Here is a 144,179-nt window from a genome sequence, read left to right as displayed (position 1 = left end):
AGGGATGCTGTTTTACTAGAACTTTATTGTGTATTTTCTACTGTCAGGGCTGCACCTATGTGGCTGGTGGAGACTCCTATCGATTGTCAGTAACATTGCATAGCGTAGCCTAGCCCCACAATATTAACAACCGTGCTCCTTCGATGCTGTCTGACCGGCTGTGCCTTTCCAGATTCACATCTATTGACTCACTACAGGGGCAGCCTGTTGTCCTTGTGTGATAAGGAGCTGATCAGCCATCTGTGCTCAGGACTCACATAAGATCCAAATGTCAGGACTTTGGTGAAAATGTTAGCTTAAAATCCAGTGGCTGTTAATCATGACAGATCAGACCATCTTGGACTCAGACAGCAATACTTTAAAAGATCTATGCTTCTCAAATGTAGTGCATGTAAGTTTCATAAATTCCTTCCTGACCAACAATGCTAAGTTTTCGATAACAGCTCTTTCTGGCATCTTCATGCTGAAGGAGCTGTGAACTCTCGATATGTTCCTCACACACAGAAGGCAGTCTTTATTACATTACTTTTCTATAGCTACACTGCAACATGCTTCCCAATTCCTGTACTCAATGCACTGACTCAATTCAATAAAGGCAAGCCAACCAAACACCTTCTTCACTAACTCGTCTACATGTGACTCAACCTTCAAGGAGTTATGAACCTTCACCCCAAGGTCTCTTTCTGCAGCAACATTCCCCAGGACCCTACCATTAGGTGCTTAAGTCCTGCCCTGATTTGCCTTTTCAAAATGCAACTCACAGAACATAGAACAATACAGCGCAGAACAGGTCCTTCGGCCCTCGATATTGCGCCGACCTGTGAACTATTCTCAGTTCGTCCCCCTACACTGTCCCAAAATCATCCATGTGCTTATCTAAGGATTGTTTAAATCTCCCTAATATTACCAAAATTATATTCCGTCTGCTGCTCCTCTGCCCAATAGTCCATCTGCTCAAGGTCCCATTGTGCTCTGAGGTAACCTTCTTTGCTGTCATCTGCAAACTTACTAACTATACCTCCTATATTCACATCCAAATCATTTATATAAGTGATAAAAAGCAGTGGATCGAGCACTGATCCTTGCAGCACACCACGGTCACATGCCTCCAGTCCAAAATGCAACGTTCTACCATCACCCTCTGTCTCCTACCTTCCAGCTCAGTATTCCATTTGATCTAACCTTACTAACCAATCTACCACACAGAACCTGGTCAGACGCCTTGCTGTTCCTGCTATAGGGAAGATGTTGTGAAATTTTGAAAGATCTCAGAAAAGATCTACAAGGATGTTGCCAGGGTTGGAAGGTTTGAGCTGTAGGGAGAGGCTGAATAGGCTGGGGCTATTTTCCCTGGAGCTTTGGAAGCTGAGGGGGGACCTTATAGAAGTTTATAAAATCATGAAGGGCATGAACAGCGTGAATAGCCAACAGGACATGGGTTTAAGTTGAGAATGGAAAGATTTAAATTGGACCTAAGTAGCAACTTTTTCACGCAGAGGGTGGTGTATGTATGGAATGAGCTGTCAGAGAAAGTGGTGGAGGCTGGTACAATGACAACAGTTACTGGGCAGCTGGATAAGTACACAAATAGGAAGAGTTCAGAGGGATTTGGGCCAAATGCTAGCAAATGGGACATGACCAGATTGGGATACCTAGTCGACACTGATGAGTTGGACTGAAGGGTTTGTTTCCGTGATGTACAACTCTGTGATTCTGCATGCAAAATGAAACCTACTTAATTGCCTGACTGCATCTAGGTATCATCAAGATAAAATCCTTGTGAAAAAGCTGTACATAAAAAAAACACACAAACACTTCAACTGGACACAATCTTGAAATATTAAACTTCTGGAGATATTCCGAAAATAGCTTTTATGCAACGTACAAAACAGCAGGCTTCAGGAATTATATTTATTTGCCAAGTGAGACAAAATTTGAAGTAATTTAATTCCTTTAACTTACACTGCAGTGAAAGGTTCCATTGGTCAGACATGGCAGGTAGCCTCAATAAAGTAACAATTAATCAGGACCAGGCATTTCCATTACACAACAGCACAAACCATTAAAAAGAATTAAGTTCAGGGATGGGGTTTAGGACTAGCCTTCACTCAAGAGTTACAATGGAGGAATGGGACTCATTAATGTTCCTGCAAACTTTCAAAGGTCCAGGAGACTGCAATATCAATAGAGAAAATTAATCACATCCAACAGCATGTTCCAATCTATTACTTTATCACTCTATGCAAATACAAACTTAAACTCTTTGAAAATGTCATCCAGACTGTGCTCAATGATAACTATTTTTTAACACAAACTGCAACTTTTTATTCAAGTAGGCAATAATTCACAAACTATAAGTTTTTCATTTCAGGCAGCTTCCCAACAGGATATTTACAATACTTTAGTGGTCAAATCAGTCCCACCATTCTCTCACTCACATCCCACAATTTCTTTGCAACTGCATCATTCGTCGCTTTTGGCAACAATTCCTCTTCTTTGCAGTCTCCAAAATATTTTCCGGATACCCCTTTAACTTCTGGAGAGGTAGCTAGGTAAAGCGTGGTCTGTGCCCCTTGTTCTGGTGTTTTGAAGAATGCCCAAGATACCAGCTTGAAAATCGGTTGTCCAAGTAAGGGTATATTGATGTGTCTTCCCAGGTTTGTGCGCACAATGCCAGGATGTAGACAATTCACAGTAACACCAGTGCCTTCCAGCTGCTTGGCTAGCTCATGAGTGAACAGAATATTAGCCAATTTACTCCTGCTGTAACTGAAGCTTTTGTTGTAGCTTTTCTCACTGTTCAGATCATCAAAGTTGATTTCACCGTACTTGTACAGTTTGGAGGATACGACCACCACCCTGCTTGGAGCAGAGCGTTTGAGAAGGTCAAGGAGGAGATTGGTCAGAAGGAAGTGACCCAAGTGATTCACTCCAAACTGCATCTCAAAACCTTCCTCTGTTTTCATGTAGGGACACTGGAAAATTCCTGCATTATTGATCAGGACATCTAGCCTCGGCTCTTCCTTGTGGGCAGAAGATAGGAACAAAAAGCCTTTTGATTCACTGCTCTGATGAATTATTCACACATAATGAAATATAGCAACCCCACCCATGCGTTCCCCCTCCCTCCCCCTCACCCCCTCACCCCCCCCCCCCCCCAACAGAAGCTGCTTCCCCCACTCTCCCACCACTACACCCCCCCCCTCCCCTTCCAAAGTTGCCTGGCAATTTCATAACCTGCCAGCAGAAACTGCTGTCCAACCCTACAATTTACCTTCAGGGAATTACTAGCTCCTTGGGCTAACCCTAGGGCCATTACTCCTTGGCATTCCCTACCTTCAATAAATTCAACCCCTGGTATTTACCCCTGGGGTATCCTGCACCTCGTATCCCCCTGTTACCTCCCTGTTCCCCTGGGATATTTATCCCTCCTCCCCAGGTGCATTTCCTCAGAGGTATCGCCCATCCCTGTGTGTATTTATCCACAGGGTTATTTCCTCTCCTTCCTGGGGTATTTGCACCCCCTGCCCAGGGGTATCTATTACCCTATCTGGGGATATTTGCACTCCCTGCCCAGGGGTATATATTACCCTACCTGGGGTATTTGCACCCCCTGTCCAGGAGTATCTATTACCCTATCTGGGGGTATTTGCACTCCCTGCCCAATGATATAGACTACCCTACTGGGGTATTTACACTCCCTGCCCAGTGACATATATTACCCTACCTGGGGTATTTACACTCCCTGCCCAGTAATATATACTACCCTACTGGGGTATTTACACTCCCTGCCCAGTGATATATATTACCCTACCTGGGGTATTTACACTCCCTGCCCAGTGACATATATTACCCTACCTGGGGTATTTACACTCCCTGCCCAGTGATATATATTACCCTACCTGGGGTATTTACACTCCCTGCCCAGGGGTATACACTACCCTACCTGGGATATTTACACTCCCTGCCCAGGAGTATATACTACCCTACCTGGGGTATTTACACTCCCTGCCCAGTGATATATATTACCCTACCCTGGGATATTTACACTCCCTGCCCAGGGGTATATACTACCCTACCTGGGGTATTTACACTCCCTGCCCAGTGATATATACTACCCTGCCTGGGGTATTTACACTCCCTGCCCAGGGGTATATACTACCCTACCTGGGGTATTTACACTCCCCACAAAGGGGTATATACTACTCTACCTGGGGTATTTTCCCCCACAGGGGCATTACCTCCTTCCCAGGGTAACCTGTGATTCAGGGTATTTACCCCCTCCAAGATATTCCACGTGCTTTATTACTTCGAGGGTCTCCCCCTACCCATGGTGCGTATTTCTCCCTGATGTATTCCCCCAAGTATCCCCCTCCTTCTGCCCAAATTATCTCCTGGGGTAATCCCATGGCAGATTTATTTCTATCTGTTGTATTTACCCTTTTCCCTACGGTAAACATTGTTTCCCACATTATTCCCCACCTCGGGGGGTACCCTCCAGCATATTTATCCCCTTATATTTACCCCAGCCCAGGTATCATTACCTTCTGGAGGTGTGGTATTGACCAGTGGGGGAAATTACATACCCCACTCCCAGCACATTTACCCCGGGGTGAGGAGCATTGATTTACTCCTTGGGATATTTATTTACCCACTCACTGTAAATGTACCCCCAGGTGGTGAGTAGTTATTTACCCCATGGAGTAAATATTTACCCCCAGGTGGGGAGCGTTTAATTACACCTGGGATATTTACTTACCCCACACCCTGCATATTTACTCCCTGGGGGTACTTATTTACCCTCTCCCTGTATATTTACCCTCTCCCTGTATATTTACCCCCTGGGGGTATTTATTTACCCGCTCCCTGAATATTTACCCTCTCCCTGTATATTTACCCACTCCCTGTATATTTACCCTCTCCCTGTATAATTACTCTCTCCCTGTATATTTACCCCCAGGGTATTTATTTACCCACCGTGAATATTTACCCACTCCCTGTATATTTACCCTCTCCCTGTATATTTACCCCCCAGGGACATTTATTTACCAACTCCCTGTATATTTACCCTCTCCCTGTATATTTACCCCCCGGGTGGGGTATTTATTTACCCACTCCCTGTATATTTACCTGAGTGGGGTATTTAGTTACCCACTCCCTGCATATGTACCCTCTCCCTGTATATTTACCCCCCGGGGGGTATTTATTTACCCACTCCCTGTATATTTACCTGAGTGGGGTATTTAGTTACCCACTCCCTGTATATTTACCCTCTCCCTGTATATTTACTCCCAGGGTATTTATTTACCCTCTCCTTAGGGGGGTATTTACTCACCCTCTCCCTGTATATTTACGCTCTTCCTGTATATTTACCCCCAGGGGTATTTATTTACCCTCTCCCTGTATAATTACCCTCTCCCTGTATATTTACCCAGGGGTATTTATTTACCCTCTCCCTGTATAATTACCCTCTCCCTGTATATTTACCCCCAGGGGTATTTATTTACCCTTTCCCTGTATATTTACCCTCTCCCTGTATATTTACCCCTGGGGGGTATTTACTCACCCTCCCCCTGTATATTTACCCCCGGGGGATATTTACTCACTCTCCCCCTGTATATTTACCCTCTCCCTGCATATTTACCCCCGGGGTATTTATTTATCCGCTCCCTGAATATTTACCCTCTCCATGTATATTTACCCACTCCCTGTATATTTACCCTCTCCCTGCATATTTACCGCTAGGGGGTATTTACTCACCCTCTCCCTGTTTATTTACGCTCTTCCTGTATATTTACCCCCAGGGGTATTTATTTACCCTGTCCCTGTATAATTACCCTCTCCCTGTATATTTACCCACAGGGGTATTTATTTTCCCTCTCCCTATATATTTACCCCCCGGGAATATTTACTCACCATCCCCCTGTATATTTACCTCTGGGGGTATTTACTCCCCCTCCCCTGTATATTAACCCCCGGGAGATATTTACTCACCCTCCCCCTGTATATTTACCCCTGGGGGGTATTTACTCCCCCTCCCCTGTATGATTACCCCCTGGGGGTATTTACTCCCCCTCCCCCTGTATATTTACCGCCCAGGGGGTATTTACTCCCCCTCCCCCTGTATATTTACCCCCGGGGGTATTTACTCACCACCCCCCTGTATATTTACTCCCCTGGGGGGTACTCACTCCCCTTCCCCCTGTATATTTACCCCCGGGTGGTATTTACTCCCCCTCCCCCTGTATATTTACTCCCCAGGGGGTATTTACTCACCACCCCCCTGTAGATTTACCCCCAGGTGGTATTTACTCCCCCTCCCCCTGTATATTTACCCCCGGGGTTATTTATTTATCCCCTCCCTGTATATTTACCCTCTCCCTGTATATTTACCCCCCGGGAATATTTACTCACCACCCCCCTGTATATTTACCCCTAGGGGTATTTACTCCCCCTCCCCTGTATATTTACCCCTCAGGGGGTATTTACTCACCCTACCCCTGTATATTTACTCCACTGGGGGATATTTACTCCCCCTCCCCTGTATATGTACCTCCCCGGGGTGTATTTACTCCCCCTCCCCTTGTATATTTACCCCCGGGGGATATTTACTCACCCTCCCCCTGTATATTTACCCCTGGGGGGTATTTACTCCCCCTCCCCTGTATGATTACCCCCTGGGGGGTATTTACTCCCCCTCCCCTGTATATTTACCCGCATGGGGGGTATTTACTCACCCTCCCCCAGTATATTTACCGCCCGGGGGGTATTTACTCCCCATCCCCCTGTATATTTACTCCCCTGGGGGGTATTTACTCACCCTCCCCCTGTATATTTACCTCCCCCAGGGGGTATTTACTCACCCTCCCCCTGTATATTTACTCCCCTGGGGGGTATTTACTCCCCCTCCCCCTGTATATTTAGCCCCTGGTGGGTATTTACTCACCATTCCCCTGTATATTTACCCCCTGGGGGTATTTACTTACCATCCCCCTGTATATTTACTCCCCTGGGGGGTACTCACTCCCCTTCCCCCTGTATGTTTACCCCCGGGTGGTATTTACTCCCCCTCCCCCTGTATATTTACCCCCCAGGGGTATTTACTCACCACCCCCTGTATATTTACCTCCCAGGGGGTATTTACTCACCCTCCCCCTGTATATTTACGCCCGAGGGTATTTACTCCCCCTCCCTCTGTATATTTACCCCCCCAGGGAGGTATTTACTCCCCCTCCCCCTGTATATTTATCCCCCAGGAGGTATTTACTCACCATCCCTCGGTATATTTACCCCCCAGGGGGTATTTACTCCCACTCCCCTGTATATTTATCACCTGGGGGGTATTTACTCCCCCTCCCCCTGTATATTTACCCCCCAGGGGGTATTTACTCCCTCTCCCCCTGTATATGTACCCCCAAGGGGGTATTTACTCACCTTCCCCCAGTATATTGACCCCCATGAGGGGTATTTACTCCCCCTCCCCCTGTATATTTACCTCCCCCAGGGGGTATTTACTCACCCTCTCCCTGTATATTTACCCCCGGGGGTATTACTCCCCCTCCCCCTGTATGTTTACCTCCCCCGGGGGGGTATTTACTTACCCTCCCCCTGTATATTTACCCCCCAGGGGATATTTACTCCCCCTCTCCCTGTATATTTACCCTCTCCCTGTATATTTCCCCCGGGGGTATTTATTTACACGGTCCCTGAATATTTACCCTCTCCATGTATATTTACCCACTCCCTGTATATTTACCCTCCCTATATAATTACCCTCTCCCTGTATAATTACCCCCGGGGTATTTATTTACCCGCTCCCTGAATATTTATCCACTCCCTGTATATTTACCCTCTCCCTGTATATTTACCCCCCGGGTGGGGTATTTATATACCCTCTACCTGTATATTTACCCGAGTGGGGTATTTAGTTGCCCACTCCCTGTATATTTACCTGAGTGGGGTATGTACTTACCCACTCCCTGTATATTTACCCTCTCCCTGTATATTTACTCCCGGGGTATTTATTTACCCTCTCCCTGCATATTTACCCCTAGGGGGGTATTTACTAACCCTCTCCCTGTATATTCACGCTCTTCCTCTATATTTATCCCCGGGGTATTTATTTACTCTCTCCCTGTATAATTACCCTCTCTCTGTATATTTACCCCCAGGGGTATTTATTTACCCCCTCCCTGTATATTTACCCCCGGGAATATTTACTCCCCCTCCCGCTGTATATTTACCCCCACGGGGTATTTACTCACCCTCCGTCTGTATATTTAACCCCAGGGGTATTTACTCACCCTCCCCCTGTATATTTACCCCCGGGGGGTATTTACTCCCCCTCCCCTGTATATTTACCCCCCGGGGGGTATTTACTCCCCCTCCCCTGTATATTTACCCCCCGGGGGGGTATTTACTCCCCCCCTGTATATTTACCCCCCGGGGGGTATTTACTCCCCCCTGTATATTTACCCCCTGGGGGGGTATTTACTCCCCCTCCCCCTGTATTTAACCCCCGGGGGGTATTTACTCCCCCCCTGTATATTTACCCCCCCTGTATATTTACCCCCCGGGGGGTATTTACTCCCCCTCCCCTGTATATTTACCCCCCGGGGGGGTATTTACTCCCCCTCCCCTGTATATTTACCCCCCAGGGGGGGTATTTACTTCCACTCCCCCTGTATATTTACCCCCCGGGGGGGTATTTACTCCCCCTCCCCCTGTATATTTACCCCCCCTGTATATTTACCCCCGGGGGGTATTTACTCCCCCTCCCCCTGTATATTTACCCCCGGGGGGTATTTACTCCCCCTCCCCCTGTATATTTACCCCCGGGGGGTATTTACTCCCCCTCCCCCTGTATATTTACCCCCCGGGGTGGTATTTACCCCCCCCCTGTATATTTACCCCCCGGGGGTATTTACTCCCCCTCCCCCTGTATATTTACCCCCCGGGGTGGTATTTACCCCCCCCTGTATATTTACCCCCCGGGGGTATTTACTCCCCCTCCCCCTGTATATTTACCCCCCGGGGTGGTATTTACCCCCCCCCTGTATATTTACCCCCCGGGGGTATTTACTCCCCCTCCCCCTGTATATTTACCCCCGGGGTTATTTATTTATCCCCTCCCTGTATATTTACCCTCTCCCTGTATATTTACCCCCCGGGAATATTTACTCACCACCCCCCTGTATATTTACCCCTAGGGGTATTTACTCCCCCTCCCCTGTATATTTACCCCTCAGGGGGTATTTACTCACCCTACCCCTGTATATTTACTCCACTGGGGGATATTTACTCCCCCTCCCCTGTATATGTACCTCCCCGGGGTGTATTTACTCCCCCTCCCCTTGTATATTTACCCCCGGGGGATATTTACTCACCCTCCCCCTGTATATTTACCCCTGGGGGGTATTTACTCCCCCTCCCCTGTATGATTACCCCCTGGGGGGTATTTACTCCCCCTCCCCTGTATATTTACCCGCATGGGGGGTATTTACTCACCCTCCCCCAGTATATTTACCGCCCGGGGGGTATTTACTCCCCATCCCCCTGTATATTTACTCCCCTGGGGGGTATTTACTCACCCTCCCCCTGTATATTTACCTCCCCCAGGGGGTATTTACTCACCCTCCCCCTGTATATTTACTCCCCTGGGGGGTATTTACTCCCCCTCCCCCTGTATATTTAGCCCCTGGTGGGTATTTACTCACCATTCCCCTGTATATTTACCCCCTGGGGGTATTTACTTACCATCCCCCTGTATATTTACTCCCCTGGGGGGTACTCACTCCCCTTCCCCCTGTATGTTTACCCCCGGGTGGTATTTACTCACCCTCCCCCTGTATATTTACCCCCCAGGGGTATTTACTCACCACCCCCTGTATATTTACCTCCCAGGGGGTATTTACTCACCCTCCCCCTGTATATTTACGCCCGAGGGTATTTACTCCCCCTCCCTCTGTATATTTACCCCCCCAGGGAGGTATTTACTCCCCCTCCCCCTGTATATTTATCCCCCAGGAGGTATTTACTCACCATCCCTCGGTATATTTACCCCCCAGGGGGTATTTACTCCCACTCCCCTGTATATTTATCACCTGGGGGGTATTTACTCCCCCTCCCCCTGTATATTTACCCCCCAGGGGGTATTTACTCCCTCTCCCCCTGTATATGTACCCCCAAGGGGGTATTTACTCACCTTCCCCCAGTATATTGACCCCCATGAGGGGTATTTACTCCCCCTCCCCCTGTATATTTACCTCCCCCAGGGGGTATTTACTCACCCTCTCCCTGTATATTTACCCCCGGGGGTATTACTCCCCCTCCCCCTGTATGTTTACCTCCCCCGGGGGGGTATTTACTTACCCTCCCCCTGTATATTTACCCCCCAGGGGATATTTACTCCCCCTCTCCCTGTATATTTACCCTCTCCCTGTATATTTCCCCCGGGGGTATTTATTTACACGGTCCCTGAATATTTACCCTCTCCATGTATATTTACCCACTCCCTGTATATTTACCCTCCCTATATAATTACCCTCTCCCTGTATAATTACCCCCGGGGTATTTATTTACCCGCTCCCTGAATATTTATCCACTCCCTGTATATTTACCCTCTCCCTGTATATTTACCCCCCGGGTGGGGTATTTATATACCCTCTACCTGTATATTTACCCGAGTCGGGTATTTAGTTGCCCACTCCCTGTATATTTACCTGAGTGGGGTATGTACTTACCCACTCCCTGTATATTTACCCTCTCCCTGTATATTTACTCCCGGGGTATTTATTTACCCTCTCCCTGCATATTTACCCCTAGGGGGGTATTTACTAACCCTCTCCCTGTATATTCACGCTCTTCCTCTATATTTATCCCCGGGGTATTTATTTACTCTCTCCCTGTATAATTACCCTCTCTCTGTATATTTACCCCCAGGGGTATTTATTTACCCCCTCCCTGTATATTTACCCCCGGGAATATTTACTCCCCCTCCCCCTGTATATTTACCCCCACGGGGTATTTACTCACCCTCCGTCTGTATATTTAACCCCAGGGGTATTTACTCACCCTCCCCCTGTATATTTACCCCCGGGGGGTATTTACTCCCCCTCCCCTGTATATTTACCCCCCGGGGGGTATTTACTCCCCCTCCCCTGTATATTTACCCCCCGGGGGGGTATTTACTCCCCCCCTGTATATTTACCCCCCGGGGGGTATTTACTCCCCCCTGTATATTTACCCCCTGGGGGGGTATTTACTCCCCCTCCCCCTGTATTTAACCCCCGGGGGGTATTTACTCCCCCCCTGTATATTTACCCCCCCTGTATATTTACCCCCCGGGGGGTATTTACTCCCCCTCCCCTGTATATTTACCCCCCGGGGGGGTATTTACTCCCCCTCCCCTGTATATTTACCCCCCAGGGGGGGTATTTACTTCCCCTCCCCCTGTATATTTACCCCCCGGGGGGGTATTTACTCCCCCTCCCCCTGTATATTTACCCCCCCTGTATATTTACCCCCGGGGGGTATTTACTCCCCCTCCCCCTGTATATTTACCCCCGGGGGGTATTTACTCCCCCTCCCCCTGTATATTTACCCCCGGGGGGTATTTACTCCCCCTCCCCCTGTATATTTACCCCCCGGGGTGGTATTTACCCCCCCCCTGTATATTTACCCCCCGGGGGTATTTACTCCCCCTCCCCCTGTATATTTACCCCCCGGGGTGGTATTTACCCCCCCCCTGTATATTTACCCCCCGGGGGTATTTACTCCCCCTCCCCCTGTATATTTACCCCCCGGGGTGGTATTTACCCCCCCCCTGTATATTTACCCCCCGGGGGTATTTACTCCCCCTCCCCCTGTATATTTACCCCCCGGGGGTATTTACTCCCCCTCCCCCTGTATATTTACCCCCCGGGGGTATTTACTCCCCCTCCCCCTGTATATTTACCCCCGGGGGGTATTTACTCCCCCTCCCCCTGTATATTTACCCCCGGGGGGTATTTACTCACCCTCCCCCTGTATATTTACCCCCCGGGGGTATTTACTCCCCCTCCCCCTGTATATTTACACCCGGGGGTATTTACTCCCCCTCCCCCTGTATATTTACCCCCCGGGGGTATTTACTCCCCCTCCCCCTGTATATTTACCCCCTGGGGGTATTTACTCCCCCTCCCCCTGTATATTTACACCCGGGGGTATTTACTCCCCCTCCCCTGTATATTTACCCCCCGGGGGGTATTTACTCCCCCTCCCCCTGTATATTTACCCCCCGGGGGTATTTACTCCCCCTCCCCCTGTATATTTACACCCGGGGGTATTTACTCCCCCTCCCCTGTATATTTACCCCCCGGGGGGTATTTACTCCCCCTCCCCCTGTATATTTACCCCCCGGGGGGTATTTACTCCCCCTCCCCCTGTATATTTACCCCCCGGGGGGTATTTACCCCCCCCCTGTATATTTACCCCCCGGGGGGTATTTACTCCCCCTCCCCCTGTATATTTACCCCCCGGGGGGTATTTACTCCCCCTCCCCCTGTATATTTACCCCCCCGGGGGGTATTTACCCCCCCCCTGTATATTTACCCCCCGGGGGGTATTTACTCCCCCTCCCCCTGTATATTTACCCCCCGGGGGTATTTACTCCCCCTCCCCCTGTATATTTACACCCGGGGGTATTTACTCCCCCTCCCCTGTATATTTACCCCCCGGGGTGGTATTTACCCCCCTCCCCCTGTATATTTACCCCCCGTGGGGGTATTTACTCACTGACCTGGGTGACCCTGTCACAGAAGCCCCTCACTGACCGCACTGAGGACAGGTCCAGGGGCCGGACCAGTAGCTCCCCCCCGCCCCCGGAGCCGGAGCCGGACCCGGCGCCGATCTCCTGCAGGATCTGGCGGGCGGCCTGGGCCCCGGCTTTCTCATCGCGACACGCCATGATGACCCGGGCGTGGAGCCGGGCGAGCGCCGCTGCTGTGGCCCGGCCGAGGCCGCTGTTCGCCCCGGTCACTATCACCGTGCGGCCCCTCATCGAGGGCCCAGGCTCCGGGGCCTCACCGCCCATCAGCCAGCGGCTCAGCCACGCGGCAGCGGCCAGGCCTGCAGCCACGGAGAGCCCGGTGATCAGCATGGAGGTCCCTGCCGGCCTGTGGGCTCCGCTCCCGGGGACAGCGCTCCGCCTCCTCCCGCCCGCGGCCCGCGGCCCGCGGCCCGAGTCCCGCCTCCCGCCAGCAGCAATACCGCGGGACACCACCAGGGGCCAGTGCTGAGGCACCCTGAGGGACAGGGCAACACACACCAGGCACAGCTCACCCAAAGGTGCTCGCCTCCATCAGCACCCAAAGGTGCTCCTCACATTGTACCCCACCCAAAGGTTCTCTCCTCCTCCCACACCCAAAGGTGCTCTCCTCCTCCCACACCCAAAGGTTCTCTCCTTCTCCCGCACCCAAAGGTGCTCCTCACATTGTACCCCACCCAAAAGTGTTCTCCTCCTCCCGCACCCAAAGGTGCTCTCCTCCCTCACCCAAAGGTGCTCTTCACATTATACCCCACCCAAAGGTGCTCTCCTCCCACACCCAAAGGTGCTCTCCTCCTCCCGCTCCCAAAGGTGCTCTTCACATTATACCCCACCCAGAGGGGCTCTCCTCCTCCCACACCCAAAGGTGCTCTCCTCGTCCCGCACCCAAAGGTGCTCCTCACATTGTACCTCATCCAAAGGTGCTCTCCTCCTCCTGCACCCAAAGGTGCTCTTCACATTGTACCCCACCTAAAGGTGCTCTTCACATTGTACCCCACCCAAAGGTGCTCTCCTCCTCCTGCACCCAAAGGTGCTCTTCACATTGTACCCCACCCAAAGGTGCTCTTCACATTGTACCTCACCCAAAGGTGCTCTCCTCCTCCCACAACCAAAGGTGAACTTCACATTGTTCTACACCCAAAGGTGCTCTCCTCCTTCTGCACCCAAAGATGCTCTCCTCCTCCCACACCCAAAGTGCTCTTCACATTGTTCTTCCCCCAAAGGTGCTCTCCTCCTGCACCCAAAGGTGCTCACATTGTCTTACACCCAAAGGTGCTCCTCACATTGTTTCTCACCCCAAAGTGCTCCTCACATTGTGCCTCACGAAAGATGCTCCTCTCTTCTGCACCCAAATGTGCTCTGACCTTGTTTCAGACCCAAGGGTGCTGCTCATTCACACCTAGAGATGCTCCTCTCCTGCACCCAAAGGTGCTGTTCTCCCACAACCACGAGTGCTCCTCTCCCACATCTAAAGGTGCTCCAGGCATGGCTCCCCACACTCGATAGCACTGCTCCCAATTCCAGGCTCTCCCTCATACTGCTCCAAATCTGTGTTTTTGGTTAAAGGAAAACTCTTTTGAATTGAGGTTGATCTCAACCAGACAATGGGGTGTGTTGGATGGGGATTATTCAAACCTTCTTTGAAGGTCAAAGTGGAGAGTCATCATGATGGGAAATGCATGTGTCAGGAGACAGTAACTCCAACAGTGGACAGCTGGGACCAGAAACTGTGAATTGTGGAAATAATGTGAAGCATCAGAAGAGCCAGAAATGTATTGAGTTCCTCACTATTTAATTTGTTAGATGGGGAATTGTGGAATTTGTGTTACCCATAAGTAATGAATCATTTATGATGACAGAGGTGGAGTAGGCAGCATTCAGGATCCTGTGTCTGGGATTGTCCTCCACATCTGCATTTTCCTTTTCCCTTTCACCCCTTTTTCTTCCTAAAACGTACCTGATACAGAGATCTCTGCAGCAAGAGGCAGCTTCGATGGGCACTGGGGTGGTGCGGGTGTCCTCAGAGGCAGCACGGCTGCAGAGATGGTCGGTCAGCCTGGGAAATCTGGAGCAGGACTCACACTTCCACATGGAGTGGGCCTCTGGCCACAGCATGGTGTGGGCTGGTGTAGCCCAGAGTGGGCCACTATCTCTGGGGCATGGTGTGGGCTGGTGTAGCCCAGAGTGGGACACTCTCTCTGGGACATGGTGTGAGCTGGTGTAGCCCAGAGTGGGACACTCTCTCTGGGACATGGTGTGGGCTGGTGTAGCCAGAGCAGGACACTCTCTCTGGGGCATGGTGTGGGCGGTGTAGCCAGGAGTGGGACACTGTCTCTGGGGCATGGTGTGGGCTGATGTAGCCCAGAGTGGGACATTCTCTCTGGGGCATGGTGTGGGCTGGTGTAGCCCAGAGTGGGACACTCTCTCTGGGGCATGGTGTGGGCTAGTGTAGCCCGGAGTGGGACACTCTCTCTGGGGGATGGTGTGAGCTGGTGTAGCCCGGAGTGGGACACTCTCTCTGGGACATGGTGTGGCTGGTGTAGCCCAGAGTGGGACACTGTCTCTGGGACATGGTGTGGGATGATGTAGCCTAGAGTGGGATACTCTCTCTGGGGGTTTGTGTGGGCTGGTGTAGCCCAGAGTGGGACACTGTCTCTGGGACATGGTGTGGGCTGGTGTAGCCCAGAGTGAGACACTCTCTCTGGGACATGGTGTGGGCTAGTGTAGCCCGGAGTGGGACACTCTCTCTGGGGGATGGTGTGAGCTGGTGTAGCTTGAAGTTGGACACTCTCTCTGGGGGATGGTGTGGGCTGGTGTAGCCCGGAGTGGGACACTCTCTCTGGGGGATGGTGTGGGCTGGTGTAGCTTGGAGTGGGACACTCTCTCTGGGGGATGGTGTGGGCTGGTGTAGCCTGGAGTGGGACACTCTGGGGCATGGTGTGAGCTGGTGTAGCCCGGAGTTGGACACTCTCTCTGGGGCATGGTGGGGGCTGGTGTAGCCTGGAGTGGGACACTCTCTCTGGGGCATGGTGTGAGCTGGTGTAGCCCGGAGTGGGACACTCTCTCTGGGGGATGGTGTGGGCTGGTGTAGCTTGGAGTGGGACACTCTCTCTGGGGGATGGTGTGGGCTGGTGTAGCCTGGAGTGGGACACTCTCTCTGGGGCATGGTGTGAGCTGGTGTAGCCCGGAGTTGGACACTCTCTCTGGGACATGGTGGGAGCTGGTGTAGCCTGGAGTGGGAGTCTGACAGCGATATGGTGTAGCAGCGGAGAAGGACAATTGGACTCTCAGTTTTCTTTCTTTACGCTATTTTGTGAATGGCACTTATGTACGAGTGACAGTGCACACTTTTCACTGTATTTTAATTTATATGCACGTGATAATAAAGTATATTCTCTTGGCTAAGAAATCAGAAGAAACAAAAGATTGATCTTGTCTTTAATTAAATGCAACACAAATTAAGAAATAGTGGCAATTCGAACTCAGACCGACTCCGTGTTTGCTGGAAGAAAACAGAACATGCAATTTTCCCCCTTAACTACAGCTCGCAAACTTTCTGAGCTCTGTGCTTCATCTCATACAACCATTCATATCGACCTTGAACAACGATGGGACTTACAGTCCATTTCCTGAACCAAGGGAGTAAGGGATTGCGATATCGAGATAAACAATGAAGAAGTAAACAGGATGAAATGAAATCAGATTCAGGAAAAAAAAAAGAAAAAATTGTTTGAGAGAGAAAAAAGTAACAGAGAGAAAATGTAAGAGAAAAGGTGTTTCAATTTTAAAATTAACTGTTTGTAGGAATGTCGTGTCACAGATCAGTTCCAGATCAGGGCTGGACAGTTGAGGGTTGTGAAAGCAGAAATGCCCTCATTATGATGTGAAATAATGTTGTGAATTTGCTGCAGTAAGTTGATTTGGTAGTTTTTACTCAAAGACAACAAGTTTAGGAAACGCGAGCAGAGGCAAGAGTGAGCTGAGCAATTTTCTGCAAATTATTTAAATATTTGTGACAATTCACAATTCATCGGTTACCTTCTCCTTGTCACAAATTGCTGGGCATTTTATACATCAAAAACATTTAACTCCATGTAGTTTTATGATAAGGAAAAATTGTTATTGTAGCAAACCATGTAAATGAGTGCACATTAAGAGCCTTGTTGAACGAGGACAGTCAGAGGCCAAATTTCGCAATTGCGATTTGTAAACATGATTTTGTGGGCAGGACCTGATTTGGAGTGAAAGACATCACCCCAAGTGATTTTGGGAGTCGCTAATTTATGATTAAAATTAAATTACAATGAAAGCTCCCAAGTCCTTTGTGCTGATCTGATCAATCCGCCTGGACATTGGGGTAATATTAAATAGCATAACCAGTTGGAAACTCAACCCCTTCATAGCTGGAATCTTGTCAATTAGAGCCATAGAGATGTACAGCACGGAAACAGACCCTTTGGTCCAACCCGTCCATGCTGACCAGATATCCCAACCCAATCTAATCCCACCTGTCAGCACCCGGCCCATATCCCTCCAAACCCTTCCTATTCATATACCCATCCAAATGCCTCTTATATGTTGCAATTGTACCAGCCTCCAGCACATCCTCTGGCAGCTCATTCCATACACGTACCACCCTCTGTGTGAAAAAGTTGCCCCTTAGGTCTCTTTTATATCTTTCCCCTCTCACCCTAAACCTATGCCCTCTAGTTCTGGACTCCCCCACCCCAGGGAAAAGACTTTGCATATTTATCCTATCCATCCCCCTCATAATTTTGTAAACCTCTATAAGGTCACCCCTCAGCCTCCGACGCTCCAGAGAAAACAGCCCTAGCCTGTTCAGCCTCTCCCTCTAGCACAAATCCTCCAATCCTGGCAACATCCTTGTAAATCTTTTCTGAACCCTTTTAAGTTTCACAACATCCTTCCAATACGAAGGAGACCAAATTTGCACGCGATATTCCAACAGTGGCCTAACCAATGTCCTGTACAGCCGCAACATGACCTCCCAACTCCTGTACTCATTACTCTGACCAATAAAGGAAAGCATACCAAACGCCTTCTTCACTATCCTATACGCCTGTGTCTCCACTTTCAAGGAGCTATGAACCAGCACTCCAAGGTCTCTTTGTTCAGCCACACTCCCTAGGACCTTACCATTAAGTGTATAAGTCCTGCTAAGATTTGCTTTCCCAAAATGCAGCACCTCGCATTTATCTGAATTAAACTCGATCTGCCACTTCTCAGCCCATTGGCCCATCTGGTCAAGATCCTGTTGTAATCTGAGATAACCCTCTTCACTGTCCACTACACCTCCAATTTTGGTGTCGTCTGCAAGTTTACTAACTGTACCTCTTATGCTAACATCTAAATCATTTATGTAAATGACAAAAGGTAGAGGACCCAGCACCGATCCTTGTGGCACTCCACTGGTCACAGGCCTCCAGTCTGAAAAACACCCCTCCACCACTACCCTCTGTCTTCTACTTTTCAGCCAGTTCTGTATCCAAATGGCTAGTTCTCCCTGTATTCCATGAGATCTAACCTTGCTAATCAGTCTCCCATGGGGAACCTTGTCAAACGCATTACTGAAGTCCATATAGATCACATCTACTGCTCTGCCCTCATCAATCCTCTTTGTTACTTCTTCAAAAAACTCAATCAAGTTTGTGAGACATGATTTCCCACAAACACAGCCATGTTGACTATCCCTAATCAGTCCTTGCCTTTCCAAATACATGTACATCCTGTCCCTCAGGATTCCCGCCAACAACTTGCCCACCACCGACGTCAGGCTCACTGGTCTAAACTACTTTCAGAGAGAATCTTTGTAATTTTCATGTTTCATCATTGAATTAGCTTTCCTTGTGCAATTTCTCATTTAATTTTAAATATTTTCCAATTTCATGAAAAATCTTTTTTTATTTCATGTTCTTTAGCATTGATCAAGAATTTTTTTTGCATTATATTTCTAGCAGCCAATGTTAAATTTGCAATACTGCCAATATATCATCAAAAAACATTTTTGTTGTTAATTTCCATGTCTAAAACCCTCAAATTCCTGCCATAGTACCTAAACAGTTCTCTTCAAATTCCCAAAAGATGTCCGATGTGATTGTAACAAACGGAAATTATTCCTCTTGTCTTTTTCAACATGGCTGCAGCATTCAAGATGACTGACCTCATCATCCTCCACCAACTCTTTGCAACTATCAGTGGCTGAGTGAAACTACACTTGTTTGGTTCCATTTTTTTAAAATATCAATCTCATTGTATCCAGAGCATCACATCCAATGGTGTCTTTTTGACTTTCACATTGTTACCTCTAACAGCCGGTGAGAATCCAGAGATAAACCTCATCTTATTTCTCATCCACATCCTACAGATTGGTGAAATCATCCAACAGTTCAATGTTGGTCACCACAGGTGTCCTGTCAACAGTGAACATACCTTCAACTCCATCTCTCTCCAAACGTCCATTGTCACGAAATTATCAGACTGTTTGTCAGCCTTTCAGTACTGCAGGAGCAGAAATTTCCTCAAATTACATATTGGGAAGACAGAAGCTACAAACTTTGTTTTCCTCATTTCTACCCCTTGCTGCTCTGTGGGAGCTGACTGAGGGTGAACCAACCTTTTGCAATCTTACTGTCCTAATTTACACCAAGCTATGGTTTTGACCACATGAAGGTTGTAAGGCCAATACGAAATGTAATGGCATAATCCATCAAGTACATTGATATAAAGGATAGATGAGGGTACTTTTTGGATGGTATGAAATTAAATACAGTGGAATTCCAAAGAGACTTGGGCGCTCAGGTGCATGGATCATAGACAGGTATCGAAAATTGTCACAAAGGTTATGGGAATGGTGGCCTTTATATCTAGAACACTGGAATACAAGTCTGCAGAAGTTATGCCACAGCTATAGAAAGCCCTGGTTAGACCCTACTTAGATAGTTGTGAGTAGATCTGGACACCACACTAAGGAATGATATACTGGCCTTGGAGAAAGTACAACATACGGTTACAAGAATGATACCTGGACTTCAGTGGTTATAAAGAGAGATTATACAAATAAAGCTTACTTATTTTAGTATTTAGAAGGATAAATGGTGAACTGATTGAAGTTTTCGAAAGATGTTAGGAAGCATTTGTACACACAAAGGGTAGCAGATGTTTGCAACTCTCTTCCACAAATGACAGTGGATGCCAGATACGCTGTTAATTTAAAATCGAAGATAGTTTTTTTTGTTAAACAAAGATATTAAGGGATATGTGCCAAAGGCAGGTAAATGGACTTAGGTCATGGATCAGCCATGATCTTATTGTATGGTGGAACAGGGGCTGAAGAAACTTGTGCAGTGAAGAACTATGATATAATCAGGACGTGTGTTGAGCCAACACATCTGTATCCTTCTCTAAAAAGATGCCCACACAAAATTCTAACAGTAGAGGAATTGAAACCCCAATTCACAGGAGCTAAATTATTTTCCAAACTTCATGCCAAACATGGATTGGTTAGTTCACTTGGCAAATGAATCTCAAGAAATCACTACTTTTAGAAGACAACTTGGAAGACAATGCTACCAGAGACCACCTTTCACTCAGGATGCATTCCAGCAGCATGTGGAGAGAATTACTGATAATATTGCTGGATCTGTACATATTCCCAATGATACTGCAGAGCTGGGAAAAGTGATTTAGGGGTTTAGATAGGGTCGACAGTGAGAATCTTTTTCCACGTATGGAGTCAGCTATTACAAGGGGGCATAGCTTTAAATTAAGGGGGGGTAGGTATAGGACAGATGTTAGGGGTAGGTTCTTTACTCAGCGAGTCGTGAGTTCATGGAATGCCCTGCCAGTAGAAGTGGTGGACTCTCCCTCATTATGGGCATTTAAGCAGGCATTGGATAGGCATATGGAGGATAGTGGGCTAGTGTAGGTTAGGTGGGCTTGGATCGGCGCAACATCGAGGGCCGAAGGGCCTGTACTGCGCTGTATTCTTCTATGTTCTATATGAACCAAGAGCATGACCAAAAAATGGCTGTGGATCATCATAAAGGACTTGTCTTCAACAGCAAGAAGTGCCAGGTGAATCAGGTCAGATCAATTTTTTGACTCTATCTATTCAGGTTATGGGACCAATAACAGCTCAGGCAAAGTCAAAGGTATAATACACACACCTACTTTCTAAGATAAGGTGAAATACAAGGGTCTTTTGCTTAGGGTGGGGGAGTTCAAAACTAGGGGGCATATTTTTCAGGTGAGAGAAGCAACATTTTTATACTCAGAGTGGTTCGTGTGTGGAATGAGAAAGTGGTGGATATAGGTATCGTTACAACATTTAAAAGATATTTGGATAAGTTCACAAATAGGGAACGTTTAGAGGGATGTGGGCCAAGTGTGGGAGGTGGGATTAGTTTCGTTTGGGAACATAGTCAGTATGGGCTGGTTGGATGGAAGGGTCTGTTTCTGTGCTGTATGGCCCTATGACTCTAAGATGAAGAAAACCTGCAGCAATGCCTTGGAGTTTGTACCTTCCTGGCATCACATATGTTAAACTGTTCCAACAAAGAATTAGCATTAAGAGAACTCTGATGGAGAGACATACCATATATATGGAAGAAAGATCACCAGCATGTGTTCCAATCACAGCTAAACATTGTCAACAGAAACTTGTATCCTACAATATAATGAGCCCAGGGAAAACAACAATACTGGATGCCATGCTTTTTCAGGAAAGGCTTGTCCAAAATGGGAAACCAATTGTATTTGGATTTGTAGTCAATAATATACACAATCCAACACTGAATTGAATCGAATTGAACATATACTTCAACATAGGGCATGAAACCCTCTAATGCACAGTATCACATGATTCCATATGTACCTGATCTATAAGCAATTCACTGTGGAAACTGATCACAAATCATTGGTAATGATTTGACAGAAACCAGTGACAAGTGTACCACATCGAGATAACAACTTCCGGTAATAATACACAGATGTAGAGAATCATAAAGTCATAGAGTTCTACAGCATGGAGACAGGTCTTTTGTCCCAAAATTGTCCATGCCGACCAAACTGTCCATCCACTCTAACCCCATTTCCCTGCACTTGGCCCATATCCGTCTAAACCTTTCCTATCCACATATTTGTCCAAATGCCTTTTAAATAGTGTATCTTCAGTTAGCTACTTCTTCTTATTTGTATTGGAGAAAGTGAGGTCTGCAGATGCTGGAGATCAGAGCCGGAGATGTGTTGCTGGAAAAGCGCAGCAGGTCAGGCAACATCCAGGGAACAGGAGAATCGACGTTTCGGGCATAAGCCCTTCTTCAGGAATGAGGAAAGTTTGTCCAGCAGGCTAAGATAAAAGGTAGGGAGGAGGGACTTGGGGGAGGGGTGTCGGAAATGTGATAGGTGGAAAGAGGTCAAGGTGAGGGTGATAGGTCAGACTGGGGTGGGGGCGGAGAGGTCGGGAAGAAGATCTCAGGTTAGGAAGGCGGTGCTGAATTTGATGGATTTGACTGAGACAGGGTGGGGGGAGGGGAAATGAGGAAACTGGTGAAATCCGAGTTCATCCCTTGTGGTTGGAGGGTTCCTAGCCGGAAGATGAGGCGTTCTTCCTCCGACCGTCGTTTTGTTGTGGTCTGACGATGGAGGAGTCCAAAGACCTGCATATCCTTGGTGGAGTGGGAGGGGGAGTTGAAGTGTTTAGCCACGCGGTGGTTGGGTTGGTTGGTCCGGGTGTCCCAGAGGTATTCTCTGAAACGCTCCGCAAGTAGCCGGCCTGTCTCCCCAATATAGAGGAGGCCACATCGGGTGCAGAGGATGCAATAGATGATATGTGTGGAGGTGCAGGTGAATCTGTGGCGGATATGGAAGTTTCCTTTGGGGCCTTGGAGGGAGGTGAGGGGGGAGGTGTGGGCGCAAGTCATGGTGATTGGTGGGGTGGTAGGTGAGGACCAGTGGGGTTCTGTCCTGGTGGCGGTTGGAGGGGCGGGGTTCAAGGGCGGAGGAGCGGGAAGTGGAAGAGATGCGGTGGAGGGCATCGTCGACCACGTCGGGGGGGAAATTGCGGTCCTTGAAGAAGGAGGCCATCTGGGTTGTGCGTTTTTGGAACTGGTCCTCCTGGGAGCAGATGCGGCGGAGTCGAAGGAATTGGGAGAATGGGATGGCGTTTTTACAGGGGGCAGGATGGGAGGAGGTGTAGTCCAGGTAGCTGTGGGAGTCGGTCGGTTTGTAGTAGATGTCCGTGTTGATTCGGTCGCCATGTACAGCGCATCATCCGCCGTCATTTCCGCTACCTCCAAACGGACCCCACCACCAAGGATATATTTCCCTCCCCTCCCCTATCAGCATTCCGTAAAGACCACTCCCTCCGTGACTCCCTCGTCAGATCCACACCCCCCACCAACCCAACCTCCACTCCCGGCACCTTCCCCTGCAACCGCAGGAGATGCAAGACTTGCGCCCACACCTCCCCCCTCACCTCCCTCCAAGGCCCCAAAGGAAACTTCCATATCCGCCACAGATTCACCTGCACCTCCACACATATCATCTATTGCATCCTCTGCACCCGATGTGGCCTCCTCTATATTGGGGAGACAGGCCGGCTACTTGCGGAGCGTTTCAGAGAACACCTCTGGGACACCCGGACCAACCAACCCAACCACCCTGTAGCTCAACATTTCAATTCCCCCTCCCACTCCACCAAGGATATGCAGGTCTTTGGACTCCTCCATCGTCAGACCACAACAAAATGACGGTTGGAGGAAGAACGCCTCATCTTCCGGCTAGGAACGCTCCAACCACAAGGGATGAACTCGGATTTCACCAGTTTCCTCATTTCCCCTCCCCCCAGCCTGTCTCAGTCAAATCCATCAAATTCAGCACCACCTTCCTAACCTGAGATCTTCTTCCTGACCTCTCCGCCCCCACCCCAGTCTGACCTATCACCCTCACCTTGACCTCTTTCCATCTATCACATTTCTGACGCCCCTCCCCCAAGTCCCTCCTCCCTACCTTTTATCTTAGCCTGCTGGACAAACTTTCCTCATTCCTGAAGAAGGGCTTATGCCCGAAACGTCGATTCTCCTGATCCCTTGTTTGTATTGGAGCCAATCCAAATTACTCAGTTTGACCCTGAGGACATACTCCATCTCAATGTACATCATGATGTCTTATAGGTGTAATGTCTCAACCACTTTTGCTGTCAGCCCATTCCATATGCGCACCACCCTCTGTGTAAAAGATTTGCCCCTCAGGTTCCCTTTTATTCTTTCCCCTCCAAACCTAAACTGATGCCCAATCCTCAATCCCCAACCCTGGGAAAAAGGCTGAGTGCATTCACCCTCTCCATGCCTCTCATGATCTTATACACTTCTATAAGATGCCCCCCTCAGTCTCCTACACTCTAAAGAAAACATCCTAGCTTGTTCAATCTCTCCCCATAACTTAAGAGTCCTGGCAACATTCTTGTAAATTTCTTCTGCACTCTTTCCAGTTCAATAACATCCTTCCCATAACAAGGCACCAAAACTGAACACAATACTCCAAGTGTGGTCTCACCAATGTCCTGTACAACTGCAACATAACTTCAATATACGACTTGATGTTTGCTTCAATCATGGTACCAAAATGGTTACATCACATGCACTGAGTGATGACCAAATATGCATAAGAATATTAAAATTCCATTACACTTCTAAGACAACATGATGTACATAAAGTTTTTTTTAGATTAGATTAGATTACTTACAGTGTGGAAACAGGCCCTTCGGCCCAACAGGTCCACACTGCCCCGCCGAAGCGCAACCCACCCATACCCCTACATTTACCCCTTACCTAACACTACCTGCAATTTAGCATGGCCAATTCACCTGACCTGCACATCTTTGGACTGTGGGAGGAAACCGGAACACCCGGAGGAAACCCACGCAGACACGGGGAGAACGTGCAAACTCCACACAGTGTGTGTCGCCCGAGGCGGGAATTGAACCCGGTTCTCTGGCGCTGTGAGGCAGCAGTGCTAACCACTGTGCCACCGTGCCGCCCAATTTTTTAAACATTCCGCTGACAATATCCCACTTTAGCTTCTCTCATTCTAGTATATTCCACTACATATCTATTCTAATCTGAAGAATAATTTTCCTGCTGTTAGTCACTGTTCCACACTGTACTCCTTTCCTCATTCTCGAATGCCTCTCAGCTAATCTCAGCATGCAGCCCGCTCGTCAGACGAGTCAAACCAGTTCAGAAGCAGATGAACACCCGGCCTGGCAGGGACCATTTCTGCTCCTCAAGGCTGTTTTGAGCGCACTCACTGGCACATGTTCAGGGAGGCAACAACCGAAGGCGATTCCATCAGCTTGGAGTACGCGGTATCGGTGATTTGCTAGTGTACCGACAATGTCACTGTGTCTACGACCATCACCTCTTGTCCAAACCAGAAGCCGTGGATGACTGCAAAGGTGTGGGTGCTGTTGAAGCCCCGTGATTTTGTCTTCAGAGCGGATGAGAAGGTGGCCCTAACAATAGCAAGAGCCAACTTGACCCAGGCCATCAAAGAGCCAAATAGTGGACATGCACAGAGAATATACAGCCACTTTCAGGACAGCAGTGATACGCTGAGCATGTGGAAGGATATTCAGACCATCACCGACTACTGAATAGCATCGCCTGCTTGTGCTGGTGATGCCTCCCTCCTAGAGGAGTTGAACAACTTCTACCCTCAGGTTTGAGACACTAAATGACATGGCAGCGAGGAAGCACCCCCTCCCCCCCTCCCCATGGCAGATGTAAGGAAAACCCTATGCAGAGTCAACCCACGTAAGGCTGCTGGACCAGGTAACATCCCTGGCAGAGTGCTCAGAGGATGCTCTGATGTACTGGCAGATGTTCTCACAGACATTTTGAACATCTTCCTGAGCTGTGCCCTCGTTCCAACGTGCTTCAAGGTCGCTATCATCATGCCAATGCCGAAGATGTCTTCAGCGTCCTGTCTCAACGACTACCGCCCTGCTGCACGTACACCCATCATCATGAAGCGCTTCGAGAGGCTCATGATGAGGCAGATTAAGACCCTGCTGCCCCCCCTCTCTAGACACCCTGCAGTTCACATATTGACCCAACCGTTCAACAGATGATGCCATTTCCACCACCCTCCATCTGGCCCTTACCCACCTGGAGAAGAAGGACACGTACATTACATTACTGTTCATAGACTTCAGCTCGGCATTTAACACTATCATTCCTCAGCACCTGATTGGAAAGCTGAGGCTGCTGGGCATAAATACCTCCCTGTGTAACCAAATCCTGGAATTCCTGACAGGGAGCCCTCAGTCAGTCTGGATTGGGAATAGCATCTCCAACACCATCACACTGAGCATGAAGGCTCCCGAGGGCTGTGTGCTCAGTCCACTGCTGTTCACCCTATTGACACACAACTGTACAGCGACGCACAGGTCAAATCACATCATCAAGTTCACTGATGACACATCTATAGTGGGTGTCATCAGCAGGAACGACGAGTCAGCATACAGAGAGGGGGTGTAGCGGCTAATGGATTGGTGCAGAGCCAACAACCTGTCTCTGAACATAGACAAGATGAAAGAGATGGTTGTTGACTTCAGGAGGGCATGGACCGACCACACTCTGCTGGACATTGACAGCTTATCCATGGAGATCGTGAAGAGCCCAAATTTCTTGGCGCACAACTGGCAGAGAATCTCACCTGGATCCTCAACACCAGCTCCATAGCCAAGAAAACCCAGCATCATCTCTAATTTCTGCACAGACTGAGGAAAGCCCACCTCCGACCCCCTCATCCTCACCACATTCTACAGAGGGTTCATTGAGAGTACCCTGAGCTGCTGCATCACTGCCTGGTTCGGGAATTACACTGTTTCATATTGTAAGACCCTACAACAGAGAGTGAGGACAGCTGAGAGGATCATCAGGGTCTCTCTTCCCTCCATTACAGACATTTACACCACACGCTGCATCCAAAAGGCTAAGTGCATTGTGGGAGACCCCACATGGCCCTCACTCAAACTCTTCTCCCTCCTGCCATCTGGCAGAAGATACCGGAGCATTCGGTCTCTCACAGCCAGACTGTGCAACAGTTTCTTCCCTCAAGCCATCAAGCTCCTTAACACAGTATAATCGGACTCTTTTCTATTGCAGCTAGAAAAAAAATTTATCATTCATCATTCTTCTGTTACACTGTAACTTGCATTTCTTATGCACTGTATGCTGTGTACGATTGTGTAGTTTGTACTGTCCATGCAGCACCCTCGGTCCTGGAGGAACTCTGTCCCATTTTTACTGTATCAGTGTATATGGTAGGAATGACAAATAAAAACTACTTTACTCTCTACTAGCCAAATAAAGATCCTCTGTAGTGAAGTCAGAATTCACTAGTCCCTTAGTACAAAAGGACTACACATTTATTTACCAGAGTAACAGTTTTCTTCAAATCACTGACTACTTTTCCAAATATCTAATTGTTAGACAGTTAGAGGATATTTAAAGCACATCCATTGAAGACAAGTGAGTACAATATTCAGTCTTTTTGGTCCACTTAAATAGATCATATCAGACAATAGGCCACTATATCCAGACTCTTAAATATTTTAATTATTGTTTCTGTTTAAGTAATTTTGCAATTACTCTAATGTGTACATACTTTTACTTATTTAACTTTATCTTGTAAAATCGAGGCATGTATTATTGTTTTAAGTATGTTAACAAAGCCAAGGACCACATGGTTAACGGATATGCAATCCAGCAGATGCATACAAAAGAAAGCCGTATATGTAGTCATCTAGTTTAAAAGACATTTGGATAGGTTCATGAAGAGGAATGGTTTGGAGGGGCATTGGTGAAGTGGGACAAGTCTAGTTTGGATGTTTCCATGCTGTATCACTCTATAATTGCAACTTTTCATAGAATCCCTACAGTTTGGAAACAGGCCATTTGGCCCAACAAGTCCACAGCAACTCTCCAAAGAGCATCCCACCCAGACTCAACCCCCTCCCCCCTGTTTTTCACATGGCTGATCCATCTAATCCTGGACACTACAGGCAATTTAGCATGGCCAATCCACTAACCTGCACATCTTTTGATTGTGGGAGGAAACTAGAGCACCTGGAGGAAACCCACGCAGACACGGGGAGAATGTGCAAACTCCACACAGGCAGTCACCCAAGGCTGGAATCGAACCCAGGTCCCTGGTGCAGTGAGGCAGCAGTGTCACCTACAGTCTGAACTGTTTAATTAAACATGTATGACATTTCAAATTGAATAGAATCCGTACTACTAATGTGTTATTTATCAATAAGAAATGTGACAGCTAATTTATTTATTAAGAATGTATACTTTCTATATTTGTGTTGAACCTTTGTCTTGCGTTTCCTTCTTTATGCAGATAAGTAAATACCAAAGACTGCATATCTAATTACATACTTCAATTTGGAATCTGTGAACCAGTATTTTGGTACAGTATTTTGTTTCTTATACTCTTGTTTTCTAAATCAAACGTTTTTGTTAATTTCTGATAAATAAATCTCACACTCCATTTCCAACATAAAAATTCTACCTATATGGCATGAGGTAGCATAGTGGCAAGAAATGTCTCATTCATGGACCTTTTTAAATATTAATTATAAGCAGTTCTCATTCTCCAACAGTCTTCCATTTGGTTCTCCCAGTTGCAAGTTTCTTTTGCCTCAGTAGCTTTAAAGTGAAAGATGTAGAACACATGAGGGTTACAGACTGCTACATGTCCAAAGGTTCAGCAACTGGAGCAAGCAGCAATTCATGTTGCAGCACCAAGCTGGCCAGCAGATAATGAATTACACCAAACCCAGACCTAGACCCAAACCTTCCCAAATTAACCAGCAAATATTCTCCATTTCTCACTTCTGTTCAAAATGACAGCCTATAAACTCAACTAGGTCTGTCATTAAAGAAAGGTGAAACCAAACACCTCAGTTTCTTACACAGGGATTACAGCTTGGACTGGGCTAGCAGCGGGCTGAATGTTGGCCACTTTTGGGACCTACTTTCAGCCTTATTGCTAGGTTTTCAGCCACCCACTCCCTCCTGTGGTCTTGTTTTCCGCAATAATACTGCAGGCTCCTCTGTTACTGACACCGCTGAAAGTCTCCTGTACAATAACTGTCCCAGCTTCTCTAATCACAGATTCCCTCCCCCCGTCCTTGAATTCTAAATGCTCTCTCTGGAAGAGAGGGAAAGAGGGATTCTCTAGAGATTGATGGAGCTGGAACACCTAATGTGGAAGAGACAGAATCTACAATTAGAGTTGCAGATTCCTAGAGATTCAGCCTCTCTAACACTCACTGCTAATTGAATCAGGATAGAATAGAATTGAATTGAATTTTTCTACTCATTTATGGGATGAGGTTGGCACTATCTAAACCAGCATTTATTGTCCATAGTGAATTGTGCTGGGAAAGGTGGTGGTGAGCTGTCATCTTGAGGTTCTGTAGTCCTTAGGGTTTTGGGATACTCACAGAGCTGTTAGGAAGGAAATTGTAAGATTTTGACCAAGGGATAGTGAAGAAAAAACAATATAGTCCAAAATCAGGATGCTGTGTGTTTGGAGGGAAACTCGCAAGAAATGGTGATCCTTGTGTCTGGTGCCTTTACCCTTCTATATGATAGATCTGACAGGGTACGAAAATGTTGTCCCGAGACCTTTAATGAGTTACTGCATCAATGGTGAAGGAGGTCAATGTTGAAGCTGTGTTTGGGTTGACCATTAAGTGCTGTTAGAGCTGCACTCACCCAGGCAGGTTGAGAGTATTCTTCAGTCTCCTAACTTTGAACTTATAGCTGATGAGGCAAAAGTGAGTACCGCAGATGCTGGCGAGTCGAGAGTCGAGAATGTGGTGCTGGAAAAGCACAGCACGTCAGGCAGCTTCTGAGGAGCAGCAGAATCGATGTTTCAGGCATCTGCAGTCCTCACTTTCTCACAGTCTTCATATGGCCTGCCTAGTTCAGGTGCTGGTCAATGATAACACCAGAAATCATCCATGGGGGATGCAGTAATGGTAATCCATTGAATGTCAAGGAGCGATGCTTAGATTCTCTCTTGTTGGAGATGGTCATTGCGTTGCATTGTTCAGATTACTTGCATTATCATCCAGCTCCCAGGATGACTGTTCTTTCAACTGATAAATTGGATGACAAAGACGCTAATAATTTGAACAGATCAATCTTTCTCTGATTTTCCTCTTTGTTGTTGAAATTTCATGGTCACATTTTAAGGGTGAATTTGTCTGGTGCCTGTGTATTTTGAGCCCTGCAGGAAACTTCAGGCCAGGCCAATGTTGGTGTAACTGAGTCCTGATTGAATATATGGCCCTTCTGCTGCCCTCTGCTGGGTTACACTGGGAGTACACTAGAAAGGCCATCAGTTTTCTTGGGCAGAAGTGGGTACTGCAGATGCTGGAGATTAGAGTCAATATTAGAGTGTACAAAGTTAAAAATCATACAACACCAGGTTATAGTCCAACAGGTTTATTTGGAAGCAATAGCTTTCGGAGCGTCGCTCCTTCGTCAGGTGGTTGTGACACAACAACCCCCAACCACCTGATGAAGGAGCAGCGCTCCAAAAGCTAGTGCTTCCAAATAAACCTGTTGGACTATAACTTGGTGTTGTGTGATTTTTAACTTTGTACACCCCAGTCCAACACCAACTTCTCCAAATCAAGATTAGAGTGGTGCCTGAAAATCACAGCAGGTCAGGCAGCATCCGAGGAGCAGGAAAGTTGATGTTTCGGACAAAAGCCCATCATCAGGAACCCGAAACGTTGATTTTCCTGCTCTTCGGATACTGCCTGACATCGTTTTTTGGCTCCAAAGTTTCAGGAGGATGGGCACAGTATTAGGGCAATATTCAATTTTTCAGTGATGATGGTATCAAATTTCCGACTCACTTCTAGTCATTTCCAAGGGTAAGATTTCAAGTTTTATCTGTGATTATAAAATAGCTCACATTTTTGTTCGGCCACATTTTGTTTTCCACATTTCTGAATCAAAGGAAGAAAATCAGAATATACTGTATATACTTGAGTAATAGTCAAATTTTTTTGATTACTTTTTAAGGTTAAATTTATTGGGTGGACTATTTCATGGATACTACTTTTGAGGGGCTGAAATTCATTTCTGTCAGAATTCATACTGCATCATTAGCAGAAGCCCAACTGATCTCTAAACAAATAATGAAAAAGTTTGAATTATGTTAATTCTGAAAACTCGGAGTGGAACACAACGGCCAGTGGATTGGAAGACCGGGAGCAGAGTGGAACAACTGACAGACTGGAAATCTGGAGTGGGACATGATGGTCAGCGCACTGACTCATAAACGTTGATCTGTTATCTGCAAAGAACTAGGGTCGATTTTTCCATGAGATCGACTATTACTTGAGTATGTACAGTAGTAACATAGGGACAGGAGTAGGCCATTCAGCTTGGGTCTGTCCTACCATTCAATGAGATCATGGCCAGATCTGTGATCTCACTCCATATCCCTTAATACCATTGCTTAACAAAATGCATCTACTTTGGACTTAAAATTAACAACTGATCCAGCATCCATGACCATTTGTGGAAGAGAGTTCCAAACCTCTAACAGCCTTTGTGTGTTGAAATGTTTCTTAACACCTCTTCTGAACGGTCTGGCCCAAATTCTCAGACTATGTCCTTAGTTCTAGAATCTGCAAACAATGAATACAGTTTATCTTTATCTGCCCTGCCTTTTCATGTCAATACCTTGAAACCTTCAATCAGATCACCCCTTACCATTCTAAAGTCTGGAGAAAAAAACAGGCCTAATTTGTACAATTCCTTCTCATAACTTAACCCCTAAAGTCCCAGGAATCTACGTTGCATTCCATCCAAGGCCAATATATTCATCCTAAGGTGTGATACCGAGATCTGCTCACAGTACTCCAAGTGAGTTCTAACTAGGTTGTGTAGAACTGCAGCATAACTTCTACCTCCTTGTACTCCAGATATCTCTAGATATGAAGAGCAGCATTCAATTAACTTTATTGATTATTTTCTGAACCTCTTTGTATCTGAACTCTCAATTCACTTTAGATATCCACTGTATTTAACTTCATACCATCTAGAAAACTTCATACCATCTATCCTTTTTTCTTATCTAAAATGGATAACCTTATACTTGTTTACATTTCACTCCAGCTGTCACAATTTTGCTCATTCACTTGGTCTAACACTATCCCTTTGTAACTTTAGTGTGGAGGTGCCGGTGTTGGACTGGGGCGGACATGGTCAGCTTCGCGAGGTGACATAGGAGAGAAGCACACAGACACAGAATGTAAAGGCAGAGACATCATAGAATATAGAACGTTACAGGTGCTTCCACTCTTGATGTTGCGCCGACCTGTGGAACCAATCTGAAGCCCATCTAACCTACACTATTCCATTCTCATCCATATGCCTATCCAAAGACCATTTAAATGCCCTTAAAGTGGCGAGTCTACTACTGTTGCGGGCAGTGTGTTCCACACCCCTACTACTCTCTGAGTAAAGAAACCACGTCTGACATCTGTCCTATAACTATCACCCTTCAATTTAAAGCTATGTCCCCTCGTGCTAGCCATTACCATCTGAGGAGAAAGGCTCTCACTGTCCACCCGATCTAACCCTCTAATTATCTTATATGTCTCAATTAAGTCACCTCTCAACCTTCTTCTCTTGAATGAAAACAGCCTCAAGTCCCTCGGCCTTTCCCTGTAAGACCTTCCCTTCATATCAGACAACACCCTAGTAAATCTCCTCTGAACCCTTTCCAAAGCTCCCACATCCTTCCTATAATGCGGTGACCAGAACTGTACGCAATACTCCAAGATCAATGGGCTGTGAGATCAGAAGATCATACAAATGGTTTGACTGAAGTGTTGATAGGCTGAATAATAGGTCTCTGCAGGTGATCGAGAGCGTCAGATGGTGTGAGTAAAATATGAATAGCAGCATAACAAGCAAAGGGATGACCTATAATCCGATAAAATGAGGCAGAGAGATAATTACAAATCATTAAAAATAAGGTGGTCCCGGAGACAAACCAAATGACTAGAATAACACGATAGGTATAAGAGTCCTATGCCGAGGTTCTAACCAAAGTAATAAGTAATTCAAAACTGTACAAACTAATTAAGGTAGAAAGATCATAACAATTCATCAAGGTGATGGTGTCAAAGCCGGACACTAAGGAAGGTTTTGCAGATACAGAACAGTAAGGTGGGGCCACATATAGCGTGACATGAACCCAAGATCACTGTTGAGGTTGTCTTCATGGGTATGGAAGATGGCTGTCAGTTGCTGCTCGGCGATCCTGCATTGCTGTGTATCTTGAAGACTGCCTTGGAGGACTCTTACCCAAAGGTTGAATGTCCATGACCATTAACGTGTCGGGGCGGTAGGGGACAGTGTTGTGTGGCAGGACTCGGCTGCTGAAGACCTTTTGTTCTCTGGGAATTTAATGAGAGGCCTGTTCTCTCCTATACCGCAGTGAACACATCGACAATGGTTTTAGGCTTGACCTTTGAGTGTGTGCATACACAGGGGTCCCCTGCATCCTGCAGCTCAATGACAGAAATTGGGGGATTCTTGGTTCTGGCCTGGAGGAGCCCAGGTGTGAACAGTTTCAGGTTCATTCTGTAGATTCACTCCACTGTGGCAGGGAGTGAGGACAGTGACCATGTATTTGTGCGTGTGTGAAATACCTCTTAGTAATATAGTTTCTATGACGTCCCTTGAAATAAGTTTTGAGAAAATGGGATTCAAAGCAAGAAATCAAACTGACAGAAATGAATCCATCCTAGACCAAAATGGACACTAGATGGAGACTGTGACTAATTTATAAAGTATATTTTGAGTTTCCGCTTTTAGTTTTACATTCAGCAGATAAGCATACAATCCCTACAGTGTGGAATCAGCCATTCAGCCCAACAAGTCCACACCAACTCTCTGAAGGGCATCCCATCCAGACCCACCCCTCTGCCCTGTAAACCTGCATTTCCCATGGCTAACTCACCCAGCCTGCACACCCCTGAACACTAGGGGCAACTTAACATGGCCAATCCACCTAACATGTACTTGGACTGTGGGAGGAAACAGAACACCTGGAGGAAACCCATGCAGACAAGGGGAGAATGTCCACACAGACAGTTGGCTGAGGCTGGTATTGAACCCAAGTTCCTGGCGCTGTGAGGCAGCAGTGCTAACCACTGAGCCACCGTACTGTCAGTTCTGCTGGATGCCCATATTGACAAGTGTAAAGTAAAACATTGAGCTCCATATTTTCACAGTGCACTTACTTACATCATTATTGAATTAAGTTATTTACAAGGGACTTTTGGGTGGAAATTTCCGAGCTCCTGAACAATGTGGGTAATGGCGAGAAGGTTGAAAAAAATCAGGTGAGAAATAACAATAGAAATTCTTGATGTTGATATTTCAGAGTTTCAGCAGCATGATGAGGCTTGCTTGAGACTGGTAACTGAACTATTTGCATTTACTAACATCTCATTATTACCTTATCTCACTTCATGTGTTTGTAAGTAGTTATTTTTCCAGGCAGCAGAGAGCAATTGGACTGCACCCAGTCCCGACAGAAAATATAAAGCCGTTACCAGACTGAGAGCTCACACACTTCGGATGCTCATGGTATCTTGGTGTTGCTTTGATTTGTTTTTTCCACTTTCCCACTTCACCCAGAACATACAGGCTCACAAAACGTCTGTCTTGCTTTGACCTTTAGTGCAGGCACAAAGTCTGGTAGCTGTTTACTCCCATGAGCAATCCAGGGAGTGGACATAGTCATAGAGACGTACAGCACAGAAACAGACACTTCAGTCCAACTCTTCCATGCCGACCAGATATCCTAAATTAATCTCATCCCATTTGCCAGCCCTTGGCCCAGATCCCTCTAAACCCTTCTTATTCATATACCCATCCAGATGTCTTTTAAATGTAATTGTACCAGCCACCACCACTTCCTCTGGCAGCTCATTCCATACACACACCACCCTCTGCGTGAAAAAATTGCCTCTTATGTCTCTTTTAAATATTTCCCATCTCCCCTTTACACCAATGTCCTCTAGTTCTGGACTCCCCTATCCTGGGAAAAAAGACTTTGTCTATTCACCCTATTCATCCATCACCCTATAATTTATAAATCTCTATAAGGTCACCCCTCAGCCTCTGATGATCCAGGGAAAACAGCCCCAGCCTGTTCAACCTGTCCCTATAGCTCAAACCCACCAAATGTGGTAACGTCCTTGCAAATCTATTCTGAACCCTTTCAAGTTTCATAACATCGCTCCTATAGCAGGAACACCAGAATTGAGTGCAGTATTCCAGAAATGACCTAACCAATATCCCGTACAGCTGCAACATAACCTCCCAACTCAGTCAGTAAAGGAAACCAATGTCTAGGGCCAAAAAAGAGAAAATGCTGGAAAATCTCAGCAGGTCTGGCAGCATCTATAAGGAGAGAAAAAAGCTGATATTTCGAGTCTAACTGACCCCTTGTCAAAGCTCTTTTTTTCTTTTTGGGGAGAAGGGTAGCAGAGGGGGAAGAGGAGAGGAAAAAAATGATGAGAGAGTGGGGAGTGAGAGAAAGAGAGGCAATCAAGAAATAAGAGGTACAGAACAGTGAAAAAAAAATATTAAAACAATAAATAAAATAAAATAAAATTACGGAGCAGAATGAAAACAGAGGGGTCAAGATGGGATAATCATCTGAAGTTGGGAGCAACGAATGCAATAGACCAAATTGAAAGAGGTACAAGTGAAACGCTGCTTAATCTGAAATGAGTGTCTGGGGCCTTGGGTGGTGAGCATGGAAGAGGTAAAGGGGCAGATGTTGCACCTTCTGCGATTGCATGGGAAGGTGCCGTGTGCGATGGGAGAGGTGTTAGGTGTGATGGGAAGGTGCCGTGTGTGATGGGAGAGTTGCCGTGTGTGATGGGAGAGGTGTTAGGTGTGATGGGAAGGTGCCGTGTGTGATGGGAGAGGTGTTAGGTGTGATGGGAAGGTGCCGTTTGTGATGGGAGAGGTGTTAGGTGCGATGGGAGAGGTGCCGTGTGTGATGGGAGAGATGTTAGGTGTGATGGGAAGGTGCTGTGTGTGATGGGAAGGTGCCTTGTGTGATGGGAGAGGTGTTAGGTGTGATGGGAAGGTGCCATGTGTGATGGGAGAGGTGTTAGGTGCGATGGGAGAGGTGCCGTGTGTGATGGGAGAGGTGTTAGGTGTGATGGGAAGGTGCCGTGTGCGATGGGAGAGGTGTTAGGTGCGATGGGAGAGGTGCCGTGTGTGATGGGAGAGATGTTAGGTGTGATGGGAAGGTGCTGTTTGTGATGGGAGAGGTGTTAGGTGTGATGGAAAGGTGCTGTGTGTGATGGGAAGGTGCCGTTTGTGATGGGAGAGGCGTTAGGTGTGATGGGAAGGTGCTGTTTGTGATGGAGAGGTGTTAGGTGTGATGGGAAGGTGCCGTTTGTGATGGGAAGGTGCCGTGTGTGATGGGAGAGGTGTTAGGTGTGATGGGAAGGTGCCATGTGTGATGGGAGAGGTGTTAGGTGTGATGGAGGAGTGGACTAGGTTGTTCTAGAGGGAACGATCTCTGAGGAATGCAGACGGGGGAGGGAATGGAAGATGTGTTTAGTGGTGGCATCGTGTTGGCGTTGGCGAAAATAGCAGAGACTATTCTTTGCATGTGAAGGCTGGTGGGGTGAAAGGTGAGAACAAGAGGGACCCTATCCTTGTTCTGGGAGGGGGTGGAGGGGGTGAGGGTCATGGTGTGGGAGATGGACCGCACACTGCTGAGAGCCCTGTCAACAACTCTAGGTGGGAAGCCAATGTTGGAGAAGAAGGAGCACATATTAAGAGCACCACTTTGGAAAGTGGCCTCATCGGAACAAATGCGGCAGAGGTGAAGGAGCTGAGAGAAAGGGATAGAGTCCTTACAGGACGTAGGGTGAGAAGAGCTGTAGTCCAGATAGCTGTGGGATTCAGTGGGCTTGTAATGGATATTAGTGGATATTGTCGGAAATGGAGACAGAAAGGTCAAGGAAAGGAAGGCAAGTGTCAGAGATGGACCAGGTGAAGGTGATGGAGGGATGGAAACTGGAAGCGAAGTTTATGAATTTTTCCAGGTCAGGACGAGAGCATGAAGCCGCACCGAAATAGTCATCGATGTACCAATAAAGCAGTTGTGGGAGGGAACCCGGGTGCACCTGGAACAAGAAATTTTCCACATATCCCATGAAAAGGCAGGCATAGCTAGGACCCATGTGGGTACCCATTGCCACACCTTTGATTTGGAGAAAATGGGATGAGTTGAAGGAGAAGTTGTTGAGAGAGAGAACAAGTTCAGCCAGGAGGAGGAGAATGGTGGTGTTCGGGCCTCTTTTCGAGAAAGAAGCAAACAGCTTTCGAGCAGTCACGGTGTGGAATGGAGGTGTAAAGAGATTGCACATCCATGGTGAATAGAAGGTGGTTAGGGCCTGCGAATTGAAAGCTGTCAGTGTGTCGCAGGGCATTAGAGGAATCCCAGATGTAGGTGGGGAGGGAGTGAACCAGAGGAGTAAGGATGGAGTCAAGGTAGGAAGAAATAAGTTCAGTGGGGCAGGAGCATGCTGACACAATGGGCCTGCCGGGACAGTCCTTCTTGTGGATTTTGGGGAGTAAGTAGAAACGGGCTGTCCAGGGTTGGGAGACTATGAGGTTGGAAGCTATGGGGGGGAGGCATCTGGAGGAAATGAGGTCAGTCACGGTGTTGGTGACAATGGCTTGATGCTCAGTGGTGTGGTCATGCTCCAGGGGGAGGTAGGAGGAGGAATCTGAGAGTTGGCGCCCAGCCTCTGCGAGGTAGAGGTCAGTACGCCAAACGACAACAGCACCCCCTTTGTCAGCAGGTTTGATGACAAGGTTGGGGTTGGACCTAAGGGAGCGAAGGGCAGAAAGTTCGGATGGAGAGAGGTTGGAATGGGTAAGAGGGACAGGGAAATGAAGGCAGCCAATGTCCCGTCGACAATTGTCAATGAAGAGATCAAGGGCAGGAAATTGTCCTGGCGGGGGGGTGTCCAATTAGAGGTGGAATGTTGGAGGGATGTGAAAGGATCTGTGGAGCAGGGGGAGGATTCTTGCCCAAAGAAGTGAGCACGAAGGTGAAGGCGACGGAAGAAGAACTCAGCATCATGTCGAGCCCGGAATTCATTGAGGTGGGGACGTTGGGGGGGGGGCAACAGCCTAGTGGTATTACCACTGGTCTATTAATCCAATGACCTGGGTTCGAATCCCACCAGACCAGATGGTGAAATTTGAATTCAATAAAAGTCTGAAATTAAGAGTCTAACGATGATTGAGAATGCATTGTCACTTGTCAGGAGAAAACCCAAACATGTCCCTGAGGGATGGAAACTGCCATCCTTACCTGGTCTGGCCTACATGTGACTCCAGAGCCAGAGCAATGTGGCTGACTCTCAACTGCCCCCTGGGCAAATAGGAATGGACAATAAATCCTCCCCTCGGCAGTATGCCCTCATCCCGTGAATGAATTTTAAAAAAATGGGGCTGAGGAAGATTTTTTTTCTCTCAAAATGTGGAATTCATGAGCACACGATGGGTAATTAAATATATTCAAGGCTGAGATAGATTTTTAACCAATAAGGAAATCAGGAGTTATGGGATGGGAAAGTGGCATTGAAGATTATGAGATCAGTCACGATCTTATTGAATGGCAAAACAGACTCGGATGGATAACGTCTGCTCCTGCATCTTATGGTCTATGGTTAGGTCGCAGTCACCAAAGCATTGTATCAATTTCCCTAGATTGATCATCTCCTTCTCAGTTCTTAACTCACTGGGACTGTGAAGTCCGATTCTGGGCCTGTACTATTTTGGACTGTTCCACAACTGTTTAAAGATGCTGCCAGGGGCAGAAAGACACTTGGAAGACCCATTACGATGAGTACCTCTGCCATGGGTATGCCAGCTAGTGTGAGATTGGCACTGGGGATACCTGGTGTATTCTGCATGATGTGAGTAATGTAAAAGGGCATGACAAAGCCAGAAGGAAATCCTCCCTGAACCTCAACAAAGTTTGATGTGCTGTCAAAATTTGGGAAGGTTTAACTGAATATTTTTTATCTTTGAAAGGAAACGATCCAATCAGGAATTAGAAAAAAAACATTACATTTGTTTTTGTCTTTTTTTGTGATTGAAAAAAGTGTAAAATGGAACAAGTGAATAAAACATTGACTTTGATTTTTGACAAAAACTGAAAGAAGGTGAATGTGTCTAAGAAATCTTCAAAAAATAAGTGACACTTTACTGTCCATCCCTACTTGTTCTCAAAGATATTGGTGGGAATTTTTTCCTTGCACTGTTAAAGTCTTTGATGATTCCTCAGTACTTCAAGAGGTAATTAGGAACCTTAAACAGTTAGAAATTCCCTTCAGGATTGCATCTGGGCTCCTAATGAGGAGCTCAATTAAAGTGGGAGCTAGGGCATTCACCAGCTATATGTTGGATGCAGCTTGGATTGAAGAAAGTTATTATGAGTCCCTGTTTCCTTCAAGGGGCATATATCTAGAGTTTTTACAGCTGTTTCCCAGTGAATAAAACTGCCATCAAATTGGGACACCTGGAAAACAGTGTTCAATGAGTTGACAAGAAGGGAAATCCTCTAGGTATTGTCTCCTTGCCAATATTTACATGTGGCAGGTCAGAGAAGGAGCAGCCAGTAGCAGTCCTAGTGGGAACAGAATGAACATCTTTCCTGGTCAGAGCAGTGAGTCCTTCACAGATGGTCAAACGCTGCTGCAATTCAACACGATTGTTTTGTTGGGAAAGTGAAATCCATGTATTGTTCATCACTCCTCTGATGGTTTTAAACACGGTAGAAAAATTAACATAAATGGAGAGTTCACGCATTAGTCAATTTTGGGGCCTTTGTATTATTATTAAGAACTCCATTTGAGTCCCAATCAATTAACAACTGAGTGTTGTCTTTCACGTAAGCTGAATTTTGGCTCAATAACAGAAATATTCAAATGATTATTAAAATATGATGGGGGGGGAGTTTGTGCCAAAGCAATAAATTTAATGCCACAGGTAACAAAGACTGACAACAAAAATACAGCTATTAAAACACTTTAACGTGGTTTCTAAACCAAGAAGCCTTACCTGTGTCCAGATAGGCAGCTCATTCTACCATTTTATTTCTCCAAATTCATTTCCATGGGCATCATCATTCTTTAATTGGCATCGTTTAGTGGCTGAAACCTGCAGCCTGTCTAAGGCCAGGAGGGGAGCAACAACAATGAAAAATAAGGGGAAACACAGGCAGAAAAGGGGACACTAAAAGGAAAACGAAGCAAAGCCAGCAAAAAAAAATCAAACAAGCACTGCACTCAAGATCATGTGGATGGTCAAACGCAATTTGTGCACTTTCATGGGAGATCTGTCTCCCACTAACCTCTTACATGACCCAATGAACCACAGGGAGGAGAAAGTGAGGACTGCAGATGCTGGAGATCAGAGTTGAGAGTGTGGTGCTGGAAAACACAGCAAGTTAGGCAGCATCCGAGGAACAGGAGAATTGAACCACAGCCCTATCACTTGGCCATCAGCACTTCCTAGCACTCAGAAGTCATACCCGGCATAGAGATTGATATGACAGGTCGGTGCAACATCGAGGGCCGAAGGGCCTTTACTGTGCTGTAATATTCTATGTAGAGATATTCTGCCTTGCCCTTGCAGATATACCAATGATGCCCACTTCATATATCTCACTGCTTGAATGGACTCTCAGCCATTTGGTTGGAGTTGGCAATGGCCCAATCACATTGCCAAAAAACTGACAATCCGCCATCTTAGTTGCAGCGCAAGCGTACAATAGAACAGGAACAAAGCAGAGCTGAATCTGTGGGGAACAAGGACATCTGAAACCTGCGGAGAAGATGGTGGTTCACATGATGGGATGAGTGGTAACAGGCACACAGCAACACTAGGGACATTGAGGGTCTGATGTCTCCCTGTTTTGTGTCCCTCCTGTACCCCCAGCTCACTACCATTCTACAATCTGGTATTGACGTGCAGGCTGCATATGGTGCAACCGTGGATTTCTTGCTTTCCACCCTAACTTGTGTTCCCTCACTCCAACATTCCTCCTTTTGATTTGCTGCTTTCAAACACCCACCAACATCAGCCACTGATCAACCACTGGTCTCAGCAACTGATCTGCTACTCCCAGCCACTCACTCTGACACTGGCTCAGACATAGCCTGAAGCTAGACAATCAGGATGTGGTGAATCAGAGACAGGTCATCAAATCCTCTGGCCTCCAGGTGAGGATGTCACTGCCAAATCCAGCGACACATCGCAATGTATTAAACAAAAAACACTCAGAGTATTAACCGATATTTAGCAATAGCAAATATCAATGTAACTCACTTTACCTGCAAAGTGAATGTTTGAACATTTCTATTAGAGTTGCGGTGGATCCCTGTTGCAGCTAAACACAAGTTCTGCCGGACAAGTAAATACACTGAATCTTGTGAGGCTCTGCTTTTGGAATGCACGTCACATCAATCAGAATGGCTGTTTGGCTTTGTGATCTTACCACCTGGGAGGCCTCTGGTGTATGTACAGCCAACATGGTTGAGGCATCATCCCAATATTGGGGAGGGGGGAGGGGCACATGGTCTGAAGGTGCTTCGCAACCCAATGTCCAGTTCATGTTGGCTCCAACAATCACCTCACAGCGCCAGGGACTCTGGTTCAATTCCAGCCTCGGTAACTGTGTGGAGCTTACACATTGTCTTGCACGGGTTTCCTCCAGGTGCTCTGGTTTCCTCCCATTGTCCAATGATATGCAGGTTAGGTGGATTGGCTATGCTAAATTGTCCATAGTGTTCAGGGGTGTGTGTGTTAGGTGCATTAGTCAGGGATAAATGTAGAGTAATAGGGTAGGGGAATGGGTCTGGGTGGGTTTTTCTTCGGAGGGTTGGTGTGGACTTGTTGGGCTGAATGGCCTGTTTCTACACTGTAGGGATGGTATGAATGCAATGGATTTACATTTTGCATCCTATGTGTTTCATAACTAACCATAAACTTTATTCTCACTTTGTGGGAAACTACAAAACGAATAAACCCTCACAATATGCAACCTCTGTATCCAATGTTGCATGTTCCTCCAGTAAAGCATTGGACAAAGTATCCTACACCATATTGAAATGGTTGTTCATTAACTTTAGAAACAAGATTAAATGTAGGATATGAGAAATTGCAGACCCTGTTCCATTATCTAAGGGAACTGCTGCTCAATTTTAGCCTGTCACTCAGTCCCATGATCCTAATCATTGGTCACCTCATATTATGCCTACAGTATGGAGGTGGCCCATTGGCCCATCCAGTCCACACTGATCTCCAAACAGCATCCCACTCAGACCCCAACTCCATCCCTATAACCCTGCATCTCCCATAGCTGATCCACTAGGCCTGCACATCCCTGATCACTGTGGATAAGTTAGCAATGCCAATCCACCTAAACTGCACATCACTGGACTGTGGGAAGAAACAGGAGGAAACACACACAGACACAGGGAGAAGGTGCAAACTCCACACAGACAATCATCCAAGGCTGGAATCAAACTAAGGCCCCTGGCACTGTGAGGCAGCAGTGCTAACCACGGAGCCACCATGCCGCCTATGTGGAGGAAGGTGGATGATCTTGTAAGAATGCACTTAGCACAGGTCCAGGTATGAGCAGACAAGGGGTTATTCAACCTGGTGGCTTGCCTTTTACAAGAAAGGTGAATATTATGTACACAGGAATGGCTGAGGTCTTTCACTACCAGTGCACATCAGATTGATTTGAATGCATCATCATATCATGGAATATAGTTTTTGATTTGTTAAGTTTCCTTTAAGGGTTAGCTTTATTTCAACAATTCACTCACCTGTGCCCCTTCAAGAATGGGCTACTCATGACTCTTTTCATTAGTCAAAACATCCAACAATTCAAATAAATTAACAAGCAAGATGGGAGTTATGTTACTGCATCCACGTTAAAGGTTTAGGCAATATTTCACAAACGTAGGTACAAATAAATAACTTAGTAACTGTCTCGGAAATAACCTCAATCTCTTTAGCAAACCCCCTCCAACATTCTCAAATATAAGTTCTTAACTCATTGGCCTAGTGGTTCTTCCTAATTGTCCCTCATCTTCACTTTGTGCCATTCCTCATCAAACAGCCCCGACTGTAGTCATAATAGTAGAGGCTTCCTATTGCTCTATTATTATAGCACTCGTGACAATCTCAGTTCTATTGGCATCAGCTCCTGGCTTAAACTGTAGTCAACAACCATACATGCTATTTAAATGTGCAATGACATTCAGCTTTCAGTTTATGAGCTGAGTTGATCTGTTGGTATCAGCCTTGCTACCCCTGCACCTGCATCGGAAACATCGGTTGTGATCCAGTGACCAAAAAAAATGTACAATTTCTGGAGTTGGATCCATGAATCCCAAAGATTTTAGCACATGGAAATGTGCCCCTGATAGGTGTCATCCTCGTAATGGAAACGGTGACATGTTTATTTTCTTTGAAGGGGAGGGCATGTCAATTTTTAAATCATTTTAGAGTGGAATAGAAGTAATTTAACATGAAATTGTAAGAAGGCATTAAAACCAGAAAGTTTCACTATCATTAATCCATTATTAACCTGACTACTAGCTTTCCTTGTTATAATGATTAATGAGCTTCAAGATTATTAACAAAATATTTGACAAAATAGTATCAGTTAAAACTTTATTGCAATAATCTCTTGCCTTGTTTCCTCATCCTGAATATAGAATTACTTCAGGTAGGTTCGTTTATGCTTATAAACTTCATCAATATTACAAATTCAAAAGAAAAAATACAGGAGTAGACAAGAGATCAGGGTAACACAGGTTTACACACTTCACATCACCTAAAACACCTCCCTTTTAAAATCTTCATAAGGCAATTCATGGAAAAGAAAACAGGTGCAATTCTACAGCAGTCATTACTTGTGCAGATTATTTAATAACCAATAAACTCCATTCAAACAAAATGCAGTGACAAAACACTGTTTTAAATTGCCACTCAGAAGGTTAACAAAAAGTAAAATAAAATCAGTTCACACTGATGATGGAGGAGACATATTGGTCTCTTATTGGCTCTCCATTTTGAAGTGTACAATATCAATAAGATCAGTGTGTCTCATTTACCAGTTTAACTGTTTTCTTTCCTTCCGGGTGTAGAAGCTATTTTTCAGATCTTGATCATGGATGAATACTGGCCAGAACGCGAGCAGAACTCAGTGTAATTTGAAAAATGCTATAGAATTAGGCAGGCTCTGGCTCAGTTATAACATCTCATCTAAATGACTGCACCCCCAACATTGCAAGGTGAAGCTTAATGCACAACGTTTGGAAGGTGGTTTTAACCAAGAGCCTTTTGACTGCTACCAACTCAGCTAATGTTTTGGATTTGGTGCACAAATAATTGCAAATAAAATCATAAGAACAACACATATCAACGTTAACACTTAAATGATATACAGGATGAACAAATAATGTTTTCTGTCACAATTTCTTATCACAGGATACCATCTGCAGCTATTTACAATAATAAATAGAGTTCTGACGTTGTCAGTAGAATTCTTTTAATTATGATTTTGACATAGATATTGCACTGTTTCACAAAGGCCAGTATCTACAATGCAGATAAAGTTAAACTTCAGTACAACTTGAGGTACTTTGAATGGAGAAACCATTTGAGCTGAGCTGACTGTCAAAGAAAATATGAGGCAATATGATGTCTAAGACTGCTTTTTTCGGTGAACCGGCAAGATAGAGAGTTTCGTCGATCTCCAGGCCATAGTCGCTAATTTTCTTTAAAACTCTTCCTACAGACTTTATGGGTTTTCTTCCTGTGATTAAGTATGTGCGGATAGGACATTCCAAGTGTTGATTTTTGGCAAAGAACTTTCTCTGGACTTTTCCCAGTAACTCTATAAATCCTTTGATATGGTTCTGTTTGTGAAATAGGCAAATTACAACTTCAGAGATAGTTGTTCTGTAATAATGTACACAATTAACATTCCATATTCTTTTATTTTAGCTAACTAATGCCAATAGAAACTTCAAAACAAAAAGCAGGCGATGAATAGCAAAAGTCTTTTCCCTAGGGTAGGAGAATCCAAAACGAGGGGGCATATTTTTAAGGTAAGAAGAGAGATTTAAAAGTGATGTGAGGGTGATCCTTTTTACACAGAGAGTACTTCATACGTGGAATGAACTTCCAGAGAAAGTAATAGATGCAGGTACAGTTACAACATTTTAAAAAAAAAGTTTGGATAATTACATGAGTAAGAAATGTTTGGAGGGATATAGGCCAAACGCAGGCAGGTAGGACTAGTTTAGTTTGGAAACATGGTCGGCATGGAGTGGTTGGACCGAAGGGTCTGTTTCCATGCTGAATGACTCTATAATTTCAATCCCTATAACCACAGTTATGCTAAAATCAAAGCCCTACAGGACACACAAAGCTTTATTTAAACTTTTACTAGACTCAGCTGTAAATCACAATTCAAGAATCTAAAAGTGTAATTTGCATTTATTCATGCCTGAGAGAAAATTAAAGGCCATATAAATTGAGCTCAAAGTTCAGATAGCATTTGAAAACAACTCTTGCGTTAAGACCACAAGGTTATAGAAATAATTTGTTGATTTTGTGCTTGCAGTGGGGAAGCCTTCTCTGCCAGAGTAAGATATCTGAATTTCCAGCACAGCCCTGTACATATTTTACCACCATCATCTTAAGTGGTTGGAGAGTCATATGTACTGTAGAGGCAATATTTCATTATCTGGGCTCAGCAGGTGATACACCTCACCAAGAATTAGAAAATTATCCCTGCAGAGTCATTGAAGCCATGACGACATCCACTGGGTCTTCTGCTGTGAGCATACAGCATTTTTGAATTACTTTTGAAGCATTCTTCCATGCTTAAAGCTGGAATGTCCCATTGCCTTGAGAGTAATTTTTGCATTATAGTTTTTGATTAGACTGTCAATAAAGAAAATTATTCATAAAGGATCAAAATGTTAGTATGCATAAATTATTCAATTAAAATACAAAAGCAATTTGAAAGCTCTTGATTCAGTAGGAACTATGGATATGGATTTAAGCAGGGAAAAAAAGAATAAAAAGACAAATTAAATTTCTAAGTCTTGCCTTAGTTATGTGATGAGTTGTGAGGTCAAATTACTGTTCATTTTCCAGTGTTTTTGCACCTGAGTGTGTTGAGAAAGGAGCTGTATTTTCTCTGCAATATCCTTTCAATTATTGCTCAGATTGCTTATTTACCATTTAAAGATAGCTGCTCTCTCATAAAATTGGTTAGCACTGCTTCCTCACAGTGGCAGGGACCTGGGTTCGATGCTACCATTGGGAGTTTGCACATTCTCTTCATGTTTGCATGGTTTCCTCCCATTGTCAAAAGATGTGCAGGTTGTCCAAAGATTGGCCATGCTGAATTATCCACCGTGTCCAGGGGTGTACAGGCTAGGTGGATTAGCCGTAGCAAATGTGGGATTACAGGGATAGAGTTGGGAGGTGGATCTGTATGGGATGCTCTTCGGACGGTCAGTGGATACTGGATGGACAGAATTGCCTGAGTCCACGCTGTAGGGATTCTATGAAAATGACATAACCCTGACACACTGTGATAGCATCATTTTATCAAGAGGAAATGTGTTTACAGAATAAGCAATAAAATCTTTGTTGGTATAAGGTTCAAACGATGATCCTTCACATTCAGGTCTAACTATGGGTTGTGCTGTTATAGAGTCATAGAGATGTACAGTCCGAAAACAGACCCTTCAGTCCAACTCGTCCACACCAACCAGATATCCTAAATGAATCTAGTCCCACTTTCCAGCATTTGGCCCATATTCCTCTAAACCCATTCTATTCATATATCCATCCAGATGCCTTTTACATATTGTAATTGTACCAGCCTCCACCACTTCCTCTGGCAGCTCATTCCACACACGCACCACCCTCTGTGTGAAAAAGTTGCCCCTTTGGCCCCTTTTAAATCTTTCCCCTCTCTCCTTAAACCTATGCCCTTGAGTTTTGGACTCCCCGACCATGCAAAGGGATTTCTCCTCTGAATGTTTGGAGGCTAAATTGCTGAGGTTTTTAAAGGGGAGTCAGATAGATTTTTGTCATATGATGTTTATGAGGAGCTGTTTTATCCTATACACAAAATATACAACAGAATAAAACTCTTAAGCTGTTGACTAGCCAGCTTAACAACCATGTTGGGGTAGATTCCAGAATCTACAATTTAAGAAGGAGACATAAAACAGTAAAACAAAAGTCGGTGAGGCTTCAAACAGATCAAGTTATACTTAACTGTCTGCAAGAACACTTTGAAAATGCAATGGAAAGAGCACATAAGGACAATTCAGTAGAAATTAGATCCTTACATTTTCTGAAGATAAGACACCATAGACTATGTTAATGATTTAGATGAGGGAACTAAATGTAGTATCTCAACATTTGCAGCTGACACAAAGCTGGGTGGGAGGAGGATGCAGAGGTGTTGCAGGTGATTTGGACAGGCTGGCTGAGCGGACAACTGCATTGCAGATATAATTTAATGTGGATAAAGTTGAGGTAATCCACTTTGGTAGCAAAAAATAGGAAAGCTGTTTATTATTTGAATGGCTGTAAATTGAGAGAGGAGAATGTTCAACGTGACCTGGGTGTCCTTATGCATGAGACGCTGAAACTAAGTGTGAAGGTGCAGCAGGCAGTAACGAAGACGAACTGTATGCTGAGGGTTCGAGTACAGGAACAAGAATGTCTTGTTGTAATTATGTAATTAATTTTAACTCTTGTTTATTAAATGCTCAGTTTTAATGTTTTTTCTTTGGGGTTGAGTGGAGGGGTTGGGTGGGGGCAGTGGAATTTCCACTTTTGACAGCCTATGATCAACTCGAGGCCGTCAGCTCCCCCAGTCACAGAGGCAACAAAACAGGCACATGGGAAAGGATCATTGCTGAAATAGCTCAATGCAGCAGGCCATGATACCTGCTCCTGAGAGTCTTCAATCATTAGTGAATGGTTTCTTCTGTCAAAGCATCACCTATATGGGACCACACAGCAGCCAGGAGGTTGCATGTAAATGGCTCACAAGTTGACCGCTGAGTGTTCCAACGCACTGACTATTGTAATGAACGCACTGCATACACCAAACAAAAGGAAAAATGGGTCATTGCTTCCACCCACTCAATATTTCCATTCAGCACAAGCATAATTTCAGCAAACTGCCTTCTCTCATATTTCCAAGAAATGAATGAAAATTATTCAGTGTGAGTATCTGCAATATACAAGACCCAACTAATCTCTATGTATTCCAAGAAAAAATATATTTTCTTGCTTACCACATCATTGGCATTTTGCAATCTTTTGGAAGTTACTTTAGAACTTTCCCTTAGGAAAACAAATGAACACAATTCACATTCAGATGATTCTTAATTCCTTAATAGATTGCATTCACAGCCGGTCATCTGAGCTCTGATAATTCTGGGCCACTTAACCATTTCCCAGTGTTCACTGCTTTTTGTCAGCTGTCAAAGTGCAAAGTTCTGCATTTCCCTCCCTAAACTGTTCCACTTTTCTACTTAAGGCACTGTTAGGAAGCAAGCTCTTTCATCACGTTTGTACCCACCTGTCCTAATACTTCCTTGTGTGGTTTGGTGTCAAATTTAGTTCAATAATACTCTTGTGAAGCTTTCATGACACTTTTCTCTGGCACCCAATAAATACAAGGTTGGACTATGCAGCTAATAAACCCGATCTAGTTGTATAGGAAATCTGTAGACATTTTCTTGAAAAAAAAGTTGATAGCCGATTATTAATGACACCATTACATCAAAAAGGATGAGGCTTCAACTCTTTCCTATGATTCCATAGAATCATGCAGTACACAAGAGGCCTTTTGGCTCAAGGAGTCTGTGCTGGCAAAGTTACAATACTACCCAAACTAATCCCACTTTCCCGCACTTGGCTTATAGCCTTGAATGTTATGACATTCAAGTGCTCATCCAAGTACATTCCAGACCCCCCACCACACTCTGGATGAAGATAGTTTTCCTCACATTCCCTTTAAACCTCCTCCCATTCAGTTTAATATTATGCGCTTTTGTTACTGACCCTTCAAATAAGGAGTACAGCTGCCCTCTATTCAGCCTGTTCCTGCCCCTCATAATCGTATACACCTCAATCAAATTGCCACCGCCCCTTAACCTTCTCTTTTCCAAAGAAAGCACACCAAACTTATCCAGCCTCACTTCGTCGCTGAAATGCTCCATTCTAGGCAATGCTCTGGGAATTTTCTCTGCACCCCCTCCAGTGCAATCACATCCTTCCTTTAGTGTGGTGATCAGAACTACACTCCAGTTGTGGCCTAACAGAAGTCCTGCACTGCTCCACCATAACCTCCTACTCTTATAATCTCTGCCTTGACTGATAAATTCAAAGGTCCCATGTGTCTCCTGAACTGCCCAATGAACCTGTCCAGGGACCTGTGGATAGTACCCGAAGATCTCACTGTTCCTTTGAGCTTCTTAGTGTCCTGCCATTCACTGAGTACCCCTTTGTCTTTTTACAACTTCCAAACCTCATATTTATCAGGATTACATTTCATCCGCTACCGATCTGCCCATCTGACAAATCCTATGATATCCTCCTCAACCCTAATACCTTCCTCCTCACTGTCAACCTCCGAATCGCATGTTAATTGTATTCCACTAAATTACTTTGCAACTTTACCAATAGGGAGATCATACATATCTTTTAAATTAAATGCTTGCTATTGGTTCTTGACAATTATAAATGTTTCGCACATTTGATAGATCTGGACAAGAAATGAAAGAGTGCCAAACCGCTAAACTGTGAAATTATCAGGAATTACCTGGATTTTTTTTGGTCTACAAATGTTGTCTGCAATCATTGGAATAGGATTTCTAAAGCCTGTACCAAATTCACTAGCCAGTGGTAACATAGTCACCTCCCTACACTACAATATTGATTTTCAAAAACACGAGACGGATAATATAGGTACACAATTCTTTATCCGAAATTCTGAAACCCTGAAAATCTCTGAAATCTGAAATGTTTATCGTGTAGTGTGGAGGGTTAATTTGATGTGTGAACAGGTGGCCCAACTCCATATGCCCTGGACCCATGTGACTCAGATGTGACATGAGGGCGGGGTCAGCACTGGCAGACGTCAAAAGTGTCTCAGCGCTTGCACTATTCACACATTTGTCTGCTGTTAGGTAATTATTTTATTTCACTGTGAAAGTATCGTTTATTCCAAAATCTGAAAAATTCCAAATTCCGAAAAACAACTGGCCCCAAGGATTTCGGATAAAGGATTATGTATCTGTATTAGCATTCAATTAAACTCTTGCTCAAATTTAGTCTTCAACAAACGTTCTATTTTGCTATCTATCTCTTGCCATTTGTAGGATCTTCCCCTGTACAAATGGCTGCCACATTTAGCTACATTATAACAATGTACATTTCAAATTACTGCATTGGCTGTGAAGTACTTTGAGACACTAACGTCCCAAAAAACACCATATAAATGCAAGTTTTCCTTTCTTAAACAATCAGAAACAACACAAATGACAGCTTATTTGAAGCAGGCAGTTGGTTCAGCTGCTGGGGTTGGTACAGATCTATCAGGGTAATTGCATTGTATCTTGCCAGATAAGACATGTGTGGGAGTTTTAGGATTTTAGATAGAACAAAGTGATATAGACTTAGGAAAGGAAAGGAGCTGATATTCCTCCCTGACAGTGTGTCTGCCTCAGATCAGACAGGGACAAGTTTTGATTGGTTGTTCAAATAACTGCACAGAGGCTAGTAGCACACACCAAATCACCTTTTATTTACAAGTGTACAGTCCATGTGCTCTGACCACCCAGTTTGGAGCCAATCCCTAGATTGGGAAAATTCTAAATCCCCTGTTTCTTTTTTTCCCCACACTACCGCCTAACTGGGGGATTGCTAAATCCCCTGTTTCTGTCAGCCAGGGCTCCCTGATTGGCCCAGGTCAACAACCCCAATCAAGGATCTTATTGTCAATGAGAACCACCTAGCTCTGGCTCCAGGTGTGAATAACACATAAAACTTCACTCAGATCATAGCATAAAACACCTTAGTTGTTCATTAAAAAGTAACTGAGGAATGGGACTCACTTTACCTCATTAAGGATGTCAAGGATTGTGTTTTTGCCATCCATAAAAACAGGGTGAGTGCTCTGATTGCTTTGACCTGGAAGGAGTTTGTGACATTTCAGCAAGGTTAGGCAGATATCAGAAGCTAATCTTCCCAGAAAACCTCCAAGGAAGGAAGGTGGTACTTTATGAATGTTTTCTCTGAAAGAGTCACAATGTCAATGTTTATATCAAACTACGAGAAAGCAATTCCAGATTGCCAGAGCAGTGAAGCATAATACATAAAACGCTATCTCAAACATAAACACAAAGTCAATTTTAAGCAGTTAAAATGCTTGCAGAGGGAAAGAGAACAGTGATAGAAATAAGTGTCAAACAGTTGGACTTTTGAGAGTCCTCACCAGTTGATCTGAAAGTTGGGAGCACATAAAATCCAGCAGGTGATCTACTTGCTGACGATACACCTGTTGGGAATTTTAAGGGATGGGGGAGGAAGGCATTGATCTCCCACCTGACCTTGGGCCAATTGAGACCCTGAAAGAGTCTGTTATATACTTTTTCCTGCTGCCCCTGGTATTGTACTGATGGCAGATAGAGGCTCCATCGCATGAAGGAACCCAGTAGCTTTAGCTGCATGGGCTGGTGCTGGACAAGGGGCAGAGGGGAATTTCCATTATGAGCTCGCTGGGTTCATGGAGGCACTCCTCACAAAGTTCATACCCATTGTCAGCCCTTCCATTGACTTCTTAAACCTGATCCTGGATGTGGCTGGGCTCCTCAGTCTGGTAGAATTTCCTGCACCACCAGCAGTGACTAGCGGCTCCCAGTGGCAGCGGTGGGAACAAAGAGCTGCCGGATCATCGGATCAGACAACCGTCCACTAAAATGGGACTTTCCCCTGCGTCAGGCCCTGAAAGTAATTAATGCTGTTAAATTAGTGCAGACAGACATTGGAATCATGAATGGGCTTGCAAACATGTTGGCCAAAGCACAGCAGGTACTGCAGATAGAATCTCCCAAAGTCAAATTTGATTTCCAAAATCGAGGTAAAGCCCAGCCTAATTTGAACAAATGTGGTCATAAAAGAACATGGAGTCATCACCTTTGGGTCAGCAAAGTTATACGCATTCATTGCCTAAACCCAGAATTGAACCAGTGATCTTTAGATCATCAGTCTAGCACTCAGATATTTTGTAGTGTCTAGACATATGGTCGCTGGATCAGGGACTTTTCAGTTATTAAACTGTCAAGAACAGAAACTAGACATGGTCTGAGGGCCTCAGTTTGGGCGGCAACCTTCCATCTTTGAGAACTTTGAGTGAAGCCAGATCAGATCATCTTCTATTAATGGCTGAACAAGTTGTCTTTGGAAAGACAACATTTGCCTCTAGTCCACCCTGAAGTTTTCCTCTTCAGGTGGTGTGGATGACTCTGTTGTCCATCTGAGGGTGTCTGCTTTGCAGCTTCTGAAACCACATCTTTGCGCTCGCAAATTCCAGCCCACAGTTGGTGCTGTCATTTGCAGAGGTCATGATCACCCCTGGACAACTCTGCAGTTCCTAGTGTGACAAGCTGCCTGCCTCTCCCCCGGCAGTATGTCACTGAACAGTCTGTCTGAAAAAGTAATGAGAGTCTGCCAGAGAATGATAGCCTGTCAGTCAGTATTGAAATCAGTGAATAGGTACTAATGCGATGGACACAGACTGGCAGCTGACAAGGAAGTGTAAAATGAAAGAGTTCTAGGAAATCCAGCTAAGAGCCGAAAAGATACATCCTGTCCAAATGCATGAGATGCACGAGTCTCCTTTCGTGCAAAGTGATTTTGCAAGTTATAGTTGTTCCTGAGCTCCAAAGCAGAGCTGTGAAGGACTGAAGAGGGGACAAGTTGATCTGAGAGCAGGCACAGTGATTGGTGAGGCTGCTGGTTTGCTGATACTGAGGGGTTGAGGATGTTAGTATGCGTGCAGGAACATTAAACTGAAGAGAGAGTTGAATGAAGGCTCAGACAAGCATTCAGCAAACTGCAGTCACTGGGTACCTGCTCTGATGTACACCCCAGGAATAGTTTTGTGGGGAGGAGAGCAGGACTGAGGGCTTTAATAAGATTAAAACACATGGAAATAAGGTAGTCACCACTCAATAGCAAATTCTGAAGTCACCACTTAAGGCTTAAAGGGAGAATTGCAAACTTAATTTCTCGACGTTGGTATTCTGATATTTTCATTTTCCCCAATTTTCCCACTTTCTCACCACTGCACATGTCACACCATGAGGCTTTGTGGTGGTAATTGGTTGCTGGGGGTGGGATTTTTGTCCACTGTTTCAAACATTCCAATCTTATTAATCTAATAATTTTAATAAGAGAATGGCAGCAATTCAGTTCCCAGTCTAATTTTCTTTGTATTCTTTGTGTTTTATATCTATGATTATTGTGTTACAAAGTACAATTCAAATGTAATTAAATTAGCATGCCTTACTTTTTATCCTAGAGAGTTGGAAATAGAAATTTCAAACATACATTCCAGAATAAACTCAGCAGGTCTGGCAGCATCAACAGGAAGAAAGCAGAGTTAAGGTTTTGAGTTCAGTGACCTTTCATCAGAATTGGTTCGAAAGAAGAATCACTAAACTTGAAACGTTAATTCTGTTTTTTTTCCTTCCACAGATACTTCCAGACCTGATGAGTTTCTCCAGTAATTTCTGATTTTGTTTCAGATCGCTAGCATCCACAGTTCTTGGTTTCATTTTGTTCCTGAATAAATTGCTGTTAAAAATCTCTCTGACCTTTGACTGATGCTCTTGAATTAGTTACTCATTATTTGTAACTCTAAAAGGCAGGTTGTCCTGATTTTGTGCCTTACTGATAACAGCAAAGAAATGTTTCCACTTGTTTGACAGACAGCTTCATTGCAGGCTAACAATTATTTTGTTCTTGTGCAATGTTCAGGATAGCAAAAGATAGGGGTAGTTTACATTTGGTTAGTTCATAAGCAATTCTAATACTAATTCACTTTGATATGCACAAAGTCATATTAAGAAAAGATGTTTTGTTCAAATGTTTACTTATTCTTGTTCACTCTGTAAATACAGATTTTACATACTTTGCAGAAGCTCTTTGTTTTCAGTTTTTTAATGCATTTAAACATTTTGTTTGTGAATTCCATCTGGAAAGCATTACTTGGAATGAAGGTTTGAGATCTTAAGGCTCATTCAACTCAAATTATTTCGGACATGTTGAATGCTCTCCCCCAAAATAAACCCTGTGCCATCACTGAGTATGTCGTCACTGACTGGCTGATATGTTTGCTGTGGCAAATTTCAAACTGATAGTCAACATATTTTGTAGGAACTTGCCCAAGCCTAGTGTGATGTGCAAACAGACCAAATTTATGGTAAAAATCTTATTTACACAGTGCATCATTTTTTGCATGCTTATGAAAGTAACTACATAATTCGTGAAAGGAGCTCTATATTTGGAAATAATGTGCCTTATAATTCAAATGAGATGTTGTATGTTAGAAGATAACATAATTTGATTTAACAGCATACAGCACTAGAATAAACCTTGCTCTTCCTTCCAGACACATTCAAACTCATAAAAGTATATAAAAAATAAGCATTGATATTTGAGAAACTGCCTAATTTAAGAAAAATAAATACATAAAATTGACAATTACATAAAGGAGTTTAATATCACAGCCTTAGATTAAACAGACAGATTGATCTTTACAATTTGTAAGAGAATTTGTTTTTCAAACGTTTCAGAAAAAATGGCTTAACTAACATCTGGATCTCATAAACACGTTGAAAATAAGACTCTTCCAAGCTTTAAGAATAGCTATCCAAAAGATGAGAAATGCAAACGTACTGATTAAAAAAAAATGATGTGGAGGTGCCAGTGTTGGACTGGGGTGGACAAAGTTAAAAATCACACAGCACCAAGTTATAGTCCAACAGGTTTATTTGGAAGTACAAGCTTTTAGAGTGGAAGTGGTGGAGTCTGGTACAATTGCAACATTTAAGAGGCATCTGGATGGCTATATGAATAGGAAAGGTTTGGAGGGATATGGGCCGGGTGCTGGCAGGAGGGACTAGATTGGGTTGGGATATCTGGTCGGCATGGACGGGTTGGACCAAAGGGTCTGTTTCCATGCTGTACACCTCTATGACTCTAGTGCACGCACACACACACATATAAGTCTATGGGGTGAATTTGCATTTGCAGAATTGTATTTGCAGATACATTCTATTTTGTTCAAAAAGCACACAATTTGTAGGCAGTCAATAGTTTTTATAATCCATGTGACATTTTATAAATTCCTACTTTGGAAATAGAACTAGTCTGACTCAATATTGGAATAGGAGGAAGTGAAGACTGCAGATGCTGGAGATCAGAGCTGAAAATGTGTTGCTGGAAAAGCGCAGCAGGTCAGGCAGCATCCAAGGAACAGGAGAATCGACGTTTCGGGGATTTCTGAAAAAGGGCTCATGCCCGAAACATCGATTCTCCTGCTCCTTGGATGCTGCCAGACCTGCTGCGCTTTTCCAGTGACACATTTTCAGCTCAATATTGGAATACACAAAGACTGCAACCTCACACCTTTAATGTATTGTCTGAGCTGTGATATCACTTTTTTATAAAACCTGCAGTTATCTTGGGAATGCGACTTGAAAGAAGTTCTTGGATCTACGTGTTAATGATTCGAAACCTGCAACCCATTCTAAAAGATGAAAGATTTAACAACAATTCAAGTTTGTTCAATATATCGACACGATGATCTTTCGCTATAAATTCTATGTCCTATGATCCTGCTCCACTAGCTAACTGATGAAGGAGTAGTGATCTGAAAGCTAGTGCTTCCAAATTAACCTGTTGGGCTCTAGTCTGGTGTCATGCGATTTTTAACTAAATACATATAGTAAGGATAATTCTTATTAAATTTGACATCATCCTGAGCAAATACTTGCTTCTTGCTGATAATTTCTTCTGAAGGATATCACTTTATCCAGATATAATTCACAATAAAACACACAACTTTGGAATATTTCGGTAACGTAACTTTAATTTCCCTTGTAGTGTACAGTTCGTACTCTGAAAAACTGCAACATGACTTTTGCAAGGACCATGGCATCCTTTAATGTGCTTTGCACTGTGCAATGGCTGCAGCATTTGTTGACTGGAACATGTTGTCATCAAAGTAAATATGAGGGCCTATTTTGTTTAGAAGTTCTACTGCTGACAAGCCAGAAAGGATGAATGCCTCATCAACATCCAGCCCCCAGGAACGAATCATCTTCAAAGCTTTTAATCCAACAGCTGAACCGCCTTTTTTTACGATCAAGTATACTCGGATTGGGCAATTCAAACGTTCATTTTTGGCATAAAACTTTTTCTGGAGTCTTCCGAGTGATTCCAGAAATCCTACGAGGACGCCCTATTTGTGAAACAGGTGAATGATAACTTCAGAAACAGTTTGCGTGCAACATTTTCCAAAATCTGATCATACATTTAAGTGTTGTTAACGTTATACACTGGAATTTTCGATAATCAACCACAAGGCCTATTGATCTTTTAGTTCATATTTTTGTGTTAGGATCACCCTTTCAAATGAATCAAAATCACACATCATTTCCCCGGTCATAATTCTCAAAAGGATTCTTCAAGGCTTTTTTGTATGCCAATACAAACTGGCTTTCAATAGGAGTGTACAAAGGTCTCCAACTATCTCATCACAAAATATTTCCTTTTCCTTTTAGGCTATTACAGAATACTTCCACTCATGAACTTCTGATGGGGAATGGAAGCTGATTATGGAAAACCACCAGACTTTAAAAGGCTTTTAGATCCCTACTACATTGTAGAACCAACTCCTATGTTAATGTATCAACATCAATGATGTGGCATATATTTTCTTGCTGGAAAGCTCAGAATATTACCTGGCATTTACAGCAAAAGAAACGTTGGATTTTAACTCACCATATTTACATTTATTTTAAGTATTATATGTTTGCTATAGCCATTGACTTTTTCAAATGACACACCTTCAAGCTTTGAAAATATTACATAAATACAAATCTTTCATAAAATCATTTGTAGCACAAGAGTATTCTAAAACTGGCCTTTCAAAGACACAAAGAGGCTAGGGGTCCAGGGCATTTCTAAGATGCCAATTGTAGGATGCCAACGGACATGTGGAATTATGACAAGACTCAGGGATGTCAGTTTCCACTTGTAGTCCAACCCTCTGGGAAACTGAGCAAAGGCTCGATGAAGGGAAGAGGTAAGACTTCTGCTTGTCCTAAACGCAATCCCAGCAGAGAGAGGGGAATCTCTTTGTTTCTGAAATCAGCACTGTGCAGTTTCATTGGTGCAGCCAAAGTTGAGTCCATCTGTACAGCCAGGTCGACATTCTCCATCAATTTGTTGGCAGAATGAGATAAAACTTGTCCTTCACTTGACAGAATTGACAATGTACAGACATACACCCATTAGTCAGGAGCTTTCCAATATCACTGTTCATGATCTCCATCCAACTCTGCCTTCCAATTCATTCTCAAATGTGCCTACTCTGTCACACTGCTATCAGTGGAGTGGTGCTCTGAAATCTTGATCTTGTCTTTTAAATACTGCATTATTTTATAAATCTGATTAAATCAAGTAAAGCAACTAAATATAATCAACTGAAACAACCTCACATTTATCTAAATTATTCACTGTGATTCACCATCTATATTTTACAAATACTTTTCAACAATCCTTTTTCAATATTGCTGAAGAGAGATAAAGTTAAAAATCACACAACACCAGGTTATAGTCCAACAGGTTTAATTGGAAGCACACTAGCTTTCGGAGCGACGCTTCATCACCTGATGAAGGAGCGTTGCTCCGAAAGCTAGTGTGCTTCCAATTAAACCTGTTGGACTATAACCTGGTGTTGTGTGATTTTTAACTTTGTACACCCCAGTCCAACACCGGCATCTCCAAATCATGAAGAGAGATATGTTGTCAAAGTTTTCATTTTGCATTCATTAAAACAATTAATACACACATGCTAAATTTTAAATGATTGCAACAATTTCTGCCGTAAGAGGAAAAGGGTGCCTATTATTTGGCAAGCCAACTCTTGGTTAGTTGGTTAGGCATTACCACAGAGAAAGCAATGGGAAAATATAGGCTCCCAGGGTCCCTGAGCAATTCAAGAGAAGGCACAACGCTGGAACATATTCCTTTCTTTCATAGAAAACAAGTCCCACTTATCGATGTAGTTTGTTTCTTGTGAGCGTAAAAATAAAACATTACAACATCAACTTATTATCTTAAATTGGTTATTATGTAACTAGGAGGGAGAAAGTGAGGTCTGCAGATGCTGGAGATCAGAGATGGAAATGTGTTGCTGGAAAAGCGCAGCAGGTCAGGCAGCATCTAGGGAACAGGAAGGGCTAATGCCCGAAACGTCGATTCTCCTGTTCCCTAGATGCTGCCTGACCTGCTGCGCTTTTCCAGCAACACATTTCCATCTATTATGTAACTATTCAAACATTCAAGAACGTTCAATACATACTTTGTTTGTTTGGGATTTGAAGCATGGGCATTTTGAGAACAATGTGCACTCAGTCAATTTTCAACAACTAAAGGAACAATTTTTTGATTCAATCAGCCAATTGCTGGATGTATGGTTCATGTACTTGACATCACACCGGCACTGAAAGCCATACATGATGTTGCAAAATGTTTGCCATTAGATGTGATTCATTCAATTAGGCAGCACACACTGAACATTCTGAATGCATCAGTGGCTACCCATACAGCTAATTTGAGATAATCAGTGGAGCTCATAATGTGACTCATTTATGTTTGCTGGAAGCAACACATTTGCATAAACAGGGACCTATTCCTGGAAACAAAAGTAAAATGTTCAAACCTTTTGACCATTTTGAATAACCTGGGACATTGCGAGCTTATAAATCCAATTTTCTCTCTCGATAGCATTGCCTTAGCCCACCAAAGTTGACTTGACAACCATGATGTGGAGGTGCCGGTATTGGACTGGGGTGGACAAAGTCAGAAGTCATATGACACCAGGTTATAGTCCAACAGGTTTATTTGAAATCACAAGCTTTCGGAGTGCTGCTCCTTTATCAGGTTGAAGACTTCACCTAAAGGAGGAGCAGCGCTCTGAAAGCTTGTGATTTCAAATAAACCTGTTGGACTATAATCTGGTGCCATCTGACTTGACAACCAGTCAGCACTGTTGTGAGCGATTGAATTTTGACATTCTTGTGTTTGCCCTGTGTGTAAAACAAAAGCTTTTGGCAACATGGTCCACTCTTCAGTAAAATTCAAAATATTTGCCAATTTATAATTTAGTATATTGCTGTTCTAAACTGCACATAAGGCATTCTGTTAGTGACATCTTTGAATCTTCAAAATGAAAAATAGAAATAGCAATACCTAAAGCCTCATGATCTACTGGTTCGGAGAGTGTTCAGTCACAACTGCTGATGGCAAGGAAGGGGTTTACAAACACTTCATGTTTTCATTGAACAGAAACCACTCTGCATTTAGTCAAACACTTTCAGGGTTTCCTAAAATATGATAATTTAAGCCTGCAGTACCCCATCTCAAGTTTCAAATGGTAATATCAACAATATATAGAAAATGAATGCTACCACCAGTTTAAGGGACATCTTACATCAGCTTATGACAAGAAAAATAGTGATCTAGAAACTATTCAAACATTGAAGATAGGGTTAAGATTATTCCTTCTGGACTCTACAAACAGCACTAAAATGGAATCAATGATGGCATCTAGTTCAACCGATGCTCAGAAAGCAACTGTAATTTTGATTATAAAGCGTTATAGAATGGGAGATGTAACTTTTGCTTGTTTCTGCTCCATGAAAACTTGTTTAGGGCAGAGAACTGGCATTGTTTTGGCCTCTCTACTGAAATCCTGACTCTCACACACAAAGCCTTAATAATATTCATAAACATAATGAGGTCATGCTATCTATATGTGAGGAGGATTCGTTGTATTAGCTCAGATTTAGTGGTGAACAGTGAACAGTGTACACCTTTTAAAGCAGATGGCTATGCATAGACTTGCTATATGGTTTTGTACAGCAACTTATGGTATTTAAAATTCTATTTCAGTATGTTGCCCTCTACAGGGGAGTTTGGAACTGTGTGAATATGGTAAGCAAAAATATTTGTCTTCAACCAATCTCCTTAGTGAGGCACATAGCAGCAGAACCAGGAAATGTCAATTAAAATATTTAATTGAATGAGAAATTATGTGTGAAAAGCAAGATAAAAAGAGGAAAGAAAGATGGGATTGAGAGAAAAGATAAATGAGGTTAACAGAAAAAAAACATAAATCTTCAATATAATTAATCTTGATGGTATTACAACCAGCATTCATAGAAATTAATTTTCATGCCAGAGAGGTTGTTTGTCCTTAATTAAGACTTTTAACAAACTGCTACAACAAAGTATTTTATACTTGTCCTAAGTCCTAAGGCTATGATAGTTTGTTGGTAACTATGCAATGGATCACTGCATGAACCTTAAGTCCTCCTTGAATTATGTTAAATTTGTCACTGTGGTGCCAGTGTAGTAACGTTAGTGGAAGAGAAGGGTAACCAATGAACAACCTCATGGTTCTCTGCATTGAAGTATTCAATTGCAAACACAGGAAGATGCTATCTGTTTTAACTCCTGTTGATGGTATGTGGTGATAGTCTCTACCCTGTTGTTCCAACTGCAAAATCCAAGCCAACATCCAATTTAAGTTAAACTTCTTTATCAAAACTCCTGACTGAAGATGAAGGACTGACTCTTGCCAAGTTGAAGGTATCACAAAGTGCATCTCAGGCCTCTTAGAGGTATGTTGATATGATAGACATCTGAACAAACTTTTCTGTTTCACATAATGTGGTAAATGCTGCTGCATTTCATTCCATTTATTAGATATCTTTGGGGAATTCTGCCATTTTTATTTTCTTCAATATGCTTAGTTTATTCAAAGAATTTAAATTGCACATTCAAAATCATAGAAACACAGGCTGATTTCAGCAGGGAGGGAGGTAATTTGGCACAGCAGGTCTGTGCTGGCTGTCTGGAAGAGCAAGTCAGTTAGATCTAGTCCTCTGTCCTTTCCCCATAGTTGTGCAATTTTCTCGGATTGACTCTATCTCCATCACATTCTCATTCAGTAGATGCCAGGTCATAACCACTTGAGGTCTTGTGTCACCACTGTTTCTTTTGCCAAACACCTTAAATCAACTTCCTCTTATTCTCCACCCTTCTGCCAATGCAAACAGTTCTATCTATTCTGTCTAGACCCCTCATGGTTTTGAACACCTCTATTTAAGCTGCTCTGAATCCTCTCTTCACTCAGGAGAACAATGCCAGCTTCACCAATTCTAATTAAGTAACTGAAGTTCTTGTCCCTGGAACCATTCTTACAAATCTATTTTGCATTCTCTCTAAAACCTTCGTATCTTTTCCAAAGTGCAGTGCAAAGAATTGAACACAATCCTGCTGAGGCCCAATCAGTGTTTTATAAAGGTTCATCACAGCTTCACTTCTTTTGTAGTCTTTATCAAGCCTAGGATTCCATAAGCTTGGTTAACCACTTTCTGCATTGGTCTTGCCACCTTCAAACCTCAGTTGTGTCTGGGGTAGTACCCATTTTAGATTTGTACCCTTTGTGTTTATTTTGTCTCTCCACACTAACTCTGCCAAAGTGGGTCACTTCACCCTTTTCTGCATTGAAATATACCTGCCATGGGTTCAATACCTTCTTGATGTCTATTACTATTCTCCTCAAATTTCAAAATGCTTCCAAGTTTTATGTATTCTGTAAATTTTGTGTCCTCAAATTTGATCTTTAATAAGTATCAAGAAATGCAATGGTCCAGGTTCTGTCCCCTGGAAAACCCCATTGTACAACTACCTTTATTCATCAAGACAATGCTGTATTCATGTTGCCATTATCCAGTTGAGTTGGGCATCAGATTTTCAGTAAATCTGAAATTGATTTTTCAGTAAATTACTTGACTTGCTTAACAACGAAAAGTGACTCTTAAGTAACAGAGTGGTGGATTAAAACATGTCTCTCTCTGTTTGGCAATGGTATAAATCTGTCCATTTCAAAACTGAAAATTTAAATTGACTCATAATCCACTAGAGCTGAAAGTGTGTTGCTGGAAAAGCGCAGCAGGTCAGGCAGCATCCAAGGAACAGGAGAATCGACGTTTCGGGCATAAGCCCTTCTTCAGGAACCGAAACGTCGATTCTCCTGTACCTTGGATGCTGCCCGACCTGCTGCGCTTTTCCAGCAACACACTTTCAGCTGTGATCTCCAGCATCTGCAGCCCTCACTTTCTCCTCATAATCCACTACTCTATTACTTAAGAGAAAGCCAGATATCTACTTAAATTTGTATAGTCAAAATGCTTTCTTACATCTCTCCTAAATGGCCAACTCTAATTTTTAAGATTCTGCACTTCATTCTCAATTCCTCCACCAACGAAAACAGTTTCTCTTTATCTACTCTACTGAGTCACTTCTTATTGTTAAACAGGTCTAATAGGTCACAGTTCAAACCTTTAAAATCAAAGAAATACAAGCCAAGTTCATGCCCCTCTGACCCGAAACGTCGATTCTCCTGCTCCTCGGATGCTGCCTGACCTGCTGTGCTTTTCCAGAAACACACTCTTGACTCTGATCTCCAGCATCTGCAGTCCTCACTTTCTCCTGATCTTTGAGGGCTCCTACTCTCTTCCTCGTTACCCTTTTATCCTTACCGTATTTGTAGAAACCCTTTGGATTCGCCTTAACTCGATTTGCCAAAGCTATCTCATATCCCGTTTTTGCCCTCCTGATTTCCCTCTTCAGTATACCTCTACTTCTTTTATACTCTTCTGAGGATTCACTCGATCTATTCTGTCTGTACCTGACATATGCTTCCTTCTTTTCCTTAATTAAACCCTCAGTTTCTTTAGTCTTCCAGCATTCCCTACACCTACCAGCCTTTCCTTTCACCCTGACAAGAATATACTGTCTCTGGACTCTCGTTATTTCATTTATGAAGGCTTCCCATTTTCCAGCTGTCCCTTTACCTGCAAAATCTGCCCCCAACCAGCTTTTGAAAGTTCTTGCCTAATACTATCAAAATTAGCCTTCCTCCAATTTAGAACTTCAACTTTTCGATCTAGTCTATCCTTTTCCATCAATATTTTAAAACTAATAGAATTATGGTCACTGGCCCCAAAGTGCTCTGTTCTGTTCTTTCCCAAATGTACAGCACAGCATAACATCTTCTCATTTTTCAGTGTAGGAACGTCATGTACTGGAAAGCCTTTAAAATTCTAAGTTGGCAAAGCACAAAAAGGTAAATGAGGCGAGCATCCGAATAGGTGCAGATTGAATGAATCCTGAGAAAGCAAGTGAGGAGCATCTTTACCCAGTGTGGGAGATGGCTGCCTACAAAGTGTTCTGGCAGCAGCATTTTCATGAAAGCCGCTGGTGTATTGCAAAATGCGGTGGAGAACTGCATTCTAACTGGGTTGAGGACATGCCATGATGATGTGGTAAGGCTGCTGAATGACTGATGCCAACCTCCATAGACTGGGGCTGTGGCAATCATCGCCAATGGAATGCCCTCTCTGATATGGATGACTGCCACCCAAGGTGGAGACCCGATGGGGGAATGATGTGCTCCAGTCACCAGGAACTTACTCTGACCTCCATGTTGGGAATTGTTCCTGTGCAGTTCTTCTCTGGCACATGGGAGAAAAGAAAACTGTGCATCAATGAGGCCACACTAATGCGTGTAAAGAGGTCTCTCGCTGCTCATTGACGAGATCCTCACCTCACTATTCCAACCTTGGTGGCAGGATCAGATTTTTCTATCCCAACATCAAGGATCTAATTTTCTGATCGAACTATATGTTCCTAACACACATCCTTACCCCATTGGTCAGGGACTCGGAAGATTCAGTCCAAGAATGCTGGATTTCCATTTCTTTATGCTTTGAACCAACAATGTATTTTTTTAAAAAACAATTAACCTATTTTTCCTAATCAACCTGCTCAGAGATGTTAATACACACCTCTGGAGCAGGTACGATGTGAACCTGGGTCTCTCAGTCCAGGGGTAGGGACACTACCACTACACCGCCAAAGTCTTTCACCTCATTTGTTGAGCACAGTAACTGAATTACACAAGAGACTTTGACTTTTGCACTGTTATACCAGTATTGTATCAAACTCATGGAGGCAAAGAGTGAGATATAGTAAGGACCCTTCCCTTTACAAATTTTCAACTTTGTCTGTAGGTTTAGTATGATCAAATTATTACTCATCTGTTCAAAGTATACCTTACTTAAACTCAAAACTCTGTGTGGGTCACCTTGCAACCTCTCAAAACTATTATCAAAATAAATCATTTCATGGTGACTGCATGAAATGCACTTCTTTCATTCCCTTACCATTAGGCTGACAACTAAATCTATTATCTATTTCATTGTTAGTTATAAAAAATGTATTTCCAGAAAATCGTTTTTAATATATTCTAGATCCATGTTGTCTGCACTTTGAGGTGTTCTGCTGCTCACAGTCAGTGAGTGTATAATATTTTACATCATCACCACTTTCTTTCAGCTGCCTGCTTCCCTGACTTCTTTCATTCCTGATGAAGGGCTTTTGCCCAAAGCGTCGATTTTCCTGCTCCTCAGATGCTGCCTGACCTGCTGTGTTTTTCCAGCACCACTCTGATCTAATCCCTGACTTCTTTGTTCATTTATGCACAAAAGTATATGCTGCAACATATATATAAAAATATATGCTGGAAAGACTAACATTTGGGGGAGGTTTGCTAGTGCTCTTTGGGGGGGTTTAAACTAACTCTGCAGGGGCATGGGAACCTAGACTGTAACTTTAGGGTGCAGGACCTGGAGTGTAGGGACGTTAGGAACATGGCATCAATCTCAAAGGAGGGTGCCTGTAAACAGGAAAGTGGCTTGAAGTGTGTATACTTCAATGCAAGAAGTATACGAAATAAGGTAGGTGAACTTGCAACGTGGATTGGTACCTGGGATTTCGATGTTGTGGCTATTACGGAGACATGGGTAGAACAGGGACAGGATTGGCTGTTGCAGGTTCCAGGGTTTAAATGTTTTAGTAGGGTCAGAGGTGGGGGTAAAAGAGGGGGAGGTGTGGCATTGCTTGTCAAAGATAGTATTACAGCAGTGGAAAGGACGATGGATGAAGACTCGCCATCTGAGGTAGTTTGGGCTGAGGTAAGGAATAGGAAAGGTGAGGTCACCCTGTTAGGAGTTTTCTACAGGCCTCCTAATAGTCCTAGAGATGTAGAAGAAAGGATTGCGAGGATGATTCAGGAGAAGAGTGAAAGTAATAGGGTGGTTGTTATGGAGGACTTTAACTTTCCAGATATTGACTGGGAAAGCTATAGCTCGAGTTCGTTAGATGGGTCGGTGTTTGTCCAATGTGTGCAGGAGGATTTCCTGACACAATATGTAGACAGGCCAACAAGAGGTGAGGCCATACTGGATTTGGTTCTGGGTAATGAACCAGGCCAGGTGTTAGAATTGGAGGTAGGTGAGCACTTTGGGGACAGTGACCACAATTCGGTGACTTTTACTCTAGTGATGGAGAGGGATAAGTGTGCACTACAGGGCAAGAGTTATAGCTGGGGGCAGGGAAATTATGATGCGGTGAGGCATGACTTAGGATGCGTGGCTTGGAAAAGTAGGCTTCAAGGGAAGGGCGTAATTGATATGTGGGGCTTGTTCAAGGCGCAACTATTGAGTGTCCTTGATAAGTATGTACCTGTCAGGCAGGGAGGAAAGGGTCGTGTGAGGGAGCCGTAGTTTAATAAGGAATTGGAATCCCTTGTTAAAGGGAAGAGGGCGGCCTATGTAAAAATGAGGCGTGAAGGTTCAATTGGGGCGATTGAGAGTTATAAGGTAGCCAGGAAGGATCTGAAGAGAGAGCTAAGAGCAACAAGGAGGGGACATGAAAAGTCCTTAGTTGGTAGGATTAGGGAAAACCCTAAGGCTTTCTATAGCTATGTCAGGAATAAAAGAATGATTTGGGTAGGAATAGGCCCAGTCAAGGGTAGTAGTGGGAAGTTGCGTGTGGAGGCTGAAGAGATTGGGGAGACACTGAGTGAATACTTTTCGTCAGTATTCACTCAGGAACAGGACATTGTTGCCGATGTGAATACTGAGTCACAATTTATTAGAATGGATGGCTTTGAGGTATGAAGGGAAGAGGTGTTGGAAATTCTGGAAAGGGTGAAAATAGATAAGTCCCCTGGGCCTGATGGCATTTATCCTAGGATTCTCTGGGAAGCAAGGGAGGAGATTGCAGAGCCATTGGCCTTGATTTTTATGTCCTCGTTGTCTACACTAGTAGTGCCAGAAGACTGGAGGATAGCAAATGTGGTTCCATTGTTCAAGAAGGGGAGTAGGGATAACCCTAGTAACTATAGGCCAGTGAGTCTCACTTCTGTTGTGGGCAAAGTCTTAGAGAGAATTGTAAGGGATAGAATTTATGAACATCTGGATAGGAATAATGTGATCAAGGATAGTCAGCATAGTTTTGTGAAGGGCATGTCGTGCCTCACAAACCTTATTGAATTCTTTGAGAAGGTGACTAAGGAGATGGACGAGGGTAAAGCGGTAGATGTGGTGTATTTGGATTTTGGTAAGGCGTTTGATAAGGTTCCCCATGGTAGGCCACTGCAAAAAATACGGAGGTATGGCATTGAGGGTGAGTTGGAGGTTTGGATTAGGAGTTGGCTGGCTGGAAGAAGACAGAGGGTAGTAGTTGATGGTGAAGGTTCATCTTGGAGTGCAGTTACTAGCGGTGTTCCGCAAGGATCTGTTTTGGGACCATTGCTGTTTGTCATTTTTATAAATGACCTGGAGGAGAGGTTAAAAGGTTGGGTGAGTAAGTTTGCGGGTGATACGAAAGTCGGTGGAGTTGTTGACAGTGAGGAAGGATGTGGCAGGTTACAGCGGGATATAGATAAGCTGCAGAACTGGGCAGAAAGGTGGCAAATGGAGTTCAATGTAGGTAAGTGTGAAGTGATTAACTTTGGTAAGAGTAACAAGAAGATGGGGTACTGGGCTAATGGTCAGATACTTGGTAGTGTGGATGAGCAGAGGGATCTTGGTGTCCATGTACACAGATCTCTGAAAGTTGCCACCCAGGTAAATAGTGCTGTGAAGAAGGCATATGGCGTACTGGCTTTTATTGGTAGAGGAATTGAGTTCCGGAGTCCTGAGGCCATGTTGCAGTTGTATAAGACTCTGGTGTGGCCGCATCTGGAGTATTGTGTGCAGTTTTGGTCGCCATACTATAGGAAGGATGTGGAGGCACTGGAACGGGTGCAGAGGAGGTTTACCAGGATGTTGCCTGGTATGGTAGGAAGATCTATGAGGAAAGGCTGAGGCACTTGGGGCTGTTTTCATTGGAGAAAAGAAGGTTTAGGGGTGACTTGATAGAGGTGTACAAGATGATTAGGGGTTTAGATAGGGTTGACCATGAGAACCTTTTTCCACGTATGGAGTCAGCTATTACGAGGGGCATAGCTTTAAATTAAGGGGTGGTAGGTATAGGACAGATGTTAGGGGTAGATTCTTTACTTAGCGAGTCGTGAGTTCATGGAATGCCCTGCCAGTAGCAGTGGTGGACTCTCCCTCTTTATGGAGAAAGTGAGGACTGCAGATGCTGGAGATCAGAGCTGAAAATGTGTTGCTGGAAAAGCGCAGTAGATCAGGCAGCATCCAGGGAACAGGAGAATCGACGTTTCAGGCATAAGCCCTTCTTCAGGAATGAGGAAAGTGTGTCCAGCAGGCTAAGATAAAAGGTAGGGAGGAGGGAATGGGGGAGGGGCGTTGGAAATGCGATAGGTGGAAGGAGGTCAAGGTGAGGGTGATAGGCCGGAGTGGGGTGGGGGCGGAGAGGTCAGGAAGAAGATTGCAGGTTAGGAAGGTGGTGCTGAGTTCGAGGGATTTGACTGAGACAAGGTGGGGGGAGGGGAAATGAGGAAACTGGTGAAATCCGAGTTCATCCCTTGTGGTTGGAGGGTTCCTGGTGGAAGATGAGGCGCTCTTCCTCCAACCGTCATGTTGCTATGGTCTGGCGATGGAGGAGTCCAAGGACCTGCATGTCCTTGGTGGAGTGGGAGGGGGAGTTGAAGTGTTGAGCCACGGGGTGGTTGGGTTGGTTGGTCCGGGTGTCCCAGAGGTGTTCTCTGAAACGTTCCGCAAGTAGGTGGCCCTGTCTCCTCAATATAGAGGAGGCCACATCGGGTGCAGCGGATGCAGTAGATGATGTGTGTGGAGGTGCTGGTGAATTTGTGGCGGATATGGAAGTATCCCTTTGGGGCCTTGGAGGGAAGTAAGGGGGGAGGTGTGGGCGCAAGTTTTGCATTTCTTGCAGTTGCAGGGGAAGGTGCCGGGAGTGGAGGTTGGGTTGGTGGGGGGTGTCAGGTCCACACCCCCCACTAGGACTCATAACAGCACACAAACCAACAGCCACGCTCAGACAACAACTCACCAGAACGAAGGACCCGATACCCAGCATGAGCAAAACCAATGTAGTGTACAAAATCCCATGCAAGGACTGCACAAAACACTACAGAGGACAAACAGGAAGACAGCTAACAATCCGCATCCATGAACACCAACTAGCCACGAAACGACACGACCAGCTATCCTTAGCAGTCACACACGCAGATGACAAGCAACATGAGTCCGACTGGGACAACACTACTATTATAGGACAAGCCAAACAGAGAACAGCCAGGGAATTCCTAGAGGCATGGCACTCATCCACAAACTCCATCAACAAACACATTGACCTGGCCACTGCAACGGACAGCTGGAACTGACAACCGGAAGCGGCAGAGACAAACCATTATAAATGCCGGAGGAAAGATCACAGAAGTGCTTCACAGGAGGCTCCCAAGCACTGAGGATGTCACCTAGACAGGGGACAAAACGTCTGCAACACAAATTCCCAGCTCGGCAAACAGAACCACAACAACGAGCACCCGAGCTACAAATCTTTTCACAAACTTTGAGATTCAACATTTGCCACACTACCAATTGAAGCTCTTCAGGGAATTAAAGCCTTGGTAAAGGTAAGGGTAAGCGGCAGTGTTAAGCTAGAAGTAGGTTAGGTGTTGCCTTGAGGGAGCGTGATGTGCAAATCCTGGAATATTGACTTGCAGACGCACCACGTAGAGGTGGTCGACCTTGTCAAATTCCCTCAGAGTCTGATTAGAGGAGCAGGTGGTGAGAACATGGCCCAATCAGAACCACTCCCCACCTTTGTTGCTAACCCCCTTCATCATCCAAACTCCACGATTCACACTTCTTGCCACATCTGGGAACTTCCTCAATCCTAAATGTCTGCAGTAGCCCCAATTCCTCACGGGTGTTGCTGAATATGGCAGCGGCTGCCTCTCAAGCAGGTTTAACGTTCACCTCACTCCCCCACGCCTTCCCGCCCTCCCCCCACTTCTGTTTGCTGAAAATCTGGTTGACACAAGATATTGGGACCCTTCTCAGAGTCAAGAAAGGAGTCTGTCCACCTCCCCAGCTGTTGCTTCCACAAGATTCATCCCACCTAAGTGAAGACTTGAGAGGGATGTTCAGAATTATATCTGTTCTGATTATAGTGTGGTCACAGAGAAACTGCTACCACAGGCAGGTAGGCTGGTAACCATGTAAAAAATAATTCAATATAACAGACTTAAAAATCCTCAAGGGGAAATGAGGACTATGGATCAAATTATGATTTGTAATGTCCTGTCTGAAAGTGTAATGGAAGCAGATTCAGCAGTAACATTCGAAAGAGAATTAGATAACTGTTTGCGAAAGTGACCATTCTCAGGCTATGTAGCAAGAATAGAGATGTAGGATTAACTGACTAACCATTTGACAAAGTCAGCACAGGCACAATGGCATCAATGCCCTCTTTTCTGTGATGTTCCCATGCCTATAATTGTTTTTTTCCGAGTATCAAAGTTAACTTTGCATCCAGAAGTTTATTGCCTTTTTGCTCGAACAGGAATCTGGGTGTGAACTGTTCATAAAAACATTGACAAGATCAATTCAAAAATAAATCGAGAAAAGCAACTTACTGCCAACTGACACTTCCTAGGCCTCCAACGTTAAAAGGGCCACAAAGCATATTAGTTACCAGGTCCTTACAAAATAATGACTGGTCCTGAATCACTGTGGCGAGGTTCGCTCACATTTACGGTCTAGTTCCAGAAATCTCAGAACGATTGTCATGACATGATTGCAACGTTTTGTGCTTTGTCAAGGCTGTCAGCAAACAGCAGATTATTTATGGAGCAGAAAGCCCTCTTGTCATCCACAGGATGTTCTAATTGATGTCCTTGGGTTAAGTTTTCCCAGCCCCTGAGCAGCATGGGTAATGGTAAAACAAATATAGAAATTGCTGGAGGAACACAGCAGGTCTGGCAACATAGAGTCATAGAGATGTACAGCATGGAAACAGACCCTTCGGTCCAACCATCCATGCCGACCAGATATCCCAACCCAATCTAGTCCCACCTGCCAGCACCCGGCCCATATCCCTCCAAAACCTTCCTATTCATATACCCATCCAAATGCCTCTTAAATGTTGCAATTGTACCAGTCTCCACCACTTCCTCTGGCAGCTCATTCCATACATGTACCATCCTCTGCGTGAAAAAGTTGCCCCCTAGATCTCTTTTATATCTTTCTCCTCTCACCCTAAACCTATGCCCTCTAGTTCTGGACTCCCCGACCCCAGGAAAAAGACTTTGTCTATTTATCCTATCCATGCCCCTCATAATTTTGTAAACCTCTATAAGGTCACCCCTCAGCCTCCAACGCTTCAAGGAAAATAGCCACAGCCTGTTCAGCCTCTCCTTATAGCTCAAATCCTCCAACCCTGGCAACATCCTTGTAAATTTTTTCTGAGCCCTTTCAAGTTTCACAACATCTTTCTGATAGGAAGGAGACCAGAATTGCACGCAATATTCCAACAGTGGCCTAACCAATGACTTGTACAGCCGCAACATGACCTCCCAACTCCTGTATTCAATACTCTGACCAATAAAGGAAAGCATATCAAATGCCTTCTTCACTATCCTATCTACCTGAGACTCCACTTTCAAGGAGCTATGAACCTGCACTCCAAGGTTTCTTTGTTCAGCAACATTCCCGAGGACCTTACCATTAATTGTATAAGTCCTGCTAAGATTTGCTTTCCCATCTCACATTTATCTGAATTAAACTCCATCTGCCACTTCCCAGCTCATTGGCCCATCTGGTCAAGATCCTGTTGCAATCTGAGGTTACCTTCTTTGCTGTCCACCACACCTCCAATTTTGGTGTCATCTGCAATCTTGACACCAAAATTGGAGATGTAGAGAGAAAGTGAGGACTGCAGATGCTGGAGAGTCACAGTCGAAAAGTGCTTTTCCAGCGCTGTACTTTACAACCCTCTATATCTGAAGAGAGAAAACTGAGATGGTGTTTTGGGTCCGGGGCCCTTCTTCAGAACTATTAGTTACTAGGAAATGGTGGTATCTACACTGAAGACAGAGAAAGGGGAAGGTGAAGGAGGGAGAATGAGGGGGTGGGGGTGTACATGAAGCAGTAAGTGAATAGACAGGGAAAGAGCCCAGAGAGTGAGGGAAACAGTTCGGTAAACAAAGGGGTGGGTAATGGTAAGCCAGGGAGGAAGAAAAAAGCCAAAATTGGAGACCCTAAATAGGTGAAAATGAGTTGGCTGGGCAATACTGAGGTGTTGAGAAATTATAATGACATTGGAATAACAGGATTGCTGACATCAAGTTAAAAAACTCCAATATTCCAACTAGGTTTTAACAGCATGTCAAGAATCTTGCTAATGTGTGGAAAAGACACATTCTCATGCAATTGGGGAGGCAATGGTCTAGTGGTCACTGGACTGTTCATCCAGAGACCTCAGTGATGTTCTGGGGACCTGGGTTGGAATCCAGCCACAGTAAATGGTGGAATTTGAAGTCAATAAAAATCTGGAATTAAGAGTCTCGTGATGACCATGAAACGACTGTTCCTTGTCCTTTAGCGAAGGAAACTACCATTCTCACTTGGTCTGGCCTACACGTGGCTCCAGACTCACAGCAATGCTGGTTAGCCAGTGATGCCCACATCCTATGAAAAAGCAAGTAGCATCTCATTAGCGCCTCTTGGCCACCTTATTTATATGCAGTTTGCTATCTTCTTATATGGTGGAGACAAACCTATTGAAACATACAAAATTCTGAGAGGGCTTGCGAGGGTAGATGGTGAGAAGATCCTTCCTTGAGAGGGTAAATCTCAAACTAGGCGGCACTGCTCGACAATGAGGAGACACACATTTAAAACTAAGATGTAAAGGAATTCCTTCTCCGAGGGGAAAGTGAATGTCTGGAATTCTTTCTCCCATAATGCTTTTGGGGGCTCGACAACAGAACGTTTTTCAAGAGGAGGGAGATAGCTTTATGAAATATCAGGGAGTTAAGGACAATGCAGAACTGACACAAGAGATTCCTGATCAAGGGCTTTTGCCCGAAATGTTGACTCTCCTGCTCCTTGGATGCTGCCTGACCTGCTGTGCGTTTCCAGTACTACACTCTTGATCCTGACTCAAGAGAGCAGTTGAGGCCTGCAGCGGATCAGCCTGATCATGTCAAAAGGCAGTGCAGGCTTGAGAGGCTGAATGGCCTAATTTTCTTATCAGGAGCCACTGCTGTAGTTGGCAAGTTGGGAGGTCAATTTTAGAGTCAGTCTGCCAAGATGCAGAAGGGACATCAATATAGGCATGGGGCAGTGGTGATCTCAAACAGCTCAAGGATAAGGGGGGAAGAAACTGGATGATGTGGCTTACTGTGGAGTGAGGGTGGGAGTACTAACATCACTGCAGCCTGGGCTTTAACAGAGGAAGAATGCAACATGGTGGTTGCCAGGACTAAGTTGTCAGGCAGGGCTCAGGAGGCAATGGTGGGAGTTAAAGACTTAAATGAAAGAGCTGGGTGGGAATGTGTGAATGCACAGAACTAATGCAGACAACAGTGCACGGAAGAAAAGCACATGAAGGTTTGAGGGATCAGCGAGATGAACGTGCTGATCCTGTAGGTCATGCTGTGAAGTGTAAGCTGTGTTCTCATCTGAATCGCTAACGTGTGTGGTAAATGAAAAATGACTGCCAGCAAACTGGAACAGGCTACCTTCCCCTCTCATACAAATCCTGAATACATAACCAAAAGGAAAACTCACTACCACCATCTCGCAGCGAAATGTGAAATGTGTGGGTTAATCTTGTGAGTGATGTGAGGCCCTTGAAGTGGCAATAGCACAATGCAGGTCCCTACACAGGACAGGTCACTAGTGCAAGTCAGTGGGAGTGCAGCGTCATGGAGGTGGGGTGTGTATACAATGAGGTGAACAAGAGGGAAACAAGAGATAATTTTCAAGAGTTCGCAGAGAGTTACCTTGCCGGAAATAGTTATTGGTGATACGTTTTGGTAAAATTTGGCCCCATGTATTTCTGGGCCCTGCCTAATTTTCTACCCTTACAATTTTGGGTCCAGATGTCCGTCTGAGACTATATGTAAATTCAATCATTTAGCTTCTTTAGGAGTTGGTTGAGCGACATGAATGCTGAGCATAATTCGAGAGTGTTGCGTGGGCCTGCCAGCTGTTTACATGGAATGAGCTGCTATTGATGAAGAAAGGAGCCACTTGCTTTAGTGTAGACCTGTTTTCTCTCATGTGATGCAGGAATACCATTTCCTCAACAAACCAGAGTCTCAGACAAGTAATAAACGCAGCTTATTCCATGTTAGCAACTAGTCACAGATTGCACTGATTTGACAGATGATTAAAAATCACACAACACCAGGTTATAGTCCAACAGGTATATTTGAAAGGACAAATTGAGGACTGCAGATTCTGGAGATCAGAGTCGAGAATGTGGTGCTGGAAAAGCACAGCCCATCAGGCAGCATCCGAGAAGCAGGAGAATCAATATTTCAGGCATAAACCCTTCATCAGGTGGCTACCTGATGAAGGAGCAGTGCTCTGAAAGCTGGTACTTTCAAATAAACCTGTTGGACTATAACGTGGTGTTGTGTGATTTCTACCTTTGTCCACCCGAGTCCAACACCAGCAGCTCCACATTTTGACGGATAGTGTTACAGAGACTTTGAGGAGAATGTGCATGTTATTTCTCACTCCTTTGATATCCCAAGTCTTCTGTCCAGAGCTCATATGTCAATATCCCAGTGGGTGGAAAGTAAAGAAAGAAAGCTCACTTCTGTGCTCTTGATTTCATGCCCAACTCGATCAATAGTGAGTGCATAGCCATTAGCAAAGTTTGGCCTTACTGAATCTGTATTAGATTCATTGGGGTAAGTATGGTTGAATTGTTTGTTCAAACGCTGGTGAAGGTTTTGACTTGCAATGGTAATATTTAGAATTACAAGCTAAACTAGGATTTTGCAGTCAATAATAAAGCTCAGGCTTTATTATTGACCTTGTAGCACCTTGTAGAAAAGTGCCCAGAACAGCAGAGTGATGCCAGTTTGAATGGGACATCATGTGACATTCAGGCATTCAGCAACAGCAATGCCATCAAGCAAAATTTCTTATTTTTTTATTCACTTTTGGGATGTCGGCATCAGTGGCTGGCAAGTATTTATTGCCTGTTGCTAGTTGCCCCTTGAGAAGCTGGGGTGAGCTGCCTTCTTGAACTGCTGCAGTCCATGTGCGGCGGAGTGACCCCAAATGCTCTTGGGGAGGGAATTCCAGGGTTTCGACCCAGCAACAGTGAAGTACAGCAGTACATTTCCAAGTCAGGGTGGTGAGTGGCTTGGAGGGGAACTTGCATGGGGTGGTGTTCTCAGGTATCTGCTGCCTTTGTCCTTCTCGATGATAGTAGTTGTGCATTTGGAAGGTGCGGTCTAAGGATTTTTGATGAATTTCTGCAGTGCATCTTGGAGGTAGTACACACTGCTGTGACTGAGCGTCGACGATGAGGGGCTTGGATGCTTGCAGATGTGATGCCAATCAAGTGGGCTGCTTGGTCCTGGATAGTGTCAAGCTTTTTGAGTGTTGTTGGGGCTGCCCCCATCCTGGCAAATGGGAGTACTCCTTCATATTTCATACTTATGCCTTAAAGATGGTGGGCAGGCTTTGGGAAGTCAGGAGGTAAGTTACCTGCTGCAGGTTTCCTAACCTGCCCTCGTAGTTACTGTATTTAAATGACTAGTCAAATTCAAATAGTAACCCCAAGGTGGTATTATTGGGGGAATTCAGTGATGACAACACCATTGAATGCCAAGGGATGGTGTTAGATTGTATCTTGTTGGCTATGGCCATTGTCTGGCATGCGTATATGCAAATGTTGCCTGCTATTGGTCAGCGCAAACATGGATATTGTGCCAGTATGGACTGCAAAGGAGTTACAAATGGAGCTATACATTGCAGAGTCATCAGCAAAAATCCCCATTTCGGACCTTGCGATGGAGGGAAGATTATTGATGAAGCAGCTGACGATGGTTGGGCCAAGGACACTACCTTGAAGAACTCCTGCAGAGATGTCCTGAAGCTGAGTTGATTGACCTCCAACAACCGGAACCATCTCTCTATGGGGCAGGCTTGACTCCAACCATCAGATAGTTTCCTCCTGATTGCTATTGACTCCAGTTTTGCCAGGATCCTTGATGCCACATGGGGCCAAATGTGGATTTGGTGTCAAGAGCTGTCACTCTCACCTCACCTCAGGAATTCAGCTCTATTTCCATGTTTGAACCAAGACTATAATAAGATCAGGAACCCAAACTGAGCGTCACCGAGCACGTTATTGCTGCTTTATAGCACTGTTGATGACACCTTCCATCAGTTTCCTGATGATTAAGAATGGACTGAGGGGGCGGTAATTGGCCAGATTGGATTTAACTTGCTTTTTATGTACTAGACATACTTGGGCAATTTTCCACATTGTTGGGTAGATCCGTGTTGTAACCATACTGGAACAGCTTGACTGGTTCTTGAGCACATTGCTTCAGGGTGTTGCCAGAACGTTGTCAGGTCCCATACCCAGTACTTCCAATCATTTCTTCATATCATGTGCGGTGAATCAAACTGGCTGAAGACTGGTATTGGAATACTGGGGACCACTGGAAGAGGTTGAGATGAATCATCCACTTGGTACATCTGGATAAAGATTGCCATGAATACTTCAGCCTGATCATTTGCTCTGACGTGCTTGGCTCTCTCATCATTGAGGATGGGGATATTTGTGGAGCCTCCTCCTCCACTGTGTTGCTTAATCGTCCACCACCATTCACAACTGGATGTGACAACTGCATGAGCAGCAAGTGATAGAGAGAGCTAAACAATTCCATAATCACCAGATCAGATCTGTCTATCACTTGCTGCTCATGCTGTTTGTATGCAAGCAGTCCTGTTTGGTAACTGCCCCAGGTTGACACCTCATTTTGCACAGCTGCTCCTGGTATGCCATCCTGCACTCACCATGGAACCAGGGTTCACCCCCTGGACTGAACAGTCACATTGAGGTATTCTCAAAGACACTAAATGCCTTCATTCAGAATTTTGGAAATTGATAGATAGTAAAATACAGTGTGGACATACAGCAACAGCAGACAAAAAGAACTGCAGATGTTGGAAATCTGAAAGAGAAACAGAAATTGCTAGAGAAACTCAGCAGGCCTGCAGCTTCTGTGGAGAGAAACAGAGTTTCTGGTGCCATGACCCTTCTTCAGAATCCCACATACATCTGGGATTAAGGTAGAAGCTAAAATATCTTAAACACACTTTCAAAAATGTGATAATGTGCCTTTTATTTTAAAATAAACCAGACATTTAGCATTCAACAACTATAAGAAATTCTTTAAAAAGTGACTAAGAACTTTGTACATGTGTACAATCCAGTGCAGTTGCATGCAACACGCGTAGAAATGGAAGCTCTTGTTAGCTCAATGCTTTCTAATTGTTTGCCTCAGTAGTGTATCCTCTGGAGAAGCATAGAATTGCTGACAGGAATTTCTGGATGTCAACATTTAAATGCTCATGCAGAGATGCTGGGGGTGGGGCGCCTGATTTTTATCTTAATGGAAGTGAATGAGTTTTGAGTGGGTGAAAATATGATCCCAGAAGTTGCTATCAGTTGCACTGTCATTAATATTGCAAATCCCATGTTAATGTTTGCAATTACTTTGCACCTTGCATACCAAGATGTCTCAAAGTTTTATGCATGACATATCTTCTGAGGTGGAGTGACGGTTTAGAAATAAAGAATGCTTGGTGGAAAACTCCAATCACATCATTGTTTTCAGCTGAGGGCCCTGAGCAGATTAGCACACTACTGATCTGTTCCAGGGAAATTACTGTAACAACATTTGGGAATAATCATATGCAATTTCTACTCTGGGTTGGTGGCAAAGAACACAATTCTGGATTAGTGGTGCTGGAAGAGCACAGCAGTTCAGACAGCATCCAAGGAGCAGCAAAATCGACGTTTCGGGCAAAAGCCCTTCATCAGGATTCCTGATGAAGGGCTTTTGCCCGAAACGTCAATTTTGCTGCTCCTTGGATGCTGCCTGAACTGCTGTGCTCTTCCAGCACCACTATAAATGAGTAGCAATCAGCAGTTGGCTGAGTCTAAGTGTTGGTTGTGTTGTGATTTTGGAGGGTTTTTCACTGCAAGGCCGAGCAGGATTTCTTATTGTATCTTACCAAACCCATTGCACTGATTACATCCCATGCCCCCTACTGGTTCTTCCAATATCAACAGCACACCCTCAGTCACTCCATCATCTGCTCCAGCAGGCAGGGAGGTGACATCGACAGCCTTTGACATCAAGGTTGCATGAGATATCAAGGAGCCCTGGCAAAACTGGAATCAATTGGTGTCAGGGAACAAACTCCCCTCTGGTTGGAGTCATACCTGACACACAGGAAGATGGTTGTGGTTATTGTAGGTCAGTCATCTCAGCTCCAGGACATCTTTGCAGGAGTTCCTCAGGGTAGTGTCCTGGGCCCAACCATCTTCAGCTGCTTCATCAATGACCTTCCCTCTGTCATAAGGTCAGAATTGAGGATGTTTGCTGATGATTGCACAATTATGTTAATAATACCCTATTATTAACATAAATTAACATTCACGACTCATGTTCAAATGCAACAAATTCTAGACAACATCCAGAAGGTGCAAACGACAGACTCTGACCATCACTAATAAGAGACAATCTGATCCTGCCCCTTGATATTTAATGTATTTACCATCTTTGAATTCCCCACCATCAGCTCCGTACATATTGGGAGGGATCTAATATTTACTTCCTTCCCCTTCCTCTGCCGTATCTTCTGCATAAAATCCAACATTTCCGAGCTGCCATCAGTTCTGAGGAAGGGTTATTGGACCAGAAACATTAACTCTGATTTCTCTCTACAGATGTTGTCAAACCTGCTGAGTTTTCTCAGTAACTTCTGTTGTTGTCGTTAATACTTAATGTGTGGCTACACCAGGAATGCAGTCCATTTTTTGAACATGCTGTAGCTATTACTGTTAACCATAACAGTGACTGAACATTTAAAATGTTCAAAACTGCATTCCCTTATGTACTCTTTTAATTTAGGCATTATTACTTTTAACTTAAATGCAGTAAATGATTCTGCTTCAAACCTAGTGTGTACTCATTCAGCAGTAATTTCCAGCTGTAAATTTTGAGGCAACGCCACTGAGTTATTTAAATCACGAATAGACTAATTTACATAGAGTTACATTGTGCTCATGTAACACAATATAGCCAGTTAATTACTTGATGTCCAACCAACTATTCTAATCGAGACAGAAACACAGGCAATTTGAGTATAGCAAGCTCCCACAGACAACAATTAGATAATGAAACAAGAACTGCTGGCGATCACAGTGGGTCAGGTAATAGAACATAGAACATAGAACATAGAAGAATACAGCGCAGTACAGGCCCTTGGGCCCTCGATGTTGCGCCGATCCAAGCCCACCTAAACTACACTAACCCACTATCCTCCATATACCTATCCAATGCCCTCTTAAATGCCCATAAAGAGGGAGAGTCCACCACTGTTACTGGCAGGGCATTCCATGAATTAACGACTCGCTGAGTGAAGAACCTACCCCTAACATCAGTCCTATATCTACCCCCCCTTAATTTAAAGCTATGCCCCCTTGTAATACCCGACTCAATACGCGGGAAAAGATTCATACTGTCGACCCTATCTAACCCCCTAATCATCTTGTACACCTCAATCAAGTCACCCCTAAACCTTCTTTTCTCTAGTGAAAACAGCCCCAAGTGCCTCAGTCTTTCCTCATACGATTTTCCTTCCATACCAGGCAACATCCTGGTAAACCTCCTCTGCACCCGTTCCAATGCCTCCACATCCTTCCTATAGTATGGCGACCAAAACTGCACACAATATTCCAGATGCGGCCGTACCAGAGTCTTATACAACTGCATCATGACCTCAGGACTCCGGAACTCAATTCCTCTACCAATAAAAGCCAGTACGCCATATGCCTTCCTCACCGCACTATTTACCTGGGTGGCAACTTTCAGAGATCTGTGTACATGGACACCAAGATCCCTCTGCTCATCCACACTACCAAGTATCCGACCATTAGCCCAGTACCCCATCTTTTTGTTATTCTTCCCAAAGTGAATCACCTCGCACTTAGCTACATTGAATTCCATCTGCCACCTTTCTGCCCAGCTCTGCAGCTTCTCTATATCCTGCTGTAACCTGCCACATGCTTCCTCACTGTCAACAACTCCTCCGACTTTCGTATCATCCGCAAACTTGCTCACCCAACCTTCTAACCCCTCTTCCAGGTCATTTATAAAAATGACAAACAGCAATGGTCCCAAAACAGATCCTTGCGGAACACCGCTAGTGACGGCACTCCATGAAGAAACTTTGCCATCAACTACTACCCTCTGTCTTCTTCCATCCAGCCAATTCCTAATCCAAACCTCCAACTCACCCTCAATGCCATATCTCCGTATTTTCTGCAGTAGTCTACCATGGGGAACCTTATCAAACGCCTTACTAAAATCCATATATACCACATCTACCGCTTTCCCCTCATCAACCTCCTTCGTCACCTTTTCAAAGAATTCAATAAGGTTTGTGAGGCACGACCTGCCCTTCACAAAACCATGCTGACTATCCTTGATCACATTATTCCTATCCAGATGTGCATAAATCCTATCCCTTACAATTCTCTCTAAGACTTTGCCCACAACAGAAGTGAGACTCACCGGCCTATAGTTATTAGGGCTATCCCTACTCCCCTTTTTGAACAAGGGAACCACATTTGCTATCCTCCAGTCTTCTGGGACTACTCCTGTAGACAAAGAGGACATAAAAATCAAGGCCAATGGCTCTGCAATCTCCTCCCTTGCTTCCCAGAGAATCCTAGGATAAATGCCATCAGGCCCAGGGGACTTATCTATTTTCACCTTTTCCAGGATTTCCAACACCTCTTCTCTACATACCTCAAAGCCATCCATTCTACTTATTTGTGCCTCAGTATTCTCATCGACAACAATGCCCTGTTCCTGAGTGAATACTGAAGAAAAGTATTCATTCAGTGTCTCCCCAATCTCTTCCGCCTCCACACGCAACTTCCCCCTACTATCCTTGACTGGACCTATTCCTACCCTAGTCATTCTTTTATTCCTAACATACCTATAGAAAGCCTTAGGGTTTTCCCTAATCCTATCTACTAAGGACCTTTCATGTCCCCTCCTTGCTGCTTTTAGCTCTCTCTTCAGGTCCTTCCTGGCTACCCTATAACTCTCAATCGCCCCAATTGAACCTTCACGTCTCATCTTGAGGTAGGCCGCCCTCTTCCATTTAACAAGGGATTCCAATTCCTTATTAAACCACGGCTCCCTCGCACGACCCTTTCCTTCCTGCCTGACAGGTACATAATTATCAAGGACACTCAATAGTTGCCCCTTGAACAAGTTCCACATATCATTTACACTCTTGCCTTGGAGTCTACTTTTCCAAGCCACACATCCTAAGTCATGCCTCACCGCATCATAATTTCCCTTACCCCAGCTATAATTCTTGCCCTGTAGTACACACTTATCCCTCTCCATCACGAGTGTAAAAATCACCGAATTATGGTCACTATCCCCAAAGTGCTCACCTACCTCTAATTCTAACACCTGGCCTGGTTCGTTACCCAGAACCAAATCCAGTATGGCCTCACCTCTTGTTGGCCTGTCTACATATTGTGTCAGGAAACTCTCCTGCACACATTGAACAAACACTGACCCATCTAACGAACTTGAGCTATAGCTTTCCCAATCAATATCAGGAAAGTTAAAGTCCCCCATAACAACCACCCTATTACTGTCACTCATCTCCTGAATCACCTTCCCAATCCTTTCTTCAATGATTCTAGGACTATTAGGAGGCCTGTAAAAGACTCCTAACAGGGTGACCTCACCTTTCCTATTCCTAACCTCAGCCCAAACTACCTCAGATGGCAAGTCCTCATCCATCGTCCTTTCCACCGCTGTAATACTATCTTTGACAAGCAATGCCACACCTCCCCTTCTTTTACCCCCACCTCTGACCCTACTAAAACATTTAAATCCTGGAACCTGCAACAGCCAATCCTGTCCCTGTTCTAGCCATGTCTCCGTAATAGCCACAACATCGAAGTCCCAGGTACCAACCAACGCTGCAAGTTCACCTACCTTATTTCGTATACTTCTTGCATTGAAGTATACACACTTCAAGCCACTTCCCTGTTTACAGGCACCCTCCTTGGAAATTGATCCCATGTTCCTCACCTCCCTACACTCCAGGCCCTGCACCCTGAAGCTACAATCTGGGTTCCCATGCCCCTGCCGAGTTAGTTTAAACCCCCCCCAAGAGCACTAGCAAACCTCCCCCCATGTATCCATGGAGAGACAGTTTCAACTCTCGATGACTCTCCATGGATGCTGCCTGACCTACTGTGATCTCCAGTACAGATTCCTGCATCTGCAGCCAACAAGTTGATAATGTTGGCTGAGATAAACATTAACCAGGACAATGACAGAGCTCCTTATTCTTTTAAATGGTGCAACAGGATCTTATACAGTCAGCTGAGAGGACAAAATTGGTCAACATCATCCAAAACACTTGTGTCCTCTCTCAGATTAAATACTAATGAGATAATATATACGAATCCTAGATGCAGGCACCTTAACCTTGAAAGATATTTCAATATCTGAACAAAATATGGAACATTTTGAAGGAAGCATTTCATTAAAAACAAAACACATACATTTTGCCCAAAAATTCATTGTAATAAATTTATTTTCTCTACTTCCATTATTAAAGTAAGAATTTGTATACCTAATTATCCTGAAACATATCACTTTTAGGTTAGATGCTTGAAGTGGGTTTTAAGTGTGGAGGATTGTATTGTAAATATTATGAGATTAATGATTTCCTAAACATCAAATCTAATTCCTAAAATCCCGTATTTTTGCTATTTAAGAATTAGGAAACAGTTTGATCAAAAGACCATAAGACATAGAGTCATAGAGATGTACAGCATGGAAACAGACCCTTCGGTCCAACCCGTCCATGCCAACCAGATATCCCAACCCAATCTAGTTCCACCTACCAGCACCCAGCCCATATGCCTCCAAACCCTTCCTATTCGTATACCCATCCAAATGCCTCTTAAATGTTGCAATTGTACCAGCCTCCACCACTTCCTCTGGTAGCTCATTCCATACACGTACCATCCTCTGTGTGAAACTGCTGCCCCCATGTCTCTTTTATATCTTTCCCCTCTTACCCTAAACCTATGCCCTCTAGTTCTGGACACCCCCAACCCAGGGAAAAGACTTTGTCTATTTATCCTATCCATGCCCCTCATAATTTTGTAAACCTCTATAAAGTCACCCCTCAACCTCCGATGCTCTAGGGAAAACAACCCCAGCCTGTTAATCCTCTCCTTATAGCTCAAATCCTCCAACCCTGGTAACATCCTTGTAAATCTTTTCTGAACCCTTTCAAGTTTCACAACATCTTTCCGATAGGAAGGAGACCAGAATTGCACGCAATATTCCAACAGTGGCCTAACCAATGTCCTGTACAGCCGCAACATGACCTCCCAACTCCTGTACTCAATACTCTGACCAATAAAGGAAAGCATACCAAACGCCGCCTTCACTATCCTATCTACCTGCGACTCCACTTTCAAGAAGCTATGAACCTGCACTCCAAGATCTCTTTGTTCAGCAACACTCCCTAGGACCTTACCATTAAGTGTATAAGTCCTGCTAAGATTTGCTTTCCCAAAATGCAGTACCACGCATTTATCTGAATTAAACTCCATCGGCCACTTCTCAGCCCATTGATCCATCTGATCAAGATCCTGTTGTAATCTAAGGTAACCTTCTTTGCTGTCGACCACACCTCCAATTTTGGTGTCATCTGCAAACTTACTAACCATACCTCCTCTTATGCTCGCATCCAAATCACTTATATAAATGACAAAACAAGATTAGACCATTTGGCCCATCGAATCTGCTCTGCCACTTGACCATCACTGATATATTGTCAACCCGATTCTCCTGCCTTTTCCCTATAATCTCCTTACCAAACAAAACCCTATCCATCTCCATCTTAAATACACTCAATGACTTGGCCTCTGCAGCCTTCTGCAGCAATGACTTGGCACCAATTAGCACCCTGAGGCTGAAGAAATTCCTCCTCATCTCAGTTCTGAAGGGTCATCCCTTCATGGAGACTGTGCCCTCGGATCCTAGTTTCTCCTACTAGTGGAAACATCTCTTTGTCCACTCTATCCAGGCATCCCAGTATTTTGGAAGCTTCAATCAGATCCCACCTCATCCCTCTAAACTCCATCAAATGGAAGATAAAAATGGGGAGGCAGTGACGACTCTATCTTTTGCCTTCTCCTGAAACACATACTTTAAATACACTAGCCATGATGCTCTTATATTTGTCTTCCATCATTATCAGTCTCATGAGCAACATAAAAATATTGTCTTCTTCGTTAGTTGAGGCTGACAAATCCACCTGAAAATTTGTCAGTTATGGCACATGACTTCCTAAATCCTTGATGTTGATCATGTGACAAATAATTAATATTGCCCCATATGTTGGCAGACTTACAAGAAAAATTAATTTGTTAAGTTGCAACATAATTAACTTAACAATCCATTTAAATGCACAAATTCTGTAGCTACTAACACCTGACTGAAATCCAATGAATAATGCAGATTGTAGACAGAGTTGCATTTATCAAATGACTTGATTCAAATTTTGAGTTTCAAGTTATAAATCTGACCAATGTTTTTCTAAAAATACAAAATTTACCATCAGAAAAGACTGCCAATGGGATTGAATGCACTTTGTTGAGAATTAACTGCATTCACCTTAATATAAACTATGACTCCAATAATTTATCACTGACCTGTCTATTGGCCTTTTCTTTGAAGGTTGCAATCACATCTCAATTCATCAGAAACTACCAAATCCAGAAGAAGAAGGGATTATGAACTCAGAGATGACGTTTTCTGGAACTAGTCTGTCTTCATTTTCCTTGATATGGAGATGCCGGTGTTGGATAAAGTTAAAAATCACACAACATCAGGTTATAGTCAAACAGGGTTATTTGGAATTACAAGCTTTTGGAGGGCTGCACCTTCATCAGGTAGTCACTAGCTACCTGACGAAGGAGCAGCGCTCCGAAAGCTTGTACTTCCAAATCAATCTGTCAGACTATACCCTTACGTTGTGATTTTCAACTTGATTTTCCTTGCAGCTTTTTAATTTCTCTCTGAAGAAAGATCCTGTCATTCTCATGCCTGTGGATGGCATCTGACAGCTCTTCTTAGTCCTCTTGACCTGAAAAGTGACATTCATTTTACAGGCTGTCACCTCCCATTTCATCTTCCTCACTCTTCAGTGAGGGAATTCATGGAGTTTTAAATAATTTTCAAGATATAATTCAAAACATTGTCTATCAGAATGGTGATGTGTGCTTCATTAAGTTTAGACTTCTACATCCAGCAAAATGTTCCTCTGCTTAATGTGCCATTTTCTTGCGTTTGCAAAGCATTTTGTTTTTAACATGCATTTAAATGAGCTGATATATTTTGCTTGCAAGTGAATCCGTTGCCTGCAACAAGTTGTGCTAAACAAATTTGTTCAAAGTCAAAGTGAAAAGTAACATTTGATTCATTAAAACCAAAGCAATACTACTTTGTTTTGCTTGTGCATTAAGATTTTTATTGATACCATTTGTTAAAAATAATCACAATCCACCAATTCCCCAATTCCAATAATCAGGGCAACTGCAACATTACCAATGAAGTAATTCAAACCTGCCTAAACTTGCTTAGTGTTGTGTAGGTTTGCCCACTTTTTATGTTAAAAAACAGTTGGAAACTTCACAATCTAGCCTAATATCAGTCATGAAAAACATCTTTACCCAAATGTAAAGTTATTTTTCACAATAGGTACAGAGGAAAAGAAAAAAGATGACAAAAAAACTTGCATTTAAATAGCACTTTTCATGACCTCAGTGAGTCCCAAATCACCTTTAATGAAAATGAAGTACTTCCCACCCTACCTCCTGTAAAAATGCCATCCCGTATTCCTAATTCCTCCATCTCCGCTGTATCTGTATCTGCTCCCAGGAAGACCAGTTCCACTACAGAACACACCAGATGGCCTCCTTCTTTAGAGACCACAAGTTCCCTTCCCACATGGTTGAAGATGCCCTCCAACGCATCTCATCCCCAGCCCCCATCTCTGTCCTCAAACCGTAATAAGGACAGAACCCCCCTGGTTCTCACCTTCCACCCTACCAACCTTCGCATTAACCGCATCATCCGCCGACATTTCCGCCACCTCCAACCGACCCCTCCCCACCCCTTTCCACCTTCTGCAAAAACCATTCCCTCCGTGACTACCTGGTCAGGTCCATGCCCCCCCTACAACCCACCCTCCCGTCCTGGCACCCTCCCCTGCCACTGCAGGAATTGCAAAACCTGCACCCACACCTCCCCCCTCACCTCCATCCAGGACTCCAAAAGAGCCTTCCATGTCCATCAAAGTTTCACCTGCACTTCCACACGTCATTCACTGTATCCATTGCTCCCGGTGCAGTCTCCTCTACATTGGGGAGACTGGATGCCTTCTCGCAGAGCACTTCAGGGAATATCTCTGGAACACCCGCACCAATCAACCCCACTGCCCCGTGGCCAAACATGTCACACCCCCCCAGTCCCATCCCCCACCACACCCTCCCACTCTGCTGAGGACATGCAGGTCCTGGGCCTCCTCCACCGCCACTCCCTCACCACCCGAAGCCTGGAGGAAGAATGCCTCATCTTCTGCCTCAGAACACTTCAACCCCAGGGCATCAATGTGGACTTCACCAGTTTCCTCATTTCCCCTTCCCTCCCCCCCCACCTTACCCAGTTCCAACCTTCCAGCTCAGCACCATCCCCATGACCTCTCCTACCTGCCAATCTTCCTTCCCACCTATCCACTCCACCCTCCTCTCTGACCTATCACCTTCATGCCCACCCCCATCCACCTATTGTACTCTTGGCTACCTTCTCCCCAGCCCCATCCCCCTCCCGTTTATCGCTCCACCCTGGAGGCTCTCTGCCTTCATTCCTGATGAAGGGTTTTTGACCGAAATGTCGATTTTCCTGCTCCTCGGATGCTGCCTGACCTGTTGTGCTTTTCCAGCACCACTGTAATCTAGACTACTTTTGAAATGTAGACACTGTTGCAATGTTGGAAATGTGACAGTAAACTCGGCAATGTGATCATCATTGGACAATCTGCTAGACGATGTTGATTAGTTGATCATCATTGCTCAGAACACCTCGGATAGCTCCACTGGTCTTTGAAACAACGCCATGGGATATTTTCCATTCATTCAAGCAGCTAAATATGGTTTGGTTTAAGAGCTCATCCAAAGGACAATGCAGCATTCCCTTTATATTGCAATGGAGCATCAGCCTCGAATTTGTGCTCAAGCCTAGGACCTAGACTTTAATCTGAAGCCTATGATGCAGAGGCTACAACGACCATCTCAAACATGGTTTAGTTTCAATTTGAAAACAGAACTTTGGCTTAGATATTGGTGGAAAAATGCCACTAATGATCTGTAAGTTGATAACACTACAATAATGTGGTTATATTTGAACACAATTTGAACGCACATAAATAATTTGATACAAACATATTCACAGTTCACTATTAAGTGTAGTAAGAGGCTGAATATCTTTCAGTACTTTTTGACTCAATATTTTCAGCTTTTTGCTTACAGAGTGCATACGGTAAGAGTTATGTTTAAGACTACTGCAAAGAAAAAGCTAAAAGTTATTTAGATTTAAGTCAATACAGCAGGAGCCCATTCCCCAAGTGGTATCATCTGCAGCACCTGCAAATTCCTCAATGTTCTGGCAGGCTGGATGACCACATGTAGAGGACGTGTGGCCAGTTCAAACAGCTCGAGCAATGAGCATTAGAATTGGAGTAATGGCTGGAAGTACAGAGATACATCACTGTTATGAAAATATGGGTATACCTTTAAGAGAGTTAAAAGCAGCAGAACTACCAGGCACACCACCAAGTGTACTCAAAAATGGTAACAATGTAACATTGAGTCAAACCATTTGATTAGTTCATTGTTTGGAGACAAAAAACAAATTTGAATTCGGCCAATCAGTTTAAATTATACCCGAAACATATCAAACTCCAGTCAAGATTGAATTGAGTACATTGACAATCTTAAAAGCCAATGACACAATCCAATGCTCTGGAGTATAAGATTGGGGAAAATTGAACAGTTGAGAGGAGAACTGCCACCACCCAACATGTCAACAGAATGCTTGAAAATAGCTCTCTCTTACAAGTACCTATTTGATCAGTAACCTATGACACAGAAATTCCCAACAAGGAGAAAGGAAGATCCAAAGACAAAGACCTACAGCTGCCTAGTTTTGAGATAACAAGTATTGTTTTGTAAATTTTAACTGGAGTTTTATCGGACTAGTATTATAAAAGGGAAGATAACAGATAGATTAGAGAAAGAAATTGTAAATAGTGGTTAGTTAATTATTCTCTGTTATACTTTAAAAAATAAAGTTGTTAATTTTTACTTTAAATAGTTCTTGGCCACTTGAATTTTTACAAATTACTGCATGGGATAAATCTTTTCTGTATTGCTGGTTTTAAATTAAGCAGGAGGGCTTACCCCATGTCATAACATCACTGAGGCTGAAGGATAGCACAGTTCCTAAAATGGGCAAGCCACAAAGCTGCAGGCAGAGTGGGCATGGGAGAGCAACAGGCAGAGGGAAGGTGTGAAGCAGGCATAGAACATAGAACATTACAGCGCGGTACAGACCCTGCAGCCCTCGATGTTACATTGACCTGTGGAATCAATCTGAAGCCCTCTACCCGACACTATTCCATTTTCAGCCATATGTTTATCCAATGACCACTTAAATGCCCTGAAAGTTGGCGAGTCTACTACTGTTGCAAGAGTGCATTCCACGCTCCTAATACTGAGTAAAGAAACTACCTCTGACCTCTGGCCTATATCTATCACCCTTCAATTTAAAGCTACATCTCCTTGTGCAAGCCATCATCATCTGAGGAAAAAGGCTCTCACTGTCCATTATAAGTAACTGTCTCAATTAAGTCACCTTTCAACCTTCTTCTCTCTAACGAAAACAGCCTCAAGTCCCTCAACCTTTCCTCATAAGACCTTCCCTCCATATCAAGCAACAGCACAATAAATATCCTCCACTTGGAATATTGTGTCCAGTTCTAGTCACTGTACTACAGGAAAGATACAGAGGCTTTGGAGAGGGTGCAAAGAAGGTTTACCAGGATGCTGCCTGGACTGGAGGGCTTGCCTTATGAAGAAAGGTTAAATAAGCTTGGACTTTTCTATCTAGAGAGGAGGAAGAAGAGAGGAGACCTGATCGAGGTGTACAAAGTGGAATAGATAGAGTCAATAGCCAGAGACTGGTATGAGAATTTATAGTTTGAAGATATTAGGAGGAAGGTATAAAGGAGACGTCAGAGGTAGGTTCTTGACGCAGAGAGTTGTGAATGCATGGAATGCGTTGCCAGTTGTGGTGATGGAAACAGAGTCATTGGGGACATTTAAGCGACTGCTGGACATGCACATGGATAGCAGTGAGTTGAGGGATGGGGAGGTTAAGTTACTATATTTTACATTACGATTAAGTCTCAGCACAACATCGTGGGCCGAAGGGATTGTGCTGTGCTGTACTTTTCTATGTTCTATGTCCTATGAAACCCTTTCCAAAGCTTTCACATCCTTCCTATAATGCAGTGACCAAAACTGTATGCAATACTCCAAGTGCAACCGCACCAGAATTTTGTACAGCTGCAGCATGGCCTCATGACTCTGAAACTCAATCTCTCTACCAATAACAGCTACCACACTGTATGTCTTCTTAACAACCCTATCAACCTGGGTGGCAGCTTTCAGGAATCTATGTACATGGACACTGAGATCTCTCTACTCATCTACACTACCAAGAATCTTACCATTAGCCAAGTACTCTCTATTCCTGTTGCTCCTTCCAAAGTGAATCACTTCACACTTTTCCACATTAAACTCCATTTGCCACTTCTCAGCCCAGTTCTGCAGCTTATCTATGTCCCTCTGAAACCTACAACATCCTTTGACACTATCCACGACTCCACTGACCTTAGTGTCATCCACAAATTTACTAACCCATCCTTCTCCTTTCCTCATCTAGGTCATTTATAAAAATTACAAACAGCAGAGGCCCCAAAACAGATCCTTACGGTACACCAATAGCAACTGAACTCCAGGATGAACATTTCCCATCCATCACCACCCTCTGTCTTCTTTCAGCTAGCCAATTTCTAATCCAAACTGCCAAATCACTCTCAAATCCATGCCTCTCCCATGTATTTTCTGCAATAGCCTACCCTGGGAAACTTTATCAATCGCCTTTCTGAAATCCATATACAAAACATCAACCGCTTTACCTCATCCACCTGTTTGGTCATCATCTCAAAGAGATCAATAAGGTTTGTGAGGCACGACTTACCCTTCACAAAACCATGCTGACAATCCCTAATCGACTTATTCCTCTCTAGACAATTATAAATCTTATTGCTTATAACCTTTTCTAACACTTTACCCACAACTGAAGTAAGGTCATTGGTTTATAAGTACCAGGTTGCCTCCACTTCCCTTCTTGAACAAGGGGACATTTGCTATCCTCCAGTCTTCTGGCACTATTCATGTAGAAAATGACAATGCAAAGGTCAAAGTCAAAGGCTTGGAAATCTCCTCTCTGGCTTCCCAGAGAATCCTAGGATAAATCCTATCCAGTTTAGGGAACTTAACTATCTTCACACATTCCAGAATTTCTAACACCTCCTCCTTATGAACCTCAATCCCGTCCAATCTAGTAGCCTGTATCTCAGTATTCCCCTCGACATCATTGTCTTTTTCCAGTGTGAATACTGATGAAAAATATTCATTTTGTGCTTCCTCTATCTCCTTGGACTCCATGCATAGCTTCCTACTCCTATCCTTGATTGGCCCTAATAATTCTCTAGTCATTTTTTTACTCCTGATATACCCGTTTTCCTTGATCCTATCCGCCAATGACTTCTCATGTCCTCTCCTGGCTTTTCTTGGTTCTCTCTTTAGGTGTTTTCTGGCTAACTTACAACTCTCAAGTGTCCTAACTGAGCTATCATATCGCATTCTAACATAAGCCTTCTTCTTCCTCTAGACAAGAGATTCAACTCCCTTATTAAACCACGGCTCCCTCACTCAACCACTTCCTCCCTGCCTGATAGGTAAATAATTATCAAGGACATGTATTAGCTGTTCCTTGAATAAGCTCCACATTTCAATTGTGCCCATCCCCTCCAGTTTCCTTCTCCATCCTATGCATCCTAAATCTTGTTTAATTGCATCATAATTGCCTTTCCCCCCATCAATAACTCTTACCCTGCGGTATATACCCATCGCTTTCCATCATCAAAGTAAACATAACCGAATTGTGGTCACAATCACCAAAGTGCTAACCTATCTCCAAATCTAACACTGGCCAGGTACATTCACCAGTACCAAATCAATGTGGCCTCACCCCTTGTTGGCCTGCCCACATACTGTGCTAGGAAGCACACATTGGACAAAAACTGACCCACCTAAAGTACTCGAACTACAGTATTTCCAGTCAATATTTGGTAAGTTAAAGTCCCTCATAACACCTACCCTCTTACTCTCGCTCCTATCCAGAATTACCTTTGTTATCCTTTCCTCTACATTTCTGGAACTCTTTAGAGGCCGATAGAAAACTCCCAACAGGGTGACTTCTCCTTTCCTATTTCTAACCTCAGCCCATACTACCTCAGTAGATAAGTCCTCAAATGTCCTTTCTGCCAAAGTAATACTGTCTTTGTCTAATAATGCCACACACCCCCTCTTTTACATCTCTTTTTTTACTGAAACATCTAAATCCTGGAACCTGCAACAACCATTCCTGTCCCTGCCTATCCATGTCTCAGAGATGGCCACAACATCGAAATCCCAGGTACCAACCTACACTGCACGTTCACGCACCTTATTCCAGATGCTCCTGGCATTGAAGTAGACACACTTCAAACCACCTCCCTGCCTACTGGTGAACTCTTGCAACTTTGAAACCTCATTTCTGACCTCACTACTCTTAACCGCCTGGACACCGGAACTACAGTTTAAGTTCCCATTCCCCTGCTGAATTAGTTCAAACCCTCCCGATGAGCATTAGCAAATTCCGCCGCCCCCCAGGATATTGGTACCCCTCTTGTTCAGGCATAGACCATTCTGTTTGTTGAGGCCCCACCTACCCCAGAATGAGCTGCAATTGTCCAGGAATCCAAAACCCTCTCTCCTGCACCATCCCTGCAGCCTGTAGGGAGATAGCAAAGTCCCAGTGGTCGTGCTGGCCTTAAAAATGATGTCTTCAAATCACATGATGAAATGTTAATAGCTGAGGGTTAATTGGACATGACAATGAGCAATTGAAACAAACTGGAAATGTACACGGAAATCAGCCTGGTGTCAAAAAAAAAGCCTGTTTTGGCTGGGAAGGAATTGCATTACTTTGATTGTCTGCGAGAACCTTTCCTTTAGACAGTTAACACGCAGTCACCTGGGAGAAAGTGAGGACTGCAGATGCTGGAGATCAGAGACAAGAGTGTGGTGCTGGAAAAGCACAGCAGGTCAGGCAGCTACCGAGGAGCAGAATAGATGTTTCAGCATAAGCCCTTCATCAGAAAGGTCCCCCTTAGTCCAGGAGCTCCCCACCTATATTCAGGACACCACCCACACCCTTCACCTCCTCCAAGATTTTCACTTCCCTGGCCCCCAATGCCTCATCTTCACCATGGACATCCATCACTGTACACATCAATCCACCACAACAAAGGCCTCCAAAGTCCTCCATTTCTTCCTTTCACGCCGTCCCAACCAGTACCCTTCCACTGACAGCCTCATCCGCCTGGCTGAACTGGTCCTCACCCTTAACTTCTCCATCCAATCCTCTCACTTCCTCCAAACCAAAGGGGTAGACATATGCACCCACATGGGCACCAGCTATGCCTGCCTCTTTGTCGGGTGCGTAGAACAATCCATCTTCCGCAGCTACACTGGCACCACAGCTCACCTGTTCCTCCGCTACTTTAATGACTGCATTGGCACTACCTCTTGCTCCCATGAAGAGGCTGAACAGTTCATCAACCTCACTAACACCTTTCACCCCAAACTCAAATTCGCCTGGACCAGCTTGGACACATCCCTCCCCTTTGTGGAGCTTTCCATTTCTGGCGACCAACTAACCACAGACATCTATTACAAATCCACTGACTCCGACAGCTACCTGCACGACATCTCCTCCCACCTACCTCCTGTAAAAGAACCATCCCTTACTCCCAATTCCTCCGCCTCCTCTGCATCTGTTCCCAGGATGACCAATTCCACCTTAGAAAATCCCAGATGACCTTGTTCTTCCAAGATCACAATTTCCCTTCCCATGTGGTTGGTGATACCCTCCAGCGCATCTCTTCCACTTCCTGCATCCCAACCCTTGAACCACACCTCTCCAATCACAACAAGGACAGAACCCTCTTGACCTCACCTTCCACCCCATCAACCTCAGTATACATCGCATCATCCTCTGCCACTTCTAGTACCTACAAACGGACCCCACCACCAGAGATATAATTCTCTCTCCATCCCTATCAGTGTTCCAGACAGACCATTCTCTCCTCGATCCCTTGTCAGGTCCACACCCCCACCAGCCCTCACTCCACTCCTGCCACAGCAGGAAGTGCAAAATCTGCACCCACACCACTTCCTTCACCTCCATCCAGGACTCCAAAGGATTCTTCCACATCCGACAGAAATCTACTTGTACCTCCACCAATGTCATCTATTGTATCCATTGCACCCGATGTGGTCTCCTCTACATCGGGGAGACAGGATGCTACTGGCGGATTGTTTCAGAGAACATCTCTGGGACACCCCCACCCACCAATCGCACCACCCTGTGGCTAAACACTGCAACTACCCCTCTCACTCCACCAAGGACATGCAGGTCCTGGGCCTCCTCCACAGCCAAACCCCTACCTGACACCAGGAGAAAGAATGCCTCATATTCTGCCTTAGGACCTTGCAACCACACGGGAATAATGTGGGTTTCAACAACTTCCTCATTTCCCCTCCCCCCACATTATCCCAGTCCCAAGCTTCCAACTAGGCACCACCCTCATGACCTGTCCATGACCTTTCCCATCTATCTGCTCCACCCTCCTCTCCGACCTATCATTTTCTTCTTCACCTTCATCAAAATTCCTGATGGACTTATACCCAAAACATCGATTCTCCAGCTCTTCGGATTCTGCCTGACATGCTGTGCCTTTCCAGCACTGCAGGGCGGCACAGTGGCTCAGTGGTTAGCACTGCTGCTTCACAGCACCAGGGACCCAGGCTCGATTCCAGTCTCGGGCGATTGTCTGTGTGGAGTTTGCACATTTTCCCTGTGTCTGCATGGGTTTCCTCTGGGTGCTCCGGTTTCCTCCCACAGTCCAAAAATGTCCAGGTCAGGTGAATTGGCCATGCTAAATTGCTCACAGTGCTAGGTAAATCATTCAGAGGGAAATGGATCGGGTGGGTTACTGTTCGGATAGTCAGTGTGGACTGGTTGGGCCGAAGGGCCTGTTTCCGCACTGTAGAGAATCAAATCTAATCTCACTGCACTCTCAACATGCAGTCACCTGGAGATGTTTTCAATTTGTTTTCTGCACATTGGAATTCAGGTGAATTGGCCATGCTAAATTGCCCGTAGTGGTAGAAGTAGGGGAATGGGTCTGGGTGTGTTGCTCTTTGGAGGGTTGATGTGGACTTGTTGGGCCGAAGGGCCTGTTTCTATGCTGTGAGTAATCTAATATAGTTTGCATATACATTAAGTAGATTAAGTTAATTAAATTAGCTATGTATTCAAGTGCATGTGGCTACTTGGAATTACTTACTTTTAAAGAGCCAGTGAGGTACTTTCAGCCTAACAATAGTGTCCCACTTGTTAACTATTTCACTCCCATACTGCTGGGAGTGTGTTACACGCCTCCAAACATAGTGGGCAATAGAGAAGCTATGTAAACAATCACTGAGGTGTGTGAGAATAACAATAGCGTAATATCTATGAGGGGCAGGATGGGTGGGTAAGGTTCCCCTTGGCTGAAGGGTCAATAATGAGGGGGCATTATTTTAAAGTGAAGGGATTGACTTTTGGAGGGAAATAAAGGAAAGTATTTTCCCCCCCCCCAAATGGAGGGTGGAGGAGGTCTGGAATTCACTGCCTGAGAGGGTCGTAGAAGCAGGAAACCTCATAATTTTTAACTTGTGCATGGATAAGCTCTTGAAATGTCATAACATTTCAGGTTGTGGGCCATGTGCCAGAAAAAGGACTAGTGTCGATAGGTTGGTGCAGACTTGATGGACCTTTTCTGTGCTGCTTGACTTTAATTCAAAGGTGTGAAAGTGTTTCTTTTTCCAAAATGTCAGAATATAAAATCAAATGTCTGTGATCGTCCATCCACATTGTATAAATTATATAAATAAATGTGAGATAACTCCTTCTAAAGATGAATGAAATCCCACTCACTGAAAAGCAAATATAATGATGTATCAATCACTTACAAAACATAATATACTGTAACCATTTTATCAGATAACAAAATAAATTGTATAGGTATAAATATTAAATATTCCTTTCTAAAGATAATTTGTAGATTAAAACATCCCTACTTTTTAAAAACCCAACATAAAATCACCGTTTTAAAATTTGGGTGAACTGTAGCTTCATTCTGTTGAGAAGGAGCATGGGGCAGAAACATATCATCACCCACAATCTCTCAGCAAACACTGGATGCTAAGGCTCTATTGCACAGTCGTTTCTGACTGAGAAATCCAAAAAGTCACAGAAAGAACTGTGGATGCTGGAAATCAGAAACAAAAGCATAAATTGCTGGAAAAGCTCAGCAAGTCCAGCAGCATCTGTGGAGATAAGTGGGTTGAAACATTAACTCTGATTTCTCTCCAGAGATGCTGCCAGGCCTACTGAGCTTTTCCAGCAATTTCTGCTTTTGTCAGCATGGACAAGAGACCTTCTCTGTTGGCTCAGGGCATGCACATTTCTTTACCCTCCACCTTCTTTGCTCTTTGCAGTTATGAATTACCTGGTCCTGCAAGGACAAGGTTCTAGTGATTGGATACAAAGGTGTATAAGTGACATAGCTAAATAACTGGAGGGATGTTGATAAAGTGGGAGCTCAATGTGAGGCTGGTTAGTGTGTGTAAGTAAATGTTAAACGTGAGTGCTGACAGCTGTTAGCTGAGTTGTAGGTTGAGTAGTATGAAAGGTCTTTGGGGTGACAGATAGAAGATATTATGTGAGGATGTGTTCAGAGACCTTCAGCAGCTATGTGAGCTCTTTCAATTTTATGTGACCATTCTGTCTGATTGCCTGAGCCAGTCCCTGACCATTTTCATCCCTGGCCACCTACTCCCATTCCCTCCAAAAATAAATGCACTCCTGCAGAAAGTGGCTTCTCACCTTGTGTTCATCATCTTCATGAGGGAGGCCATCAGACTTCAGAAGTCAGCTGTTTTCTGCAATCCTCCATTTCCCACGCTTTTACTTCTCTTCGTGTCTCCAGCTACATTTCAGCAATTGTCTCAGAGTTCAAGGAAGGGAGCTGACTGTATTGAAGAGGAACAGGTTATCTACACCGTGTATTGTTCTGTGTCTGTGGAGCATTCAAGCTACCAGCTACATTGGCACTTCTCCAATCCATGTTACAATCAGGTACCTGAGGATGCAGCACTGAATTTGCAAGCTGCTGCTTCAATGGCATAGAAATTGTGCATCCTGCATCCAAAGCCATGCACACCAATCTGTAGCCCAAAGTGCCTTTAATATGCCTTGGTGTATCTGAATGGCTACATTCGGATCCTACTTCAGAACATCAGAGAGAAGAGGAGTTGATAAGTTTCCAATTTGAGAGAGTGGTGCTGGAAAGACAGATTCCTGAAGGGGTCTTGCCTGAAACGTTGATCCTCCCGCTCCTCAGATGCTGCCCGACCTGCTGTACTTTTCCAGCACCACTCTCCCGACTCTGATCTCCAACATCTGCAGTCCTCACTTTCTCCAAGGTTTCCAATTGGCAAGCTCCATCAGGACACCTGTTCAGGTTAGAGTGATGCTCACTCCTGATGAAGGGCTTTTGCCCGAAACGTCGATTTTCCTGCTCCTCGGATGCTGCCTGACCTGTTGTGCTTTTCCAGCACCACTCTAATTTTGACTCTGATTTCCAGCACCTGCAGTACCCACTTCCACTCACCTGTTCAGGGGTTTACTTTCGACTGGTTTTATACCAGCCTGATGCCAATTTCTGACATTTCACATTCTTCAGACATATAATTACATTATAGCCCTACAGTGCAACTTTGGCTAAGAAAGTAGAATAATACCCAAAGAACTGGCCTGACCCTACGCAAAGGATCGCTGACCAGTGCTCTTTTAGGAAGCTCTTCCAGCCAGAGGCTGGTGGGAATGTGGAATGCGCAGTCTGGGAAAGAGGTTGAGGCAGGTAATCTCACAAGCTTTAAACAGTTCATGGATGAGCACTTGAAGTGTCATTGTATGTGCTGTAGAATAGGATAAGTGTTGATAGATCAGTGCAAGATATGGTGGGCAAAAAGGCCTCTTCAGTGTTGTATTTGTAGAGTAACTCTACATAATTAATTCCATTGGCTTGCTGACGACTTATCTTTTAATGAGCTCATACACCACGTTCTATGACAACATTCAACATCAGGTAAGCACAGAGGAGGACAGGGCATTTGAATGACTTACTGGTACATACAGAACGAGTTACCTGGCAACTGGAACTGGTGTGACATAGTGGCTCAGCATCAGCTTTTTCAATTGAACTGTCTCACAGTCCTTCACTTTGGCTGGACAAAATCCAGAAGAGGATAGAAAAAGGCATAGTTTTGAAAACATTCTGCTGTATTCCCAGATGACAGTCATGCTTCAAAAATACAAGAAGAAATATGTTTCTTCATGGGTATTCATGCCTCATGGAAACTGACGGCAAACTTCTCAGAATCCCTGCAGTTTGGAAGCAGACCATTCAGCCCACTGAGTCCACACCAATCCTCCAAAAAGCATCCCTCCCAGACTCCAACCCTATCCCTGTCACTCTGCATTTCCCATGGCTAACCCACCTAGCCTGCACATGCCTGGACTCTATAGCAGTTTAGCATGCCCAATTCACCTAAACTGCGCATCTTTGGACTGTGGGGGGGAACTGGAGCACCCGGAGGAAACCCACACAGACATGGGGAGAATGTGCAAACTCCACACAGACAGACGCTCAAGGTTGGAATCGAACCCACGTTTCTGCCAGGGTGAGACAGCATGCTAACCACTGAGCCACCTTGCCATCCTTATAATGACAGTAACTATTCCTCGAAAGTTAATCGAAGGCTGTGAAACATTTTGGTACACCCTGGGGAAGTGTAAGTTGTTCAGTAAATTGTACCTTCCTCTGAAAGAAAGGGCAAGGAAATATACTTTAAATGGTTTAAGATTTGAATAGGAGAGAAAGAGACTCCTTCAGGTAAAAATGGACATAATTACAAAGGATACACCCAGACTGAATCTTTTGACTTCGCAAGTATAATTACTGACAAGTCAATGATGTTGAATGATGTCATTAATTAGGCTGCAGTTCAATTGTTAAGTAAGGAACACCAAGATGTGAATAATTATGAAATCCCTTAATTTCACAGAGCAGTCACCAGCTAATACATTGACAATATGTACTTCTGAGGAGAAATTAGATCAGCACATGATGATACATTGCATTTAAGTGGATTACAGACTGGACCAAGGGAAAGGACAGCACAACTCATTAGAGTGTAAAGATATACAGATAGAGTCACTGAGACGTACAGCATGGAAACAGACCCTTCGGTCCAACTCGTCCATGCTAACCAGATATCCTACATAATCTAATCCCATTTGCCAGCACTTGGCCCATATCCCTCTAAACCCTTCCTATTCATAAACCCATTCAGATACCTTTTAAATGCTGTAATTGTGACATCCTCAGGATTTACAGCAAAGGACTCAGAAGAGTGCTTTTGTATGCAGAAAACAAGAATTATTGATTTCTTTTTAAAAATACCATTTGCTAACCTTAGCAGAAGTTTGAAAGGAAGAAATCTTCAGCATAGAGATTGGCATTTCGCAATCTTATCCAAAGTCAATGAAAGTTTTTTTTACAATTTTTTTTTAAAAATTCAGTTGTTGAGCTATCATAACATAATTAGACCACATACTATCACCCTATGACTGATGATGCTATTAATCACTGCCTTTCCCAAATACAATTATTTCCCTCCATTCACAGTTGGAAAATCAATGCAAAATGAATTGCTGAATTACACCCAGAATTGTATCCCCAAGAAGCAATACAGACTTGGGCTGGGTACAGATAATCACCTCGACTGTTGCCACTCTGCATTTGAAATGCTTTTCAGGTCAGCTTCACCACAATGATCCTGGTGCAGGTTCCAGACACATCCTGTTCCTATGGTCCTTTCGATGGTCCCTACCACACATTAAAACATCCCATTGCTTACTACAACCCACATGCTATAATGCCACCACTGAAAGGAGAGATATGGAGAGTGGGCAGGAAAACGGAGTTAAAGGTCAAGATCAATTCTGATGGTATTGAATAGTGGAACAAGCTGAATAGACAGTTGGTACATTGCCAAGATTAGAGTGGTACTGGAAAAGCACAAGAGGTCAGGCAGCATCCGAGGAGCTGGGAAAATGTCAATTTTCCTGCTCCTCGGATACTGCCTGACCGGCTGCTTTTCTAGCACCATTCTAATCTTGACTCTGATCTCTAGCATCTACAGTCCTCACTTTCACCCAGTTAATACACTGCTCCTGTTTCTTGTGTTCTTGTAATGGTTTCAATACTGAAGGAAACATTTACATTATGAATATGGGCATTTTTATATTTGTATTGAAATCATCTAAAATAAGGACAGAATATATGATGTTAAAAGAGGACTGAATGCTCCTGTATAACTGCAGAAATTGTCACTGACACTACTCTGTACTGTCACAAAGCTAGTCGTTTTCTTTCTAAAAGCTGTTCCTTGGCTCAAGAAGACTCTGTCCTTGATTTTTTTTCAGAAGGGTAATAAACCGGGCCGGGATCCGATCAGTCTGGTTTGGTACAGAGATTTAAAACATTTTGAGAGGCCTTTTGTTTATACGTAAATAGATGAGACTTCAGGCCAAAGTGGTCATGTTTTAGAAGTGACCTGTATAAAGCTGAGCTGAGCAGTTTTAGTTCAATCTTGAACTGGTTGGGAGTTCAACAGGGAGCTGTGTGGAAACTCTCTCTCCTTCTAACTTCAACATGTAAGCATGTATTCCATTTAGACTGGATTTTAAAGGGAATTTGCTTATTGGGACTGTTGTGTATATTTGGAACATCATAATTAAGTCTACTTTAGATAGACTGAGTTCTATAGGGGTTCCGTATTCTGTTCTTTGTGTTTCACTGTGTATTTTTGTGAATACATTTCTGTCTGTTTTAATATCTAGTCGTCAACCTAGCTAACGTATTCTAGGTAATTTTCACTGTTCTGAAACAAATTTCAAAGTCATGGTCTGAGACTGCCTGCTTAAGAATGTTTTGAGTAGTCTGGCTTAGTCCATAACAGTACCAGCCTGAAAAATTTGGTCAGCCAGAGGATTGGACAGATATCCAATAGCAGCAAAAAAAAAGAGATAATAAAGAGAAAGAAAGAAGCTTCAAAAGAAAACAAGCGATTGAGATTTTAAACAAAAACATAGTACAACTTATTACAGGTATTTGAAAAGGAAAAGAATAACTAAAGCCAGTGTTGATTCTTTAGACAATGAGTCTAAGGAATTGATAATGGAAGACAAGGAAATGGTGGAGGTATTGAACAGATATTGCGTCTGTCTTCACAGTAGAAGGCTTAGGAACAGCCCAAAGATAATTGGAAATCATGAAGTGATTAGGAGGGATGAGCTTAGAAGAATCACCACTCCACTAGGAAAAAAGGTTCTGGGAAAACAACTGAACCCAAAGGTTGAAGAATCCCCAGGACCAGATGACCTGTATATTAAGGTCTGAAGAGAAGTAACATATAGATAATAGCTGTTTTCTAAAATTCCTTTGATTCTGGAAGGGTCCCAGATTGAAAATTGCAGGAATTATTGGCCAATAAGCTTAGCACTTATCAGGAAAGGGGTTAGAATACATTATCATGGAGGTTATAGCAGGAGAGAGTCATAGAGTCCTCCAGTACAGAGACAGTCCTTTGGCCCAAACTGGTCCATGCCGACCAAAATTCCATCCACTCTAACCCAATTTCCCTGCACTTGGCCCATATCCTTCTAAACCGTTCCTATCTATGTATTTGTCCAAATGCCTTTTAAGTGTTGTTAATGTACTTAATACTTAAAAAAACCCTATGTCTTTTGGCAGGACCAAAATGGGCTTATGAAAGGGGAATCCCAAATGGCAGTTCTCTTCGAGAAAAGTAACATTCATTTGGATCTGTTCATACCATTTGCATTGATGGGCAGCTGGTATACTTGGATTCCAAAAGGCACTTAATAAATTGTCACATAGATTCTGCTCAAGGTTACAGCATAAAATGTAGGGGGCAATATATTAGCATGGATAAAGGGTTGGTTAGCTAACAGGAAGCACAGTATCAGGAAAAAATGGATAAATGGGACTTATCTGACCTGTAAATGGTGACGTGCCACAGGATTCAGTGCCTCTTGGACCTCAGCTATTCACAACCTATACCAGTAATAGGGATGAAGGGACTGAATATAATTTTGCCAGTGACACCAAAATTAATAGGAAAGTAAGTTGTCAACAGGAGGTAGGGAGATTGCAGAATGTGGTGGTAGAGACGGATCTGTATTTCCTGATACATAAATCACCATGTTTGTTTGCATGTACTGCAAGCGATTAGGGAGGTCAATGCAATGTAGTTGTTGACTGGAAGGGCAATTGAATATAAAAATAAGCAAGTGTTACTGTAGCTGTGCAGTACATTTTACTGAAAAGAAATGTTGGAGATCACAGTGTGTCGGACAGCATTCAGGAAGAGAGAACAAGCTAATGTTTCGAACCTAGATGACTCTCGATCAGAGTTGAAGTGAAGTGTGGAGGACACAGCATTTATACTATAGCTGGTGGCACGGTGGGGGGGGGGGGAGCAGGGAGTTGTCGGGGAGAAAGGATGTCATTAGTTCAGTTTAAGTGATCAGAATGTAAGAATGGCAGAACAGTGGTGTGCCTGACTGCCAGACTGGGAAGAACAGATAGTCCCAGTAGATTGGATTGTGGGGGTGCGGGGGTGGGAGAGAGGAGACGAAACTCACTTTACTCATCCCTGGGGTCAAAGACTTATTTTAGGAAGAAAAGTTGAACAAATTAGGCCAATCATCACTGGAGTTTTGAAGAATGTGAAGTAATCTTATTGAAACAGACAAGGTCCTGGGAGACTTAATACGCTGGATACCAGCAGATGTTTCCTCTTGTAAGGAGACTAAACCTGGGGACATATTTTGAAAATGAGAGAGCTCCCTTTTAAGACAAAGCATTCCTTTCTCAGAGTCAGAGGATCTTCCCCATAACATACTGAGGCTGGGCCATTGAACTGGAGTTGGGTCAACACCTGCTGCAAGGTATCTATTTTTCTGTGTATTCTCCAATTTTCATTGCTTCACCTGAAAGTTACCATTTGTTTTGACTTCGAGAAGCAGACGGTGACAATTTGAAATTGTTTACAATAGCTGACAGTGAATCGACAGTGCACTTAACATCTCTCTCAACGTTTTATTTCCATTATAATGAAAACTATAAAGCGTGTTGCAAACTGGGTTGAAAATTCTCTATCACTTGTTTCCCATTACCAGGCAAAGTCAAAGAAGGTTAAAAAGGAAAGAGAGAAAACATCATACGACTGTTAAGAATGATTTCCAGAAACCTTTCAATTTTGGATGTGAGACTGCTGCAAATAGACAAATCCACAAATAAGCATAAATATGTTTTATAAGGCATTGCCATATTTATTCATTTGTAACTAGCTAATAAAAATCAGACTCAAATATTTCAAGTACAGTTAAATACTGATTTAACAGATAACAATTCATGACATTCATCCAATGAAACGATTTCACATACAAAATCAAGACTTAGCCCTTACAGTGACCCCAATAACTAGTTTAGCAGACCAAAGCCTTGTTTACCCTGATTGGTCTTGAAGGGATGTTTTTAACAAGAAAAATCTGGTTGCTTGCCACTGAATGTCAAAACATAGCAAATAGACCAGACCACCCGTGAAGTAAAAATACCAACTATTGTAAAATCCCCTGTATCTCAGCAAATAAATCTCCTTTAAAGTCATGTCGTCCATCCAGGATTTTAAGGTGGTTTCCAAGGGATATTTCCAACAGAAAAGAAGCTTGTTCCATTCTGGCAACTGAAGTAAAATCAGTAGATAAGGCCACCCACAGAAGGAAAAATCCAAAAATGGAGAAAAGTGCTACTTTATCCCTGATGTACAGGTTTCTGACAGGCTGGAATCTACCCCTTTACATTGTCATTAGCAAAAAACATACTACCAAAAAATTGTTTTTATTAATGGTTAGCATAATACTCAGAGCTAGGAAATGCTGTAAATGTGTTTCTCAACTAAGGATTTTATCAGGTTTACTTTGCTGAACATTCCTTTAAATCGATTTTTTAAACGCTATAGGAAGACTCAGGATGGGAGGGGGATATTCATTACTGACTTGCTGGATCAATGTTAACAGGGTAAAATAATTATTTTCAGGTGGAACAGTGATTATTGTTATTAAAGTTAGGGTTACAGAGGCAGAGTACAAAATAATTCCAAGCGTCTGGATGTAGTGGGGGTGAGGAAGGGGCTGATACCGGTTGCCTCAGCTGGCCAGATGACCAGTGTGGTGTCAGATTGAAGCCAGCAGTCTGAAATTGATTCCCACTCCAGCTCAGATGGACAATGGACCTGTCTGTCCACTACCCTATCCCTCAGAGTGAAAGGCAAGCCTCACTGACAATTAAGGCAAAGTCACCCCAGCCTTACCAGACCACAGGGGTCCTGCCTCAGTGGAGAGAGAGCAGGGTGGTTTAACATGAGGGTCGCTATGCCTCTGGTGAGGGAAGAAGTTGAGGAGAGTCCTTCACAGTAACCTCAGCTGGTGCAGGAATTAAACCCACACTATTAGTATCACTCTGTCCCACAAGCCAGCTGTCCGGCCAAGTGAGCTAACCAACCCCCAAATAAAACTAATGCAGGGTCTCTTGATCAGAAACCTTTAAAACAGGAGTTTCACTGAAAGTGCACCATTTAGCCAATTGAGCCTGCTCCACCATTGAATAAGATCAGGGCTGGCCTTTTCGTGGACATGGGAGAGTCGTTAAATTTGGGAGAATCCCTGAGCCATCATTACATCCCGGTTAGTTCAAGGATAGCATTCTTTAAACCCTAACTTAGACCTAACCCTTTTAACTTTATAATTCTTTAATTAGCTATTGGGCAGGTTCCTCACATCAGTACATTCATGTTGCTGACTAAATTGGGGTCAGTTTCAGTTCCTGTGAGAATGGATCTCTCACTCGTCCATCTTTACAATCCTGCAGGTGTACTCACTACCCAGCCTGCTCTACTGGGCTCCAGTGATACAAACAGGCTGAAAAAAAAACTTACTTAAAGCACAATATGTTTCAATAGAATTAACAAAGATAAACCACTACTTCTAACTGGGAGATTAAAATACCAGAAGGGACATGCATAGCAAAGTACCAGGAGGGATAATGCATACAGAAATGAGTGATACAGAATAATCAATGTGGGTTACCACTGAGGATAGTAAAGAGGGTTGTTGTTACAGGTGCTCTGAACAGGAGGGAAAGACAAACATCTTTACAATGGAGATGTTGATATATATTTAGATGTGACGATATTATCATGGGGGTTGTAAATTAGCCAGATGTCAGTGGGAAATTAGAAGAAAGTCTAAATATTCAGAAACAGTCAAGCAGAGTGAAATGAGTCAACATTTTTCTATCTGTCAGTGATATGAACAAGTTTAGTAAATGGCTCCTGTACGAGCTGCAAAAGCAATACAGCGCCTGAAATTCAGAAATAGGTTGCAGCAGCTTTCAGCCTGTCATTGCTCCGGGTGTTGATCAAGTTTGAAGCTGGGAAAAGCACAGCACGTCAAGCAGCATCAGAGGAGCAGGGGAGTCGAGGTTTCAAGTCAGGACCTTCTCATCAGCTCTTCCACCACATCCTGAAAGTCCTACAAAAACCTAAAACATCAACTCTCCTGCTCCTCTGATGCTGCCTGACCTGCTGTGCTTTTTCGAAATCCACATTTTATCGACTCTGACATTCCAGCATCTGCACACCTCATTATCTCCATGTTCCAGGTGGAATAGAGATAGCATAATGTCGAGGAAGCTACTTATTGTTTCTAGTTTCATTTACTTACTACCAGTGGATTGGCCCGCTGTTTCCATTAAGTTCTGAGAGTGGGCAGCAAGATTTCTTGGTGGACAAATGAAATGTAATTCTTTAAAGTAGCACCTGCACTTCACATGGATTAGAACTTGTTCTGTCTCCATCTTACCAGCTCGCTGCAAATGTCACATGACTTCAACCTTCTGTATCAGTCTGCCATGATGGACCTTCTCAAAGGCCTTGCTGAAGTCCATATTGACATCATCCACCACCCTGCCCTCAGCAATTATCTTAGTTTTTTGGGGAAGTGACAATCAAGTTTGTGAGACAAGACCTCCCCTACAGAAAGCCATGCTGTCTATTGGAGTAAGTCCTATCCCTAAGAATCTTCTCCAATAACTTCCCTGCCAGTGATTGTAATTTTCTGGATTATCCCTTTCACTCTTCTTAAACAAAGGAACAACACTGGCCTGTTCTCTAGTCCTTTGTATCTTCTTTAGTCATAGGAGAGATCCCAAAGATTTCATATAAGGCCCAAGCAATTTCTTCCCTTTCCTCCCTCAGCATTCTGGGACAGAACCCATCATGACCTGGGGAGTTGTCACTCTGAATGCTTTTCAAAACATCAAACACCTCCTCCTTTTCATTTTACATTGACATGGTCTAGATTAAAGTGAATTGCATTAGCTTTATTGTCACATGTGCTCACATGAGTACAGTAAAAGGTTTACAAGTCACCACTTACAGTGCCATTGTAAGTACAAAGGTACCTAGCTATGGATTCCTGAGTACAAATTCTTAGACAAAAATTAGAAAAACGAAGAAATAGGAAGTTCACAATAACAGCTCTTCCATGATAACATAATGAAGCAAGAAAAGAAAATTCAAGACAAAACCCACTTAATCCATTTCATGGCTCTGTGATCAAGGACCCCACCTGCCACACCCCCAACCCCCCTCCCACACACACCCCTCCCCTCCGTGTGAATAAAGTGTCAACAGCTGAATAAAAAGTGAATGGATGACTTATGAGCCAATGGTAGAGACATAATGACAAATAATCAAAAATAAGACAAATCAAATGCCTAGAATAACTAGGTATCAGAGTTGAGTCTACTCACACTTTTTGTATTCATCTATTAACACTCTTGGTGGGCGGCACGGTTAGCACTGCTGCCTCACAGCGCCAGAGACCTGGGTTCAATTCCCGCCTCAGGCGACTGACTGTGTGGAATTTGCACATTCTCCCCATGTCTGCGTGGGTTTCCTCCGGGTGCTCCGGTTTCCTCCCACAGTCCAAAGATGTGCAGGGTCAGGTGAATTGGCCATGCTAAATTGCCTGCAGTGTTAGGTAAGGGGTAAATGTAGGGGTATGGGTGGGTTGCGCTTCGGCAGGTCGGTGTGGACTTGTTGGGCCGAAGGGCCTGTTTCCACACCGTAATGTAATCTAATCAGACTCTTGATCACCTGCAAGGACTCATTATTCAGCCCGTTGACACTCCACTTACTATTTGTACTTATCTGTTGACACTCTTAACTACCTGGAATTATCTTGCCATTATCTGTCCCCCTATATATTCTGTGCCTGTGTGCCTCCCTCCACTTCACCTGATGAAGGAGCAGTGCTCTGAAAACTTGTGATTCTACACAAACCTGTTGGACCATAACTTAATGTTGTGTGACCTCTAACTTTGCCCAATATAATTGTTTCAGTTAAACATTCGATCAATGGCAATCTCTGCAATGAGTGATTGTTGATGTAGTATTGGTGAAGCCACAAAGGTGGAGGCAATGCTTTGGACTCGAGTATTGTCTGCTCTACTATAAGAGGAATGGTGAATGGAAACACTGTTGAATCATCAGTTAACAGGTCCATCACTAGCTCTATGTTAGAAGGGAGGTCTTTGACGAAACAGTTGAAGATAACTGCTTTGACACACTTCACCAAACTCCTACATGTATGCCTCAAGACTCTGAAATTAGCCTGCATTAACCACAATTATTCCTCTCAGTAACAAGTATGATGCTTGTTAGTGGAGAAATTGGACTTCAGGTTTCCATGGATCCTTGATGCCAGTATCAATTGGACATTGCTTTGATAAAGAGGAATGCAGCTCTCACAATACCTCAAGTATTTAATTTATGTGCGTATATGAACTCAAGCTTTGAAACAATATGCATCTTGGAGGGTTTACAGATTATTATGAATAAGAATACTTTGATGGCAATATTAGTAACTTATTGTTACATTATTGATCATTGAGTTTTTAGGCCAAGTTGGCTGATAATTGGCTTTGCTAAAGCTACGCTTTTTATGAATGGTACATATTTTACATTGGCAGGTATATACTAGTGCCATAACTAAAATGGAATGGTTTAGTTGGTAAGTGGACCATCCTAGTGGCCTGCTGGTCTTCAGCATTACAGACAGGATGTGATCATAATACACTGCTTTTAGACTGTACTAAGTACTCTCAGAAACTATCTTACAAATGACGTATAGCAGCTTCCAGGGTCAGACATAGGTGGTCTAACCATTTCAAATTACACTGCAATCCTCCCTTTACTTGCCTTAAGGTCAGTTAGGTGAAAGTGAGGATTGCAGATGTTGGAGATCAGAGTCGAGAGTGTAGTGCTAGAAAAGCACACCAGGTCAGGCATCATCCGAGGAGGAGGACAATCAACGTCTCGATCAGGAAAGTCAGTTAGCTCAGGTGACCGGATGGCTGTTTTGTGGATACATTGCCTGAGTTCAAATCCCATTCCAGCAAAGATTACCATGAAGAACCCTCTTTCTCAACCGCTCCCATTACCTGCGCTGTGGTGACTCTCAGGTTAAACCGCCACCAGTCACCTCTTACACTCTCTCTAATGAGAGCACAACCTCATTGTCCAGCAGGACAAGAGTGACTTTCCTTTTTTTTAAAATGAGTCACAAACCTCAGACCATGAACAGTTTGGTGACAGCAAGGAGTGTGATTTTTGAAGAGAGAACACTAAACGAAAAGAATGATTGAAAGGGAGTCAATATAAAGGTGACAAAGGAGCAGCAAGACATTAACCTGAAGAGCTGTTCCTGGCTGACCTTAGATACAAATGTAAGAATGGCTGCCATGCTTAACAGGAGCTATAGATACTTGGTTGTATAGAACTCAAATATTACTGAAACAAAGAGACATGCTGTCAAAGGTTTTACAGCTTGTACTCATCAGGATTGATGCAAGAATGCCAGATTTCAAAGGCAGCAACAATTTATGCTGTATAACAAAATGATGGGCTGATTGGTTGTTCAGTCAGCGTCAATTGATCAGATGTTGCCTGGAGAATGCACCAGGGAGCTGCTGTTCCCCACATCAATGTAGCAGAAAGTTTTACTTTTGGGGGTACCATTCATCGCATGGTGTGCTAGACAGGAGTGTTAGCATGGATGAGTCTATTTCCTATATTTGTGTACGATTATTTGATTGCTTCACAGAGCTACATTTGGACCAAGAGCAAAGCACATCTACAGATCAACCATCAACATAGAAGACCAATGTGTAGTTACGAGTGTGCAGGGCTCCCACCTCCTGATATGGGTCTTTGGCGATATTGACTAATACATTCTCCTTATGTCGACTGTTCATGCATCCATAACACTTTGCTCTCCACCTTCCACATGCTGGAGTCAAAATAAGGATAAATAATGTTACTAACAAACTAGGGCGCTGGTAGTTCGATAATTAAGGTTGAAATCTTTCTGAGATTTCACTGGAACTGAACCCTTCACTGTTTCCAATAAAACAATGTGACGCTAGTAGGTACAGTGGTCATATCCAACTTCTAAACCAGGAGTCCCACTTGCTCCAGAGCTGTATCATAACATCTCTGAACAGGCGGATTTGAAAATATCCGTACCTTAAAATCGGAAAAACAATTGAAGTGTTTTTATTCAAGCTGGTCTCTTTAGTCGAAGCATCACTGAGCTCAGAAAAGCAATTAGTGTCTGCTCCCCCTACTGTTGATTTTTATATTGCTTCTGTCAGTACATTCTTTGTAAATAACAAGCACTCAATTCTCAAACCTGGTGTCCTCTAATGGAAAAGGATGGTTCCCAACAGCTACAGAGTTAAGGGATGTGATTAGAGGCAACCACAGACACTAGATCAGAGACCGATTTCGGAGACTCTGGAATGCCTAACACTCTGCAGTGCCACTGCACTCTCGGTAATATCGGTCTCTTTCCAGATGAGATGTTAAACCAAGCTCACTCTTGCTCATTCAGATGAGCAGAAAAGATCTTACTGTTTTGAGAAAAAGAGCTGTGGGTTATTCTAAGTATCCTCACCAACATGTATCCCTCAATCAACCTCACAATAATAATTTCTTTTGTGACTTCTCTCCGTGCTGATTGTCAAAGCATGCAGGAGACAAACTGGCTGCCATGTTTCACTGGCTTAGAGCAGTCATTCCACTGCAGAGTTTAATGAATGATTGTGCACCCTACTGGTTTCATGGGTAGCCGTGGCTCCAAAAAAGAAAAGGAAAACAAAGCCAAAAAACCTTCACTTACCTTTAAAATGACTCTGATATCCAGGTATCAAATTTGAGGTTCATAATGACCAAGAGTTTCTTTGTGAAATTGAATGTATGCATATAGGTAGCTGTCCCAGTGAAGGACACTTTCAAGTACAGGTATAAGCTTCATAAGACCATAAGACATAGGAGCAGACATTAGTCCATTCAGCCCATCGAGTTCTGCTCTGCCATTTAATGATGGCTATTAATTTTCTTGCTTTCTCCCCATAACCCTTGATCCTCAAGAGCCTATCCATCTCAGTCTTAAATATACCCAACGACCTGGCCTTCACAGCCTTCTGTGACAATGAATTCCATAGGTTTTCCCACTCTCTAGCTGTGTCGGCACTGATCAGATGCAAGGATATCGTTTCAGTGGTGTGAAAGAAGATAGACTTGTTTAGTAAAATACATTCTTAAAAAGCAGAAATTAATTCTCTTGTCTAATTTGATAGTATTGAAATAAATGCAATGATCCTGAGTAGCAGTAAATAACCTGTGGGTGATGAACTGATCACCCAGGCCAACTGTTGATTCAGGATACAAGTTGGTCACTTTGAAGGTGAAGGTAATCTAATCTAATCTAATCTAATCTAATCTAATCTAATCTAATCTAATCTTTGAATTCCTCCATTCCAAACAAAAGGTCCCCTTGTTTCTTTTGGGAGTAACCTAGATGTCTATTAGGAAATAGACAGTAATGGGAGATAATGATTGGAACAGTAAGGTGTTCACTGCTTTAAATGTTATAAAACATGTTACAAAGCAAATAATTATGATTCACAAGTACTACATATCCTGCAAATATTCTGAACTTTAAATGTGCTGTCGGTGTTTAAGAAAGGTGACAACTTTTACATTTATTTTCTACTGCGTTTACAGGGTATCCAAAATGTGACAGCCAACGTGTGCAAACAAGATTCCATAGATTCTGAAATAATTACCAAGCATAGCCATTTTGGCCAAGTTGACACGGTGCTAGGACACAGAGGTCCCTGACTCTGCTTCAAATAGTTTTGAAAATTCATTCACAGGATGAGTGTTGTTGGCTACTCTGTTCTATCTCAGAATGTCCTGGAGAAGGTGGTGATAAGCTGTCTCGTTGAACAGCTGCAGTCCGTAAGGTGTACAGAAGAAAATTATCACTACTAACATGGACTTGGAGAAGACTGGTGTTGGAAAGTTAGACATAACAACCAAAATGCAATGATTTCTGGACAGAGCAAAGGAGAAGTCTATAAGTGTTGTGCTGGAAAAGCAAAGCAGGTCAGGCAGCATCCTAGCAGCGGGAGAATTGATATTTCAGACATAAGCCCTTCTCTGCCTGAAACGTTGACTCTCCTGCTCGTCGGATGCTGCCTGATCTGCTGGGCTTTTCCTATGCCACACTTTCCAACTCTGATCTCCAGCATCTGCAGTCCTCACTTTCTCTAGAGCATCATAAAAGTATTTAATCTGGTACTTGAGCACCAGAAGAGAAGGCATTCATGATTGTGACAAACTTCTGAGCAGTAATTGCAGACAACTCAAACTTCAGGAGTTATGGTCAGAATCCAACTTGTAAGCTCAGGCTTTCTGGCTGAACATACTTGGAAGCCAGTTTCACCCATTTCAGCCTGGTTCCTTTTGCTTTAAAGGTCACAAATGTCCTTGCCTTCTAAGCTTGACAAAAAGCAATAGACTGTAATTTTCAGCATCAGTGCCCACAACACACAATGGTGTACCATTAACTGGGAAGGCATGAATTATGCTGCGAGAACTTTGGAATGAATTTGAGGGAAAAGCAAAGGACCGAGAATGAGATAGCAAGACCACAAACAATCCGAGGGAGGAATAAAGCTGCCCACATCAAATTAGAGGATTTGGAGAGAACAGCCCAATTTAAAGTAAGAACATCAATGGGAAAAGAGAACTACTTGGACTGAGGAAGGAGAAGGGTGAAGAACTGGAATGAATTGTGGTACAGGGAAAAGCATTCGTTTGACTTGGTGATGGGGGGGTGGGTGGGGGGAGGGACAAGCATACCCACTAACCAGGCAACAAAGACTATATGAATATAAAACTTGAATGTGTGGATGGAGGTAAGAGTGCCACATAGATATATAACAGAGAGGAGGATAAGAAAAGTGCCACAGCATCAAAAGGCAGAAAACCTCCCTGAGACACAGTGATGGTATTCATATCAATCTATGATTTACATGGCTTTAGCGTTTATGGGATTTAAATCACTGGCCGAGATTTGAAATTTTGAAAAACATCATTTCATAGGCAGAACACAGCAGCTTTAAAGATGATTGAACATTCGCATTGCAGAAATCTGCAAGTTGTCAAGCCTCTGTAATAGAGCCAACCAGTCTGCAAGAATCCACCAGAGACAGAGGTAGGTAAATGAGCCATCTTCTACCCATTCACAAAACATCTAGACAACATGAGCGTTCATCTGGGTTTAGAACAAGCCATTAGATGTAATCAATGTAGACAATGGACTCTGGGTGAGAAAGGAACTCTTTCATCTCTAATCTAAACATGTCTAAAACACCAACCTGGAATAAACTTGCTCTGGTCATATTTGGATGTCTGGTCAGTTGGTGAGAGGGGATCGTGTGATGACCAAGTACCATTCTTTTCTGTGTTCTACATTTCTTCATGCCATAACGCTGAAGAGGAAAGATACAGAAGAAGCAGAACACTGATTCTCAGGACACTGACACACTCTCTCTCTGTCCAACAGATTTGAGCCCGACCTGATTAGTCACAATCCACACACTGGAGACATGTTTTAAGAACCAATCCAGCAGAGTCTGCCTCCAGAAACAAGACCTATAAATCCTTCATTAACACCTCTGAATTGTCTCATACAGAATTCAGAAGGACCAGCAGGCTCAATCCAAAGCTGCCCAACTCCTCAATCTACATATGATCTGTATCCCACTGACTTTTATTTGATTTCTTACAAACTAGTTAATTGATCCTCCCACATTGTACTTTATGCGTGTGTATGTGTGTGTGTGTGTGTGAGAGAGAGAGAGAGAGAGCATGCGTGCATGTCTGAGTGTGTGTGTATATACGTACTCTTGAATGCGTGTGTGTGTTGTGGTACTTTCATTATTACAATTACATTGGGTCTTAAGTACAATAAATATTATTCTTTTTTCCGTAAATAAACTGTGCATTTTTATAGTCAGAGCACTTGTACAGGGAAACACTCACAGTATTGTCAAGGACACTATTTTAAAAATACAAATTGTTTTGGCCAAATTAGAAGTGGGAGAAAGAGGATAGTAATTCTACCCCTTCTCCTCTCGTCTGAGCACTATTGATGGCACTGGCTTTTTGTATGCAGCCCAAAGAACATTGTGGTTGTGAATATGTGTGCATTATGTCGATAACATATTTTGATTCCCCCAAGTTCAAGGCCTACCACAAAGGTTTATAGAAAATTATCAGCCGATGCTCATATTGTCAATTTGCCTTCTCCATGAAGGTCTATATGGACTGGTGCTGAAGCAAATTAAATTACGAGGAGTCTACGCAGCTGCCCAATGCTAAGACCCATGGAATATGTGATGTGGGAAAATATTTTTGAAAACGTTTGCTTGTTATGTCATAGAAATTAACTAGTAATTTCAAATTCTCACACTTAATCTAGAAATGATGCATATTATGGATGATAAGGCAGTATCTGAAATCCTGATCAATCTTGAACATATAAGAAGCCATGTTGCTGGATGGACAAAGGAAAGTTCAATCTATTTCACTTCCAGGCATCCAAATTATCTCATTATATCGAGTTAATGTAGTTGTTGACTAATATGTAATAGCAATCAATAAAGATTGGTTAATTATAGCCTCCTGCATTTTACAAGGAAACACAGCAATTGAGAGTTTGGAAACATTTCCCTTGATAACAATATTCTTTTTATCTCTTCCAGTCATTAGTATAACTACCAAAAGGAGAATGTGAGGTCTGCAGATGCTGGAGATCAGAGCTGAAAATGTGTTGCTGGAAAAGCGCAGCAGGTCAGGCAGCATCCAGGGAACAGGAGAATCGATGTTTCGGGCATAAGCCCTTCTTCAGGAATGGGCATAAGCCCTTCTTCTGAAGAAGGGCTTATGCCCGAAATGTCGATTCTCCTGTTCCCTGGATGCTGCCTGACCTGCTGCGCTTTTCCAGCAACACATTTTCAGCTATAACTACCAAAAGCCTTGGATACATTACTAGAATTATTTCTTTTCTCTTCATCTGAATAACAATATTCATCAGGGAGTTCAGCTGAACTACACTTTATGACAGCCACAGGTGTCTGTGTGCGATATATTGAAATGTAGAATGAAAAGCTGAATAAAGTATAAAAGTGAGTTTGAAGTCTCCCGATCTAACCTTCAATATATTGCAGATTATGTGATGAATTGAGTCCCTTTGCAAATATCTTTTAAAAAAAACTTACATTTTTTTTCTTCTCAAAGTACAAGTCCAACTTTTCTTTGGTCTACATCAGAGTTTAATAATTTGGCTGTGCAGTATGAAAAACAGCAAACCAGGTTGGATAGATTACGCACCACTAAGGGAGTGTGCTTGATTACCTATGTAGGCATTGAAGGACATTAGGGGAAACTATGTAGAGCTTATGGAGCAAGTGCCAATTTGACAGCTGTCTGCAAAGGAGACATGGAGGCTTCAGGGGCTAGGAGCAGATGCAATGTTTTTGGATTGCACTGTCCACTGCTACAAATATCTTCAGCTCCAATTTGTCCAAAAAGATGAAACTTGTAGACTCAAGAGGCTTTGAATATCAGATTTTTAGGCTCTCAATCCTTTCTATTGTTTCAGAGTATGTTCTTTCAGAGATGAGAGAGAGAAGTATTGAAATAGCTGGATCACAAAACCTTCATTGAAGAATTACAGCATAGCATCACACTTGCTGTTCACACTGAAATATTATTTAGAACAGAATAGTAAACACCTTTTGAGGATATTATAATGATCAGTAACAGACAGAAAAATCAGTTACCTCTTCTCAAACCATTTCTATTGGTGAGGAACACCCAATCATCATTTACATTTAATCTTTCCTGTTCCATGAAACTGTTCCCAAAAGTCATATTGGACTCAAAGCGTTAGGTACATCGCCAGGGATGGGACAGGAATCCCAACTAGGTATCTGAGCAGCATAGCCAAAACACAATGTACCATCAGCTGCCTCCCTTCATAACCCTAGGAATTCTTTCTAGCACTTCTCTCTCTCCATAGATAATGCCAGATGTGCTGAGTTTCTCCAGAACCTTGTTTTTATTTCAGAGCTTCAGCATTCACAGTATTTTGTTGTTATTAAAGGGAAATAAATTGGTTGTGCCCCAATTCAGAATATAGAGATATACAACTAAAAGGGCTACGCGAATGTTTGAATTCAGGTGGAAACTAAAGCACTGAGGTTTAGACCAGATATACCAGAAAGTGGATTAAAGTGCGAGAAAGAATTCCCAGGGTTATGAAGAGAGGCAGCTGATGGTCCATTGTGGCCAGGTATTTTGTCAGGATCCCTGTCCCATCTTTTAGTCTCCTGACTTTGTACCTAAAATACTGAATAACAACATGTTTTAAATTAACAGGGAAGGTTTACTTAAATGTCTTGTTAGTAACACTGACAAAAAACAAAAATATATGACAACCATATTGCCTGGACATTGAAAGTAATTTATTTAGCACAATGTGAGAATCTCTTACTAAATTCTTGCATCCAATTTAGGCCCCATACTTTCAAAGAAAGTGGAATATGTATTCCACAGTATTTAAAACAATTTGCACTACATCAATCCAATAGCATTATTAACCAAATTCTTGTGTAACCTTTTTTAGCTACAATGTCTGGTTCTACATGTTGTCACCAAATAGGCAATTTCTTCAACATGGTATTTGGAATATATTTCAATGATCAGTAAAAGCCAGAAAAATAGGTAATCACAACTAAACTCTTTTCTGCTATTGCTAAAGAACGCTCTGCCATCATGTACATTCTATGTTCCTATTCCATTATGTAGTGCCCTACATATATCTGCATCACAGCCCATTTTCTTCACCTCATGTTTAATTGGTCCAGATCATTTTTTTTTGGTGATGAATGTCTCATTTATTCACATCACGTTGCTGCATATCTTTATATCATTAGCAAAATGCTATAACCTTACAAAAGTATTATTCTCTAAAGCATGGAAGAAAAAGAAAAGACTTGCATTTACATAGCATTTTCAATGGACTCAGAAGGTTTCAAAAAGTGCTTTACAGAAAATGAAGCTTTCTGTTTAAAAAGAGTGTAGTCACCATTACAGCATCAAAAACACTCTAAACCATTTATGAGCACTGTACAGATAGCAGGGTCCCAGAACAAACCCAATGGAATTCTACATGTCTGTACTCCAACGATTATAAAATAATAATTCTCATTACCAAGCCATATTTTCCAAATAGCTAAAGGCAAAACTTAATCACATATCAATACAACCAAATAAATAATATCTTAAAATGCAGCTAATCGATACTATCACTTACTGTTTTTAAGTACAGTCAAAACCCCAAATTGGTTTCCACGGTTTCAGTTATCCGCGGTTTACCACGGCCCGAAAATATTACATGGAACATTCCAGAAATAATTCTGGGGGCTTGCAGGGGAGGGAAATTTCACAGTTAAACGATAGGATTCACTACTATCTGCAGTTTCAGGCATCCACGGTAGGTCTTGGAACGTATCACCTGCGGACACGGCGGGGGGGGGGGGGGGGGGGGGGGGGAGGCCACCTGTATTTTACTCTTTGAATGAGAATCAATCCTGAAATAATATTGTGAAGTAATTATGCCAGCACAAATATATGGTTAATGATGGTTAGTTTTAGATAACCACTCCTTCAATATTGAGATAACATTTGCTATTTCCGAGCATGTAGGTCAACTGATTAAAAGTGATACCCAATGATATAACCTTGTGAATTTTCTTTAATTTGCTTGAGAAATCGATGACTACCCCAGCAAAAGAAAAATAAAATTTCTCCACGTCACCAAAATCTTATCTTCAGCAACAATGTTACAATTTAGGACATGGAAAAAAATATTTTTGTCTTTCCAATGTACTTCCCTTCCATGACAATAACCTACCTCACTGGTACATTCAAGGCATTAGTCATAAGTAGCAAGTTAATAGTTATTTTATCTCAAATTTCAAAGAGATTTTAAAACTACAACTAAATAAGAATGGTTTGAAAATTCCTGTGTTTTCAATTCAAAATGCTGTTTTAAAAATGCTGCAATCTTTGCCTCCCATTCCTTCTCCGAAAGCACACGAGAGAGAGAGAGAGAGAGAAATGGTCCAGATTGATAATACAGAAAAAAAATCAACTCAAGGTATAGAAGGGATTCAGAATGCAAGTAGAATTGACTTAAAATCGACATGATCATTATCATCATGAAAGGAATATAATTTAATTGTTAATAAATAACTGAGCTTTGGTGTTAGTGACTATGAATAGGAGGCATAGTTTGCTCAGGAGGGCAACAGAAAACAAATCAGATGGTTTGCACTTTGAAATAAAATAGAAAATATGAATAAAGAAAAATGCTCAATAGTGAATAGAAGCAATAAAAACAAAAAGTGAATGAAATAAAATTGTGATAAATCCCTTGGCTTTTAAATAATAATCCCTACAACTGATCAAATTTATTGCTGAGCTTTTGAAACAGTTCCTAAAATGTGCTTGGTGTTCAGTTTAGCTGCTAACCAAATTAATCATATTAACTGTTCAACCTCATATCTGGTTGTAACTGATTCATTCTGATCTTAATGATCACTAAGATCATTATGATCAAGAGATAAGTTGAATCCTATTAACAAACCACCATTGTATTGCTCTGAAGTCATGCCATGGATTATGAACATTAAGCACAAGTCTTCTTTTTAATTAACTAGGTTCCAATAGTGCAGAAGAACTTCAAGCTAAGTGCTAAATTCTATTATCATCCCACTACCTCAAGACAGCTGCAACCAAATGTGATACAAGTGTTGAACACTGACAACAGTTCTATAAATTATAATGTAAAAAGAAATGCTCTCACCAACCTTTCAACAAGAAATGATTATCTGGCTTAATCAGACATGTAACAGTCTAAACACGTAGCATTAATATTCCTTGTTATGCAGATAAAGAAAACTGTATTCAGATAATCACTTTTATAATGGAAATTTGGTTTCATTTTTTGATAGTTGAAAATCAATTTTTTGCGTTTGTAATCCTAATTGATGTTTTGACCTTCCACTAACATAGGAAGAATACTGTGTTACCAACTTGTGAAATCTTAATATGTGCTCCATACAAGAAAATTGTCTGCCAGCACTAAGAAAAGAAACCTTTTTAGATATTTTTGAAATTAAAATGCCACAGATTATAAAATGTTCCTGTTTCATGTCAACCACCCAAATATTACATTAACTAAGGAGTTCTTTCAGGTTTAGTAGTAATCCATACCTGTGACGTTAACTTGGACTCATGGCTGTAGGGTGAATTTGATAGCATACAACTCTCTGCATTTCTGTCATCCTGGTCTTGCTGGAAAAAGGAGTCTCCGTCAAATGCCACTCTTAGTTGCTTCTCAGAAAGTTGCCCTTCTTTGTCAATGTGACACATTGTTGCTGCTGCAATTCCTGAAATGGCAGAAACAAAGCTGTCCGGCTTTATAAATTTTGTTTCTCTCCCCTACAAATTAATAATTCAAGCAAAACTCAAACTATTTCCCTGATTTTCATTTTATGATTGCAATGTTTACCAAGATGAAAAATGAATGATACTGAGTGAGGACAGAACATTATCTGTATTCAGTTGCAATGTCCTACACCTTAATTTCTCTAGTTGCAATAGATCAGTGAAGACTCTGCTCCAGCCGCACACCTGAGCATCAACCTTAGCACTTTACCCCTTCCAAGTCAGCCTCCCAGTTTTCATTGAGAGCATAGCCTGTAGCTTCCTTTATTTTTGGAAACATGCCAGAAGGTTGCCCATCAGCTCCCTTAGCAAGTGTGCCAATAAAATCACAGACAACTCAAAATCTTCAAAGGCAAACCTCAAACCCCTATGGAGTCCTGGTATCATTCCTGCTACAGTCAATTTGTTCCTTCTCACGACGTATACCAACCAGCAACTTATGGAAATTGACACTGAAAGCTAGAATCCAATTCCTAATCTAATTCCCAGGCCATCTCCACACACCAGTGTCAGAGAGGTTGTGGAATATTTGGCCCAGGGTCTTCCTTATTGAAAGAAATTCAACGATAATTGATTTTACCTATTTACTGTACATAGAATCTACGATCTCAAACTCAGGAGGGTTTGTCTGTAACGAATAGCAAGGCTTATTGTGGCAATGTCTGCCATGCAAATATTGTAACAGGCCACAAGGTGGAAATGAGTGATCATGTAATTTGTCAAAATATTTCCTTGACTGGGATTAACATTTTCTGTGTTACCATCTTAAGTTGCTCTTACTCATATTCCTGTGCTGTGTCAGAGCTAAGTTAATATTGAAAAAGGTTTCTTTCAATATCAACATGTAAAATGTAATTAAGATGTCCTGAATAATGATTAGGGAGGTGATGGCCCAGTAGTATTACCTACTAGACTAGACTAGTAATTCAGAGACACAGATAATGTTCTGGGACTTGGGCTCAAATCCGGTCCTGGAAGATTTCAAATTTAACAGGAATTAGAGTCTAATGATGACCACAAAACCATTATCAATTAATGGGAAAACCATCTGGCTTGCTAACATCCCTAAGGAAGGAAATCTGCCTCTCTTACCTCATCTGGCCAATATTTGACTCTTAACTGCCCTCTGAGCAGTTAGGAATGGGCAAAAAATTCTGACCTGCCAACAATGCCAACACGAATAAATAGAGTACTTAGAGTTCATTAAGTTTATAGAAAACTTTTGTTGCTTTCTGCTTTACTGACGTGAAGGAGGTTTAAAATCCTCAATTAAGAGACATGGTTACAAATGCTGTGCATGCTCCTGAGTCACAAACCTTACTGTATCTCACTCACGGATGATAAAAGCATCAAATACTAGAAAGACAACATGAGGCTTGGGAACTTAACTGATGCTTTTTATGTGGAAAAAAACAATTAGTAGCAAATAAGTTCGAGATGAAAGACAATGTAGCTATGTTAAAGGGCTGATACATTTCTGTTGCATAATAATTTTATGTAAATAGAATATGATCATTAGACTAGAAATAGAGACCAGACATAGAGATAGACTCACTGATAGGGTATCCTGGTAGGGTATTTAGAAACTGGAAGTACTTGGAAGGCACTGGTCAGTGAAGTCAGCTTATGTCATGTATACCTGATTTCCATGCTTCCTGACCAGTGAATTCACCAATTCAGAACAGTTTACTCATAGTCATCAATCTCATCTCTAATTAGGACAAGATGGTACAGAAAACCTGAGAGAAAGACAGAGAGCTAGGCATGACTCATGAGCCACCTTAATTCTAACAGTCACAAATGAGGAGGCACTCAAGATAAGTTGAATGTTGGTGACCCTGGTAGCAAAATGAAATATCAAACAGCCACATGATAGTCAGTATTTTTAACCAAATTTGGGCAGCCAAATGAAGTATGATTATGTGCATGATGCTCAGGTAAGATCTTCTCATTTTTACAGCTCTCAATTGTGTCTTTAATATCCTACAGTCCCATTGAGCATCCCACAAGTGGTGGTGCAGGAGAAAGACAAAGACTCAATGTGAGAATGTACTATCAGACTCATGGAGATGATCAGCTCAGATACACACAAATCCACTCGGACATGTAGTTTTCCAATAGTGTTTCACACATCAGAAAATCGACAAGAGTAGATGATGCAGGTGTCAGAAACAGCAGTGAGAAGTCCCATCTCAGAGGACTCAGGATATTCCAAACTCAGCACAACTAGACCTAGGATCTGAGCCTCAATGACCAAAGATGATATGTTTGAGGGACCAGCAGAAATGTGTGAAATACTGTTAGACTCCTCAAATCCCTCTGTAAAAGTGCACAATGCTGTTGAAAATTCTGTCTCCAGTATGAATAATATAACATCTCAGGTCTTGACAATGAGGTCTTTGCTCCTGGAAAGAGGGCAAACAGATGTGAAGTGTCAAACGTGACAGCCTGATGAAGGCATGTACCATATCTTTAAGAGAGAGTGAATATTGTTCTACACTGAAAGCTTACAAGAGCACCCTCAGAATGTACTGGAAAATTGAAAATAAAACATTTAGCTGTGAAATAGATACCCGAGTTGGTTGCTGTTTTGACAATTCAAATTTAATCAATTTAAATTATGCGCCAGTATACTAAAGCCCAATCAAATTTGAATTTATTGTTTTGCCAACATCAAACCAATAAGAGGATCCAATGTTGGGGATATAGAAAAACAGGCATTTTGAAAGTCAGACTGAGCAACTGCCATTGAAACCCACCCCCCCAATCAAAAGGTACCTTTTCACACGAAACATATTTGCATAAAAAGAAAGATGACGACCCAGGGAGGTCTTCAGCATGAAGAAGAAAAACACTGATGATGACAGCTGCTGTATGGTTATGAAATTAAGTTAATGCAACTTTAGTAAGTGTCTTATTGGAACAGTATATCGTTACAGAGTTGGAGGCAGATAATAAGCAGTTAAGAGAAGGGAGGGCTTAGAGTTGTGAACAGTTGTTGTTTAATGTTCACTTTTAGATTTAAAGAATAAATTGATATTTTAATAGAACTTGGGAGTTCTCTGTAACTTATTTTATCAGATTACAAGGCAAGGTGAGCTTTTCTGGGTGTGTTTTAATTAACAGAAGGGTTCACCGTCATGTCATACCACTGAGTATGAACAACAGGTATTTTCAATGGTTTTCACACTCAGAATGTGACCTCAGTCAGAACTGATCAAATCCTTGCCTTGGGACCTTCAGTATCTCGCTGATGCGCATCAAAGTGAGCTCCAGTTCAGGAGTATGTGTAGAACGGGAGGATGGAAAAAAGAAAAAAGAAGTTGAAGTGAGGGTCCTGCTGAGAGCATCTGAATGTCTTATCAGTGCCCCCACCTCACTCAGTGATCCATATGAGCTCAGACCTCCATTTTGTTTCACTGCTTTCCCCCACTCTTCCCTGCAACCCACAGGTGTCTGATTTTCTTTGTTTTGCTTTTACCAAAGCTGACCTTTATTTTGTCATTAACAGCTCATATGAGCATCTACACTGGGCATTGCATTTTTTTCTCCAATCATTGCTATTACTTTTGTTATTTGTTTTGTGATACATGTGATCTCTAATCCCACTCATCCTCTGACCATCCTCAACCTACCTGCTCCAGGACATTCTCCCTCCCTTTTTCCTATATTATAAACCCATCACTTCTCCACCCCTCACTTCAGTTCTGTAGAAGAGTCACATCAGAATCAGATTGTTCGCTCTATTTTTCTCTCCTCACAGATACTGCTGGAACTGCTGTGTTCCTTTTCTTTATTTTGTCCTGCATTCTCACTGGCTTGATTGGTGTCAACTATCTCGTTATTAGGATGTAAGTTTGCTCGCAGAGCTGGAAGGTTCATTTTCAGATGTTTCGTCACCATACTAGGTAACATCATCAGTGAGCATCCAGTGAAGCACCGGTGGTATGGCCCGCTTTTTATTTATGTGTTTAGGTTTCCTTGGGTTAGTGATGTCATTTCCTGTGGTGTCATTTCCTTTTTTTCTCAGGGAGGGTAAATGGGATCAAAGTCATAGAGATGTACAGCATGGAAACAGACCCTTCGGTCAAACCCATCCATGCTGACCAGAAATCCCAACCCAATTTAGTCCCACCTGCCAGCACCCATATGCCTCCAAACCCTTCCTATTCATATACCCATCCAAATGCCTCTTAAATGCTGCAACTGTACCAGCCTCCACCACATCCTCTGGCAGCTCATTCCATACACGTACCACCCGCTGTGTGAAAATGTTGCCCCTTTTAGGTCTCTTTTATATCTTTCCCCTCTCACCCTAAACCTATGCCCTCTAGTTCTGGACTCCCTGACCCCAGGGAAAAGACTTTGCCTATTTATCCTATCTATGCCCCTCATAAATTTGTAAACCTCTATAAGGTCACCCCTCAGCCTCTGACGCTCCAGGGAAAACAGCCCCAGCATTTTATTTGATCGTAAGATTTTGAGAAGATTTATAGCTCAGGTTGAGCTTCTGGATGTAGGTTTGATCGCTGAGCTGCAAGGTTCATTTTCAGATGTTTCGTCACCATTTTAGGCAACATCAACAGTGAGCCTCTGGTGAAGCACTATTAGTATGGCCCACGTTTGATCTATGTGCTAGGTTTCCTTGTAGCAAGCTACAACAACAACAAACAAAATTAATGTCATTTACAAAATACCTTGCAACATCTGTAACAAACATGATATTGGACAGACAGATAACCAGCCACCAGGATACGTGAACATCAACTAGCCACAAAAATACATGACCCACTCTCATTAGTATCTTTACATGCATATGGACAGCACGGTGACTCAGTGGTTAGCACTGCTGCCTCATACCCCAGGTCTCCAGGTTCGCTTCCAGCCTTAGGTGTCTGAATGTGTGGAGTTTGCACATTCTCCCCGTGTCTGTGTGGGTTTCCTCCGGGTACACCGGTTTCCTTCCACTGCAGGTCAGGTGAATTGGCCATGCTAAATTGCCCATAGAGTTAGGTGCATTAGTCAGAGGGAAATGGGTCTGGGTCTTTGGAGGGTCGGTGTGGACTTGTTGGACCAAATGGCCTGTTTCAACACAGTAGGGAATCTAATCTAATCTACAGATGAGGAAGGACAACACATCCATCTTCGGACAAGCCAAATAGAGGAACGCACAAGAATTCCTAGAATTATAGCACTCCAATCAGAATTCCATCAACAAACACACATTGTACGCATACACACACGTGCGTTGCGCACGCGTACACACACACACGTATGTGTACATTTACACACACGTACACACACATAAGTATACACACACACGTACGTACACGCGTGCGCGCACACACATACACACACAGAAGAAAGATGAAGATTTCAGAACCTCTTCGAAACTGGAATGCAACCAGAACTACAGAGTAATTTGTCAGCGTGTCACCAAGACTACTGGGATTTAATCTGGGGATAGTGAACATGCCCACTCACTGGAAAGTACTGAGTGAGCTCACCTCTACCGACAATGGAAGGCCAGTCTGAATTTACAGTCCTCAGCCAGTTAGTTGCCGACGTGTGTGAGGCATATGCGGATAGTACAGGAAAATCGTGTTACCAAGTAGAAGGTCCATCATGATCTCATTGAATGGTGGAGTGGATTCCCAGGGCAGAGTAGCCTACTCCTGCTCATATTTATAACACTTCTGGGTTCTTAAGTAAATAAATACACTGTCATTGGAAAACCTCCTAAAAAAGCATATTACAAGGTATCGTAATTTATTTGTCAAATGCCATATATACTCATGGATAGGTTGATTGCATTGTCGGAGAAATTGAGCCCAATAAATCAGAGATGACAAAATAAGGATCGCAGTGAAATTGACAAGCAGTTTAATTAAACAAAATGATATTGTGGAAGAGACTATTTGGCCAAGACTGAGGCACCTTGGGTAGTTCCCAAGGTGGGAGGCAAGATCTTTCTCCCACATTCATGTATAAGTCAACCCCTTATTTTTGGCCAAAAAAATTTGGTATTTTTCATGCACCTCGTCTATAAGTTGACCCTAGCTTTTCAGGGGTCTCTTCCTGACCATATATGCAGCCTTAAAGGGCATGATTGGCACATTTTTGATATAAATGCAATATCTGCTTCATCACATGTTACACCGACCAGCATATATTTATGCAATGCAATTTTCAAATCATTAAATTGAATAACTATATATACTGTATATATTTATGTAATATTTACATACATATATTTGACCGGTGCATGCAAATATCTACGGTACCTTATGGCAGCCCTCAATCTTAATCTTCCCGCTGTTGCCTCAGTTTCTCAAAAGTAGGGGTCAGGTACAGTTGTGCTCTGAATTTATTGTACAACTCCCCCGATTCTTTCTGACAAAATGGTATCACGAAGGAACGAGTATACAGCACAGTTTAAACTAATAAAGTTATTGAAGTTGCAGCGAAGAACAACAATAGCATAGCTGCAAGGGAGTTCTGTGTTTCTGAAAAACTTGTTTGAGATTGGAGGAAATAAGCCACACAGTTAAAGGCTATGCCAAAACAGAAGAATGCCAACAGAGGAAAGATGAACAAGTGGCCACAACTGAAAAAGATTGCTGACTGGGTAATTCAGTGCCCTCGGAAGGGAAGCATAGTGACTCGACAGCATATAAGAATACGTGCTAAAAACGAAGCAAAAAAAAAATGGATTCAGTGATTTCAAAGCCAGTGCTGGATGGAGCAGCAGGTTTATGAAAAGGTCTGATTTGGTGCTTAGACAGAAAGCCAAGATTGCCCAAGATTGTCTCCCCTCAGAACTTAATGACAAGTTAATTGGGTTCCATTGCTTTGTAATCTGAAGTCGGAAGAGAAATGGGTACAGGCTCTCGTGCATTGGCAATATGGACGAAACCCCAATGAACTTTGATATGCTAAGGAACAGAACAGTGGGCTAGATTGGAGCAAAAACTATTTTAGTTAAGACTACTGGCCATGAAAGGAGTCGATTTACTGTGGTATTTGGTTATAAGGCAGACGAAACAAAGTTAAAGCCTATGGTGGTTTTTAAGCGGAAAACTCTGCCCAAACAGAAATTTCCAAAAGGCATTGTTGTCCTCGTCCATGAAAAGGGGTGGATGGATGAAGGTGGCTGGTAGACTTGGATTAAGGAGGTCTGGAATAAGTGACCAGGTGGACTGAGAAAGGAAGAAAGCTTACTGGTTTGGGGTGTGTTCAGATCACACAGAGTAAAAAGTATTATCAGTGAACTTCGAGCTAACAATACTGACATTGCAATGACTCCTGGAGGCCACTGCACGTTAGCATCAATACACCTTTTAAGTGTCCTGAAGAAACAGGACACTTGGATGCAAGAGGGATATCTGATTGGTATGGATGGGTTGGACCAAAGGGTCTGTTTCCATGCTGTACATCTCTATTACTCTAAGGGGAAAAATGCTTCACAAAGGGTTACAACAGGCATGCTCCATTACTTGCAACTGTCTATGAGTGGATTGTTGAGTCCTGGAAGGAAATGAAAACTGAAATTATTGTTGAAAAAAAATGTGGAATTTCTAATACTTCAAATGGTTTGGAGGCTGACTATTTATAGTCAGATGGAAGTGATGAAAACTTCAATTGATAATTCCCTTGAGAGTGAAGATGAAAATGATCCATCCAGCGATATGCTTGACTCAGACGACTGGAATGGATTATTCAGTGGTGCAAGAGATGAGGGCAGTGAATTTGAAGGATTCAAATGGACTTTTGCATGTACCTGTAACTTTTGTTTTAAGCAGCTATCCCATAATATCATAACAAGGCCATGTCAACTGTAGCCATAGAAGCAGCTAGAACAGAATGCTTTTCTTTCTTTTTAAATATATATCCAGAGGTGTTATCACACACAACCAAATGGCTTTTTCCCCATCACTAAGTTACCTGTGATACTTTTCACCCATTATCCACCACCACCAAATCACCCATATTTCCAATTATTCAAACTATGTGAAACATCTGTGTAGGACAATGCATACCACCAAAGGTGAGAGAGAGATAGAGAGAGAGGGAAGGGGACTAAATCAATTGGAGTTGGAAGGGGAGGTGACAGAATGTTTTTCCCGAATGGCCTTATTAATAAATATCGGTTGCTGCAGTGTTTGGGGAATGGGGCCATTAAAGTAACTATAAATGGGCTACTTTAGGGCCTTAATTAGCCTGTAAGAGAAGGACCACTGATCTCAAACTTCTCCATCATTGTTTTAGTTGGGGGAGTGGTGGTATTAAGAAAACATAGGCTCTGCAATCAGATCTTCCCACCTGCTTATCTCACCTCTCAGCTTGGTCCTGGAGAGGGCAACAAATTCTACCCATTACTACGGAGGCAATCTTAAAAGGGGAAGGGTAAACGAGTGAGTTCAATGTTGCAGAGTTCACCATTTCTATATAGATTCTGAAATTCAGTATAAAAATTGATCAAACGTGTGGATGACATCAACAAAGAGAGGTCATCGAATCAGGGTCAAATGCAAACTTGCGGCACGGTGGCACTGTGGTTAGCACTGCTGCCTCACAGCGCCAGAGACCCGGGTTCAATTCCCGCCTCAGGCGACTGACTGTGTGGGAGTTTGCACATTCTCCCCATGTCTGCGTGGGTTTCCTCCGGGTGCTCCGGTTTCCTCCCACAGTCCAAAGATGTGCAGGTCAGGTGAATTGGCCATGCTAAATTGCCCGTAGTGTTAGGTAAGGGGTAGATGTAGGGGTATGGGTGGGTTGCGCTTCGGCAGGGCAGTGTGGACTTGTTGGGCTGAAGGGCCTGTTTCCACACTGTAAGTAATCTAATCTAATCAAACAATTTATGGAATGTTTCCAAGTACAATAATGGGGGTAAGAATAGCTGCTGAAGTTTAATCCCAACCATGTACAGTTCTGCAAGAATGAAGACAACACTCATTAAAAGCTAAATTACAAGTCAGAAGAGGAATCAGCCACATTTTTATAGCTCTGTGGTCTGATCAGACCTAATTCTAGTTGTTCATTTAAAAGACATTTGGATAGGTATATGAATAGGAAAGGTTTAGAGGGACATGGACCAGACGCAGACAAGTAGAACTAGTTTAGTTAAGGAAACGTGGTCAGCTGTTTTTGTGCTGTATGACTCTGTGACAGATATTCTAGCTCTGCATATAGTGCAAAAAACCACAAGACCAGATCCATTGTGTTATGGACCTGTGTATGAAGATGGACTAGAGAAATTTATGCCGATTGTAAACCTGGAATATTATTTCAAACATGGAAAGTGAATAATGGAAACAAATTCAGACTTATGAGAGATCAACTTAGGACGATTTACAAAATCTTCACATAGGGTGATGAGTATATGAGAAATGGATATTCAAATAGCAATGCAGGAATAAAACCTTGAACTATTTTAGAGATATTTGAATATTACAAATGAAAGGCCACTAAGATTATCTAGCTGGAAACGGTAACAAAGAATTTCTTGACTTCCTTGATTTTTTTTACAATTTTGTAAAGTTTATTCTGCATGGCACTCTACCCGTAGCATGCATATTCTTTTTATCATTCTGATAAACAAGATCTAATAATCATAGTTGTGGTTCATAAACATCCAAGCTACAGGTTGCCTTTGCAAACTTTAAGATATCTAAATACACTTTTACTTCTGTGATACTTCATCCTTACCTTCATTTAGTGCATTTGCAACTTTCACAGGATCTGATGAAAGGTACAAGTTGGTATGATATGCCTTTAAATAATTGATAGGACTTGTTCCACCCGTCATACAAAACCTTTCAATTGCCAAGCCTAAAACAAAAGATACAACATGAAAACTGCTGTTCACTTGAAATAATTTAATGACTCCACTGTACTGTTTATTGCTGCGTGATCGCCAGTCTATCACAAAATTGGTAACAAAGAAATGAAATCTCTCCCTGTCCAATTCCTGCCATTATCATGCTGTAGATATGAAAATTAATTCGTCATGCAATGAAGTGGAAGATACAAGTTATGAGGTTATCCATAGCTGTAGAAAATGTGGGACAGGAAATTATTACCTAAACAGAGAACAGCCCTCCACTATCACCTGATGAAGGAGCGACGATCCGAAAGCTAGTGTGCTTCCAATTAAACCTGTTGGACTATAACCTGGTGCTGTGTGATTTTTAACTTTAAACAGAGAAAGATTATAGAGTGAAACAATACAGATGGGATCTGGGTGTACACTTAGATGAAATCATAAAAAGTGATCATGAATGTACAGCAAGTAAGAAGGAAAGCAAATGGAATATTGCCCTTAATTGTATTTGTCTCTTTCATAACATTTCAATTAAATGTACTTTCGTTTTTTTCTGTTCTTCATAAAATGTATCATCTCACACAACCAAATTCAACTACATCCACCTGTTGTTCGCTAATATATCCTTATTTCATTTTTTGCAGTTTCTTGACTGCTCGCCGACTTTTGATTTTTCAGAAGATTTCAAAATTCTAATTCAAGACTCCACCTTTACACCCAAGCCCAAACATCTACACAAATGGACAAGGTCCCAGCATTCACCTCTAGTGTGCATTACTTACACTAACTATTCCTGTTGTTAACCGATGTCACATTTTCTTTAATACCACATAACTGAATCCTTTTGTTCTTCTGACATACCCCTTATTGAGTGCTTTCCAAAACCCACAATTACAACATTTACAGCATCTACCAACCCAATACATGATTATATTTGTTGACACTGACTATGATAACTGGCTACGGCAAACCTGTGTTGCTTAACATAGTGATTTCATACATTTCCATATTTTCATTAATTTTATAAATTCTAAGAGCATTCTTACAACTACTAGAGATTCTTACCAGAAAAAAGTCACGTTTTCTTTTACAGTTTCACAGAAAAAAAAAACTGAAGTGTCTACAAGAGCATTATTGCATCTTAGCACATTATTCATTCTCTTATGGGGTGTGGACATCACTGGCTGGGCCAGCATTGTACTGCCTGTCACTAGTTGACCCGAGGATGTTGTAATAAGCTGCCTTCTTGAACTGCTGCAGTCCACCTGCTGTGGCTAGACCCACAATGCCCTTAAGGAGAGAATTTCAGGATTCTGACCCAGCAACAGTGAAGGAACAGCGATATATATCTAAGTCAGGATGGTGAGTGGCTTGGAGGGGAACTTGCAAATGGTAGTGTTCCTATCTATCTGCCACCCTTGCACTTTGTGTTCAAGGAGTCATTTTTATTTTGCATGCACCACAGACATCTTGATTTGTGTGGTTTTATATTCCCTTAGCTGACGGATTAGATAGTCTTGTGATAAAGAACATAGAAAATTGAAACAAAAGCAGGCAATATGGTGCCACAAGCCCGCTCCACCAGGTTTCCTGATTGATTTTACTTCAAATTTGACGTTCCCACTAACTCCTTGAAATAACTCCATTGAGACTGATATTGTGTCACCAAGTTACTTTTTATTGACACAGATCCAGCTCTCTCACAGCCAGCTCTCAGAGTGAACAGAACCTCTGACACTACTATTCTTTTTTTATCCAGACAGCACAGTCAGTCCCCTCCTGAACACTGATCCAGCTCCCTCAGAGCCAACTCTCAGAGTTGCAGTATCTCTGACACTCCACTTTTTCTTTTTTTTTAAATTATTTTCCCCCATACTACCACCTAGCAGCAGTAGTGTTTATTTTTCCCTTGTAGTGTGAGTGCAGAAGTAGACACTCTTTTGTATTAAAGATGTGTGACACTGCTGTTCTTTTTTTCTTATTATTTATATGTGCATTATACTTGATACTGATCCAGCTCCTCTGACAGAACCTCTGCCAGCACTCAGAGTGAACAGAACCTCTGACATTCCTATTCTCTTTTCCCCCCCACACTATCACCTAACTGCGGCAGTGCTTATTTTTCCCCAGCACCCATGGTGTGTGTGTGCAGGTGTGAGACACAGTGAGAGACACAAGGTGCATGAATCTTTATTCAATTTCCACCACCAGGAAGATAGGAAAACATCCGAGTGGTCAGTGACAAGCACTGCCCTTCACATCAAAAGGGCAGTGCTGTGTGATCAAACAGTGAAGGGGAGGGCAGGGATTAAATCAAAATGGAGTTGGAGGGGGAGACACTACTTTTCTTATCTGTCATCCAGGGCTCCCTGATTGGACTAGATTAACACCCCCCAATCAGGAATGCATATTCTTTGAGGTCCACCTGGCTGGCGTCGTTATAATCACTACATTCCTGATAATCTTGAATTGCCTTTCCCAATAGTGTGCACTTAGCTACTGTATCAACAAGTTTAAATCTTCCAAAATTTGTTAAGTGAACCATCTGCTGCCTGAGAATTGGTTACTTATTATGTCAAGAGCAGCTAAATATTTTATTGTAGCTTTAAAAAACAAGATTTTTGCTGGAATCTCACTTTTAAGTTGTATATCCCTGTGCTTTTGGTAATTATGTTTTAGGCTATGTCACATTTTCTTTCCTACCATATAACAATCTTTTTGTTCTTCTGACATACCCTTATTGAGTGCCTTCCAAAACCCACAATTACACCATTTACAGCAATCAATCAACCCAATACATGATTATATTTGTTGACACTGATTATGATAACTGGCTATGACAAACCTGTGTTGCTTGATATAGTGAATTCATGCATTTGACATTTTCATTAATTTTAACTTGAATTATAAATTCTAAGAGCATTCTTACAACTACTGGAGATTCTTACCAGAAAAAGTTACATTTTGAGAAAAGCCTTCATTCCATCAATTTATTACACAAAGTCAATACACAACCTTCACCTCATTATATAGTTAGTAAAGACAAATCCATGGGTATTGTTATTACTAGTTAAAAAGACAAATCACAGTATACATACCATAGTGATTGATGCTGTTTATCAGTCTCACTCCTACTTGGGCATGGTTGTTAGTCATCAGAACTATATCAAATATTTCATCACTGCCAGGGTAAAGTTCATGTAATCGAAAGTTAACTGTCTCCAGTGCCTGGAAATAAGACACAGGTTTCCAATTATAACAATATCATTCAAATATTTTTTATACATATAGTCCAAGTCTTATGTTTACACACAACTCCTGTTCACAAAGACATCAACTTTTCACTGCACTGTTAAATAACCTTTTCCTCACTGTAAGTTCCTACATCCACATTGTCTTTCAGTTCCTCTTGTTACTATTAAACTTACTTGTCACTAGGAGATGCTGAATTCTATTTTCTCTAAAATGCCACTATCCACTATTTTATCATTTGAATTACCTTTTGAGTCCGTTAATACTTTTATTAAGGAATGAACAAAATGTTAAAGCTTCACTCAAAAACCTCATCTTGAACTAGATGTATCTGCTTTGAATGACAATTTTATCAGGTGAATTCAGAATGCACAATTTTTGAAAATTTGCAATTTACCTAACTTTGCAAAAGTAGGAGAAAGTTGAATAAATTGAGTATTTATATCTAACTTCCAGAAATTCTGCCAATATTTGAAAAATAATTTTATGGTCTCAGGATGCAGGCCTCACGTATGGTTATATTTATCTGACTTTTCCTGTTTTGCGTGGGGGGGGTGGAGGGGGCAGGCATTTCAATTGAACAGTTTAGTCTAGAAGGCAAAACTCTCCTATTAATTTATCTGAAAGAAAGCGAGAGGCAAGTTTCAAAACATCTAGATGCATGTCTGTATGTTTGTGAACTCTTGCAAACCAGAACAAAGAGGAGCCCTGATTACATAACTATAGTATTTTTCTATACATGTTGAAAACATGCTTTCAGCCACCAGATAGAAGGGGAGAATAATTCAATTTGCACAAATTTCTGGCACAAAATGGTGGTTTAATTGAAATATACAGATGAAGAGGTCAGTTCATTTGAACTTTGGGCCTCATTTGTTTTAAAATAGAGAACTGTGGACGTTAATCAGCCACATTGTCATCAAATCAGCTTGCACTGTGCTAAGAAATTGTCATTCTGATGCTCTGAGGGTTCTTCTGCTGCAATGATCGTATCCCTACCACTAAGCCAGCAAATGTTTATAAAAGGATTATGTTTTAGAATTATCTCTTTACTTTAAGTTGAAATCAAATAATGAATAGAGTGACACAATCTGAGACAATTATGCCAACAAAAAGCGAATATATCTTAACTACCATGGGGAACAGGTCAGATATTGTTACAACATATATGCTTGATTTAAAGTATTAAAAAAATGCAAAATCGAGTGTTCTTATTACAGTCTTTGTCACAGAGATTCCAACAGATAGAGAGCAAGAGGGAGGTGGGGAAGCAGCAAAGCATTGAGAATAGGAGGCATATACTGCTAGGTAGATTAGATTCCCTACAGTGTGGAAACAGGTCCTTCAGCCCAACAAGTCCACACCGACCCACCGAAGCACAACCCACCCAGAACCATTCCCCTACATTTACCCCTTCACCTGACACTATGGGCAATTTAGCATAGCCAATTCACCTAACCTGCACATTTTTGGACTGTGGGAGGAAACTGGAGCACCTGGAGGAAACCCACACAGACACGGGGAGAATGTGCAAACTCCACACAGACAGTCGCCTGAGGCGGGAAATGAACCCGGGTCTCTGGCGCTGTGAGGCAGTAGTGCTGACCACTGTGCCACCGTGCTGTGTAGGATGCAAGTGAAAACCCTACCCTTTGCGTAGGGAGATGGAACCAGGAGAGATTTCAGATCACTACAAGTTTCATCCTTGTGAGGCCAGGGAAGGAATCACAGGAAATGAACGTCACTGCTCAAAGTCAGTAACAACATTCTCAGAAGAATGAGGGAAATGGTTTTTAATGGATGCGGGGCATAATGACACAGTGAAACAAGGAAAACCGAACCAAATGGAAATGAAAATCGACTGAAGACTGTTTCATGACAATTCTAATTTGTGGAAATCTTGCTATAAAAGATACACAAGGCTAGTGATGGTGTTATTGTTTGTGTAAAACATTAATAGTTCATTTTTCCATGCAGTACCAGCTGCTGAAGAAGTAATTTCCAATTTATTTTGTTTCACAAAAACATAAACAGCTGGATAAAATCTGCAGGTCTGACAGCAGCTGCAGTGAGAAAGCAGAGTTAAAGTTTTGGGTCCAGTGATCCTTCTGCAGAACAAAGCAGACTGGTCACTAGATGATCAAGACTCTACCTCTGCCTTTAAATTATTTCAAAGGTTCTTCATTCACTGCCTTTCATAAAAGTAATTGTTTCTGCATCCATCACTTCTTTGAACCCTCATTCAAAAAAAAAGTATAGTATAGATAAACTCAGTAACTACCAGAACATGAAGAAACAATTTCTGGGACAAAATTAGTAGTCTCAGACAAATGCAGGAAGGCCAGCAAGGATTTGTTAAGCGAGCATAGTACTTAATCAACTTGGTGGAGCTTTTTGAAGAAGTAACAAAAAAAAGCGATTGGATGGACAAGTGGCTGAAGTTTAAAAGGTGAGAAATATAAAGTGTTTCACTTTTACAGGAAGAATGTGAAGAGATAGTCTAAACTAAAGGGTACAGTTGTAAAGTGGGTCCAGGGACAGAGAAACCTGGGCACAAATGTGCATTTATCCTTGAAGGTGGTAGGATTGATTCAGCGAGTGGTTAACAATGTTATACTGTGTCCAAGGCTTTAATCAACAGGTGCATCAAGCACAAGAGCAAGCAGCCACGAGCTTTCCCTCAGCTGGGACATTGCATCCAGATCTAGGTGCACCAGTTTAGGAGAGATGTGAAGCCTTAAAGGGGGTCCAGGAGAAGTCACAAGAACGGTTCCACGTATGAGGAACATCAGAAATGAAGATAAATTGCTTCCACTCACCACAAGATGAAGGATGAGGGTACAGACTGAAGGTGATTTGCAAAAGGAAAACTAACCAGTGGAAAAACTTTTTCACGCAGCAAATGGTTAAGTCTGGACTGCACTGCGGAGGCAGATTAATTCAAAGGGAATTATACTATTTGAAAAGGAAGAATATACAAAGATTTCAGTTTCAAGGTGGACAGTTAGCAGGAGATGAATTGCTCACTTCCAGACATGATGACCTGACTGACCGAGCTGTTTCTGCTCTGTCATGATTCTTTGAAATTAAGATCGAATCACTAAGGCAGTGGATCATTTTTAATGGATTTACGTTTGTTCATCCTGGCTCTCTCAATCAGCTTCCCCTGAAGATTACTCTTAATCCGGAAGCACACTCAACCCGTTTCTAATGGGGCCCTCCCCACTGAGCTGAAATATACAAGGCCTGGAGATGTGATCAGAGAGGTGTGTTCCAGAAACTCTAACAAGTAAGGTTTGCATGTGATTCCGCAAACACTCAACACCGTTTGAACTAACAGGTCCCCAGGGGAGTGTTTAAGAGTCTCCTGGTCCTACTTTCATCAGGGCAAACGCCAATCCTTTCTTGAGCGGCTCGTGTTCATGATCCAGCTGGTATTTCACATACGATTCCAACCCATCAGACTCATAGATAGCCCTCTCATCAGACATGTTGAAGAGGGTCCTGGAGGACACAGCGATGGTGATGGCTTGCTGGGATTTGCTCTGATAAATACACAAAGAAACACAAGTTGAGATTGTTTTCGTTTTATTTTGTAGAGTTACACACCAGTACAAGTTACTCCCTACCTCTAACGGTACAGGGAGTTGAGTCCTGTCCCGTTCTTCAGCTGGGGGAATCTTGTTTGATGGTCCTCGGTTCTTCTTTGTTGACGAGGCTCTTTCTGGAACCGGGACAACGCAGAGGTCCATCTCGTCCAATAAGTACAGGCCGGTGTCACTCATCATCCCTGATTCCCTGTGTTACTCCCCAACTCAGCGGGTTGCAGCTGCTAGTGTCAGGCGGCCGCAGCAGGGTCGGAAAGGCTAACACCGAGCTCAGAGGCGCTGGGCTGCGCTGGGCTGGGCTGTACCTGGCCACCCCACTCATTCAGCAGCTCACACACACTGCAGCGTCACAAACAGACCAGCCTCTGTGACAAGCACAGGGAGGCGGGGGGGAGGGAGTTACAAACATGTTTGCGCTTGGTGTCACTGACTGTTACACTCCTCCGGAGCGGGTAACTAACTTCATTTACCCAGGGAATGCCTGCCCACCGAGAATGTTGGAACACTGCAACATGCCGACTATGTGAAAATATATTGGTGTAATTTCACTACTGTAATGTGTTTTCACCACGGCCACTACAGGGCATGGTCTGAATCATTCTCTGTAATTAGCCCACACGTACTACACTCTAATTGACAGAGATGTCTCTTTACGAGACTCTATTAGCAACACTATGTCAACTGCAGGGTGGCAGATGGAGTCTAATTCAGGGCTGGATTTGTAAGAGACCTTGGAGTGGAGGTCCTTGAAAGGAGAGTCGCAGATAGACAGGGTGGTGAAGAAAATATATGGTACTCTTGCCTTTATTGGTGTAGGAGTTGGGAGGTCATGTTGTGGCTATACAGGACATTAGCAAGATCATAGAGTCATAGAGATGCACAGCACGGAAACAAACACTTCGGTCCAACCCTTCCATGCCGATCAGATATCCCAACCCAATCTAGTCCCACCTGCCAGCACCCGGCCCATATCCCTCCAAACCCTTCTATTCATATACCCATCCAGATGCCTTTTAAATGTTGCAATTGTACTCGTCTCTACCACATCCTCTGGCAGCTCATTCCATACACGTACCACCCTCTGAGTGAAAATGTTGCCCCTTATCTCTCTTTTATATCTTTCCCCTCTCACCCTAAACCTATGCCCTCTAGTTCTGGACTCCCCGACCCCAGGGAAAAGACTATTTACCCTATCCATGCCCCTCATAATTTTATAAACCTCTATAAAGTCACCCCTCAGCCTCTGACGCTCCAGGGAAAACAGCCCTAACCTATTCAACCTCTCCCTGTAGCTCAAATCCTCCAACTCTAATACTGGGTTTGAGCTATAGCGAGAGGCTGAACAGGCTAGGACTATTTTACTTGGAGCATCAGAGGCTGAGGGGTGACCTTACAGAGGTTTATAAAATCATGAGGGGCATGGATAGGCTAAATGGACAAGGTCTTTTTCCTGGGGTGGGGGAGTCCAAAACCAGAGGGCGTAGGTTTAAGGTGAGAGGGCAAAGATTTAAAAGGGTCCTAAGGGGTAAACCTTTCACGAAGAGAATGGTGAATGTTTAGAATGAGCTGCCAGAGGAAGTGGTGAAGGCTGGTACAATTACAACATTTAAAAGGCATCTGGATGGAGATATAAAAAGGAATGATTTCAAGGGATGTGGGCCAAATACTGGCAAATGGGAGTCAATTAACTTAGGATATCTAATCAGCTTGGACCGAAGGGTGTACAGCTGTACAGCTCAATGAGTCTATTGTTATCTCACAGTCTGGGTTCTCTGTTTACTTAAGTTCCTTTTAAATATATATACTGATATATGTATATGAGCAAAGACTAATAAACTGAGAGTGAGATGAAAATCCTTATATCAGAGTGTTTCATGTCCCAAAGCCATCTTAAAATCATTGTGTTGTTTTAAGATTTGTGCAACAAAACAACATTTTTTTACCTTCTGAAGAATAGGAACTGCATTTTGATAAACATGTACATTCAGGTACATATCTTTATACATTAAGATAAACACATTTGCAGACATACAATCATCACGACTAGCCTGTACAGTTTATTTCCACAGTGTGCTGATTGTCACTGTGGATGAATGTATATGATAGGCTATAGGTGTGATACTTTCAGTATCTGGGCCATCATTTCTGAATGAGGAGATGGTTAATTCCCGGTGGGACTGGGTGTCACTGATTGGCCAGCATTTATTCGACATGAGAAGATGGCGGTAGTGAGCTGCCTTCTTGCTGTAGATCAACCCACAATGCCCTTAGGGAAGGAATTCTAATTTTGGAGGATTTTGACCCGGGGCAGTGAAGGAAAAATATATTCCCAAGTCAGGACGGTAAGTGGCTTGGAGGGGAACATGCACGGAGTGCTGACAAAATGTGTCTGCAGTCCTTTTTCTTTTTGATAGAATTGTTCGTGGATTTGGAAAGTGCTGTCTGAGGATTTTTGGTGAAATTCTGTAGTGCATCTTGTAGATAGCAATCATCCAGGCAAGTGGGGAGTATTCCATCACACTCCTGACTGATCCTGTACAACTCAAATGTGTTGTCTGTTTTGTTGTTGAAGTTGAACATTGTTGTAAGACTTGGGTGTACAGAACATCATAGTATTTTCCGATGAACTCATATTTGTATGAAGATCTTGAACTCTGATAATTTGTTCTAGTTTAGCTTGGGATAACTATCTAAATGCTCATTAATCAAACTCTATTACCATTTTCTCCCTACTTTTCGACAATGCATCATGAACATTGTTGGATGGTAAGAGTATTTGAGGAAAGCACTATGTGAATCTGTCTTCCAAACATTAGAGCTACCATTGAGAGTAAACCATTGGCTAAAGGAGCAGCATGCATATTTAACATCGTTCTTCAAACATCAAAAATTCACTTCATACTGAATGATCATGGATTTTACTGAATGGGTCATGCATTCGACAACACCAATACTTTGAAGGGAAGCAGCAAATTATCCTATCATACATATGCCTTGGAAGGGGGCAAAGTGTACCACAAACTGTTATCAGGCACAATTTTTTGAGGAACACAAAATGTACTGAAAATGGTGATTAATGTATCAACGACTGTTAGGAACATAAATTGGAGCAAGAGTTGATCATTCAGCCCCTCAGTCCTGTTTTGCCAGGTTATACAATCATGGCTGATCCGTTCCAATCCTCAATTCCTTTTTCCTCACAGCCTTCAGCTCCTTCATTTTGAAAATCTATCCACCCCCCCACCCCTTTAAATATTTTCAAAAATACATCCTCCATTGCTTTCTGGGATAGAGAATTCTGGATGCTCCCTCTCCAGGAGAAGAAATTCCGTCACATCTCAGTTTTAAATCAGTGTCCCTACAATCTGTAAATATGTCCCCACTAGTGGAAGCAACATCTCAATATCTACCTTGTCAAGCCCCCTCTCAGTGTTGTATGTCTCAATACAATCACTCCCTCATTCTTCTGAACTCTAAACATTTAACGTCATTACTGTCCTTGATAAGTTATCCACTAGAAATCAGCCGAGTGACCCCCTTTTGAATTGCAACCTATCTTAACATGCTCTCTCTTGGACACAGGACAAGAACTGTACTCCAGGTGCAGCCTCAGCAATACCCTTTACAATTGTAACAAGACTTCCTTTTTTCAATTCCACCCCTCTGCCTCCCATGCCCCCACAATAAAGACTGAAATTCCATTTGTCTTCTTCATTACTTGCTGCACCTTCATGCTACCTTTTTGTGTTTCATACATAAGAACACCGATGTTCCTTTGAACTGAACGTTGTTGCTGTTTCTCTCCATTTCTGTAATAGTCTGCCTTTTCATTCTTTCCAAAAAAAAGTGTGAGACCTCACCTTTTTCTACATTAAACTCCATTTGCCAAGATTTTGCCCACTCAACCTATTTGTACGTGCTTGTAGATTCCTTATGTTCTCATCACAACATGTCATTGCATTTATTTTTGTATTATCACAATGCCATGACACAATGCACTCTACCCCTCCTCCAAGTCATTCAGACAGTTAGTAAGTATTTGACGCCCTATTACTGATCCATGTAGCACTCCATTAGTTAGGTCATTGCAATTGACCCAAAAAGACCCAATCATCCCGAGTCTGTCTTCTCTGCTTGGCCAGAGAATCCTCAAGGAGAAAGTGAGGACTGCAGATGCTGGAGATCAGAGCTGAAAATGTGCTGCTGCGCTTTTCCAGAGAATCCTCAATTCATACTAACTCATTATTGGAAGCTCCTGTCTTCTACATTAAACTTTAATGTGGTACTTGATGAACTGCCTTTCACAAAATCAAGTTCACCCTGTCTGATTATGACTTGGAGGTGCTGGTGTTGGACTGGGATGGACAAAGTTAAAATTAAAAAACAGCAGGTTATAGTCCAACAGGTTTATTTGGGAGTACTAATTTTCATAGAACCACTCCTTCATCAGGCTGAATATGTTACCCTTTTTGAAATGTCCTGCTATTTCTCCCTTAATATTGCATTCTAGTATTTTCCAAACAACTCGAGCAGCACAATAGTATCTTACAGTCAGAGAGTCATAGAGATGTGCAGCATGGAAACATACCCTTCAGTCCAACCTGTCCATGCCGACCAGATATCCCAACTCCATCTAGTCCCACCTGCCAGCACCCGGCCCACATCCCTCCAAATCCTTCCTTTTCATATACCCGTCCAAATGCCTCTTAAATGCCTATTGCACCAGCCTCCACCACTCCCTCTGGCCACTCATTCCATAGACATACCATCCTCTGTGTGAAAAAGGTGCCCCTTAGGTCTCTTTTATATCTTTCCCCTCTTACCCTAAACCTATGCCCTCTAGTTCTGGACTCTCCCACCTCAGAGAAAAGACTTTGCCTATTTACCCTATCCATGCCCCTCATGATTTTGTAAACCTCTATAAGCTCACCCCTCAACCTCCAACGCTGCAGGGAAAACAGCCCCAGCTTGTTCAGCCTCTCCCTACAGCTCAAATCCTCCAACCCTGGCAACATCCTTGTAAATCTTTTCTGAACCCTTTCAAGTTTCACAACATCTTTCCGATAGGAAGGAGACCAGAATTACATGCAATATTCCAACAGTGTCCTAACCAATGTCCTGTACAGCCGCAACATGACCTCCCAACTCCTGTACTCAATACTCTGACCAATAAAAGAAAGCATACTAAATGCCTTCTTCACTATCCTATCTACCTGCGACTCCACTTTCAAGGAGCTATGAACCTGCACTTCAAGGTCTCTTTGTTCAGAAACACTCCCTAGGACCTTACCATTAAGTGCATAAGTCCTGCTAAGATTTGCTTTCCCAAAATGCAGCACCTCACATTTATCTGAATTAAACTCCATCTGCCACTTCTCCGCCCATTGGCCCATCTGGTCCAATCCCCTTCTTGAGCAGTATTATTTTGACAGTTTTCCAGGCCACTGGAAATGTCCAGATTCTAGTGAGTTCTGCAATATTTCAGCCAATGCCTCAACTATCTCTGACACCATTTCCTTTGAAACCCTTGGATGGAGATCATTGATTTCTGATGACTTGTTTGCCTTCATTCCCACTAGTTTGTCAAGTATTTTGGCCCATATGATACAAGCATCTTTACGATGTTTAGGGTGACCTTCACAGTGGAGATGGATGGAAAATATCGGTTTAAATTATCTGTCATTTCCTTGTTTCCCATTATTAATTCCCCCATTCTATCCTCTAAGGGTTCCATCCTCACTATCACTATTCTCACTATCCTCACTATAACTATCCTCACTATCCTCACTATAACTATCCTCACTATATATCCTCACTATAACTATCCTCACTAACTATCCTCACTATAACTATCCTCACTATCCTCATTATAACTATCCTCACTATAACTATTCTCACAATCCTCACTATCCTCACTATAACTACCGTCACTATAACTATTCTCACTATCCTCACTATAACTATCCTCACTATGTATCCTCACTATAACTATCCTCACTATAACTATCCTCACTATCCTCACTATAACTATCCTCACTATAAGTATTCTCACTATCCTCACTATCACTATCCTCACTATAACTATTCTCACTATCCTCACTAACTATCCTCACTATAACTATCCTCACTATCACTCCTCACTATCTATCCTCACTATCACTATCCTCACTATAACTATTCTCACTATCCTCACTAACTATCCTCACTATAACTATTCTCTTTCTCTTTAGAAGCACTTACTGTTTGTTTCTGTTTCTTGCCAACTTACTTTCATAATCGATTTTCTCCCTCTTTATTAGCTTTTTCATAATCCATGTTGCTTTCTAAAACAAAATCCAATACTCTGACCTATCATTATATTTTGCCACTTCGCATGCCTTAATTTTTTATTTGGATTTTTTACTTGGCTACCTTTGTTAACCCAATGGTGCATCCTTCTCATTGAGTCCTTGTCTGACCAGAATAGTTTTTGCTAAGTGCTATGAAATATCTGTCTTATTGACTGCCATCTTCTGACTTCCCCCTTCATCTATTTTCGCAATGCACTTTAGACATCTAGAGAGAAAATACCCAAGATACTAATGGGACTAAAGACCTACAGGTGCCCTAAACCTGATTGGATATTAAAGGAAGTAGCTACAGAGGTAGTGGATGCACTGGGAATAATCTTCCAGGAATCCTTAGATTTTGGAAAAGTCCAAGAGGATTGGAGTGGCATGGTAGCTCAGTGGTTAGCACTGCTGCCTCATAGTTTCAGGGACCCAGATTCAATTCCAGCCTCGGGCGACTGTATGTGTGGAGTTTGCACATTCTCCTCATGTCTGCTTGGTTTTCCTCCGGATGCTTCAGCTTCCTCCCACAATCCAAAGATGCGCAGGTCAGGTGAATTTGCTGTGCTAAATTGCCCATAGTGTTCAAGAATGTGTAGGTTAGGTGCATTCATCAGGGGTAAATGTCGGGCAAATGAATCTGGGTGGGTTACTCTTCGGAGAGTTGGTATGGACTTGATGGGCTGAAGGGCCTGTTTCTACACTGTAAGGATTCTATGATTGGAAAACTGCCAATGTAACACCTTTATTCTAAAATTATCAATATCAGTAGGACAGTTAGCTTAATATCAGTTACTGGGACAATGTTAGAATCTATTATGAAGGATATGACTATAACGAGCATTTAGAAATACATAACAAGATCAAGCAGAGTCCACTTGGCTTCATGAAAGGGAAATGACACCTTATGAGTTTATTCAATTATTTGAGAAGGTAACAAGCAGGGTCGATAAAAAGGGAGCAGTCGATGTGATATATTTGGATTTTCAGAAGGTGTTTGTTAACATTGAGATATTAATATGATAAGGGCCCATGGTGTTGGAGGTCATATACTACCATGGATAGAGGATTGGCTATTAGAAGACAGAATTGGGTTGAGTGAATGGACAAAAACTTGCCAGATAGAAAATATTTGAGGAAATGTAAGGTTATGTACTTTGGCAGAGGAGCTGAATATTTTTGTATTTGTATAAATAAACCCATAGAACAGAGGGAGTTTTGGGAGTGCTTGCCCATGAATCACAAAAAAGCTGGCATTCAAATTCAGTAGGTTATAGGTAAGGCAAATGGGATTTGGCTCTTACTTTAAAGGGAATGAAATATAAAAGTTGGGAGGTTATGCTAAAACTATATAAGACATTAGTCAGACCACCTGTGAAGTTATGCAAACAGTCCTCAGCACCTTATCTAAAGAACGATATTCTGAGATTGGAGGCAGACCAGAGAGAGTCCACTAGGGTGCCAGCAAAGAAAACTCAGTCTTTCACAACCAAGGAAACAAAGCAAAGGAAGATGAAAGAAATAATAGCTGAATGTAGGCCTTCTTCCCCAGAGATAAGGGCACTTTCATTGCACCACAAGGGCCTTCCGGTTCCTCAGGGTAGATTTATATAATCAACCTGTTCAGAGATGTTATGAAATTCTTCTGGAGTAGGTGGGGCTTGAACTGGACCCCTGGCTCAGAGGTAGGGACACTGCACCCCATGAGACCTGGCTCTTTAGGTTCAGAATGAGATTGTGTCAGCGCAACCACCTTCAGCCCTTCGATCAATGTCCTTCTCTCCATCACTTGCTGATGATTACCAAATGTTCAGCACTGTGTGTGACTGAATGCAGTCTCTATCTACATATAGCAGGAACTGGACAAATCCAGGTTGGAGCTGACAAAAAGCAGAACATTTATGTCACAAATGCCAGGCAATGAACATCTCTAATGAGAGAGTTTAACAATCACTCCTTGACATTCAACAGTATTACTATTGTTTAATATCCAACTATCAAAATTCTGTGTGTTACCATTGACCAAAAACTAAATTGGATTAACCATATAAATTCTGTAACTGCAGGAGCAGGTTATAGGCTAGGAAGCTGACAGTGAGTGATTCACCTCCTGACATCCCAATGACTGTCCACCATCTAAAAGGCACAATTTGGGAATGTGATAGGAATACTCACCCTTTGCCTGCCTGAGTGCAACTCCAAGAACACTCAAACTTGTCACCATCCAAGTGGTCTCACCATTACCTTGTAGAACTGTAGGAAAATCATATTTTATGTACTTAATTTCCCTTACAGTGAATGTCCTTGGTCTATTTGCCTTTCTAATCACTTGCTGCACCAACACACCAAAGTTTTTT

At 43.0% G+C, this 144,179-nt stretch overlaps 2 protein-coding genes across 3 annotated transcripts; both read right to left on the bottom strand.

Annotated features, from left to right (window-relative positions):
• Positions 1-1,897: 1,897 nt before the first annotated feature.
• On the bottom strand, positions 1,898-13,184 carry rdh14a (retinol dehydrogenase 14a). The gene is made up of 2 exons (XM_043676453.2): positions 12,779-13,184; positions 1,898-3,023 (listed from the first exon to the last, which is right to left on the bottom strand). The coding sequence occupies exons 1-2, from the start codon at positions 13,136-13,138 to the stop codon at positions 2,409-2,411; spliced, it is 975 nt and encodes a 324-aa protein (XP_043532388.2). The 5' UTR covers positions 13,139-13,184; the 3' UTR covers positions 1,898-2,408.
• A 30,579-nt stretch (positions 13,185-43,763) lies between these two features.
• Positions 43,764-135,744, bottom strand: LOC122540569 (cytosolic 5'-nucleotidase 1A-like). Of its 2 annotated transcripts, none has more exons than XM_087975833.1 (6): positions 135,515-135,744; positions 135,263-135,430; positions 131,732-131,861; positions 128,519-128,641; positions 118,577-118,752; positions 43,764-44,934 (listed from the first exon to the last, which is right to left on the bottom strand). In XM_087975833.1, the coding sequence occupies exons 1-6, from the start codon at positions 135,671-135,673 to the stop codon at positions 44,632-44,634; spliced, it is 1,059 nt and encodes a 352-aa protein (XP_087831959.1). In that variant the 5' UTR covers positions 135,674-135,744; the 3' UTR covers positions 43,764-44,631. The 2 variants fall into 2 exon arrangements, with proteins under 2 accessions (XP_087831959.1, XP_043532379.1); XM_043676444.2 differs by lacking the exon at positions 43,764-44,934 and adding an exon at positions 56,226-56,594.
• Positions 135,745-144,179: the final 8,435 nt, after the last annotated feature.

Source organism: Chiloscyllium plagiosum, unplaced genomic scaffold, assembly GCF_037043375.1.
Source record: "Chiloscyllium plagiosum isolate Xiang-an unplaced genomic scaffold, Cpla_swu_hap1 HiC_scaffold_3, whole genome shotgun sequence".
Taxonomy (NCBI): domain Eukaryota; kingdom Metazoa; phylum Chordata; class Chondrichthyes; order Orectolobiformes; family Hemiscylliidae; genus Chiloscyllium; species Chiloscyllium plagiosum.
The sequence above is the reverse complement of the archived record's forward strand: the minus strand, read 5'-3'. Positions and strand labels throughout refer to the sequence as shown.

Coding starts and splice junctions, on each gene's coding strand:
- LOC122540569 (XM_087975833.1), bottom strand. CDS start 135,673: ATGATGAGTGACACCGGCCTGTACTTATTGGACGAGATGGACCTCTGC. Junction 128,642..131,731: donor AAACAGCATCAATCACTATG/GTATGTATACTG, acceptor CTTTTGTTTTAG/GCTTGGCAATTGAAAGGTTT. Junction 118,753..128,518: donor TGCAAATGCACTAAATGAAG/GTAAGGATGAAG, acceptor CTGCCATTTCAG/GAATTGCAGCAGCAACAATG.
- rdh14a (XM_043676453.2), bottom strand. CDS start 13,138: ATGCTGATCACCGGGCTCTCCGTGGCTGCAGGCCTGGCCGCTGCCGCG. Junction 3,024..12,778: donor TCTGTGACAGGGTCACCCAG/GTCAGTGAGTAA, acceptor TCTGCCCACAAG/GAAGAGCCGAGGCTAGATGT.